Source organism: Bos taurus, chromosome 13, assembly GCF_002263795.3.
Source record: "Bos taurus isolate L1 Dominette 01449 registration number 42190680 breed Hereford chromosome 13, ARS-UCD2.0, whole genome shotgun sequence".
In the NCBI taxonomy this organism is placed as follows: Eukaryota; Metazoa; Chordata; class Mammalia; order Artiodactyla; family Bovidae; genus Bos; species Bos taurus.
Window position 1 is genome coordinate 54,407,755 of NC_037340.1, and position 118,189 is coordinate 54,525,943.

The window sequence follows — 118,189 nt, forward strand, 5'->3', positions numbered from 1 at the left end:
TACAGCCCCCATGGGAAGGAGGGCAGTTAACCCATCTCCCCTAGCCCAGTGCCTCAGTGGGGTTTTCAAGAGCTTTGCAAAGTCTTGCAGGACCTTCCTCCCAGACCACACTGCAGCCCTAGCTCCTCTGCCCCTTGCGGGGCCATGACCATCTGGGTTCCCCCAACACTCTGGGCAGCGCAGCACCCCAGGTGTTGGGCTGGGAGTGGTCCTGACACCCCTTCTTCCAGCTCCACCAAAGACCAGTCACCAGCAGGGTTAAGGGCCATACGGGTGAAGAGATGGACGTGCCATGTGGACGTGTCCTGTGGACCTGCCACTAGAGGTGCGAGGCCTTCTCTTTCGAGAAGACAAGACCGCAAAAATCAGGGTCTATGTCCTGCCGGGTTCCCCACAACTTACTCCTCCACCCTAGCCCCCCACCCCTGCCCCGCCGAGTGGCTGGCCTGCCACTGCCCTCTGCTGGCCAGATAGGCCCACTGCACCCTGGCCTGGAGAGGGAGGGGACCACAGCAAATTGGGACGGTGTCAGCTCCAGTCTGCATCACCGAGCTGGTTGCCATGGCAACAGGAGGATGGGGGAGGGGCTGCTGTGCAGACCTTCTGGAAAGTGGGGAAGTCGTCCTTCTTTGCTGGAGCCAAATTCCACGCGCTCAGCCTCTCCCAGGAAGCCCATGTGACCACCCAGCCTGGGGATCGGGGATGGGGAAGGGGCATGGGGAGGAGCCTGGCTCTGCTTGGGATGCGGTAGGTGGGATTATTCTTTCCTCCTCACTGGCCAGTGCCCTGAAGGCTCTGCAGAGACATGCCCCTCCTGATGGACCTGGAGGACGCCTGAGGGTGGTCACCTGGGATGGTCACCTGGATCCCCCTCGCTGTGCTGGGGGACTCAGCCAAAAGCAGAAGCCAGGGAGGCCTGACATGGAGTGGGGAACCCCAGCTCTACCGAGGCCTCTGTGCACAAGCCCACCCCTCAGGGAGGGTGAAAGCTGCTGTGGCTTAGATGGAGGTAAATGGCAGGGCTGTTTGAAGTTGAGAACTCAGGCCCACAGCCAGCAGCCCCATTAGCATGCAGCTCACAGCCCTGGGGAGGGACCCCCTCCAGAATGCCCTGGGCCAGATTGCAGCCTTGGGGCAACCCCAACCATCCTACACTCCTCACCTAGCAGGGGGTGAGCAGCTGTGCTCAGAGGGAGGGGGACACCAAGGGAGCCCTCACTGGGGACACCGCCCAAGGGGAGGCTCAGGAACTATCCCCAGATGTTCCTTCAACATGAGATTTCTCCTGGTTCTACAGTTGTTACTTCATGTAAACAAACAGGAGAGTCACTGGTTCTAAATAAAGTTGTCTGTCTGTGTGAATTAATGCATCATATTCTCTCCTGAAATAGAATTATTCATCTCTGGAGGAATCGTGTTAAAGACTGACATTGGTATAACCACTCATTTGCATATGCAAATATGTCTAATTATTCAACTCACAATTAAAGGCTGTGTCAGCAAATGAGACTAATTAGATACATTTATCTATGATAATCAGCTTTTTACAAACAAAGTAGATCCCCCTTGTTTCTCTGGGAAGGGTCTCAGGAGCAGGCCTGGAGCCTGGTTTTGGGCTGCAGAGCACAGACCGCCTGCCGAGTGCAGGCGGACAGGCTGGTGGGGGCCGCTTAGCGCACAGTGCCACCCTCAGGGAACCTCCGGCCCCCACTTCTGTCTTCCTGCCTCGAGCCTGCTGAGCGCCAGGCTTGTCTGTGGCCGCTGAGGCTGTACGGGCAGTAAGGAACACAGCAGGGTGCCAGGCAGGAGAGGGGCCCTTGGGTCTGCGTCCAGAACGACCAGCACAGCCATGTCCGGACACAGGGAACATGGGCGGCTGGACAACAAGCAGACGGGCCCCCTGGAGGTCAGAGGGCACCTGAGCCTCTCCCGAGATGGCCGCAGCGGGTCCCCTCCCCCCTTGCTGGAGCTGGTGGGAATCTAATTAGGAGGCCAGTCTGGCACCAAATGTCCTAATTTTCCCAACGCTCGGGGGACACGAGTGTCTCTTCATGGCTTTGGCTCCCAGCCCACCTGGCCTTCGCATCATCCACGACCGTTTAAGGGGACACCCACAGGAAACCCTGGCTGTTTTCAGAACCTCTAATTAATTAGCCCAGTCTCAAGCATCACCGACGTGTTAAAAGGCAGCACACGACAGCAGAATCAGAGCCTCCCCTGGAAGGCACCCCTGGATTCCATGGAGGGGTGGGGGGTCAGTGCCACCCCTCAAAAGAGACTCCTCTGAGCCTTCTGGCCCCCTCACATCTCAGGGTCCAGGGCACAGGGAGAGTCTGTGCAGATGGACACACTGTCCCGATGAGCCTGGAATGGGGCCACAGAAGCACCCAGGAGGTCGGGGGCCGGGGGGGTCACGTCCCAGGGGTCGAGGGCCTGGGGGGCTGGTCTCCATGGACAATACAGTGCCTGCGCTCTGGCTTCTGGGTGGGTTTAGCCAAGAGGGCCCAACAGGAGGAGGAAGTGGAAGTGGGTGTCTGCTTCCATCCCTCCTTTCGTGTCTGCTGTAGGCTGTGCCTCTCCAAGGGCCGGGGACCTGGAAGCCCACGGCTCCCCAAGGGTTCTGCCCTGCATCCATGGGCACTGGCAGCCTCACACTTCCCTGGGCCCCCCCAACCCCCTTTCCACCGGCTTCCCAGTGTTCTGTCCGAGGCCTGTCTCCTGGTGGGGTCCAGCTGGTTCAGTCACTTGCTGGTGAATTCTGTGTCACAAATGTGCTCCCAGCCCCCGCGGTGTATCCATGGGCCTTCAGACACTGGAGACACAGCAGCAGGTGAAGCAGGACATCTGTGAGGACCAGGCCCCACGTCCTGCGCACGGGACAGGGGTGGTGGTGGTGATGGTGACTCCCCGCCCAGGGGCCCGACAGCCTTGAAGACGCTCCAGGCCTGGAGCAGCTGCTGGAAAGACACACAGTGACTGCTGAGGCTGCCCGGACGACGGCCCTCATGAGCCCCTTCCCCAGCCTGGATGAGGGGGCTGTCTGCACGGCCCCCCAGCATCTGAGAAATGGGGTTCCAGTTCAATGAGGGTTTCATCACTGGCCAGGGCACTCCAGATTTCAGGCACAAACTTCCTGAGGCCACAAAGCTCATGCCCACTGAGGCCACTGCTCTGGAGGGTGAGAGGGCTTCCTGCAGCTTCCCACAGTCAGGAGGGCAGGACCCTGGCAGACGAGCCCCCCACGGTCCAGCCAGGACCCTCCTGGACAAGAGGCCAGCTCCCAGACCTCTGTTCAAGCCAGACTAGTCCTCAGGGGCCTGTGGTGGGGAGAAGGGAAGGGAGCTCCTTCTCTGGCAGATGGAAACAAAAAACCGGGGCAGGTGGGAATTAAGGTTGCAAATGAGATCGGACTCGAGCCCTGGCATTCTGAGAGCTCACAGTCGGGAGAAACCCCAGCCTGCATCTTGTTCCTGGGTAGGGGGTGGCCACCTGCCCACTGCTGGGCCCCAGGGCCCCTGTCAGCACCCTCACATCCCAAGCACAGGTTACCTCCAGAATCACGCCTTGCAATCAACAGAGTTAATATGTTACCCCTAAATAAGCTAATTATATTGTTACTTTTTGACGCTGCAGTCACAGGTTTTTGTTTTGAAGCTAAATTTGGTAAAACTTTAAATTAGGGTAATTAAATAATTAGTTGTAAGATGACAAGCTAGCAAACAACTCTCCTGGCCCTCTGACGCCCAGTTTCTCGGTGGCAGAAACTGCCTCAGGGAGCAGCGTGCATACAGCTGGAGCCGGCACCGGATGTTGGTCCCGATGCTAGGCCAGCCTCCGCCTTCCCAACGGGTACCAGGGCGCGCCTCTCAGGCCAGGTATGGAAGGAGCAGAGCCCAGTGTGACCTCTGCCTTGAGGCGTCCCCCTCTTTTCTGGAAGCATCACTGCTGGAGAGTACTACGACTTCAGGTTTAGGGTGGACACAGGCCTACAGAGCCATCTTTGCAGTAAACCAACTGTGTCCCTGGGGAGGCTCGGGGTGGGAGCATGATCAAAGAGCAGTTTGGGTTTGAGAAGAGGTGAGCCCATGGCCACTGCGCCATCCCCAGCCCTGAGCCCTATTCCTGCCCTCCTCTCAGCGTCCCCGAGAAGGTGCCCCTGAGACAGGGAGGCAGTTGTGTTCCAGAAAGTGCAGCTGTCTGAGGGGACATTCAGTCTCAGGTTAACATGGCGCCTTTAGTTCCGAGAGTTCAAGAAAGCAATATTTACGGAGTGTTGACACTTCTAAGGTCTCATTTTTTTCCCAGGTGGATCCCCGTCAGGGTTAAATGTCAGCTCTGAGTCTTCTCCTGTTTCCTCATGTTTCCAGGGGTCAGACTCCAGGCCGGGCCAGCGCGGTGCCCATGGACCTGAGACACTGTTCATGACCAAGCCCCAGGCTCCAGGAGAAGCCGTGGTTTTCACACCGGCTCCCTTGTTGCGATAGAGCATCTGTCAGCCCACGTTTGAGGGGGCGAGAGCCTGCCGCCAGTCTGAGTGTGGACAGTACCTGAGGGGGCTGCAGGCATGCTCCTTGAACCTGACCAGTTACACACATCCTGAGTGAACCATAGCACAGTCCCAGGATGGGCCCACCTCCACGAGGCCCTGAGTCCCTGGAAGCCGCACCCACGTCCGGTCCACTGAGGGTGACCAGACTGGCAGCCTGGGGACCTGCTCAGTGAGCTGTGACCTGCCCAGGACACTTCCGCCTTTGGAGTCATCGGTGGGGGTGCGGAGGGGTCAGTATCATTATTCACTAAATATGGGTGAAGCTGTGCCCACAGATATCATAGGAGGCGACAGTGCAAGGAGAAGGTGACTCGAGGCCAAGGCTGAAGGCCCCCCTGTGCCGCCTCTGCTGGGCTGGCTGCAGAACCCGGGTCCTGAAAGGACACTTTCCTCCTGCCTGACGCAGAGTGCCGGCCAGACCCTGCCCATCAGGGCTGCCCATCACAGAGCCCCCTAATGAACGGTGGGGCCCATGGCCTCCTGACCAGTCAGGCCCCACCCGCCCAGTTGCCGGCTTTCTTCCCAGCACTGGTCACACTGCCAACGTGCCGGTGGCCGTAGAATTCCTGCTGACCTCTGGGCACTGTGACCCTGGAGGCATGGTACAGGGCAGGTGCCAGGTGACTCTGCCAGACAAACACATGCCCTTAGTAACCTGACAGGGAGCAGTGGCTCTGCCTGAACCTTCCAGAAGATTCTACCTCTTGGATACAATCACATGACCAGCCAGCCAGCGGTTGTGTGGCCTGAGGCTGGAGGCTCAGCCAGGCTGAGGAGTCCACATGCCCTGCATGCTCGAAAGGCCTGTGTCACCTGCTCAGGGCACTGCTGGTGGGTGGCCCCACTGCCTGAGCATTAAACGTTAGCAAACGTTTCTCAGCCTCCAGATCTCAGCAGGTACAGGGCATCAGGGATCCCAGGGTGGCACTTGACGCCCTCCCAGACCCAGTCTCCAGCCCAGAGCCCCCTTCTGCCACAAATAGCCCCCCAGAGTCCAGGAGACCTGGTTCTCTGTCTCCAGCACGGCTGTAGCTGGCGGTTTGCAATTTTGTCCTAAAAGGATGACAAAGACAAGAAACCTGGAGGTGAGACCTGCCACCCCTTTGGTGGGGAGCCTGCACTTAACTGAGGATGTAGCTATTTATTTCCTCCCCTCTCTGGTCCAGAACATGAAACATTTGTTTTCCCTTTTGCGCCTGTGCACTCAAACAGCCTCAGACCTGCTCCGCAGGGCCAGAGAGAAAACTGTCCACTCTCACAGGAGGACACACATGGAGGGAACCATCCAGTGGAACCCAGGCGGGGCTTCTGCGGAAAGCCACGCCCCCCCATCCCGGGCAGTCCCTGTCAGGAGGAGCCAGGAAGGGGGGCGGGGCGGCAAGCACAAGGAGCCGCCGACCTTGCCCTTGGGGACGTCCAGCGGCAAGGAGCATCAAATGCACCCTGTGGCCTGGCCATCCAGCCAGAGGGATGGGGCATTCAGGCGTCTGTGAGCTTGAACACCAAGAGAAGACGGGAAAGGGCTGGGGAGTCTGAAGCGTCTGGATCCCCTGCCCCAGGGAGGGTAGAATCCTGCTTGTGGCGCCGCCCACTGTAAGTAGGGCAGTTGCTTCCGTGGACCCGGTTCCCCGTTTATCCTGAGAGTCTTAAAAAATGCAGAAATCATTTCTGAAAGGAGGGCATGCCGGCTCCCAGGAGCTGCTCAGGGCAGGGCAGGGAGTACGTCCTGTTTTGAGAGAAAACAAGGGAGGGACCCAGCGGACCCTACCACCCACTGGGGGAACTGGAGGATGCCTCTCAGTTCCAGAGGGAGGGCGAGGTGCCCAACCCCACCCCACCCCTCCATCAGAGGACCCATCACAGAAGAGGGAGGAGATAAACGGGAATCCTGCAGTTGGTAACACCTCACCTTAATTGCCAGCATGTTGGACAACCTGGCCAGTGGAGCCCCTGAGGGTGGCTGCCTGTGCCAGTCACTGGACACCAGCTGACTGTGCCCCCGCACCCGCTCCCCGCTCCAGCCAGGCCAGCGCCCTCTACTGAGGATAAGCCCGATTCAAGGGCATCGAATTAACTCCATCCATCTCCACACAGTGAACCGGCCACCCAACCCTCTCTCTCTTCTAAAAGGAGAGGGAGGTGAGCACAAAGTCACACAACCTCTGCTCACTGCAGGGCTGGGTGCCAGGGACACGGGACGCTGCTGCAGCTGGAGACATGAGAGCCACAGCCCAGGTCCCAGGGTGAGTTCCGAGGACCAGCAAGCAACCCCACAGCAACGGACCCAGAGCCATTTCCATCTTGTGGGGGATGCTCTGTGCGTGCAGAGTGTGCTGGCACTTTTCGCCAGTTAACATCTTTATGCTTCACTGTCTAATTTTCGCATTGTTCTAGATTCTGACCTTATATGGAAAATGTGAGTTAATTCTGAGCTTCCACCCTGTTTTTAAAAGTCGCTCACGTTTGCCCAATTTCAGTATGTGGGGCTGGATCGGCTGCAACTGTCTCCCATCCCCACCAGGTGGCGCCACCGCACTGAGCCTCCTGGAGCCAAGCCCGTGGACGCCAGCGGGTGGCTGGGCTGATCCCAGCCAGGCTGGGTCATCTGGCCACATCTCCTCCTGGTTGGTACCCATGATAGCCGGCGGTCTGCTGTTGACACACGTTGGAAGGTTCCGGCTGCCTCGGGGGCACATGACCCTTATTTCCTCCCTTCTGCCCCTCCCCCTAATTAGGCAGAAAGTGGGGCGACATCTCCCAGGACCAATGGTCTCAGCGGCAGTCCCTCCGATGCTAGGACAGGGCCCAAGAGCAAGTGCAACCAAGATGTAGACGCCCCGGGACCGTCACGACCACCAGCCTGTGTCCAGTTCCCGCACCTGGACACGTGTCATGGCGACAGGACTCAGACCGAAGTCCCAGGTGATGTGTCCAGGCTGAGGGGCCAAGGAGAGGCATTACCCAGGGTGGGAGACTGACCCCATGGTCTCTCCAAGGAATCTTGGCCTCGCCGCCTGATTTTGTGGACAGGGAAATAGCCAGCCTCCTGTTCGGCAGGCCTATGGAAGAGCAAAGCCATCCCAGATGGATGGTCCATGCTGCGGTCATCCAGGCAGGCCTGACCTATCAGAGCACGCGGGGTGGGCGGCTCACACAGGACTGTCCTCAGACGCATCTGAGCACACAGCGGCCATGCCTGGGCCTTGTACCCGTCTCACAGATGAGAAGGCAATCAGGGGCCCAGGGTGGGCTGTAAAGGGAACAGCAGCTTGGCCTCAGCATCTGAGCCCTGACCACTGTCCATCTGTGCCCGATGCTCCCTCGGCCCATCCTTGCAGCCAGACCTGTTCCCTTCTGGCTCCAGGCAGCATCACACAATCACACACCCCCACCCCCCGCCACCACACTCCCGCCTCCCAGGCAAAGACCTCTGCCGGTGTCTGCAGCCCCCTCTGGAGCTCACCCTGACCCAAGGCTTCAGGAGGGCAGGGCTGCTGCGCCCTGAGCAGGACTGGGGAGGCAGCAGAAACTGGGGGCCAGAGATGTGGACAGTGCGCCCCCACCCACCACCCCTGGAGGCACCCATCCCCTGCAGGCACCCATCCCCCTTCTGGACTCCTGTGTAGAGCCCAACACTGCCCTCCGTGCATCCCAGTTACTCCAGAGGGTCCAGAGGGTCCAAAGGGTCTGGCCCAAGGGCAGCCAAGGCCACAGTCGGACACCAGGCTCCTGCTGCCCCCGTCCCCAGGGACGGGCCACTGGCCACACAAACCCAGGGGCTTGCTGCCCCCTGGAGACCAGAAGGAGAACTGCCCCTAAGTGGCTGCTCTTTCCTCTGGACCCTGGTCAGAAGATGACTCTGCCTCTTATTTCTCATCATGGATGCTGGTCTGTAAGGTTCTTCTCTCCTGTCCTTGTCTGGCTTTGGTATCAGGGCAACGCTGGCCTGGAAAAATGAATTTGGAAGTGTTCCCTCCTCTTTAAGTTTCTGGGAGATTTTGAGAACTGCTGTTCATCCTCTCGAAATGTTTGGTAGAATTCACCCGTGAAACCATGGTCCTGGGCTCCTCTTTGCTGGGAGGTTTTTAGTCATTGATTCAGTCTCCTTACTGCTGACTGTCTGCTGAGATTTTTCGTTTTTCACGATTCAGTCTCAGTAGGCTGTCTGTTCCTTGGAATTCCCCATTTCTTCAGGTTTGTCCATCTTATGGCGTCTCGTTCATGGTCATCTCTCATGATGCTCTGTGTTTCTGTGGTATCAGTCATAAAGCACATGGATATTAATAGCAACTTTATTCACAATTGCCAACAACTAATAGAAGGGATAGACGAATAGATATTTGTAAGTATTTGGGCATTTTAAACAATATGATCAATACATTTGATCAAATTAATTTATAAAGAACACCACATCTCCCCTCAAAAAAGTTTACACAAATTGAGCAGATGAGATAGTCCTAGAGGCTGGGGGAGAGAGAGGGACAGGTACGTGGCAAACAGGGGACTTTTAGGGCCATGAAACTACCCTGTGTGGTGGATATATCTCATTCCTCGTTGTTCAGTCACTAAGTCGTGTCTGACTCTGTGTGACCCCACGAACTGTAGCCTGCCAGGCTCCTCTCTCCTAACCCTAACCCCAACCCATGGGATTCTCCAGGCAAGAATACTGGAGTAGGTATTTCTGCCCACTCCTAACCCACTCCTAACCCATGGGATTCTCCAGGCAAGAATACTGAAGTAGATATTTCTGCCCACTCCTAACGCACTCCTAATCCATGGGATTCTCCAGGCAAGAATACTGGAGTAGGTATTTCTGCCCACTCCACATCACTAACCCATGGGATTCTCCAGGCAAGAATACTGGAGTAGGTATTTCTGCCCACTCCACATCACTAACCCATGGGATTCTCCAGGCAAGAATACTGGAGTAGGTATTTCTGCCCACTCCTAACTCACTCGTGACCCATGGGATTCTCCAGGCAAGAATACTGGAGTAGGTTGCCATTTCCTTCATCAGCATACACGTCATTAGTGTGTTAGGCGCTCAGTCATGTCTGACTCTGTGCGACCCCATGGACTGTGGCCCACCAGGTTCCTCTGTCCATGGGATTCTCCAGGCAAGAATACTGGAGTGGATTGCCATTCCCTTCTCCAATACCTGTCATTATACCTTTGTAAAAACCCATGGTATGTACAACACAAAGTGTGAACCTAAACTATAGATAATAATAATGTATCAAGGGCTTCCCTGGTGGTCAGTAGTTAAGAATCCATCTACCCATGCAGGGGACACAGGTGTGATCCCATATGCCAAGGAGCAACTAAGCCTCCGCACCGCAACTACTGATCCTGCGCTCTGGAGGCCAAGTGCAGCAGCTAATGAGACTCTGAGCCCCAGCGTCTATGCTCCGCATCAAGGGACTCACCACAGTGAGAAGCCTGGGCACCAGAACTAGAGAGCAGCCCCCACTTGGTGCAACACAGAAAGCCTGTGCGTGGCAACCAAGATCCAGTGCAGCCAAATAAACAAATATTTTTAAAAAAGAATGTGCCAATATTGGTGCATTGGTTGTAACAAAAGTAGCACACCAGTGCAGGATGTTAATAATAAGGGTGGGGTGGGGAAACGGGGTGTGGGAACTCTGTACTTTCCCATCCATTTGTCTGTAAACTTTAAAACTGTTCTTTAAAAAAAGTGTATAAAATTTTTAAATGCCCATAATGCTGAGTCTAAACCAAATTTCAACAAAGGAAATAAGCAACCACATTCATGCCCTTAGGGAACAAATTTTTCAGATGAATCTTAACATACCCAATATAAGAGCTTAAGGGACTGTTGTCGATTTTTTCTCACCATCTGTCAATTTTTGTCAGATATATTCAATAATATGGTAAAAGACCTTCTCACACCTCTTTCAGCATCTATCAAATACTCAAATAAGAATATAAAGGATTTGAACAACACAGCACACTTGGTTGAAGACACACATACACACACATATATATATAAAATTTCAATTATGTCCAATAAAATCCCCATCATATATATAAACCATCATATATATGAACCACAATGTGATAAAATTAGAAATCAACAAGAAAGGAAAACCCCAAAGGTATTAAATGTGGATATTTCACCCAATATTTATTTAGACTAGCTTTCCTATGAGGAAATCTTCTAACACTGTTACAGAGAAACTTAAAGACTCTGGGCCTAAACCTGGGGAAGCAGGCAGTGACCTCGGAGGGAAACGATGAGCCTTGATCTAATGTCACAAGCTTTTGGCCAAGCTTGTCACTCTTAATGAGCCACAGTGGGTGGACATCTTGTATGGCTGGGGGAGGATGTCAGGAGTGCTTCCTGGAGGAGGAGGGGCATTCAGCCCAGCGGGATGGGCAGGGTGTGCCAGGTGGGCAGAGAGCCAAACCCAAGGCACAGAAGCCAGAAAGATGCACACACTGGTGGCAGTGCAGCCCATGTGGCCGGCGCTGAGGGCAAGCTGGACAGGGCTCTGGAGTGGGGCTGGGCAGACGCCCCAAGGAGCAGGGACTCTATCCCACAGGTGACCAGGAGCTACCGGGAATCTTAAGTGGAAGGAGATGAGGTCAGCCAGGAATCTGTGCTGATGGAGAGGGAGGGGCAGAGAAGATGCAAGGAAATCAGAGCTGAAGCCACCAGCGCCAGAGCCCTGGGAGGCCCTGCTGCCCCGAGTTTCCTGTGGACTCAGAAGGGGGCTCTCTCGTCATTACTCAGGGGCAACAGTTTTGCTGCTAACCAAGGAGTATTTGGGGAGACATATTCACGCTGATGCATCCCATGCACGCCACCTAAACACACAGCAGGGACCGCCTCCACGGGGGACCCAGAGGTCCAGTGGGTGGGGTGTGATGTGGCAGTCGTGAGCAACATTCGGGAGATTCAGAACCCGGGGACTGTCTCCTACATACCTCACCCAGAGGCCACAAGCCAGCAGCTCATCCCGCATTAGCACCTCCTCTCCTGCAACGTGGCTACACTTGGAAACACGCTCAGTGAGAAAAGCCGGTCACAAAAAGCCACACAGCGTGTGAGTCCATTTACATGAAATGTCCAGAGCAGGCAAATCCATGGAGACAGAGGGCAGATGCTGGTTGCCATGGGCTTTGTAAAAGGAGGAATGGGAGGGATGCAGGTCTAATGTATGCGGGTCTTTTTGGGGTGACAAACGTGCCCTGGAATAGACTGTTGTGATGGACACATAACACCGTGAATAATCTAAAAACCTTGACTTAAACACTTTGAATGGGTAAGCTGTGTAGTTAGTACTTGAATTATATCTCAATAAAGGTTTTTTTCAAAAAATTCTTCTCATCACTCTGGACTCGCCTGGCACGGTGCCCACTAGTGGAGTGGAGGGAGAGAGGGAGGGGGGAGGGAGCGCTTTATAAGCTGTCAAATCCTGTCTGCATGCAGGAGGTGGTGCTTCTGTGGGGCTTCTAACAACCTTAACAAACCGGTTCTGGTAAGAGGACTGGGAGCCTTTCTTTGCCTTCCCCCCAGGGGAAACAGAGACGGTGGATGGTCAGAGGTCAGAGCTGCCACCTGGAGGCTCTGCCACTCAGGGGACTTGAAGGGCAATTACCAAGCATTACCCAGAGGTACTTGGCGAGAGGTACAGGGAACACACACCCCTAAAACAAACCTCGGCCCAGGCCCTCCATCACCAGAGAGCCCCAGAAACAATGGGGGCAGAGTCTCGCCCCAAATGCAGGACCAGTGCTGCCCCAAAGCAGCTGCTAACCTCTTCCCTGCTTGGCAGGACCTGACACTTCCTGGCTATCCCAACCTGCTGCCCTCAGCCTGCCCATGGGGACCTCACCCCAGAGGAACCGCCCACAACAAACAGCAAAGAGCCATGACCGCATTTAGCCTTCTGCACTTAGGAAATAACCCAGAAAAAAAATCACAACCCAAAAGCAAGTGTGGGCATGCAACACAAAACCAATAAAAACATGAAGAGGTTTGAAATCAGTGTTCTTTGGGCCTCTTTCAGCCATGTTCCAGGATTGGCCATGGAGCCTCTTAGTGTAAACTGCCCATTAGTGACTTTTGGAAAGAAACTGCTGAGACATCAGAAGTGACATAAGGAACAAGGAACACCCTCTGACCAGGTGGTGGAGCAGGCGGGGTTCTTGTGCTCACCCTGGAAAGCAGCTTCTTCCCCAGGGCTGGCATGGCTTCTGAAGGTCTGGGGCAGCGGCCAGGTTTGGGGTAGCTGCTGCGCCTGGGCTTCATTGTGTCTTACCCAATTCTAGTGAAGCACTGGCCTCTGGAGCCTCCACCTCCAAAAGCAGAGAGGGGAGACTTGCCAAGGTGTCAAGGGTGCCTCACTGTGCCTGGCTGTGCCAGGAAGTGAGGCTAATGGGAACCTGAGGGCCTGAGAATGCCCATTAAACAGCAAGGCCCTCAGGTGGAGTGCAATCTCCCAAGCGGCCAGCAGGTGGCAGCGTCTGCCCAAAAACCACGCCTGTCCAGGCCTATTCGGGATTCTCCACCACGGAGACTGCTTCTACTGCCGCTGTCAGATCCCGTGGTGGGGCGGGGGGAGGGCTGACATTGGATTTAACTGAACCTCCCAGCGATGCTGACCTGCAGCCACAGCGGGAGCTCTGCCCCAGCCTCTGTTCTGAAAGTCGATCTCCCGGGTGCCTGTGGTTTCAATGACTACATATTCTGATGACATTCCCACGACCCCACAAGTGCCTGCCAGACACCCCTTGGTTGGTTCAAACGCCCCCACCCTCAGTTTGTCCTCTGAGCATACCCTCCCCCTCAACCCCACCCTCAGCCCTGAGGCCCAGAGGCAGGAGGCCCTCAGTTCCCATCAGGCCCCACCACTCGCATGGGCCCGGGGGCATCAGTGGAGCTGACCCACCTCTGCTTACAACCCCTTTCACCCTGAACTGCTCTGCCAGGCCGGGAGGGGCGCCCAGGGGGAAGCGCCCCAAATCCCCTGAGGGCTGCGGTGCCGCGGTTTGCAGAAAGCGTTCCCCTGAGTCCTTCTGGGTGGCCTCTGTCCTCCCAGCAAAGACCAAACTCCCCACCAGGGCCAGCCACGCGGGCCTCTGCCCCCCACCCCCACCCTCTGCTGCCCCTCCAACAGCCTAGATGCCCCCTGCCCCTCAGGATGCTTCCCCACCCCAGCTCCTGAGCTTCCCCCACTCGCTCTCCAGACCTCGGCCCAGGAGGCAGTGCAGGGGCTCCTGGGAAAAGGCCTCCCCCAGACCCTGTCCTTCATTCCCAGCCGCACACGCAGGTAGATGAGACCTGCTCTCCTAAACATCAGCCCCAGGTTCTGCTCCCCTCATCCGGGGGCCCAGAGAGCCGGTCTCTGATGTTCCCACGACAGATGATCCACGTGTTTGCGCCTGTCTCCTCGAACACTCCCATCCAGCACCGAAGTCCTGGAGAGTCAGCAGGCCCTGGAAGGGGCGCCGGGAGAGCCCAGTTTGCCCCTCAGGTTACCTGGCTGTGCGGTACTACTAGGACGCCCACTCGGGAGGAGCGCCCCAGGCGTGCGCTCGGCACCTGAACCGGACTCGGCTGGTCGGGCTCCGCGGTGTTCTGCGCGCTCCCTGCTCTAATCCCTGTCTGCGTGACGCCGGACGTAGCTCCTGAAAATGGCACAGAAGAAGAAAAGGAGCCGGACTGAGGCGGGTGCCCACGAGGGACAGGAGCGTACAGCGGCTGCACCCCCGGGAGCGGCAGGAGGCAGCGCTGAGACGCGGAGACGTCCACCGCGTCCACCACTGTCTCCAACCAGGCCCCCGGCTCCCTCATCCTGGCGGCTCTCCCACCCTTGGCCGTCGGTCTGCGCCGCCTAAGCGGCCAGGCTCCGGAAAGAGGCGGTCACCAGGTCCCCTCTGATTGGACGGCTGCGAAGTCCCAGCGGGCGCCTCCGCACCTTAAAGGGGGAGTGGCGGCGCGAGTGTGAGGTAAAGCGCTCCCCAGCCCAGCCCAGCGCGCGGCCGCGAGAGGTGGGGGTGGGGTCGGGGGCGGTAGGAGAGAAAGAGACGGAATAGGAGGGGGAGGGGAGAAGGGGGAGGGGGAGGCGACCAAGAGGCGGGGCCGAGGCCCTGGGAGGCTCGGGGACTGACTGACTGCCGGACGGACGCGCGAGCCGGGAGCGGGACCGAGGCGGCGCCGGCGGCCAGCGCGACCGCGGACCCTGGGGCAGCACGGCCTGGGCCGTAGGAGCACCTGCCCGCCCGGCGGGCCCTCGGGCCCAGAGGCGCGGCCATGGCAGAGCTCAAGTCGCTGTCGGGGGACGCGTACCTGGAGCTGAGCCACGGCTACGCGGCGGCGGGCCTCGCCTACGGGGCGGCCCGGGGGCCGGAGGCGGCCCGGGGCTACGGCATGCCGGGCACGGGAAGTGACCTCCCCGCGGCGTCTGCGCCCCGAGTCCCGGCCGCGGCGGCCGAGAGCAGCGGCGAGCAGAGCGGGGACGAGGACGACGCCTTCGAGCGGCGGAGGCGGCGGCGCGGGCCGGGGAGCGCGGCGGACGGACGGCGGCGGCCCCGGGAGCAGCGGTCCCTGCGGCTGAGCATCAACGCCCGGGAGCGCCGGCGGATGCACGACCTGAACGACGCCCTGGACGGTCTGCGCGCGGTGATCCCCTATGCGCACAGCCCGTCGGTGCGCAAGCTCTCCAAGATCGCCACGCTGCTGCTTGCCAAGAACTACATCCTCATGCAGGCGCAGGCCCTGGACGAGATGCGGCGCCTCGTGGCCTACCTCAACCACGGCCAGGGCTTGGCCACGCCGGTGGCCGCCGCGCCCTTGACACCCTTCGGCCAGGCTGCACTGTACCCCTTCTCTGCCAGCGCCGCGCTGCCCTGTCCAGACAAGTGCGCCGCCTTCTCCGGGACGCCCTCGGCGCTTTGCAAACACTGTAACGAGAAGCCCTAAGGGCCCTGGGCCGTCCCTCTTTCCGCACGCGTCCTTTATTTTACCTTGCCCCCATGACTGCCACCCTCCCCCACTGGACTCCGCTCATGGGAAGACCGCCGCACCTCGCTTCCAGCCCTTGTGCGCTGAGCAGTTGGGCCGGCGGAACAGAAGAGCAAAGCCCAGCCGGGAGTGGGACTGGACCGGACAACGGGGTGCTGGAATCCAGGTCCTAGATCCTGCAGCGCCCCTGGGCACTCTCCGGACGTCGCCAGCCATCGATCCTGGAGACAGGACGAGGCTGACCAACCGTATTTGTCTGGGCGCCACCGCTCAGCCTCAAAAAGAAACCCGGGGTCGCAGCGGGAACAGGGATTGGCGCGATCCCCGCGGGGGTGGTCCTCCCCAGACCCACCTGGGGGCTCTCAGAGCGCAGGGACGGAGGGTAGCCCGGGTCCCGGCCCTCTCGGGGGTCATGTTTGGCCTCCGTCGGCCGTCTTGCCAACCGCAAGGCCGCGCTCTGGATGGACGTGTTCCGCCTCCGCCGGCTCCATGACCCCCTCCCCGCGCCGCAGGAGCGGAACTGCCGGATGCTCCCCAACCGGGTCCCGCAACTGTGGTTGCAAGGGAGCTAGACCGCGGACGCAAGAAGACCCCGGTTGGTAGCTTTTCGCCTTTCCCGTCTGTTACGTTTCTTTTCTAGCCTGCCTGGAGATGTTGACCTCTGGGTGAGCGGACGTTGACGCCGGCTGCTTCCCATTGTCCCTAAGCAGCCCCTGGACTCTCCAGGCACCACCGCCCTGGCGCGGCCCTGGTGACGCTGTATGGAGACCGAGATGCGCCCTCTGCTTAAAGGCGGCTGCATGGAGGAGGGCTCCTGGGGTGTCAGGGGAGGGCCTAGTTTAGCCCTGGTGACAGGCCAAGGCCCCTCTCCACCGACCCCGCACAATTCTGGGAGAGGTGACCCGGCCCCGGTGAGTACATGCTGCTGGGGCACGCCCTGGCCAATGATCACGGTGATGGGATCTCTTTAAAGGCAATTCTCAACTCAGAACTCTGCCACCAGCCGGGGTCCACGCGCCGCGCACAGCCTGGGCCTCCCAGAGGGACCGAGCTGTGCTCACCGGTTTGCGCTCGCCGGCTCTGCCACAATACCCGGCTTTATTAACCCAATTTCCGCGGCTGTCGTTAATGCTATGCTAATAGGGAGAGGACTGCGGCCCTACAAAGCGGCCTGTCTACAGCGGTTAACTTTAATTAATACATCTCAAAAGGCCCTTTTGTATTTGCAAAATGAAGTGTGTGATTAAGTCTTATTCATAAAGACATATGTTTAATACTGGTTTTTGCTAATGTCCATATTTATTTTTTATTGTCTTTCCCCCCATAACAGACTAGTTTATCAGTTTTGCACATTCTAAAAACTGAGTGTTGGAAAGTGTGTTTCAAATGCCTTTTAGATAACTGCAATCCGAGTGTCATTAACTTCTAGGGTCATTTCAAAGTGACTCTGAATCAACTTTATAAATTAGTTACTTATAATCTGAAACAGAGCTGCTTATTCTAAAGTCAGACATGTTTAGCACATCATTTATATTCAGAATAAAGTATTTGATTTCAACTAATTTTTTAAAATAATATGATGAAATTTTAATATCGAATTAAATAGTGTTCACTTGTGACAGAACTCATAATTTCAGTGTTCTGAGAGTTGTGTCAGTTTGGGCCACGTGCTTCTAAAGCAGTCTAAGAAGTCTCTAAGACACAGACAACTGACCTGTAAGCAGCCACTCAGCAAATACACCAGACAGTAAGAAAAAGAGCTTCCCTGGTGGCTCAGATGGTGAAGAATCCACCTGCCGATGCAGGACATCCAGGTTCAATCTGTGGGTTGGGAAGATCCCTTGGAGTAGGAAATGGCAACCCATTCCAGTATTCTTGCCGGGAGAATTCCATGGACAGAGGAGCCTGGCAGGCTACAGTCCGTGGGATTGCAAAGAGTCAGACACAACTGAGGAACTAACACAGCCACACAATAAGAAAAAGGTGAAGAAAAAAATTTCTCTGCCCCTCTAGGTGAAAGATAACAAATTTTAAAAATAACCATTAAAGTAAATTCTTCCAATAACTTTGTTTAAGTAAAAGTTAAATTTAAATATTTTTAAAATCTGCAAACATGTTTATCCATGTCCTCCCAAAATGGTAGCCATGCTGTTCCCTGGGGTTGAGTGAAGGAGTTTTTTAAAGTGAAATTAGGTGGGTTTCTCAACAGCAGCCGCTAATCATGCAATCTGAAATATTAAAATGAATGCTTGTTTGGCTTCTCCCAAGTTTACATGACAAAACTCCTCATTCTAAGACAACCTAGACATTGGAAGAACATTCCCAACAGGAAGGGTCTGACCCCTCCATGGCCTGTGCACCCCCAATATAACCAGCCAGAGGTGCCTGTTTGTGAGCCCGGAACTCTGGGAGCTTCTGGTGGGGGTTCTGGTGTCTTCCTCTAAGGCTCATTTTCCTGCAGGGGTGGCATGAGTTGCTGTGAATTAACTTGAGAAAACTCATCACCCAGCGCCTAACCCAGAGCTCCCTCCTGAACAGGGGGCAGGCGGGGGCGGAGACAGGGGAGGAATTCAGTGGGAAAGAGCTTTTTGGAGCTCAGGTTTGACACAGCTTATTTTCAAAAATTGTTCAGTCACTCAGTCGTGTCCGACTGTTTGAGACTCCATGGACTGCAGCATGCCAGGCTTCCCTGTCCTTCACTGTTTCCTGGAATTTGCTCAAACGCATGTCAATTGAGTCAATGATGCCATCCAGCCTTTGTCGCCCCCTTCTCCTCTTACCCTCAATCTTTCCCAACATTAATGAGAGATCAGTCTTTTCAATAAGTCGACTCTTCACATCAGGTAGCCAAAGTATTGGAGCTTCAGCATCAGCATCAGTCCTTCTAGTGAATATTCAGGGTTGATTCTTGGAGGAGCAAGATATTAAGGCAAGCCTTTTAAAACTGGGGCTGCCCAACACAGATAGTGCTGGCTATGTATAGAATCTTACATTTTCTGGTGGCTGTGTAAAGAAAATAAAAGTAAATGAAATTAGCTTTAATGACTTATTTATTCCAACATAGCCCAGCTATTATCATTTTAACATGTAATCAGTATTTTTTAATTATTAGGAAAATATAAATTACTAGAGAAATATTTTACATTTTTTTGTACTGAGTCTTCAAAATCCAGCGTGTCTTGCATTCAGAGCCCATGTCAGTTCGGGATAGCCCATTTCAAGTGCCCAGTGGCCACTCCTCCATCAAGTGGTGGAGATAGCAGCTCAAGATGATAAAAGCATAAAGCATTCAAAGTGCAGTTTTTTAATTTTTATTTTTAATTGGAAAATAATTGCTTTACAGTGTTGTGTTGGTTTCTGCTGTACATCAGCCTTGCATAGGCCATCCACACTGACTCCTGGGGAGCCAGTGGAGTGACCCTGGGGTCCTCCCTGCTGTGGCCAAGGGGCTGTCTTGATTCAGCAGAGCCTCTTCCTCTGCTGACCCCACAGATGAAGGATTCGACCACACTGACTGCTTACATGAGTCATTCTCGGACCAAGACTCCTTCACACTCAGGTTACGAGCCTGAGAAGCCCGGCTCCTGGCAGCTTGGGGCAGGCTTCTCAAGCCCAGTGGCTCCACGGGGACTCTGGCCGGGGTCAGAGAGGCAAATTACTTGATCACAGTCCTGCACCTCATTTTCATTTACTGACTGACATGACGGGTGTGGCTCCAGCACTTTTGGTTCTGATAGTGCCCAACACACTTTATGCCCAAAGATCATTCTTTTCTTGGTAGGAAATTCATGTACCTAAAACAGCATCCCAGTTTCCAGTAACAGGTAAGGGCGCCCAGACTCCGGGGGCAGAACTCTACCTACACCAGGCTCTGCCCCCAGAGCCCAGGAGCGTGGACTTCACAGAAGCCATCCAGCCCCCATGAGCTCAGGGATGGACCCCTGAGCACCACACACATGGCTTCCATTGTTTCGTTTTGCTGACTTCATCCCAAAGATGAGGTTTCCTTTTCACATCTGCAGAGGTCATGGAAACCTCCCGGAGCCTCATTTTCCCTTACAAGTAAGCTGAGTAGTGTCCCAGTGCAGATGCTTGCTTTGCCAAATACGCCTGTCTGTCTCTTTGCAGTTTGGGAGCATTAAAAGAAGTTCTGCCTCACAAAGGACAGATACATGTTTTCCTGAATTGATGGGGAAATGCACCAGCCATCACTCCGCATGGCCCAGCCAGCCTGCCTCTCCCTTGGCGCCTGAGTGGACCCTGCTCCGCAGAGGCTCCGGGCCCTGCTTAATCCAGCAGAGAGTGATTACAGCAATTTTATCATGTGAATTTGCCTGGGATATGTTTTTAGTCTTTAATCCCTTTGGGCATCCCATTTGAAGGGATGGGATAGAGGGATTTATGATGGATTAAATAATTTCTCCCTCAATTGCCTCTTTGGGCTTGTAACTCGATGTTCCAACTCCCCAGGTCTGTTCATAAAATCAGAGAGTTAATACACATTTGTACATTTAACCTCAAAGGAGCAAAACCCACGTTACCATAATGCAGGACAGCTGAAATAATTAGCAAAGTAACCTTTGATCTGGTGTTTACCCCATTTTAAAAAGTGACTTGTGCCATCTTCTTCCCAGCCCGAAGTGCCTGAGGCATATGCGTTCATATCATGGTATAAAAGCTGTTTTTTCAGTGTGGCTGTGAGTGGGAAGGTGGCCAGAGTTATTCTGGAGGTTAACATGAGGGGATCGAGTTTGTAAATGAGTACGTTTCGCTGTCTCGGCTCTGCGGGACTCCCGGCTGGTGCCCGATAGGGACACAAAGGGAAGATGCTCTGTGGCCCCCCGTGTCTGGGTCCGCACTTCCTGGGGGCACACCCCCCTGAATGCATCACAGAGACCCATGTGGCCTTGCCCCCTACGACCCACAAGGCCTCCTGGGGTGCCAGCCCTGCATGGCGCTGTGCTGCCGCCGGGCACGGGAGTGAGGGAAGTCCTTGCGGGAGCAGCTTGCCTGCATGTTGGAAGCAGCCCAGCCTTCCCAGCAGCCTGGCTTCGCCTCCAAGCTCCATTTTGTCTAAAGTGATGAGTCCACAGTCAGTTGCTTTCCTGGGGGCCCTGATTCGGCCTGACGGCAGCGCAGTCTCCCCAGTTCCACGTGGACAGCCTCGCTGCCCTAATGAGGCCAAGGCCAGCCTGGGAACCTGGCTTCCAGTCCCAAGATGCCATAGGGACCCATGGGGCTCTTGGACGGCCTCGAGGCATCTGCCAGGATGCGTTCTGCCGCCTTTGTCACTCCGCAGCTGCTGGCTCGGGGCACCAGCCTGCATGCCTGCCTTTGACCACAGACGGCACCCAAGTTACAAGATCCTTAGGAATGAGTGGCCGGTCTCAGTGCCTCATGCATGTGGGGTGATAGGTCTGGGTTGGGCCCAGCCTGCACCTGCCAGGGGTCCAGAGACAGGCTCACTCGATGTGGTCCCAAGTCATCACCGAGCAGGTGGGAAGCCAGGTCCCCCCTGCCAAAGTCACTCCAGGTTCCAGGATGGTTGTGTAGAGCAGCCTGGATGCTGACCGAAAGCTTGATAGGGGCCAGCTCACCACTCAGGAGTGGACACGTTCAGGGGCTTGGTAACAGGGGCACAGAAACCCCACTGTCCGTAAGTTGCTCTCTGGCCCGCGGTGCCCAGATTGTGGGTGGGAGGAGCTGGATCTCAAGCCTCTGGGCATTAAGACTCTTTGTCCTTCCAGCGTCTCCCTGAGCAGCACAGCTGCCCGGCCCTCAGCCACCCTCGAACTACTGAGGGTCTAAGACGGCAGGGCTTCCTTTGAGGCATCACAGACTCATGGGAAGGTGTTTATTTTACATGCAGGAGTCTGGGTTTCCAAAATTAATGTGAAGTCTGTAACCTGCTTCCTGGATGTGAAAACACTACTCTTCATCCACCCTGAGCCCTTCTGGGTTCAGGGTCAGCAGTGATGTTCCAGAGCTTTCCATGAGCTCCACACCTCCCCCCCCCCCCACCTCAGGGACCTGGGGCTGCCAGATGGGATGAAAGTGCCGTCCTCAAATGTCCCAGGGCTGCTTCCACGGAACAGAAGCTACCCCCAGGCCCCCTGCACACACAGCCTGGCTCATTTCCTCCCTCTCTCTCTCTCTTTCTCTGTCTCTCCCTGTCCATCTCTCTGCTGCAGCTACTTCTGGGGAGAAGAGACTATAACCCTCCCTTCCCTTTGGCAAGCCCTCCTCCCCTAACAAACACATTCCTTCAAATATTGCAGGTTTAGGGTCTCATGACCCTGCTCACTGCCAGTGCAGCGCTGGTTGCCTCTGTTTTGGGAAGGCCTGGCTGGTCTGGAAAGGGAACACCTGATCCAGGAGAACAGCTGACCATCCCCTTTCAGCCCAGTCTGGAGCCAGCCTGGGGCAACCATGCTGTCTGCCCAAGCATCACCTGAACGTGAGTACGTTCAGGTGAGCACACTTGCGTCCATGAGTGCATGTACAGACGAGTCACGCTGTAGACGGTTTCCTCTCTGCCAAGGCCACAAGGTGCCCTTCAGGGGTGGGAGGGGGCTGTTGTGGAAGGTGGGTGAGACAGCTCTGTAGGTCAGCGGGCAGGACCTGAGGGGAGGTTGCCACTGGGCCTCAGGGGACATCCTCACCGTGAGGGAGCCTGGATGGCCGAATGTGGCCACTGTCTGAAGGGGCTCTGCAGAGACGGGGGTGAGGGCAGTGTTCCCTGAGCTGCGGTCATGTCCTGAGTCCCCCAGCCTGGCCGGCCCCAGCACCCGACCCACGCCACTTAACCTGTAGCCCAGCCCGATTTCAACAGAGGCAGAGGGGAGCCAGCTGAGAGGGAGGAGGCCTTGGCCGCTGCTGGAGCTGCAGGAACGTTGGGCAGGGGTCAACACCTACTAATCAGCATGTTGTCGGCAGGTTTGCTCTTGTTTTCTGTTTAACACGCTGGTTAAACAGTGCTTTTGAAGGGCCATAGGTCCCCACACCTGTCGTTCTCACCTCTCTCTGCACTGCAGGGAACGCCGCGGCTAATTAATGTCGTGCTGGGAAGTGGCCATGCTGACGGATGAGGGATGTGGATGAACTTTCAAGGATACTGACTTCATTAAACTGGCTCATTACAGCCGCAGACCTGCTAAAGACGTTTTTGAAACAAGGCCTTTGGCTTTCAACTGCTCCTCCGCCCACCGTGTCTGGAAAGGAACAGTGTTTCCAAAATAACCACAAATGAACAGACACGATTGAGGCCCAGTGAGCATCAGCCCAGCACCAAGGCCAGGATGCAGAGCCCAGCACCCGTTTTCCCCTCCGTCCAGGGACCCTGTGCCTCAGGAGGACTGAGTGGGGGTCCTGAGAAGCAGCTTCCCCCGCTCCCACCCCATCAAGGCTTCATCAGTGCCAACTGTGCTCCCCACCAGGGAGGTCATGGCCAGTGTCTGGGATCACAGACACAGTGACCCTTTGCTGAAGATCCCACCCCCACCCCCTTAGGCCCCCTGCAGAGCCTGCAGGAAAAGATGAGAGGGCAACTGGGTACCATGCTCCCGAGGGGCATTCCCTTCATTCTTCAAGGGGTTACTGCTTCCTGTATCTTTTTTTTCTTTTTTTGGCTGCACTGAATCTTTGTTGCTGCCAGAGGGCTTTCTCTAGCTGCCAGGAGTGGGGATTGCTTTTCCTTGGGGAGTACGGGCTCCAGAATTCTTGGGCTCAGTAGTTGGGGGAGCAGTCTTTGTTACCCTGAGATGTGTGGAGTCTTCCTGGACCAGGGATGGAACCCAGGTCCCCTGCACTGGCAGGCGGATTCTTAACCTCTGGACCACCAATGAAGTCCTTTATTGTATCTTTTTATTGTGGTGAAACATACTTACATAAAACACTGTATAACCCCTTTTTGAGTGTATGATTTGTTGGCACTAAGAACATTCACAAGGTCGTACAACCACTGCCTCCCCACCAGTCTATTTCCAGAGAGCTCTGTTAACACCTACAATTCGATTTTTTCAAGTCAGGCTTATTGAGGTGCAATTTGCACCCAGTAAAATGAACCCCTTAGATGCAGTTCATTGAATGTGGGTAAATGCATACAGCCTGAGACACAGCAGAGCAAGATACACACTCTAGCCATCACCCCAAAAGCCCTCTTGTGCTCGCCTGACCTGAAACCACGGGCCTGCTGTCTGGCCCTACAGTGACTTTCTCAGGAATGTCTCCTAAATGGATTCATAGGGTGTGGGGTTGGGGCCTGGCCTCTGTCACTCAGCCCAGGGGGTCTGAAGCTTGCAGAGGTTACCATCTGCTATGTGGGTGGTGATCTCAATGGTGCTGGAGATTGGGGGCTGGGTGGTGGTGTCTCCTACTGCTCCACCATGGGCACTGGTCTCTGAAAGTCAGGGGCCACCCTGATTGTCGCAGAAACCACCCTGCATGAGCTGCCGTGTCGTGGGAGAGGCTCTGGGGGGACGCAAGCACCCCACTTTGCTCTTTATGGGGTTGTTTCTGAAGATGACCCTGCCAGCCGTCTGGGGCACCCCATAAAGGAGGTCCAGCATCCACTGCTCCGTCCATGCCAATCACCCTCTGGAGTCCTCTGTCTCCTGCATTTACTCTTCCTTCCAAAGACACGTCCTCTCCAGGGACACCTGAGCATGGCTTCCCCGACAAGGTGGGGGCAGTGAGGTGGTCCAGGCCCAGGAAAGGTGAGGGAGAGTGGTCACATCCGGCCTCTGAGCTGCCCGGTGTCCACACGTGTCCTTGTGAGGGGCCGGGCCAGCGCATCTGAGTAAACGGGGCTGACAGCAGTGGTCAGGGAGGGGCCGCAGGAGGGCCAGGCGGGCAGGTGCCTCATGATATCACTTTTCCGTGAGTCCAGTGCCCAGGGCTCTCGCTAAGCTGCTTGTCAGTTAGCGTTAACCTGGAGATGCCCGGCCCCTTCCTGGGAACCACAGAAGAGCAGCCAGAAGCCTCGGACTCTCCTGAGGGACAGGAAAAGCTTGCGTAGTGGGCAGGGCCCTGCCTGGGAGGTGTGATGATGTGACAGTGGGGAGATGAACCAATAGGGGGAGGCGAGAGGCCATGTCTCACAACCACTGTCTCCACAAACTGGGAATGTGGCCCAGGGTTTTTTGCTCGAATTTTGTCTGTTTTTCCTCCTGTCGTACTTTTTTGATAGAGAAAAATATGGAGAAGGTTCTAGTGAGCAAAGTGAGTGTCATGGGCTGTGGTCAGGGTGAATCACTGCTGCCGGGGTGACCTGAGTGCCCCAACACACCCTGCCTTGTCCTGGGGGGTGGCTGTGGGGACCCAAGGCACAGACATCAGGGGAAGCTGTCCTAGCAAACAGGATGCGTTCCTAATCCCCACATGGCAGCTCCATTATCCATCGGGTGGCACGGGGCCGTTCGGATGGGACTGTGATTAAATTTCCTTGCATAACGAATGACCCTGAGTAGGTCTCTGCAATTTTCATTTTATGGAGATTTAATATAAATCAGTGCCCTGTTGCTGGCCCATTTTAATCCGGAATCACTCATTAGATGAAGACCAGCAGACATTGGTGGGCGAGGCCTGTGGGCTGAGCCGTGGACTGGACCCACCTGAGTGCGTCCAGATGGACGGCTGCTGCCCTGAATCTGTGATGAGTGCTAATCTCAGGCCTTGGCCCACTTCCTCCCCATTACACATATTAAATGCAGCCAAAATTCCAGGGTGGCACTATCCCTGCCACTCTCCGGAGACTCCTCTGTTGCTATTCCCGCCTGCCCATCCCACACAGAAACAAAGCTGCCCAGGAGCCGGGGCTGGGGGGTGCCCACTGATAGATGACTCCTGGAGACCGGCAGGGTCTGCATCCTCCTAGCCAGACACACAGCTGGCTTCCCAGGTAAAGAGCAGGAAGTCATTTTAGTAAGCCTCTGCCCGAAGTAACTGCATGCTGCTACTGCTGCTAAGTCGCTTCAGTTGTGTCCGACTCTGTGCGACCCCATAGACGGCGGCTCACCAGGCTCCCCTGTTCCTGGGACTCTCCAGGCAAGAACACTGGAGTAGGTTGCCATTTCCTTCTCCAATGCGTGAAAGTGAAGTCGCCCAGTCGTGTCCGACTCTTCGAGACCCCATGGTCTGCAGCCTACCAGGCTCCTCCGTCCATGGGATTTTCCAGGCAAGAGTACTGGAGTGGGGTGCCATTGCCTTCTCCAGAAGTAACTGCATCGTTCATACTTAATACTGAAGACACATTTCCTGATCATCTCAATTTAGATTGCAGCAGGTTTCCTGTGTTGGTATTTGCTGCTCTGGCCACTGTCCTTGGCCCCCGCACACTTAGCCCCGAAACCCACTGACCAGGTCACTCACGTGGCTGCAGATACCCTGGCAGCCCTGCCTCCTAAGACTCCATCAGTTTCCTGGGGGCCAGATGAGCTACAGAACAGCAGTCCCAGTGCAAAATGAAACTACGGGGCCCTGGCTCCCAAGTGATTAAGAATTACAGGATGGAAATTAGAGAATTACAGTGCTGGGTTTCTGGCACATCGCTCAGGTCAGGCTGCCTCCTGCAAAGCCAGCCCTGCTGGGGGAGGAGGAATGCAAAGAAGCCTGCCCCAACCCAGGCTGTGCCTGAGACACTACACACACATGCAGATTTGTACACACATGCTCACACACAAGCGTGCACATATGTATTCAGACACATGTTCACATTTGCACACATGCACACACATATCCAGACACGTGTTCATATTTGCATACATGTATCCAGACATGTTTGCATTTGCACAAATGCTAACGTGTGTACATGCATGCACACACATGTACTTCCATCAGATACTGCCCATTTACAGGCATAGTGACAGGTCTGGCTTGGTTGTGTCCCCTTCTCTGCGTAACTGACTGTAACCTTGCAGGTTCTGCATTTATGAGCTCCCCCCATGCTGAGGTCTGACAGAACACAATTCAGGTGCTTCTTGAATCTGTTTCTCCCAGGCTGCAGTCCTAATAAACCTCAAGTAAGCACTAGCATTTCAATCAGGTCTCCATTTCAGAAATTTTGGTTGACACACAATAGGCATGACTAAGGATCCTGAGAAGAGGCAGCTATCTGACTCATCTGGGTGTGCTCTGAGTGCTGTTACATGTGTCCACATGAGAGAAGGCAGAGGGAGCTCGGTGACAAGAGCCACAGAGAGACAGCTCCCGCCAGAGTGGGCACACGCAAGGCTGACGCTCCCTGGAGTCTCCAGAGGCTGTGGCCCTGCCCGCACCTGACTGAGCACCTCTGGCCCCCAGACTGCATAAGAGCAAGTTTCTACTGTTCAGCCCAGGTCTGTGGGCACTTCCATGGCAGCAGCAGAAGCCATGGCCAAGCCCACCCTGGAGGATACAAGGACCCCATCACCCCTCACAGTACTACCTCTCCTTCATGGGCAGTCCAGGGCTCCTCCATGGCTTTATTCTCCCAGAGGTTCAAGAGGGCAGGGAAGGGCCCATCGTGGCTGCTTCAGGCCCCCTGGCCAACTGTGTGCACACAGCCCCCAGGGTGCTCACAGCACCACCGTCCTCTTTGCAGGTCAGCCCATGGGTCGTCAGAAACAGCACAGAGCTGCCTAGATGGACCCACAGCCTCTGCATCACTGGGAGCCATGTCACAGAGTTGTGGGAGGGTCACGTGGACCCTGACACAGTCATAAGCTGGGCATGCCTACTGGACCCTCTGGGGACCCCAAGGTGTTAGCTGTCCTGGGAAAACCATCCTCATGTCTCACAGGTGGGAGACAATGGAGCAGGTGAAAGGCTGTCTTGAGTCATGGTGGCCGTGGGGCAGCTAGTCCCTGAGGCAAACGATGATGGGTAACATCATCTTAGAAATCACAATCACCCCTCCCACCACTTTTTATTCATTAGACGCACATAGTTATGCCCAGGCCACACTCAAGAAGAGGGAATTAAGCCTTCTCCTGCGGTGAGGACTGTCAAATAGTCTGGAAATGTATTTTAAAACCATCATGCTAGCATAGGTCACTCTAAGGGATGGAAAGAAAACCACCAAAAGATACCCTGTCCTGCATGTAAAAATGTTCCCACAATCACAGGGTCTGATTTCAACTTTTAGATGTTCATTTCTTTAAGCATCAAGGCTCTGAGTGCTAGAGTTGGATGCAACTGTCTCAACAAGGGGTCACGTGTAAGGAAACTCCTTGTCAATCCTTTCCAAGAGCAAACTGCTGTCCTCTCTCTCAGGGTCTCTGCTAACTGTCCCCTCAGCCCCTGGGTCATGCTCATAAGCAGGAGGCACTCAATAAGGAGACATGACATGTGACTCTGAACCCCAACAGGGCCCCAGTCCTCTCCAGTGAGTCCCCCAAGCCCAGATGTCTGGCCCAGGTGCTCAGGAGGCAGAGCGCCCGATATGCTGGCTCCATCAGTACCCTGATGTTGTCCTTTATTGGCAGTAATAAACGCCTGTGCTATTTAATGGAATGGGTTTAATTGTGATAATGACTCTGTATTACAAGAGTGGCCATTCAGAGTGTGATATAAAAGCTACAATAATAAAACTTCCTCTGTCTTTTCATTTAATCTCTATTTTTTCAATGTGGATTGTGCTAGAATGTTCTGGAAGGGGTGCCCTTCTGGGCACGGAAGGAGTCCCGGGACTGGAACAGCCCACAGGCCATTTCCCACTGCAGATGCTCTGGTCTGGCTGGACAGAGGCAGGTTGTGAGCAACAGATGGGGCGCCCCTGACCAGGCAGGACCCAAGGCCTGGATCGGCCATTGGCCACCTGGAGCCTCAGTGTCCTGGTTTGTAAAATGGGTTAAGACTCTGCTGGGCTGGGAGGTGCACCCCAGCTGCCCACGGGACTAGCAGACAACCAGGTGGGCAGTGCCCTAGTACAAAAGACTCACCTGGGTCCCCTGACATGGTGTAAAGGGTCGAGCGGAGTTCCAGCTTGTGTGTGACTCTCCCAATAATCGTGGTGTTCTCCAGGACAAGACCCTTAACTCTCCCACGTGGATCAGCTCCCAGGACTCATTCTTGGTTGCCAGACCCTGGAGCTAACTGTGCTGACTGACTCTATACAGCCATGGGGAGGCCACGTAGGTACAGGGCTTCTCAGATGTCAAGGAGGGTGGATTGGTAGAAGAGGCCCTCCCCCAAGAGGCCTGGACCAGGCCCTACAGGGGGCCCAACTGGGCTCAGGTGGTGGGAGCTCCAGGTCAAAACCACTGTCACCAGCACAGTCAGAACCAGCAACTCAGGGGTGCAAATGAGACCAGACCATCCATACCCAGAAGGCCCAGCTCTTTCCCCTCTCCCTCCATTGGCAAGGCCAATGGTCCCCACCATCCCAGACCCCATGTTTAGTTCTTCCTGAGCTACACATGCTACACTTGGAGAGCAGTGCTGGAAATCAACCCCTGGATTTAAAAAACAGCCAACCGAGCTCAGGCTTTCTGCTATTTCCATAGTTCTCAGCTGTATATGCTCCTCTCGGGGCTCCCATCCCTCCCTGGACCCCACCCCTCGGGGCTCCCCTTTCTCCCTCTCTCATCTTAATCTGGGGAGGGGTCTGCCTTCACAAGGTCCTGGGCTGACCCCCCCTCTCTGCCCAGGTGAGAACTGTGGCCTCCCTGAGTCCCTCTCCTCCTCTGTCTGGGGAGGGCTCTGCCCTCTGCCCTCACAGGGGCCTAGGGTGATCTTCCATCTCCCACGTGAGGGCCATGGCCTCGCGGGCCCCTCTGTGTCTCAGGTGCTTCTGCAGACTCTGAAGGCAGAGTTGCTGTTTGCAGCCCAAGCAGAGAGCTGACACAGTGGAGAGAGGGAAGAGAGGAGAGGTGCCTGCCGACCATGAATATTGATGGCCCTTCCTCTGTGACACGTCCCGCCTGGGCCTGCTGCAGAGCAGAGAAGCGGCCGCGCTGAGATCCATACGCCTTTGTTGAGTGTCGGACGCGCGGTGCGACAGATGGACGCTTGCCTTCAAACCTCCGTGCCCGAGCCCGAGCACCGCTCTGAGGGCCGGGACGTTTCTAGTATCACACACTTGCCTCGGGGCTTGTTCTAAATCCCACTTACTGTGGGCTCTGGCTTTTTATCAGTCAAACGCCTTAAGCACTTTTTCAACTTGGACATCTGGCCGCACAGTTAAAAATTTTTTTATTTGCTAAAATATTTAAGATTTTTATATTTCAGGGGTTTCACGGGAGACTTGCGCTGCCAGGCATATGTGGACGCCAGCCGCTTCAGCAGAGAACTGCAGGGCCGCTAGGCACAGGCCTGGGCAGCAGCGATAGCAGACACTGTCCTGGCTGGCACAATCCTCCCTGGTTGAAAGGTTAGAATTCACTTCATTTGGGAAGGGACCACTTTGTCCTTCTTGAAATCGGGAGTGGCTGATGGCCGAGAGTGGGTCATAGGCTCCCAGGACAGTCACAGTTGAGAACAGGGACGCGGGACTTTGGACGCCTGTGTCTCTGCAGCCCCTCAACATGCTCCTCTTGCTACTGAGTACTGAAAAGGGGCCTAAACCAGAATCAACCAAATGCCCACCAGCTGAGGAGTAACCAACAGAAGGGGCTCATCTAGACATGGGCTATTACTCAGCTACATGTGACACCCTGATGAACCCAGAGGATATTACCATCAGTGAGAAAAGCCAGACACAGGAGACCCCACAGTGTGTGATTCCACTTGTACAAAATGCCCGGAAGAGGCAAATCCAGGAAGACGGAAGTAGATTATTGGTTCTTAGGAGCTGGGGTAAGAGAGGGTTGCGGTGACTACAAATGGGTACCAAATATCCTTTTGGGGTGGTGAAAAGGTTCTGCAACTTGATAGAGGTGTTGACTGTACAACATTAAAACCAGTGAAAGTGGTAAATTTGAAAAAGACAGTCACCACGATGAGGTGATGTTGGTATCGATCTTAACGACCTAACCCTGACCAATTAACTGACTAAACTAATCAAAGTCATTAATGATCAAGCATCTCCATGTGCCAGGTACAGCTGTCTGCTGAAGACAAATTGTGAGCCTGAACAGGCGAACCCTGGCAGAACCCACCATTGAGAACTGGCATGGACAGTAATCAGATAAGTTAGCCTGAGATGAAGGAAGACTTCCTGGAGGAGGTGACCTTGGGCTGAGCTTGGGAGAATGGGGTGGGCAAGCCAGGCAGAGGAAAAGCAGGTGCAGAGGAAGGGATGAGGGAAGGATGAACTTGGTGGAGAGACAAGAGGTTGGGAGGGTAGGGCTAGGGTCCCCACTAAGCAGAGGTGAGGAGTAAAGAACCAATGGTGAGAGGGTCCCCACAGCAGTTGACACCACTGTAGGAAGGTGAATCCAGGGCAGCTCATGTGCCTGGGACCAAGCCTTTCTCTGAGCCTGGTCAGCACCTTGGACAGGGCCTGGGGCTGGAGCCCAGCAAGGACCCCAGAAAGAGTTCACAAGGCTGTCACCCTGACTTCCAGAGAGGAGGACAGCAGACATGACATAGCAGCAGGCACTGGACCTGCTCATCCTGGCAGGGGAGAGGCAGCAGAGGCCAGGGATGGGGAGGGAGAAGGAGGGGAAAGCGGGCAGCACACAGAAGCTGGCATGCCCATGCAGTCTCATCCGAGACACTGTGTCCTTGTCACTTCTTCCAAGGGGAACTTGTCCTCCTCTCAAGGAGACCAGCTCCCCACCCCCCATCCTTGGGTGAGCTTTTATGTCCCACAAAGGCCCAGAGTGGACAGGAAACAGTCTGCAGATCCCGTGCTCCACTGGCCTGTGTCTCAGGCTGACTCTGGTCACATCCATCCCCCGATGATCCCCTGCTTCTGTCCTGCACCCGATCCCTGGTGGGTCTGGGCCTGCAGCCCCCTCCGCCAGCAACATGGGGACCCAAGCTGGCTGGTTTGGATTCTGTTGTTTCTCTTACCTTTAGATGTTCAACAGCATGAATATTCTTATTTTTTATTTAAAACTAATTTGGAGTTCTCACTCTCCAAGGGGCTTCTAATCACCAAAAAGTGCCTACGGCAAGAGCTGATTGACAGGCCAGCGTGGCCACTTCTGAAGAACAAATTGGCCATTGGCAGAGCCACATACAAAGGAGGACGCCCAGGGCTGGTTATTTATGAGCTATTAGGGAGGCGCAGTCAGCATCTGCTTCCCACATGGGCAAAAACACCTGTCAGACATCAGGAGGCCATAAAACACACACATTTAACAGTTACTTTGTTTAAAAAGTCATTAAAATTGAATGTCAGCTAAAACTTGGGAAAACATTTATTCTTCAAACCCCTTTGAATCTTGCTGGTGAGCCAGAGACAGGACTGTCTCTAACTCAACAAAGACATGAGTGTGTAAACAGGCAGGCGAGGCCCTGGAGTGGCCACTCTGACAGAACAGAGTGTGGGAGGAAAGGCACCCACCAGGGCTGCCCAGGCATCCTGCCCACCCCGCACTGATAGCAGACGAGCTGGCCCTCCACCTACAAGGAGGCGGCTGCCGGCCCCCCACTCCCATTTGCCCAGAGCTGCCCATTAGGCCAACTCTGGAGACAAGTCCATGATGGGAACCCACTGGACCAGGCCCAGGATGGGGTCCAAGCAGCAGGCAGGACCTGGGGCAGGGGTTAATCCAGGAGTTACAGCAAGGCTGGGCCAGCCCTGAGGGTCTCCTGCCAGAAGGCTGAGACCATGTCCTGCTGCTTCTGAATCACAGAGGGTAGATGCCCAGGACGAGAGCGTAGGTGGATATAGGTCCCAGAGACTGGACTTTATAACTGGTCAATTTTGACATAAATCAAGTAGCCAAGCCGTGTATGTTTTTCACGTAAAAGGATTAACCCTAGGACTTCCCTGGTGGTCCAGTGGCTAAGACTCCTCACTCCCAATGCATGGGACCCAGGTTCGATCCCTGGTCAGGGAACTAGATCCCACAGGCTGCAACTAAGAGTTTGCATGCTGCAACAAAGTTAGAAGATACCGTATGCTGCAACTGAGGCTTGGAAGAGCCAAAAAAATAAATTAAAATAAATATTTTTTTTTTTTAAAAAGAATTAACCCTGGGAATTCCCTGGTGGCCCAGTGGTTAAGATTCTGCACTTCCACTACAGGGGGTGCGGGTTCAATCCCTGGTTGGGGAACTAAGATCCTACATGCTGCACAGTGTAGCCAAAAAGAAAGAAAGAATTAACCTTGGTGATTTTCACTTCAGAAAAGGAAGCATGGAAATAGAAATGATAAAAACATGAGTGGTCCCAGGGACAGATGACTGATGAATAGGCAAAGCCCAGCAGTAGGGAGATAGTTGGGAGGGGGTGTAGCTCTGGGACCTTCATCACCTGGCTCCTTGGACATGTCTGTGTTCAAATCATCCACTTGGGGCAAAAATACTGGAGTAGGGAGAAGACAGAGAAACCTCCTGAAGTCTCACCAACCTGTGGGGAGAACTCCGGGAAACTATGGTGCTAAGGGTCCTTAGGACTCCGGACTCTGAGGTGCTGCAGCACCGCGAGCGCCTCCCACCCCCGAGCCCCAACCTGGCCAAGCTCATCCTTAGCCAAAGAGAGAAAAAGTGCTGCCTGAACCCAGCTCCACTGTCCCTCAGACAAATGAGGGATGGGCTGCAGGGGGCTGGTCCCCACCTCCTCTGGGAGCAGGACCTGGCTGGGCTGTCACTTACTGATCGCCGTGCCCTGGGGCCTGGAGGGCAGTTAACCGTGTGGCGTCTCCTACTAGTTTAACAGATGGAGAGTCTCAGACGCAGGAGCTGTATGTCCTTCCTGAGCAGGGAGGGTTCTGGGAGCCCCCAGCCTGGGATGCAGGGCCTGCCTGAGCCCAGGGGCCCCTGCAGATGAGGCTGAGGTGGAAATTTGCAGCAGGAGGTCATGGAGGTGGTCTCAGCATCAGTGGTTGGGGAGGGGGCGAGGAGGCGGGGAGCAGGGGAGGAATTGGGGTGCTTTGCTGCTACAACCGAAGCCTCCACCACCCCTTGGGAGCTCTGGAACCTATATTCCTTAGGGTTGTCCCAGCTGAGGCCAAGGGCAGGGCCTCTGTCCCTCCATGCTGGAGAGGGGTCAACCCCAGGAAGGAGACTCAGCTGTGAGCCGCCAGCAACCCCACCCCTTCCATAAGGGGGTCTGAGCAGCCCACAGTACCCACTAGGTCTCCAGGCAGCTTCTCCTGGTTCCTATGGCTCTGGGCTCAGGAAAGGTGGAAGTGGGGGAGCCACACTGTTATGAGCTGAACGAGGTCCCCAAAATTCATATGTTGACATCCTGAACCCCCAGGATTTCAGAACATGACTTTGTTTGGAAATAAGGCCTTTCCAGGCTGGGGATAACTTTAAACCGAGATCCCTAGGGTGGCCCTGATCCAATCTGCTTGTCCTGATAAGAGATTGGGACAAAGACATACATGCAGGGACGAGCCCATGAGGACACGGGGCAGGGTAGGGGGGTCGCCATCCACGTGCACAAGAGAGGGACCTCTGCTGGAACCTCAACCCCAGACTTCCAGCCTCCAGGCCTGCAAGAGGTCTGCTGTCCCAGTCCCGGGTCTGAGAGCTTGGTCCTGCAGCCCCAGGACACCGCCACCTTCACACCTCCCGGGGAGCTGGGCTGTGCCCTGTGCGAAGCCTTGTTCTGTTCACAAAATGTGTCCACACGCATCAGAAGAGAACAGAGACTTGGAGCCCACGATGGGGAGGAGGGCTCAGCCAACTGGCCCGGCGGTCTTCCGTCCTGCCCCAAGGTCTCAGGGCACTGCTTTGAGCCCCCACTTGCAGGACACTGGCCCACAGGGCTGTGCGGACATCACTCTCTGGGCCCTCCTGCCCGGGACCCCTCCTGTGCTGACCTGTGACCCCACAGGACCCCACATGGCCACCGCCTCTGGGCTCAGGGAGGAGCAGCCAGGGCCCTTGGCCTCAGAGGGGCTGGAAGGCAGAGGGTCCCGAAGCCAGAGGACGCCGGTCCCCTGAGGCCTGCACCAGCCTCCTGGCCAGTTTCTTTGAAAATTCAGAGCCTCTTTTGTCTTCCAAAGGTCAAAGGGCCAAGCTTGCCTTTAATTAAAATGCACATCCTTTAATTAAAGGCCCCATAACACATGAAGGGCATCCACTGAAATACGACGTGTGACACAGTCATTTCTCTGCTGTTAATTACTAATTAATGAAGCTATTTCAATTAATAGCTTCCCCACCTCGCTCCCCCTTTGACAGGCCCCGTGCTGGGTGCGTCCTGCAGTCCTGCAGTCTGAAGAGGCTCCTGCCACCTCGCTGAATATTCATGCCACGGCCTCAACGGCCTTCAATTAAACATGATAAAGCAAATTCCCTAAAAGTGTGTTTCTACGTGCAGCTCAGCTCCCTCTGCTGCGGAGGTGGGTAGTGTCTCCACTGTACACGGGAAAGAACTCGGTCCTGGTCCCCAGAGTTGGGGGTGGCCCAACTGCCCAGGGTGGCCCCCGCACCTCCCACCCGGGGAAAGGTGAGCAAGGGGTCCCCAGGGGCAAGTGGGGACCCACAGGGCATTGCTGTCCTAGGGCTGAAGGACAAAGCCAAGGAATGGGGGTGGGGAACCCAGAGGGGTGGGTCTAATTAGCATGCTAATTACAGATATTAAGTGGCTGTTAAAGATGCTGTTTTACAGAAAAGACAGAAAAGAGTCACTTACTGAAGGGGCACCCTACCTGTGGGGGTAGGGGTGGGGGTGGGGACAGAGGGGTGTGGGGTGGGGCACCTAGTGAGGCCTGTGTGGGGCTTTTGGGGTCTAGGACAGGACCTAGGGGGACTTCAACGGCCCTGAGCCCTTCAACATCCTGAGTACCGGAGGGACCCCAGCCCCACCTGAGGCCAGACTTCTGTAGTCCCGAATAGGGGGGGACAGTCCCGCCCCTGAGGACACGTGCGCCCTGGGGAGAGGAGAGGGTGGGGGGAACGGACCTCGGGGCCTCCAACCATGAAGTCCTGCTGGCATGTCATCTTCTTATTAGAAGTGGACACAGAAACCCCGTGTGTGCAGGAGCCCTGGCGGCCAGTGGGAGGGACCCAGACTGGGGGAAAGGTGGTGAGAGAGGGCCCCCACCCCCGGAAGTTGCCCCACGTGCGCACTCCCAGGCCCGGCCACTCCTGGGTCCCCCTCCTGCCTCAGGCTCCAGTCTTGTGCATCCTCACTCCTGGAACATCCTTCCAACTTATCCCTTCCTACGGAGCCGAGGGGCCCGAGCGCCGGTGCACTGGTGGCCAACTGGATCCCTCAGCTCCCAACCTAGCGTCCCAGGGAGGAGCCAGGTCGGCTTCTGGGGGGCCGGGACAAAGCCCTGTCGGACGGCGCCCTCTGTCGGCCAGCTGCGGGGGCAACAACAGCCTGGTCCTCCCAACGCACTTCCTGGCCGCGGGTGGTGCAGGCATAGACGTGTGGCAAACGCGCACGCCCCCCTCCCCCCAACTCCCCGCCTCACACACCCCGAGCACAAATGCACACTCATGGCCCTGGGCATCCAGAGCCCCTCCTCTCGGGAGTGAAGGTACAGCAGGTTTGGTGTCCAGGGTCTGGTGACCCTGCAGAAGCCTGCCCGCTCCCTGCCTGCCCCCCTTTCCCCGCCACTGCACTCAGGGTCAGTGTTGGCTCTGGGATCCTGCCAAGGCCACCCAGGGGTGAGGCCATGTCTGGGCCTCCCTGCACCAGATAACACATGGCCAGGGCCAGGCCTGCCCACCAGCAAATGCTTTCACCTGGAATCCAAGGAGCCCATTCCAGGGCCCAGCATTGGCCTTGGGAAGGGGTGGGGCTGTACCCAGATCCCAGAGGACACTCAGGACCAGGAACAGCCGTGATGGGAGGAGAAGGCCCAGCTGCTTACAGCAGGCCCAGTGCCCCCACCCCGGCTCCTCCCTCTCCTGTCCTGTGAGGCGGTGACAGTGAGGCCGTGACAGAAGTCCAATCAGACTCAGCATCCAGGAGGCCTGGGATCCCAGTTTACATGAGTGCCCTGGGCCCCCATCCCTCAGGACTCAAGCACAGAGACACCAAATGGGATGGCTGTGTTCCCACAGGCAGGGCCATCTCTCTCAGTCTCTCCAAGAGTTTACAGTTCGCTGTGGGTTAAAGACAAAGAAGAGAGTGAAAGAAGATGAGATGGTTGGATGGCATCATCAACTCAACGGACATGAGTTTGAGCAAACTCCGGGAGATAGTGAAGGACAGGGGAGCCCAGTGTTTCTGCAGCCCATGAGGTTGCAAAGAGTAGCACACGACCGAGTGACTGAACAACCAAAGACAAAGGTGTTATTCTTACTCCCAGGCTTACAGCAGTGAATGCACAGTGCCAAGAGGTAGAAGCAGCCCGTGTCCCCCTGACGGATGAAGACATAAACAAGACATGGTCCATCCATACGATGGAATATTACTTGGACTTAAAAAGGAAGGCAATCCTGGTACATGATCCAGCACGGATGCACAGTGAGGACATCATGTTTCGCGAAATGAGCCGTCATGAAAGGACAAATACTGTAGGACGGGTTCCCAAGAGGGCCTCGAGGGGTCAGTGTCATAGAGACAGAACACAGATGGTGGACGCCAGGGTCTGACAAGGAGGGGACAGTTCTTATTTGGGAGGAGAAAGTCATGGAGGAGATGGGGGTGATGCTTGCCCAACAAGGTAACATACAGCGGCACTCATAAACAGCCACAAGCCCATAGCTGTCCTGCGTCCCGGGTCCTAAGGAGGGCACCCCACTGTGGGAGAACTTTCTGGGCTGGGCTCCCATCTCAGAACAGCACGGCCTGGAATTCCACCTGAAGGTTCTCGTGAAAAACCCCAGCCGAGCAAACAGAAAGGCCTTCATGGTAAATTCATATTCTTGCTGCGTCTCTGTAAACAATCAGGCCAAACCTACAGAGGCCAGACTCACTTTGTAATCGAGAATCTGATTCTTCCCGATCAAAAGCGGGGGTGGGGAGGCTGTCGGGGGAAATCTTTGCTCACATGGAAAATTAGGATTTGTCTGATTCTGGAATCCGCACAGAGGACAGCACCGCCAAGAGGCTCTGACCCAGATGCGCAGACAGGGTCTGTCTGGGGCGGAGCAAGGAAGGCCCACCTCAGAGGTGTTTGCGCATTCGTGTCAGCACCCACATGGGTCAGTGTGTCTGTCTGTTCGTGATGTTTTCCTTGAACAGTTTGTAACACTTTGCTGGTTTCCTCAAATGAATGAAATAAATCTTTAACATGTGTTTATTCTTTTTATAAATAGAGAGTTAAATGACATAATGGTCTTCTTTTTAAATAGTTTAATAGTCATAATTTTTTTAATAGTCATAATTTAAATAAGGCTTTGGTGTGATTTTCCATATTCTCACAGTTTCTTTTTTCTACAGATACATCTTGCAGAGTCTATTATTAATCTGTAAGACAACTGGTCCCTCTACTGTAAACAGGGAGGGAGAAAGACAAGGAGGACAGGGGGTTTCACTGGTTCAGGGTGTGTCCTGCCCAGGAGGGGTGCCCGCACACCCGCATGAGGCACTAGGGGAGCAGGTCCATCAGCAGTGCCCAGGGATTCACAGGAGGGGCACCAGGGACAGGTCCTCTGGGGACACTTGGTTATGTCAGGAGGCAGGGCTGGCTGTTGGGACTAGGGGCCTGTCTGGTGGGTGGGGGCCAGGGATACTGCTAAAGACCCTAGAGTGCATAGGACGGCCCCCTCCAGAGCATGATCTGGCCCCCAGTGCCAAAACACAAAGCCAAGCGGGTTCTGGGGGGAGACTCCAGTTGACCGCCCACCCTGCACCAACATGACCCCAGGGAGGGATGCCCGCATGGGGCACATATGAGTCTACACAGAATAGACTGTGTCTGTCATGAAGCTACTGCTACTAAAGATACTAATCCACCCACACTGAAGTTTCACTAACTGGAAGAAGGGTGCGACCCCCATGGGCAGGGGAAGCAGGCCACACCCCCCTGGGCTGAGGCTCCCTCCCTTTAGGGCCAGGAGCAAAGGGGCCCATAAGCAGGGCCAGGTTCCCTGCTGATGGCCCAAGGTCCTCAGGGATGTAGGTCAGGGAGGCTAGAGGTCCTCATGGGCGGGGCTCAGGTCGACCCGCTGGGCCTTCCCAAACACAAGGAAGGTGCACAGCCCCAGGCTGCTGATGGTGGCCACTAGGTTGAACACAGACGTCCAGGAGCCCGTGGTCTCAATGAGGTAGCCGCCCAGGCACACGCCCACTACACCTGTACCGCAAGAGGGGACAGGCCGGTTGGGGGACAGACAGGCCGGCCTGAGGACAGGCTGTCCAGCCCCTGCGAGGACATTGTGGAGAGAAGCTAGGGGCCCTGAGGGCACCAGCCCTGTCATTGCAATCCAGTCCTCAGCCTCTGAGGACCCGCACATGTGCAGGGGCTCCATGTCACCATGGAAGGCAGGTCTATTCTCGCCCCGTGGCTAGCTCCAGGGTCTGAGCTCCCCGCAACTGCTCTAACACTATGGGACCCTCTGAGGGGTACCACGCCCCATCCTGATGGGTTAAGGCAGAGGGTGAGAGGACACGGAGCGGGGCAGCTTGATACCCGCAGGCAGGGGATCCCAGCCCACCTCTCACCTGCCAAGGCCCCAGCTGTGTTGGCCACGCCTGGAATAGGACAGGGAGAATGAGGATTGGTCAGTGGAAGCCCACTGGAACTCTCCTACAGCCCACCTGCCCGAGGATAGGCCCTAGAGGCCCTGAGCAGGAAGCGGCAGCTACTCCCTATTCAAGGAAGGCCTGTGGTCCTTACCAAACAGAAAGCCGGCACAGGAAGGGGCCAGATCCTGGATATTAACGGAAATGCCACTGCGGGAAAGAGGAGAGAATGAGGGCAAGTGACCACAGGATGGCTGCCAGCCACCACGTCAGCCGTAGCTCTTCTGATCACCTGGATCCCAGAGGCCAGCCAGGCCTGCCCACCACACCAGGAGGTCAGCCCCAGCTCAGCAGTGGTGATGGCACGGGACCCACTCCCAGGATGAAATAAGACGGGAGGCAAGCTTGCTTGAGCGCACACACGCTTTGCTGCCCAATAATTTGGAAAACAACATCAAGTTCCAACTCAGAACAATTCAGAGCTGTTTTCCTGATTAAACCCTGAGCTGCAGTGCAGGTTGGGGGACATGAGGCTGGATCCCCACCTTTGGCTCAGAGGATGCTTCTCAGAGATCAGCATCTCTTCTGCTGGCCCCTCCCCAAACACCGCTTCGTTTTCCCAAAAAGCCTGGGTCCTCACCGGCTCCATTCCTCTTCACTTTGTGGTTCACTCGTGGGGGCCTGTCACTGCCCACCCTCCACGTGCACCACAGATCACAGGGCTCCTCCCCTGCACCCAGGACCCGGGAGCCCAGAGGCGGCATGGGGGGCTCTGGAGGATGAGGCGCCCGGCCCTCACCTGTGGTTGAAGGTCTGGAGGCCAATGGAGGCTGACGCGAAGACCACGGAGTTACAAAAGCTCGACGTGTGGCCCAGACACAGGGCAAAAACACTGGACAGGCCGAGGCCCATCACCTGCAGGAGAGACAAGCGGGGACGCGGCGGGAGCCTTGGGCCTTCCTGGGCTGCCCTGAATGAGAGTGGGTGGGGCTCCCTCTCAGGTTGGGCCTGCCCGGAGGACACGGAACAAGGCTACACTAACCAGCTGGCCATGCTAGTTGCAGCCAGAGAAGCCCCAGTCGATGAGCACTGGGGTTCAGGGAAGGGCCTCAGTCGGCCAGACCAGTCCCCATAGCTGACCCAGGGAGCCCTCCAGCCGCTGTACCACACTGGCCACCTTCTAGGTCAGGGGCCCCAGGAGCAAAACGGTGAGAGCGGGAGAAAGTCGGGAGAGAGCGGTCTCAGGACCTTCCTACCTGCATGAACTTCCGAACGGTGATGGTCCTGTAACCTGGACAGGGGGAGACCAGAGTGTCCCACTGGCCATCTGTGCTGCCCCACCCCCGACGGTATCCAGAGGGGTCCCACCCGGCAGGGCCGCAGGGAGAGGAGGGCTGGGCTGGGCTCACGGGGGACAGCCTGCGTTATCTGAGCCACGTGCACACGTGTATGAGTGTGTATGTGTGTGCACTTAGAGGCCGGGCAAAGCAAGTCCCTCAGTGATTACAAAATGTTTTCTTTGTGTTTCTGCAAATTTTCTACTTTTCCCTCAGTGAGTGGGTGGTTCCTTTGGTAATGAGGACAAGACTGACATTTAAGGCCATGTAGGGCAGGGTCGTGGGGAGCCTGCCTGCGAGCGGTCATCCTCAGGGCATGGGTGTGCAGGTCTGTGGTCTGACCCCACCAGGGGGACTGCGTCTAGCACCCAGGTGGGAGAATCGACTGCTCCACGGTGACTATGTCCCCTTCATGGGGAACAGGCTAGGGAGGTGGCAGGCTGGAGGCAGGCATTGGCTGTCAGGCCAGAAGCCGGGCACCAGGGCCCCCGGGGCTGGCTCTCTGGACCGGGGACCCACATCATGGCCAGTCCTCAGGGGTATGGCCTCCTCCTTGCTACAGCGGCACCCAGGAGGGATGCCCCCCTCCCCTCCCCCAGGGCTCACCCTGATTGATGAGATGATCAGAGAGAAGCCCGCTGAGCAGACTGGCGGGAATGGCCACCAGCCAGGGCACCACGTTGAAGACCCAGCCCTGGAGGGAGGGAGTGGAGGGACCTAAGAGGCGTCCAGAATGGGCACCTGGCCATCTGGAGAGGACAAAGGGGTGGGGTGGCCGCTGCCCATGACCACTGCGCAGTAAGTCTCTCTTCTGCCCACAGGCTAGGCCTCCCAGCCCAGCCTCGCAGACCCTAGTCCATCCCTGACATGGACCGAGCACTACTGGTGCTATCTCCCCTGTGAGAAGGACCTCCCTCGTGCCTCCCCACAGGGTGGGGGCAGAGCTGGGGATTGCGTCCTGCCCAGAGTGTGTGACCCGAAGTTCCTGGTCACCAGACCGGGAGGTCTGGTGGTTGAGCAACTGGGGTGAAGCCAGCCAGGCTGACTGCAGGACATCTGTGCCCACATCAGGAACCCTGCATACCCCCCAACCCCAGGAAGGACTGTCCACAGTGGGGTGGGCAGACAGGGCAGCAGCTGGGCCTCTCCTGTGTGCACCCAGGCTCTGGCACTGAGCCACACGGTGTCAGAACTGCCAGAGCCTGGGTGGAAGGAACCCAGCTCTCTGCACATGCCTTGTGGTGCCCCCCACCCTACGAGCTGCCTGGTGGCCAACCCACCTTGGAGCTGGGGAAGGTCTCCTTAAAGAAGGTCGGCAGCCAGGAGAGGAGGATGAAGAACGAGCAGGCCGCAGATAGCTGGGAGATGATGGCTGCCCTGGGGGTGGGCGCCAGGCTCAGCATCCACACTTGGAGCCCGTCCCCACACCAGGGTGGCCAGGGGCTGAGAGCGGGGAGCCCAGAGTGGAGCTGCTTCCATGCCGGCTGCTCCCCTGCGGTGGTGGATCCAGGTCCCCAAACCCTGTCCCCACAACAGCCCGCTCACCAGACAGAAGGCTTTCGGAAGAGCTGTCTCCAGGGCACCTTGGTGTGTCTAGACACGGGCAGGCCTTGCGCCAGGATGCCCAGGGCCAGGATGAGATCTGAAGGGGGAGGCAGGTCCACGTGAAAGCCATCCAGGTGGGAGGATGGACCTGTTCCCAGAGACCAGATGCTGGGGGCAGCCTGTGGGCCCCTGGCTGTGTGTGGGGGCTGTATACCCTCTCTGCCAGTGCCTGGGCTCAGCAGCACTTGCCTTCGGGGGTAGACATTAGTGCTGACCATCTGTCCCCCGAGCCCTCAAACCTCCCAGGCCCCACTCCTGTCACCGGAGGCCGCCACTTCCCCTGCAGACTGCCTGTGCCGGCTGAGTGGCCCCTGCACGTCTGCATTCATCCAACAGTCCCCAGAATTGACCATAGCCCAGATGAGACTCAGGGAGTAGGCGTCCTCTCTACCTGGAGCATCCTTCTCTGGAGGGCAGAGCCACAGCCCCGGGTCCCTGGGCCCACCTGCTCTCGGGGTTCAGTGGCCCCTCCCTGGAGGGGACGAGGCACCAGGAGTGCACCAGGCCTCCCAAGCTCCCCAGGGAGTGGCACGTACCTCTCTCACTCAGGAGACACCTGTACACGTAACCCACCCACAGCAGGGTGAGTCCACCCGAAAAGTAGAAGACACTCGGCCAGCCGTACCAGTCCAGGAGCAGGGAGCCCACAGCCCCGGTCACCAGTGTCCTGCAAAGACAGTGGGCGTGGCCAGAACCCTCGCTTCACTGGGGCCAAAGCTGCCTCTTGGACCCCACCCTGTGTAAGCTGAGTCCCTGGAAAACAGGGCACCCTGTCATCTGTGAGCAGCTGCCCAAGAAGGCAGGGTCCGTGCGGGATGCTAAGGGTGCGAGCTGGCAGGGCATTCTGATGCCATGGGCCAGCGTGGACTCAGGCACAGCCACGCAGCCATGACATGGCACAGGGGCCCTGCTTTGTTCTAGGATCTCCCTACTAGGCCTTCAGTTGGCCCACATTTGCATGTGAATCTTTTTAAAATAAAAAAGGCAATGAGAAGACAGTGGTGACAAGAATTCGCTGATATAAAACCTCCACACTGTTTTCAGCTCCTTGTTATCAGAGAGAATGAAATTTCAAAAAGACTTCTAAACGCAGAAACAACCTCCAAACCCAACTGCCTCCCTGTGTCCTGCTGATCCTGTGTCCTGGGGGCCTCCCTGCCACAGGCTGGCCTGTCTGTCCAGGAGCTTCTCCCCACTGCCCCTCGTCTGCCAAGGCTCGACCAGGAGATGGTTAAAGAAGAAAAAAGAAGGAAAAAGCTTCCCACCAAGGCCCGTGGAGGCTGTCTTCTGCTTTGAGCCTCCATTTCCCCATCTGAGGGGAGGGGGCTGGGCATGGTCTCTCCCTGTGTCTCCCTTCTACCTGCTCCCACCCAACAGGTCCAGGTCACCCAGTGAGATGGGATTTCAGATGCACTATGAACCTTTCTTGGTGTGACTTGTTTCATATTGCTTCTCTGAAATTCACGTTTCACTGGGCACCCAGGGTTTCCATCTGGGCAGCTCCCAGCACCCCCACAGGCACCCCTGGCCCCTTTGCAATCTTGCCTGGAACTCGGCAGCAGTGAAGTGAAGCCCTGAACCCAGGGGTTGTGAAGCCCCATTAGGACAGCAAGACACCCCACGGAGGGTCTGGTGCTCTGGGGGACATGCAGTGGGGAGGGACACAGGATCAGATCTGTCATGACTGGACCACGATGGGTGCCCTCTAAAGCAAATGCAGGCCACCTCCCCCATGGGGACGGCCCCCATCCAGTTCTGTCAGTGCAGAAGGAAGGGAATATAAGTGGGCAAGAGCCCCAAAGCCCACTTCATCTGCCACTGGCCCAAGGGGGACAGAGCAAACACAGTGGTGGCGGCGGGGTGGCTGGGCAGCAAGTGCCTCCAGGAGCAGACTCTCCATGTGTCACCATCACTGAACCTGAATCGCCCTGTGGCATTCACACAAGTGGCCTGTCCCCACAAGCCCCAGGCTGGGACTTACCCGAACTGGGAGCCGGCCCCCACAGTGCTGTAGGTGAAGGCTCGTTCACTCTCCCGCACCTTCTGGGACAGCAGGCTGGTCAGTGCAGGGAAGTAAACCCCTGGGGCAGGTGGAAAAGGAAGGGGCCATGTGGAGCTGTGTCCCAAGCCAGCTGGCCCACGAGGCCCACCAGGGCAGCAGGTCGAGGCATGAGAGATGGGCTGGAAGCACCAGGGGCTCTGGGTGATTATCCAAGCCCAGGTCTCCTTCTTCCTTGCATCACCCCCGGGACAGTGGATGTGGGCTTTTCCTGACACTTGGCTAAGGAGACACTCAGCTGGGGCGGTTGGCGGGGTGCGGAGGGGGCCTACGCCAGCTCTTAAGGCCACAGGGCTTCAGAGTCCTGGCATCGACACGGGTGATCATGCACACACGTGACAAGTGCACACACTAACACACATGGTGCACAAATGTCAGGTGGGACCTGAACGGCCTTGAGGGACCACAGCGCCGGGTCCTGGCTGCGACACTGCCCTGTAGCTATGGGATACGTCACTGCAGGGAGGTGGGGGGTGCTGGGGGCAGCTCGGGGCCTCACTGCACCTTGCACTGCAACTTCCTGTGAAGCCATAATTATTTCAAACTTTAGTTTTGGAAAAAAAAAAAAAAACTGTACTGGGGGCCTGCAACTCTTGCCTGTTACACTGGGTTTTTCTGCAAAAGCACCCAGGAGAAGCTCAGAGGCTGGGCACTGGTACAGGACATGGTCCCCACCTTCCCTTTGGGACCCAGCACTGCCCACACCAAGTGCTGGTCACTCAGGGTGAGAACTGCCCCTGGACCCCTGGTCTTTTCACTGTAACAGGCCACACAGAGAAGTCCTTCCATCTCCGAGGAGGATGGGGAGAAACAGCTGAGCTGACGGCCGTCCAGCCGGGTGCCCAGTGGGCAGTTCCCAGCCAGGTGTCACACAGCTCAGTCCTGCCTCAGCTGCAGGACAGACAGTACTAGCCATGGTCACTGGGGTGAGTTGAAAGGAGCGCAGGTGCTGGACTGCCTGGAGCACGAGGACCACCTGCAGGCTGGGCTGATGGGGCTGATCAGGAAGCAGGTAGAGGCCCAGTCCAGGATGTCTGGGATCCTGGGGGTGTGGGCTGGAAGCAAGCCCACCCCCGGCCTGGGCTCTGGGAAGCGGGAGATATGGTAAGGAAGGGGGTGTATCCTGTCAGATGCCAGGCTGGGGTAGGGCAGGAGCTCGGAAGGTCATCCCACCCCCGGAGGGAGGGCGTGAGACCCTGCCACCAACTCCCCCTGCCCCCCGGAGGTCTTTGAGGAGGCCTCTCTCCAGAAGCGTAATGTCCCCAAAGCATGAGACCCAGAGGTCTTGGGAATGCTGGCATCCCTCTGCCCGCTGGCCCAGCCAGCATGGGTGTGGCCTCCAACTGGGCACACCCCTGTGGTGGAGTTGACAGCACCACGAGGCGGCCTGGTGGCCACCAGATTCCTGGAGCAGACTTTGTGGCAGGAGGACATGTGACATTAGAACGTGCCAGCCAGCCTGTGAAGTGACTCTAGAAAACAGAAAGTGCTTGGGTGCTACGGCATCAGAGCACAAACACAGGGGCAGGGATGTGAGACAGAGCTGGCTGCGCGCCAGTGGGAATGGTCCTCCGCTGACCACCTGCCCCACCAGGAGCAGCCTCACCAGCAACAGCCTTCGGTGTTAATGCACCCTCTGTGATCTGGGGCAGAGTTTGAGGCATACCATACACAGGGCCCCACACGAGGACATGTATGCTTGCTCAGGAGCACCTGCCTGAATACCCGCCCATATATACAGGTACACACGCACACACTCACATGTGCACACAATCCCTTGCTCTGCTGCGCTTGGGCCCCCTACCTTGGAGCAAGCCGGTGAGGATGCGAGAGAAGGTCATGAAGGCCAGGTGGGCGCTGCCAAGGTGCGCGAGCAGTGGAGTGGCCACGGTGATGAAGCCCCAGGCAGAAGCCGAGAGCAGGATGACCTTCTCGCCGCCGATCCTGCAAGGGGAACAAGAGGGTGGCCATGAGGAACCGCGCAGCCAGGTTGCCAGGATGGGCCAGACTAGGGGATCCTGCTGAGGAGCAGGCGGGGTCCCCAAGGAGCCAAGCACCCCGAGACAGCTGAGTGCTGGCCCAGCCCACCCCAACTCGGACCTCGGGTCTCCCAGTCCCCACATTCCCTCCCTAGGAGCCCCCTCTCCCAGCCTTGCCTGGGGGGCGGGGATTACCGGTCCCCCAGGTGGCCGCCCACCACCTGAGTCAGGCAGTAGCCCCAGAAGAAGCTGCTGAGCACGACGCCAGCCTCTTTCTTGTTCCAGCCGAAGTCCTGGCTCATGGAGGCGGCGCAGACAGGCATGCTGACGCGGGCGCAGTAGAGCAGGCACGTGCCCAACAGCAGTGTCCCTGTCCATACCTGGCACTCAGGCCTGGGGAGAGAGAGGCTGATGTGAGGGACAGCTCGGCCACCTCTTGAACACCCACCTATCCATGTCTGGTGACTCCTGGGAGGAACAGGCAGATGCTAGAAATGACGCATGAGGTCCCTGAAACAGCGGAGGTGGGAGCACACAGTGGCTAGTGAGGGCAGTGAGCTGCGGTGGGGGAGATCCAGTGCTCCAGGACACGGGCACTCGGTGGACCAAATGTAACCTGCCAAGGGGGCAACGGGCTGGCACGAGGACCCCAGTTGAGGCAGAGAGGGGGTAGGAGCAGTGCCCCTGCAAGGCCCCCAGGAAAGCTGGGTCTGCTCAGCAGGGGACAGGGGAAAGTGGTGTGAGATGGCCAGCATGCCGTGGAGGCCAGAGGGCCCTTGGAGGAGCCTGGGCAGTAGGGAGGCAGCCCAAACCTCCTAGGAAGGTTGCCAGACAATATCCACATGGGGACTGTCCTCCAAACTCCTGGCCAGAACTCCTCAATTATCAGTCACCAAATCAGGAGAAGCCAGAGACAGGAGCCCAGGGACTCAGCGCCTATGGGACCCTGGTCCAAGGTGGGGTGGGAAGAGGCATCCCAGGACATCAGGGGGAAGTGCAGGACCCAAGCAAGTGTGGCTTGGTGGCAGTACTGTCCACGGCAGTCCATGGATAGTGACAAATGGACACTGATCTGGGATGTGAAAGGGGGACTCTGGTGTGGAGCACAGGGAAGTCTTTACTGGCTTCACGGTGGCTCTGTAAATCTGTGCGTGCATACTAAGTCACTTTAGTCACGTTCAACTGTTTGAGACCCTACTTTGGGACTGTAACCCTCCAGGCTCCTCTGTCCATGGGATTCTCCAGGCAAGAATACTGGAGTGGGTTGCCAGGCCCTCCTCCAGAGGATCTTCCTGATCCAATCTACAACTGCTCTTAAAAATGAGAGAGGGGTGGTGGGACTTTTAAATGAGAGAGAGAAGAGCCTCAGTGCCCTTTCTGTGGGGGGAGGGGGGGCACCACTAGTGACTTGTGATGTCTTTGTGCAATGTGGAGACATCCCCTGCAGGGGTCACAGCAGTGGGGAGTTCAGGAGCGGGGAGGCCTTGAGGCAACCTTGGGGTGCCTTGGGGATACTGCATACACCTGGGCTCACCTGCCTAACTTGGGCAAGGGTTCTCCTGGGGCAGGGGTGAGGTGGGGGGAGGTCAGGAGAGTGGGGAGGCGTTGAGGCAGCCTTGAGGGGGTGTCTTGGGTGTCCTGCTTACACCTGGGCTCACCTGCCTAACTGGGGTAAGGGTTCTCCTAGAGCAGGGGTGAGGTCGGGGGGCGGGGGAGTGAGATGCTGCTCAGGTTGTGGGGAGGAGACAGGGCAGAGGCTTCAAGTCTGCCCCCCCGCACCCCCAGGCCTGGCGGAAAGGGGCCAAGGCATCAGTGCTGTAGGGCCTTGGGCAGGCCACTGGGCAGGCAAGGTCAGCAGGAGTGCATGGGCAGTTCTCAGAACAGTTTAGTTCAGTTCAGTCGCTCAGTCATGTCTGACTCTTTGCAACCCCATGAACTGTAGCATGCCAGGCCTCCCTGTCCATCACCAACTGCTGGAGTCTACCCAAACCCATGTCCAAGAGACGGAATTCCCCTGTGGTCCAGTGATCAGGACTCTGGAGTGGTGGGTGGGGGGGTGGGAGGTGGGTTTCAATCCCTGGTCGGGAAACTGAGATCCCACAAGGCATGCAGTGGCATCGCCAAAAAAAAAACGGAACAGAGGACGGCAGGGACCTCAAACCTGGCAGATGAGCCAGGACCCTGGAGTCTCAACCTGGTGCCCCAAGCCCATTCAAACCTTTGAACCCCTGTCTGGACCTGGCAGGGGCTCCCTCGGCTGCCTCGCTGGGCATTGACCTGAAAACAGCAAGAGGGGCCAAGGGCAGCAGAAGCTTGGGCTCCATCTATGGACACGGGGGCAGACCCCCTCCCTGTGGCATCCCCCCAGGCTGAGGCCGCCTTGGAGGACAGTCCAGGGTGAGGACAGGACCGGCCCTGGGAGGGCCAGAGCACGTTCCTGGACGCCTCCCAGGAGTAAGAGACCTCAGAGGCCCTGAGTGCAACTTTGTGCCCTGAACCAGTGGGCGTCACGCGCACCAGGAGCCTGGTAAATGGGCACTATGGGCCATGTCCATTATCTCCAGGTCAGGGCCACTGCCACCTGGGGAAAATGCAGCCACGTTGCGGGGGGAACACAGGCCCAGCCACCGGGCCTCCTGAGCTTCAGTTTCCTCGGTGAAAATGGGCTTGTTCCCCTGACGCCTGTTTCCTTCACAGGTCAGTGACTAGCAAGGTGACTGCCAGCACCCGAAGCCTCAACAAGGAGCCATTGACTGGGGGGGTGGGGCCGGGGCAGCCTTGGCAACAGCATCCACCTCCTCCCAGCATTTCTCCCCCAACCCCATTCCGCTCACCCTGGCAACTTGGTGCACTTTCCCACAGGCCGGGAAACGAGATGGGGAGCCTTTCTGTGTCTCAGGCTTGCAGAGGCCCTGGGTGGGGGGAGGCTCAGGGCCACATCATCCAGCTGCTGCCCCCACAGCTGGAGGCTGTGGGGTCCTGCAATCCCACCAGTGGAGACAGACCTCCGCTCGAGGGGACTTGAGGGGCATAAGCCCAGCCTGTTTCCCCAGAGGGTTGTGTTTGCCAGTTAGGAGTCTGGGAATTACCATCCAAAGTGCTGTTAGCTCTGGACGAAGGGAATGGTCTGATGTGATGAGCAACTCTCCCAAGGAGACACTTGGGTGCACTCTGGGCCCCAGCCTGACTAGGGGAGACCCCCTTTCCCTGGGCCTCAGTTTCCCTGGGTGCACTGGACCACAGATTTCACGCTGCGTCTCTGGGTGCCCTGAGGAGGGGCAAGGATGGGGCTCCTGGGCAGTACTCTGTGGCAATTTGCATTTTATATTAGAGCTTCCTATGAGTCCAGTGGGAAAGTGTTCTGTGCTGGAAGGCCCGCCGTTCTACACTCCCAGGAGCCATCCACTCGACTGATTGGGGGCAGGTGCCCCCTTGGAAACTGCCTAGTGATCAGGGAGAGGCCATAGTGCCCCCACCTTCCTTCCTGGTTGGCAAAGTGTGACTGGAGTGACTCAGAAGTGGGGATAGCAGCACAGTGGCTGATGGGGCGTGCCCCTCTCAAGAGGCAAAGCGGGGGCAGAACCCCACAGGGCAGGTTGAGGACTCTCCTGGGGCCTAGTGGCCCCAAATGCTAATTTTCTTTACAGAACCAGACTGTGAGTGGGATGTCAGGGTAGGACAGGGGAGGGGCATCAGGAAGGCCAAGGAGGCCACAGGAGGCACTGGCTCAGTGACCCCCAGAGGAGCTCAGGGACTGTCTCCTCTGGGGCTCCAACCATGGAAATGATGCCTCCAGTCCCCCCTCTTGCCCCTGCTTTCCTAGCCCGGCATGGCAGGCCAGCCGGCAGGAGCGGGCAGAGGACTGCTGAGTACAGGTGCATGAGCCTCAGAGGTTGGCGCAGGGTGACCTCCACAGCCTACAGGTGAGCCCTGCAAACCCAGGCGCAGGGGAGCAGGGCTTCTAACTTCCCCGAACAGCCATAGCCGGAAGGTGCCTTTAAAAAGGAAGCTTTGTTCCTTTCTGTGGCCAAAGCTACGAAGGGTCACCTGCATAGATGGGACCGCGCCCCCCAGCACACCTGCCCCTCCTTTGGATGCAATTTGCCAGCGCTCCAGGAGCCTGGTTCTGTTTGCTCTCTGGGTGGGAAGTCCAGCTGGAAACTGGGGAAAGCCGGCTGAGACTAGCCTACTCTGGAAGGCTGACAAGGCACCGAGAGGTCAGGAAAGGCATCAGCTTCCAGATCACTGGTTGGCCCTGAGCTTAAGGTGCCAGAATGGGGACCCCCACAGAAGCTGGGAGGCCGGGTGCTATGGGCTTCCTCCTAGGGCCCTGGAGGACCCGCAGCCTTGTCCCTGAGCTGGCAGGCAGTGCTGCTGGCCGGGCAAAGGGACATCCTCCACAGGTGCTGGGGACACAGAACCAGCAAGTCTGCTGGTGCAGGTGACCCAGATGTGGCGACTGATCAGAACGCCAGACCCAGAATCCTGGTCTCCGGCAGGGCTTGCTGGGAACACGTAAGGTCATGACAGGATCAGCCATAAAAAGTCTGAAGACCTTCATCCCTTCACTCTGCCCAGTCCAGAGTCTCGTCCATGCCCTCAACTTTTCTAGAAACTTCTGCTTCCTGCCAAAGGCCCCCATGCCTGAGAAGCACCCATGGTTGAGCAAACACAAGGTCACGTGGACCCTTGATTCAGAAAAGGGAACTGTGCCTGCTGCTGGGGACAGAGGGCAAGGGCCAGAGAGAAGCGGGGCTGAGGCTGCCGGCTGCCCTGTCAGGTGTGTCCCAGGAACGGCCCTGCCTCTGGGTGGTCCACACGGCAGTCAGCAGCCGCACAGTCGCCACAACCCTTTGTCACAGTTCTCATCACCTTTATCCACACAGGGTATGCACCACTCCACCCAGGACCCTGCTGCCTGCCTGGAGGCGCTCCTTTCTAAACTAGGCAGGGAGGGAAGGAGGTGGTGAAGGCAAAGGCAGACTGTTAGAAAGCAACAGGACTCTCTAGAAGCTCCAGCCCTCTGCCCAGCCGCCTGCAAAGCTCCTGTCACTTGGGTTGGCTTCTGGGTCAGGGCTCCTGGGTCAGCTTGAGGGAGGAGGCCTCGCCTAGACAACCAGCAGGGTGGGGAGGGAGCAGGTGAGTGGGAGGCAGGTACACCCAGTGGGCAGCCCTCCTGGGCACCTGGCACCTGGTGAGTGATTTGGGCTCTTGAGCTTCCCCGTCCCTGGGCCCTGTCCCCAGGGAGCCCTTGGCTCCCCAGGTCTTCCTGTGACTGGCTCTGGGAGGCTGGGGAAGGGGAAGGCACAAGGCAGGCCCACAGGATGCAGAAGTGGAGGTGAACCGGCCCTGGAAGCAGGGCCAGTTCAGGGGAGGCAGGGGGATGTCAGGGGAGGCAGGGCCTGACGTTCATGACTTGGGGACCTCAGCCCCCCAGAACCGGAGGGGATCCTCTTGCTCGCTCCTGGTCACTGTGTGAGTCACGCTGCGGGGCGGAGCCCCCAGCCCAGGGCCATGACCTGCCCAAGGTCTCCCTGTGCGGTAAACCCCCACCCCCGGGGGACCTTGTGTGCATCACACAGCTGGCACAGAAGGCAGGGGTCAGTGTCTGCTGCAGGTTCCAGCGTAGCCCCCTGCCCCCAGCCCACTGACTGCGCACCTACAGGCGACCCTCAGGTGGGTGGGCACAGGGGGCTGGGGCCTGTCAACGTGTGTGGTCGTGAGCTGGGAGGCCCTGCCCCCAGCCCTCCCATCCCACCAAGACCCGACCTGGACTGCAGAGAGCAGACAGGGCACTGGGGAACCGGGCCCTGGATGGAAGGGAGGCAGCAGGGAGGTACGTGGCCCCTAGGCGGAGCAAAGGTGCCGCCGGCGGGAGCTGTCTCCACCCAGGACGCCCGCATCCTCCCCTGACCATCCCCCGAAGCGCTCGGCCTCACCTGGACCACTGGGTGTCCTCCGCCGCGTCCCTGCGGGTCTCGTCTGGGGGCGGCTGCATCGGGCGTGGACGGCGCGGGCGCAGCGTGTCCGGGGCCGCTCCCGCCCGGCCCAGCCACCGGGCAGCGCCGCCCAAGTCCACGTGTCAGTCCCAGCGGCGCTTCCGTCCGGCGCGCTCCCAGGACGTGTCGCCCCCGGACGGCCACCGCGGGGGGCGGGCGGGCAGGGCGGGGCCCGCAACTCGGTACCCGCCCCACTCACATCCGTCGGGGAGGCCGGGCCTGGCGCTCCCGCGGGCGGGGTAGACCCCTGCGCGCCCCGGGGCCTCCTCGCGGCTGCCGCGGACGTCCGGGACAGACGGCGAGGGCGCTTCCCCTGCAGCCAGCCGGAAGGATGGGGCTCTGGAGGGGCTGAGCCGGCGGTGATCCTGGCGGGCAGCCTGCATGCCGGGGGCTTCTCACCTCGCCGGGCTGTGCACACCTCGGGTGAGAGTTGGGGTTGGTCTCACCCACTGCAAAGGGAATAAGACTGGAAGGGAACCAGTTTCAAAATGGGTCTTTGAAGGTGGGCTCTGGCCCCGGGACCCTGGAGCAGCAGGGGGAAGGAAGCCTGGCGATCCAGAGCCCACGGAGGAGACCGTGTTCTGACTCCTGTCAGGTGCCAGGCCCCGCCCTCGGATCCCCGGATCCTCGCTCTTGGGGGGATTCTCATGACTTCAGAAGCCTTGACGCCCAGGGGTGGTGGGCACAGCCACAGAGAGGCAGCAAGTGGAATTCTGGGCAATTCTGCCTCTCCCAGGTACTTGCTGCCTCTTCACACACCCACAACCCCACCTCCACCCCACCCCCCCGGATCCATCCTCCACATGGCAGCCTGGTGAACCTGGCCAGGTCACACAAGGAGGAGGCCCTCTGAACAAAACCTAAAACGCCCTACCCCTTGGCCTTGGCCTTACCCCTCCCCCAGCTCCTTCTGTGCAGTGGTGCTCACCGCAGGCCTGGCTTGCCCTGCTCCACACATGCTAGCAGCAGACGGCACTTCTTCCACCCATACGATGCTCAATGGGACAGAAAGACGGTGTGGAGAGAGCAGTGCTCCCCCAAATAACCCAGGACTGAGGAAAGTGTGATAATCCTTGCTAAATTCTACCTGGCAGCTCACTGCCACCCACTGCCCCAGGAGCTTTGATGATGATTTTAAAAATTTATTTTTGGCTGCATCGGGTCTTTTTTTAAAAAAAAAGTCTATTTACTTTAGGCTGTGCTGGGTCTTTGTTGCTACACAGGCTTTTCTCTAGTTGTGATGAGTGGGGGTTACTCGTCATTGTGGTGCGTGGGCTTCTCATCGCGGTGGCATCTCTTGTGAAGCACAGGCTCTAGAGCATGCAGGCTTCAGTAGTTGTGGTGCTTGGGCTCAGTAGTCATGGTTCCCAGGCTCTGGAGCACAGGCTCAATAGCTGTGGTGCACTCACTTAGTTGCTCTATGGTATGTGGGATCTTCCCGGATCAGGGATTCAACCTGTGTCTCCTGCATAGGCGGGTGGATTTTGAATCAATGAGTCACCAGGGAAGCCCTGCGTTGAGTCTTAGCTGTGGCACGCAGGATTTCTCACTGCAGTGCACAGACTTCTCTCTAGTTGCGGCACGCAGGCTCAGCAGCTGCAGCACATGGACTTCCTACTCACCCCACAGCCTGTGGGATCTTAGTTCCCTGGCCAGGGATCAAACCTGTGTTCCCTGCATTGGAAGGTGGATTCTTAACTACTGGACCACCAGGGAAGTCCCTGATGGTGATTTTATATGAAAACCTAGAGCTGCACCATGGGGAACATTTGTCATTTGCTTACCTCCTGGAGCTGTGCATGAACAAAACACAGAAAGGAAACCGAGAAGGCAGGGAAGGGTGGCTTCTGCCATGGGATGGGCTGGGAAGTGTCCCTGCCAAGACCTGTGCATCAAGTCTGAGAGCAGAGAATGAGCAGGGCATGTGGGTGGGGTGGGCAGAGGTCCAGGGCAGCTCCAGGACCACAAGGAGCCTGGTGGGTGAGGGGACAGGAAGGGGGACAAAAGCAGTGGGGAAGGGCAGGCTCATGGGTCTTGGTGGTCAGCTAGAGACCAGCCAGGGCTCTGACACTGGAAGCCCCAGAGGGTCACAGAATCACCCTGGCTGCTGTGAGGACCACTCAGGGTGGCCAGGGCAGAGGCAAGGAAGGACAGGCCACTGCAGTACTCCAGGCCCAAGGTGAGAAAGCTTTGGCTAGTGGGGAACAAGAGGTGGAGGGTTGCTCGAAATGCACAGAGGCCAATGGAGGGCCAGGGGTGAGCATCCGACCCCTTCCTGAGCCTCTGAGCTGGACGGGCCATCCTCCATGAGGCAGAAGATCTGGGTGTCAGCTAGGGCCACTAGACCACGTGTCCCAACCCGAGAGGAAGCCACGCTCACGCTGGCAGCAGCTGGACACGCCTCCAGCTTCCAGTAACCTCTGTGAGGGACCTCATATCCAGCCAACCCACTGTTCCTGAGTTTCAAGGTGGAGAGTGATCAGTGGGTCCTGTAGAGACTAACCCTGGCCCGCAATGCTGGTGATGGCTGTTCCCGCCACGCCCACTGGTGTTGGGGCCTCGGCTCTTACTCGTTTGGGGCCTGTGCACCTTGCACGAGTTTTACTGGAGTTGCTGCCTAGACACACCACAAAGGCCTTTCTGCTATGTCGTGACCTCACCTTCCTCAGCCTCCAGACCTGACCTTACTGCGCAGCACAGATGGGCTGCTACACCTGGCACAACTTCTGGTCAAGTGCAGCCCTGCTGGACCACGGCCTGGGTGTCCCCAGGGTCCTCGCCACCTCTGGCCCCTGTGCAGCCCAGTCCGCACTTGGGGAAAGCACAGACGTCACGCTGCTTTAGGAAAGCTGCCCATCACGTGCTTGCTCTGCATGTCTGTCTTCAGGGGGCATCCCGGCTGGACAGCAGAGCTAGCCTTGCAGCCACCAGGCTCACCCCTGGCATTTCAGTCCACGACAGGAACCATCCCAAACAACAGCTGCCTTTTCTAGAAGCTGGAAACCTTGATTCAAATAACAAAATACAGTATTTCTCATGTGCCTTGCAATAATCCCTATGCTTCAGAAGAATCCAAACTAGGGGTCATTCCTCATGTGACTTCACAGTATCAGGAACACAGAGCACCAAAATATTGTCACGTTTTATTTATTTCAAGGCACTTTCCACCAGAAAGTGTAAAAAAGAAGACATAAACTACCCTGGTAAAACATCACATTTTAACAAACATCACAGCGAGATCCAAATGAGATGAAGTAGAAAAATCGATATACTTAATGTTCATTACCTTGAAATGCTTGCTGAAAAAAATAAGACTGCAAAAGGAGGAAACAGAAAAGTCTGCAAAGCCGCCCCTTTAAAGATTTCCAGCCTATGGGGAAGGAACCACACTCTTTATACACAGGGAAAGAACCCAACAGCACCATCTGAATTCTCCACATCTCACTGGCACCCAGCTCACATGGGTCTTTGCACTCACTGGTCAAGCCCCTCACTGACTAAATGATGGACAAGCCAGCAGCACTTCTCTGAAGCATTCGACAGCACTTCCTACACGTGACAGGCCCTCCACAGGTCCCCATGGTTCATGGATGGTTCTTACCCGGTAACATACATCTCAAACCCACTATTTTGAAAAATGTCAGATTGATTGTATGTTAATGATGCACATAAATTATCTTATATACACTAATAGTAAAGGATAGGAATATGCTGAATTACTTCGTGCTTTTCGAAAAGTGTAGTTTTACCTCTACTTCCCTAATATTTTTCTTCAGCTTCTGCTGTATTTAACTATCACCTGAAGATTAAAGGCCCCTTTCTCCCTACTTTTATTCCCAAATCTTAAGAGGAAATGATCATACAGAAAGGTCACATCTGAGTTGATGACTGAGACAGAGCTGAAGCTCATCACTGCCACGGTAAGGGCCAGTCCAGGGCCTGACGGTCTCCTGATATACAGAGACCTCAGCACTTTCGCCTTTGCTCTGTGACTGGGGAGGGAAAACTCTGCCTGAAGCTGTACCCACTGAAAACCAACGACCTGCAGCCTCCACGTGCAGCCGGAAGTGAGTGGGGAGAGGAGCTGAAGCCACAGACCCTGCGGGACAAACACTGAGTGTATGGGGATGTGACGAAGACGCCCCGCAGCCGGAGAAGACCTGACCTTCCCAAAGACCTACCCAGCCGAGCACCAAGGCCAACAGACTCTCTCAATTTGGCTGCTGATGGCGTGCATCTCTGCAGAGCCCAGGTGCCAGCACAACCCACCCTGTGGGAGGGATCAGGTGAGAACTGAATCCCAGCCATGCAGGTGCTCTCACCAGAGGATGTATGGGGGTCATCAGCCCTAGGGAGCTCTGCACGCCAGGGCCCCTCTACCTCCACCAGTCTCACTGAGGGCCAGCAGCTCTGCACTGGCACCCTGGGCCACCTGCCCCAAACCCCAACACCTGAGCCTGCACTCAGGACTCACTGACGGCAGTGGGCACCGGGCAGGGGACAGACATGAGGGAATAGGAGCTGGACGTCTGCCAGACTGGCTGACAGAGCGAGAGGCAAAAGTGTGGGTCACAGAGCTCACTGCACCATAGCACATGCCTGGCACTGTCACGTGTCACCGGGAGCTGTCCCTTTCTGGCTGTAGGTACCAGACAGCGTCACTATGGTCACCCCGGGGAAGCCACTCCAAAAGCAAAAGTTGTGCTTGAGATGATGAATACTTCTGAGAGACCACTGTGGTCATTCTTGAAATTAAGGAGAAACCTTTATTTTCAACAAAAGTGCCCAGGAGAGATGGTTCATTGATCCACTAGGAAAGAGTCTCTCACCACTTACAGCACCAAAATATATATTTAAAAAATTAAAAAACACACAGCCCGCCCCGCATACACACACGCACACACCCATCTCCCCCAAAGCCACACGACCCAGACCAAACAGGAAGACAACCAAACTTAGTGCCCGCGCACAAAAGAAGTCTTTGAACTGGGATTTACAAATTCATATAGTCTTTCCTATGAAAAAACCAAAACAAACCAAAAACCAAAGAGGGAAAGAAAACACTTCTACACGAAGGCCGGCCGAGATGGGGGGAGGAGGACACGCTGTCCTCCTGGATGCTGACAGAGTGAGACGGTCATCAGTGCTGCCCCGTGCTCTGAGCGGGGCCTCGAGTGGACTAGCGGCCCTAAGATGAGGCGCCTTCAGGAGCTGAAGCGCCCAGAACGCTGAGCACAGGCCATGGGGCAGTCCTTGCCGGCCTTCCAGAAGAGACGGTATCTTGCACTGGGAGTTTTCCAGTGCTTAAAAGGGCCACTTTTCCCTTTCAAAATGATGCTGGGTCAAAAACAAAACAAAACACACAAACAGTAAAAGAAGGGAGAAGAGAGTTCTCTGCTGCCGTAAAAATCTTCAGTCCCAGGTGGCGCCCGCGGGCCCGGGGCCATGCGGCGGGGCCCCGCACAGACTACTTGGGCTCCTCAATCACGCCTTTGCTGAGGTCTGTCATTTTGGGGTATTTTACTTTCTTCTGGTCCAGCTCATTCTGAGCCCAAAGGAGTAGTTTCAGCAACTTTGCCAGCTTGGGTGTTGACTCACGATTCTCATAATCCAGGACAGCTTGGTTCACTTCACTCCACACCTAGAAAATGGATAGCCAATAAAAACCACCTCACATACAGGGCACCTGCGAAAAGGAGCCATTATAAGATGCATCTTATATGTCTTCAAAACCATTTTTACACGAGAGGCTGGCTACTTATTTAAACAAACACGAAGCCTGTGACCGTCAGGTACTCTGGGGATATAAAACACAGTCCTTGCCCAGAGGGGCACACGGTATGGTCAGCAGATCTCACATCCAGCCTGGGCATGAGGGAACTGGCAGGGATGAGATACCAGTTCCACCCAACAAGCCCTAGGAGGACACCTGATGCGGACCCCAAGGACACCCTCCTTTCAGGGCAGTCAGGGCAGTGGGGAAGGGGGACTGCGGTTGGGGAGCTGCCCTGTTGGTGGGAACACAGAGGCCGTGGCAGAGAGCAAAGTGTGGGATTTTCATCAAAAGATACTTGGAACATCCGTTCCTAAGAGTCTCCACACAGTAAGCCAGCTCAGATTAAAAACAAAAACAAAAACAAAAACTGGCAAAGAGGCTTAACTATCGTTTAAGGGTCTCAATACCCTGGGCTCCTAGTATTTTACAAGTAAAGTGTGGGGCCCTCCCAGTAGTGTCCTGGTCACACCACACACACCACCCCGTTTCTTTGGAAATCCTGCCCTGAATATCCACAGAGGATGTGGACGGAAGCCCTCTGGAGCCCACCTTCTGCCTCTGCATCATGTTGAGCAGGTCTCCAAAGGGTGAGTCCTCGGGGTTGTCAAAGGCCAGCAGGGCCAGTGTGCGTTCCATCTCGGTGAGACACTCGCGGCTTTCCTCACCCTGCTCAGCCAGCTGGGTCTGTGCAAACTCCAGCGCTGCCTCCGTCTCCCGCTGGCGGATCAGCTCGATCAGGTGTTGTTGCTGGTTGGGGGCCAGGCGGACAGGGTGAACAACTTGCGCCCAGCCAGCGACAACCCCCCACACCGGGGCTGCACCTGCTTCTTATGAAAAGGGCCTCTCAGAGGACAGAGTTTTTGAGTATTCCAAGCTCCTGACTTTGCATTTTCAAAGCAAGAAACAGCTTCTGAGGTACATGGCAGAGCAGCTAACTTAAACCCCTTCCCTCGTCAATTACAGCAATATTCTAATGAAATTAGCCTCATTACCTCTCAATAACAGCAAGCAGCCATCCCCAGGCTTTTTGGAAAAGGGATCAGCAACCCACTCCAGTATTCTTGCCTGGGTAATTCCATGGACAGAGGAGCTTGGAGGGCTACAGTCCACAGGGTCGCAAAGAGTTGGACGTAACTGAGTGACTAACACGTCCACTTGCCAAGCTTTTTGCCACCAAGGACCTGTTTGGTGGAAGACAATTTTTCCCCTGACTGGGGTAGGGCAGGGATGGTTTGGGATCACTCAAGCACGTTACGTCTATTGTGTCCTTTATTTCTAATGAATTATTGCCTCTAACCTGATAGGAGGTATCGGTCTGTGGCCCGGAAGTTGGGGATGGCTAACATGAAGAACCTTAATTCACCAAGTGTCCACAAGCAACTCACTTGCAGATGGAAGTAGAGATAGCGGTTTGTATCCAGCAGCTCTGGGTGGAGGCTGTTGATGAGCGCAATGGCCTCCTGAATCTGGCCTTTCAGTATCATCTCACGGATTTTGATTCGCTCGTCAAGTGTTTCTAGATCAACGCTGGGTTCAATCCCAGATTCCATTCGAAACTTTTCCGCTGCCTCCTTAAAGCCCTCTGGAAAAGAAAACTACCTTCAACTGCTTGGAAAATCAGCAAGATACCAACACAAGGGCTTTTTATGTCTAGAAAGCCCATCTTCTGTGAATGAAAACCTCTAGTAAGAACTGCACTTTCTTGGGATGTGGGATTAACACCTCTGTGGCTTACCAGCTACACTTCCTTTCCTTCCACCTGCCCCACCCCCTCAACTTCCAGTCAGGGGAGGATGGGCATTGAGGCCCCTGCACTGGGGTCCAGGCCTATGTGGAGAAGCTGCCAACCTGCTCCAGGGGCAGCACAGCGCCCTCCCACTGTGAATGAGTACACAGTTCCTTCAGTCTCAGAGACTGATGGGGGCCGAGGTCACTGGAACTCCAGGAAGGAGACTCACTTTCTGGAGACATGTGGGTTTTCTCAGCTCTGCAGAGCGACCCTCTCCTCCACAGGGTCAGGAGGACGGGGTGTTATCACAGAGCACTTGCATTACCTTCCACAGGCCCCTCCCCCTTTCTTCTTTTGACTTGGACACACCTTCTGAAACAGTCCAGTATCATTTACCAAACTGGCCAGAAGAGATTAATTATTTGGACTTTAAATCTACTTTTGCACATTGTTAATGATGTAGATCAACTGCAAAATGTCAAAGGCTAAGAAATAAGGTTTTTTCTTTAGATCTCAGAGACCTGGAATCATGATTTCATCTCCAGAAGAGGACATCTCTTTAAAATGGTAGTTCCAAGTTGGTTACAAGAGCACTGCGTTTCCATGATGCCTGAATGCAACCTAACTTTCAGGACCCTCCAGTGGTAAAGTCTTGCTTGTGAGCCCAGAAAGGGAGAATGGTGCCCAAGAGGCAGCACCCATAGCACAGCCCTCACCTGTGACCAAGTAGTTCATGATGAGACGGTTCATGTCTGCTCGTTGGACATGTAAGTTATTGAGCTTTTCCATCCACTCATCCTTTGTGATTTCATCGGGTTTTTCTGTGTAACTCATTCTGATTTACTTCTACAGGGAAAAAAAGTAATATTTTAAGAATTGGTGAAAAATTCTCACAATTGTGATCATTTCAGATACAAACACAGCGACCAGGAACCAAAGGGTAGAGAGGGAAGATACTTAAAATGTGGAAAACAGCACATGCAGAGGGCCTGAGACTCAAACACAGGCTCAGGGACCAGAGAGAAGGTTGGGGAGGTTCAGAAAGCAGGATGAACATGAGCAAGAGCCAGGAGTCTGAGGACCAGGAGGTCAAGAGGTCAGTCCAGGTCAGATGAAGGCCCTCCAGGCCCAGCAGCAGTCTATTAATAGATAGATGCTCCTCTAAGCACAGGGTGGCATGCAGAGGTACAAGCTGAAGATTCACCTGCTATGATGTGTGTGCTCAAGACAAGCCATCTCGCACACCCTCCAGGCTGACAGAAATGAAGCAGCCTGACAACACCAAGTGCTCACAGAGACATGTGCATGGTCTCTTGAGCCCCTTTACCCTGTGGTCAGAACGGACTGCACAGCAACACACTCAGCACACACTGTGCATGTGTGCTCCGCTCCTCGCCGATGGCTCTTCTGCCAGCTGGGACCCCAAAAAACAGCCTACTGTGTCCCAGACACAGACAAGCCTGTGCTCAGAGTCACTGTTCAGGATGGCAACACTATGGAGACTGCCCACCCAGGAGTCAGTCAACAGCAGCAGGGACAAGCAAACGATGGTTCATAGGACTGCAGTCCCAAAGGACCAAAGCCCTGGGGCAGACCAGTTTCTGACTTCAGAATTATTCAGGTTGTACAAAGACTATTTGATATATGTATCACAAGACATCCTCCCAGGGGTCTGCGGCAGCACCCCATGATTGGACGTGACTGCTTCAGTTAAACGCATAAGGATCACACCGAGTGAAACAGAAGTTACTAAAAGCTTTTGCAGGGTCGGGGTCTGCCAAGAAATCAATTAAAAACAAGACCAAAAACTTTTGGTTTTCAAAGTTTTGTGGATTTTAGGGCCACTAACTGTATCAATGGAACAGAATTTACTAAAGCAGTTAAAATACATGACCAGGCCCACACAGGGGACTTAGAAACCAGCTGCATGAAGAGAGCAGGTTGCAGCAGAGACCCAAGGGCAGAAGTTTTTTAAAGAACAAAAACAAGACAAGTTATACAATTTTTACTTAGTAGTAAATACATTCATAGCAAAAACCATGTTATTTTTTCAAGTAAGAGCGTGAACCCTGAAACTCAGGAGGTGGTTACCATGGAAAGGGGGCCCTGGGAACCCCAGCAGGGGTGTCAGGATGGGTGGTAAGCCCATCCACTGTCCACTTCCCTTTTATCCTTTGTAACTGACAGAGGTATTGTGGATATTACCTTATATAAAGCAAAGCACATGCTCAATTACCTCAATAAATAAAAGCAATTTAAAAGATGGCTCTGGTTTCCCAGTGGACATGGGATGACTGTGGGGTGGTGAGAGCTGAGCAGAAAGACCAGTGAGGAGCCACCCAAGCAAGAGGACAGCAGTGGAAGAACCAAGAGCACAGCCCACAAGACTTTGTGGACTGAGCCAATGGGCCTTGTTGCTGGACCCAGCGGGAATGTATAAAAGAAGATTCATGGACCATGGAGGGGTTTCAAGCTTGAGACCTTGGAGAATGGAGTCCCAAATGAGGAAAGACTGGGAGAAGAACAGGTTTGAGGAGTCGGGCGAGTTTGGGGTGACTATCAGACCCACAGTAGGAGAAGTCAAGCAGGCACCTGGATTACAGGTCCCCAGTTGGGCGATGGAAACATTAATTAGGGCAATGTCCACCACAAATTGACTGAAAGCCAAGACTTCACCAGAGATCGCCCAGGGAGACAGTGTCTGTGGGAAAGCAGAGGGGAGCAAGATGAAGTCCCTGGTCGCTGGGGGATGCCATGCCCAACTCTGATCCGCCTTAGAGAACTTGACTGAGACAAAACCAAGGGGCCGTCCCTCACACAAGGTCATTTCTCTAAGCTGCGGCCACTAGCGAAAACTCTCACTCATGGGCGACAGAGCAGTACTGGAAAGTTAACAACTTTGAAGAACCGACCCATTCTGTTTTGTGCAGGAAAAACTGAGCACTTAAACACCCCACAAACAGTACGGACGGCGAGGAACCCTTCGCCCCACGAGCAAAGTCCTGTCTCGGCAGCTCAGTGTCTGCTCGAATGCGGTCCTGGTGCAAACAGTTCCCGCCGCAGACCTGTGCGACTTGTGGAGAACTATCACCTCCCAGCAGGCGTCGCCGCCCCTCAAAACACGCTCCATCAACAACAAACACCGAGTCCACGCCCGGACTCCGCCGCCTTAGGAAGAGGAGACAGTTGGACCTGGAAACTCTTGAGGGAGCCGCCTCCCCCGAGAACGCGGCCCGAGGACACCTGCTCGGACGTCCGAAACCGGCAGGCCCCCTGCACGGTCAGCCGGCCAGCGCAACCTCGCAGCCCGGTCAGCCTCCTCACCGGCCCGCCTCGATCCCTCCTGGCCACGACCCCAGAGTCCGGCCCTCCGCCTCCCGGCCGCCGCACTCCGGCGGGGACGCTAGGCCCGGCCGCCTGGGCTCGCCGCGGCCATCTTACCGTGCGGATCCCGCTTGCCGCGCTGCGCGGTCTCCGCGGCCGCTCGAAGGGCCGGGCGGGGCCGGGGGGGAGGGGGAGGTGGCGGCGCCGGGGTCTGGGAGGCGGAGGCGGGAGTCGCGGCGGAGGCGGAGGCGGGGGCGGGGAACGGGAGGGCAGACACACCGGCGGCCGCCCCCTTAGCCACTTCCCGCGAGATCGCGAGATCGCGAGTCGGCAGCCAATCAAGTGCCTTCACGAGGGGGCGGGGTGCGGTGGCCGCCCGGAAACGCGGGACTCCAGCTTCCGTCCTTGCGCAGAACTCCTTTCACGGCTCCTTCGCTCTACGGATTGGCGCGAGAGTCAAAAGGCATCGGCTGCCTCTGGGTAAGATGGCCGCCGTGGAGGCGTCGTTGTAGGGTAACTTCGCGCCGAGACGGCGACATCTAGACTGAGGCGAAGGTCCCAGCGTCCTTCCCGTCGTTTGTGTAAGCCCGAGGGCATGGGGCGGGGAGGGGGTACAGGCGCCGGTGCTCCGCGCAGCCCCGAGGAGGGGACCTTGCCGACCCGGTGCCTGCCTTCGCGCAGGCCCGTGAGGAGCCGCCCGAGCGCGGACTGCGGGAGCTCTCGGTTCCGACGGTTGGGGTGGGCTCTGGGGCACGCGACCGCGGCGGAGAGCGCACACCAGCTCGCTCCAGAACAAGTCTACAGGGCCAGACCTGCCCTTGGGGAACCTCCCACGGGCCCGGTGGTCTTTCCCGCCCGTGGTTCAGAATCCGCGCTCAGGTTGGGCGGGGACCGCAGGCCTGTGCACCTGGGGCTTCGAGGTACTGCGGCCGCTACTCGAGGAGGGTGGTCTTGCCCTGCGGCTGGGGTCGCGGAGGCGCAGGAAGACATTCACGCTTTTATTCGGTTATTATTGTGAGTCCACGGGAAAAGAGTACAGATTATGTCAGAGCAAGGTCTCGTTTTCCAGGTCAGTTCAGTTCTGTCGCTCAGTCGTATCCGACTCTTTGCGACCCTGTGGACTGCAGCATGCCAGGCTTCCCTGTCCATCACCAACTCCCGGATCTTGCCCAAACTCCTGTCCGTCGAGTCGGTGATGCCATCCATCTCATCCTCTGTCGTTCCCGTTTTCCAGTTGCTGGAGAGTCAAGTTAAAAGATTTTAGAATCCAATGAACTCCAGTGTCTTCCTGTTAAAAGTCAGAGTTAGATGGTTTCATGTGATTGCGTGGAAATGCAGTGGGACTTGTTGCAGAAAGTAAGTGCAATTTGGTAAACAGATTAGACAAAGACGACTAATGGTGGATATTTCTCTTTAGTGAACTGAGCTAAATCTGCAAGTCCAAAGCTTTGGTCCTAATCTATTTAAAATGCAAATACAGTGTGTCTGCAATTACATCCTTTTCAAGCACTTAATCCTCTGAATAACTTTACACACCAGCTTTACAGTGGGCGAGGGGTGCAGATTTTTAAAATTCTTTTCAAGGGTGCACAAGAACAAATCCGGTGCCCTAAAGAGCTAGGGTGTTCCAGCCTAAAGAAGGTTCAGCTGCGCCTGCTCTGCGGGTCATAGGTTAATGGCCCCTCACCCCCAGAAGTGGTCTTGCTCTGCTTTAATTCTGTCCAGATACTGGCTTCCTATTGAAGCCCATACAGCAGCCAGGGTCATCTCTCTTGTCCCTGGCCCCCTCTTCACACCCATCAGCGACTCCCCACTTGTCTGTGCAGAGTGAGCATAGCTGAAAGCCAGCCTCAGCACCCTGCCCTTCCTCTGGGCTCTCAGGAGATGGGTCTGTGTGCAACACTCCTAGGCCAGTGCCTAGGAGTGGGAACACCATCCCAGCAAGTAGGGTGTCGTCCACTGCTTTGTGTTCCCCTGGTCCGTAAACGATCCCTTCGTTGCCTTCAGCACACCGTTCTATGTCGCTGATGCCTGATAGTGTCACAGTTCTCCACCAACATGTGACCCTCACAAGAGCTGAAACTTTTAGTACGTGGCAGGGGTTCCATAGATACTTGTTGAGAACGTGGAGGAACAGATGAGTGAGTGAGGGTGAAGACCTTCGCTAAAAGCTGTCTCAGTAGATATGGACAAAGGACGGGAAACGGGTCCGGGCGGAGTGAGAGCAGAGGAAGAAGTTGAGAATGGCACTGAATCACACAGATCAGCAGTCCCTTATTTAAAAAAAAAAAAATGATTAATTTCTGGCTTCGTGAAGGTTTTCCCTAGTTGAGGTGTGCAGGGTTTTCATTTCAGTGGCTTCTCTTCTTGCAGAGTGCGGGCTCTGTAGTGCACAGGCTTAGTTGCCCTGAGACATGCGGGGTCTTCCCAGATCAGGGATCGAACTGGTGTCCCCTGCATTGGCAGACAGATTCTTAGCCTCTGGACCACCAGGGAAATTGAGCAGTTTTTTTTTTTTTTTTTCATCTGTATACCCATGTCTGGAATATTTTGTTTATTTTTTTAAAATTTTATTTTATTTTTAAACTTTACATAATTGTATTAGTTTTGCCAAATATCAAAATGAATCCATCACAGGTATACATGTGCTCCCCATCCTGAACCCTCCTCCCTCCCCATACCATCCCTCTGGGTCGTCCCAGTGCACTAGCCCCAAGCATCCAGTATCTTGCATTGAACCTGGACTGGCATCTCGTTTCATACATGATATTTTACATGTTTCAATGCCATTCTCCCAAATCTTCCCACCCTCTCCCTCTCCCACAGAGTCCATAAGACTGTTCCATACATCAGTGTCTCTTTTGCTGTCTCGTACACAGGGTTATTGTTAAGAACTAAATAGACATTTCTCCAAAGAAGACATACAGATGGCTAACAAACACATGAAAAGATGCTCAACATCACTCATTATCAGAGAAATGCAAATCAAGACCACTATGCGGTACCATTTCACACCAGTCAGAATGGCTGCGATCCAAAAGCCTACAAATAATAAATGTTGGAGAGGGTGTGGAGAAAAGGGAACCCTCTTACACTGTTGGTGGGAATGCAAACTAGTACAGCCACTATGGAGAACAGTGTGGAGTTTTTAAGGAGAGTTGTTAAGGTTTATTAGTTTTAAAGGAGCATGCAAGAATTACTTTAAAATGAAATGTGTTTTGATAATAAAATACACAGCACCTCCTTTAATCAAACCCTGGACTATTCAGCAACCAGGTGTCAGGCACAGTTTACAGAACCGCAGTGTTTTAGAGGGTGTTTCTGTCTTACTGTCAAACCCTCAAAGCATGAAGTCAAACGCCTGAATGCTGGAGCCCTGCTTTCCAGGGAATTTGGCAAATTAGACCTGTTTCTTCAGGGTCAGGCATAAGCTGATTGGACATTGCTGCTCAGAATTGTTACCGGTTCTTGTTGTCGTTGAGTTGCTAAATCATGTCTTACACTTGTTGACCTCATGGACTGCAGCACACCAGGCTCCTCTGTTCTCCACCATCTCCCAAAGTTTTCTCAAATTCCTGTCCTTTGAGTTGGTGATGCTATCTAACCAGTAATGGCTAGATGTCCTTACCACTCAGTTCAGTTCAGTCGCTCAGTCGTGTCCGACTCTTTGCGACCCCGTGAATTGCAGCACGCCAGTCCTCCCTGTCCATCACCAACTCCCGGAGTTCACTCAAAGGTCAAGTGCCATAGCCTTGACTTTACTCAGGGTCTTCTCAGATTGATCCTGAAGCTGTTGGAAGGAGTAAGGAAGACTGTTTTTACGCTTTAGTTCTGCTGCATGTATCCAGATGAATTAGCTGAATGAAGACCCTGTGAAGCATGTGTCGTGGGGTCTGAGATGGTCGCCCTCCCCCTCCCTGCTGGACTGTATTTCCCTTTCTGGATTATACCACTAAACCAGCAAGCACTGGTTATGTCATACGTTTCTTTGGATGGGTAGAGTAATATTTTTCTTGAGTTTTTAATTCCTGCAGAGGACGTAACATAAACTGTCCAGCAAGGTGTTACCTAAAACACATGGCCTGGGCTGGACAGCGGGGCACGGGCAGCAAGCTCAAGTGGCAGTTTACCTACCCTGTCCAGGCAGTGGGCTGCAGACCGTCTCTGCTGAAACTCTCCATTCCCTTCCCTCTTGCCTGGAGAGGGCTTTGATAAGTACATTGGTTATAGATACAGACACGTGCACGTGTGTATATAAACGCCTAATAACGTATATGTGCACAGCTATTGAAAATTATCTGTATATGCTTTAAGGGGTTTCTTGTTTTTGTTTGGTTTTGGTTGTTTTGTTTTTGCATTAGCCCAGTTCTGATCGGATGTCTGATATGGGAGATAGAACACTGAATAAAGATGAGCCATTGTTTCAACTGATAACCATGTGTTCCTTTTTAAAAACACTTGCCAAATTTTGTTTTTTCTTTTTTTGACTTTAAAAGCCTCTTATGTTTACTCTTTAAATGCTTTTACTTTCCATTGGAATGAGAGGAACTTTTGTATGCTGACAGAATCCCAAGATTTTTTGTTTTTCTGTATAGTTGTAAAAGGCAACATTCTTGGTCTCCTATATTGATTTGTTGAAATTTCAGAATAAAACCTGTTGGGTATCCTTTTGCAATTTCCTAATAGCTCGACTTGTATTATTCTTGTTGAGATTTCCTTCAAATACACTTTTCTCACTTCACCATTTTGTTTCTGTGATCCAGGCAAGCACAGGAAATTACATGGTTGTTTTTTTTTTTCCTCTTTTGGACAAATCCAAAAAGCCACTGTTAGACCTGATTTTAGTGAATCTTTCACTTTTCAAGTATTTCAATTTTGGAAAAAATAATCTCTTAAAATGTAGCCAGTACAGTTACTTAGGGCTTCCCTGGTGACTCAAAGGTAAAGAATCTATCTGCAGTGCAGAAGACCAATTCAATCCCTGGTCAGGAAGATCCCCTGGAGAAGGAAATGGCAACCAGGTCCAGTAATTCTTGCCTGGAAAATCGCATGGACAGAGGAGCCTGTCAGTCTACAGTCTATGGGGTTGCAACAGTCTATGGGGTCGTGTCAGATGCGACTTAGTGACTAAAAAACAAGAGTTATTTGTCGATGCATACTTGCGTCTGAGGACTAGCGGCTGTGGCCCTGCTCTGGGACCTTCCTTGTCTCAGTTGACCATCCCCTCCCACCCTGTGGAGGGAGGTTCCTGTTCCTGCTTACCAGCCACCTTCGGAATTCGGTTCAGATCTGTGGGCCTGTTTCGCCTTTCTCCTTTGTCACCTGCCCTTGTGGTGTGATGGACGAGCTAGTGAGGAAATGCAGAATCTAGGCACAGTGTGGTGGAGGCAGCACGCCATGTGCTTGTGTCCGCTTTACACTTAAACTGCTTTTCTGTCAAAACTGCTTTTCTGTGATAGGAGTTGATTTTTCTGGCTTTTTTATTTGGTGTGTTCTTTTAGAGACTTGAGATGAAACTAGCCAGCAAGGAAATACGGTTCTCATGTCTCATACTTATTAAAATATTTCTTCTTAAGTTAGCTATTTACTTTTCACTAAATTTACGGGGAAAGTAGTCTTAGTATCAGGAGCCATCCTGAAAGGTAGGAGTAAGCAGCGTTGTTCTGAAGTCTTAGCCTTGCAGCCCATGGCCCCTGGGGTTAGAGGGCACATGTTAGCTATTCAAAGACACCCAGTGGTGACCAAGGCCAGGGAGGAGGAGCTAAGGGGGTCCCACCGTGACTTTGGCTCTTGGTTTCCTCTCTTCTCCCGGACGTCTCCCCTCCAGCCCAGACCTGGGTCTGAGTTTGGGTCCAGATTCACTGGGGACCTTGCCCCAGGGCCAGGCAGTGGCCCTACCATTGACCCCGACTTCCTGACCCCTTCTTGGCCTGCCTGCAGGGTGGGTGCTAGCCTGTTCATCCTTGAGTTCTGAACAAGAGTAACAATAAAGCGACTTGGCTGCTGCCTCATCTGGTTTTAAATTGTCCTTGGAGAGGGTCTTGACAAACTTTACCTTGTCTCTCAGGGTTGCACTTGACCACCAGGAGATGGGGTGCTTTGCTCAGGACCCTGCTTTCCAGTGGGCTTTAACTCGGGGGTGAGAGAAGGCCGAACACCAGGAAGCGGTCTTCTAAAAAGGAATCCTGACTCTTCCAGTTGTGCTTTTCCGCCTTCATAAATTTCCTCAGAATTGTTCGTGGGTGTTTGTGGCAGGACCTGGTGTCCACACATATGGAGGATGCATCAGTCGTACTTTTCCCATATTTTTCCTCAAAGACTGAAACCCCTTGAGGCCTGGGAGCTTGCGTAGCTTCCTAACCTCTGAACCACTGTTGTTGTCAGTTCCCTGAACTTCAGGATTTTTATTTGTGTATTTGGGGTATTTGAGTCAATTGGAGACTCCTTTTAAACCTGTTTGTTCCTCTGGGTTTAGCTGTTAAAGTAAGTTTGTTAGGAGAAGGTATTCCCTAGCTGAAAGTGCAGTGAAAGTGTTAGTTGTTCAGCCCTGTGCTGCCCTGTGGACTGCAGCCCGCCAGGCTCCTCTGTCCATGGGATTCTCCAGACAAGAATACTGAAGTGGGTTGCCATTCCCTTCTCCAGGGGATCTTCCCGACCTAGGGATCAAACCCAGACCTCCTGCATGTCAGGTAGATTTCTCACCATCTGAGTCACCAGGGAAGCCCCTTCTTAGCTAGTAGATGTCAACCAAAAGTACCCAAACTGCAGTTCTAGAAATGCCTTTTGCACCAGGGAAGAGCAGCTCCGGTGAGGAGTGACAGTAGATGAACTGAATTACCTGAAGAGGTTGTAGAAGGACAAGGGCCTGAGTCCTCCCGCAGATGGCAGATGCCTCTGAACCTTGTAGCCCATGGTCACGACCAGCTCCCACTGGGAGGTTAGAAAGGGAGGCCAGTTGCAGGGGTAGGTGGGGAGGTGCAGTTTCCTTTCCTTTGCTGCCCGAGTGCCCACTTGAGCTGCCATCCCCAACCCAAGTACTGTAGTGGCACAGGTGGGGCTTCCTGTTGGGGTCTTCTTTCTGTCCCCTGAGCTTTCTGCCCAGAGCTTCCTCCTGTTCCATCGGCAGCCCCATCTTCCATGTCATTCACAGGACCCAGTGCCCTCCTGAAGCCGCACACAAGTTAAAAAGAGACACAGATGTAAAGAACAGACTTTTGGACTCTGGGAGAAGGCGAGGGTGGGATGATTTAAGAGATTAGCATTGAAACGTATATAATCATATGTGAAATAGATCGCCAGTCCAGATTCGATGCATGAGACAGGGTGCTCAGGGCCGGTGCACTGGGATGACCCTGAGGGATGGGACGGAGAGGGAGGTGGGAGGGGGGTTCAGGATGGGGAACACATGTACACCCATGGCTGATTCATGTCAGTGTATGGCAAAAACCACTACAATATTGTAATCAGCCTCCAATTAAAATAATTAATTTTTTTTAAAAAGTGAAAAGACAACACAGATTGGGAAAAAAAAAAAATCTCACCTAGAAAGACGTTGCTGCTGGGTTTGCTTCATGTAAAGATTTTCAGCCAGAGAGGTTGGGTGGGGTTTCCCCATTCCAGCTCCCATTTAGGGAGCCTTTTGCAGGGAGCTTCGCCTGCACCCCAGCATATGAGTCCCATTCAACAGACAGCTTGCCCAAGATCATACTCCTGGTTCAAGCCAGTTTCCACTTAATCTGTCATGTTTCTGAACTTCTCACTACACTTATCTGGGACAAACCTGAAGACGGTCAAGATGTTGGAGTATGAAGTTAGTCTGCAAGATTCCATGGAAGTGGTTGGTCCTAATGGAATCACACCAACAGAAACAAATTGTGTTGGAATTCTTTGAAGAAAAGGGGCATTTTCTGAGAGCCTGGCAGGCTGTGTGGTCTTTCCAGATGTTTATTTAGAAGCACACCTGCTCCCAGGCCCCTAGTGCTCCCCTACAGAAGCACCTGGCAGCCCTCTGTAGGGTCTTGGGCACGCACAGCTTTACTACACACAGGGCACTTTTTGCTGAAAGGTTCCTGCTTTTAAGGAATGTGGAATAAGGGACCTGTAGAGGCAGTGATGGAGACAAAAGGCCTTCAGCCAAGGAGTTACTGTCCTGGGTCCAGCGTCCCAAGGTAGCAGGTGTTTCCCCTCTGAGGTCTGCTTGTTGAGTATTTGGGGAGGGGCAGGTGCGGGGGGGCTTCCTTTGTGGCTAAGACGGTAAAGAATCCGCCTGCAATGTTGGAGACCTGGGTTTGATCCCTGGGTTGGGAAGAGCCCCTGGAGGAGAGCATGGCAACTGACTCCAGTATTCTTGACTAGAGAATCCCCATGAACAGAAGAGCCTAGCGGGCTGCAGTCCATGCGGTTGCAGAGTCCAACGCGACTAAGCACGCACAGGTACTGGGGTGTTAATTGATACTAGTCAGCACTGAGTGAAGAAAACCCAGGTGGAGGGTTATCATTTGTCAGATCCCTTTCCTTGCAGCCCCCGTAGGCAGGTGTGCCCGGTTGTGTGCGCTGAGACTGGAACTGCCCCGGCGCTGAGCTGGTTGGCTCGGTGGGGAGCGGGCTCGAGTCCAGAGAAGCTGGGAACGCAGTCCGGCGGGAAAGGAGCGCGGCGCCTTGCTTCTGCGTCCGGGTGCCTGCCTTTTCTGCCACAAACCGGGCCCAGGGTGGCCGACGGGAGCCGCGCCGCCTACACTGCCAGCCTTGGCCCTTGGACTCGGCCACTGTGCGGCGCAGGGCAGGGACTGGGCCTGGGCCGGGCTCCTCCTTCCGCCCGCCGCGCCGGGGCGCTGCTCGGGTTGCGGCCGGCCCGTCTACCCCCGGCGTCTCGGTGGCCAGCGTCTTCCCTCCACTGAGAGCGCGGGCGGCCCCTCTACCTCACGCGTCTCGGTGGCCGGCGCCAACCCCGCCCGCCCACTCTGCGGCGCTCGGAGGAAATGGCTGCGAAACCCTGGAGGCTTGCGGCCCACGGTGAGTGGCGGCCGGGGCGCTGGGCGTAGGGGCGGCCGCCCGCGGGACCGCGTGGGACGGGCGGGGATGGCCGGCCCGGAGGCCAGCCAGCCTGGCGCTGCCGGGCCCGGGCCCGGCCGCGCTCCGCCGAGCGGAGAAGATGGCGGCGGCCGCGGGGAGGGGGAAGGGAGGGCCGCGCGGACAGTGGGCTGCAAGGGGGCGGAGGGCGCCGGCCTGCTGGACAGGGTCCACTCCGAGGGGCCGGGCCCGGTCCGCTCGCTGCGGGAGTGTTCGAGGCGCCGGATCGTGGTCGAAACGGATTGAAGTGCGCCAGCAGGACGCCGCCCGGTGACCCGCAGCGGGGTGACCCTAGAGCGGAGCGATGCTTTTTTCCTAGAAGTTCCTGGTCTAGCTGCTGGTACATGGAAATGATTCTGCCTTAATTGTGTAACATAGGGTTGAATTCCCCCCTCCCCACCACCCTTTTTTTTTTTTAACCAGAGTAGTTTCTCTAGACATCTTAAAGGAGGTGAAGTTTCCCTGTCGGTCTTTTTTTTTTTTTTTTCACCCTAAAGTGTGGTTTTTGTCGCTTTTGTTTCGCTTGTTTCTAGTCGACTACTCTTGTAAAGGATGACATTAGGATAGTTATGTGGTATTTGATGCTGTGGGAAGTAGAGAACAACGAAAAAGACTTTCAGAAAATTGGTTTCATTTTTTGAAAGAGTATGTGCCTAGCCGTAAAATGCAGATTTTTAGCTTTTATTGCGTCACTTGTCGATTTGATGTAAGATTCAAATTTATGTTGTATTTTATGCTCTGGTCGACCTCACAGTAGAAAGAGGTAACTTTCAGCTTCCCGGGAGATGTGCCCTGCCATCCCTTTTCTGGCTTAGGCCTCTGGGTCCTGATCCCATGCCCTCGTTTGCTTTCTCTCTGTTATTTCTTGGGAAACCCTGGAGGTCAGGGCAGGTTTTCTGCTCTGAATCCAGCACTCCAATTAATGAGCTTAGAGATGGGACCTTACAACAACAGCATGTGAGTGAAATTGAAGATACTGTTTAATTCATGTGTTGGCCTTAGGTAACATCCGTGTAATTTGTATACTTGATAGAATGAGATTTGAGCCTCATGATCTTGGGGATTTTGCAGGAAGGAAAGGCAGATGTTAAGATCTTTTCAGTGTGTTTATGTGTTCACATACCTCATTGTAGTGTTGGTTGGTATGGGGGAGGCTGAGCCTCCATTTGGCAACAGTTCACAGTGGGCAGTCCACCCAGGCTGACCCTGTTCTGAGCACTGTATGTGTGCTCATTCGTTTCAGTGACTATGATGCTCTGTACCTGTTCTAACCTCCCAGAAGCTGAAGCACCTGTAAAGAGCTTGCCCAGGATGGAATACCTGGGTTCTAACTGGGCCTTTGGGCCAACCCCAGACAAATGTTCTTTGATTTCCTCAGAGCTATGTAGTTCTGGTTTCAACGTGCTTCCAAGGAAGGTGCTTTAACTGGAGACTTCAAGGAAATACGATCTGTGACCTTTAGGAAGACTTCTCATTGTATTCAACAAATATTTATTGCATCCTGTGTGCCAAGCACCCTGGCTGTAGCAGAGACCAGAAGGGTGGCCTTCTCAGGCCTGGAGACTTGTAACAGGGACCTATGAGGATTGCCAGCCACATAACCTGGAGCCTGGGGCCCTTTTTGGCACTTGGGGTTGATGCATAGACATAACCATCTGTATGACTGGCCCACTTTAACATGGCATAGATGTGTCAAGGGTTAGCTATGGAGACCCAGCCCCAACCCTGTTGTGAAACTCCTTGCCTAACGCACTTGCTAAGCATTGTTTCCTAGTTGGTTGTGTTCTTGCAGGCTTATTTTAGCAATGAGTTTAGGAATAAGGTATATCTTTAACTTAGTTCTGATTTTCCACCAAGAACTGTCCTTTATTAGTATTTGATTATTCAGGCTGTTTCAAGTGAAGTGAATTATGTGCTGATAAGAAAGGGCACAAATTAAAAGTTGTGCAGTTGGCTGTTCCCCTTACCATCTGCTAGTTCCCGCAGTGACCTTTGCTTTCTGGCCAGCCATGCCCCTCACAGCACACACGCCTGTGTGAACATCACAATGGCTTGTTGAGGAAGTGTGTCATGGGGCTTGGACATGGTGCCCAGTGCTTCAGGTGGGCCTTCATGAGGGTGGGATTTGTCTTCAGGTTGAGGAGAGGATGGATTAGAGTGGGACTTGGGATCCCATCTTCTTTATGACTGGAGTTGTGGGACCTGCTGTTGACACTGTAAGTCTTTCTATGACCACAGAGGCCTTAGAGGCTCTGGGCCCCTTCCCAGGCAACCCACAGGCTGGGTCTCTTTCATATGTGTTTTCAGATGTTCCAGGTCCTGGTTGTTTTATATTCCTGTTAACAGGACATGTTTTCCCTTTTGTACACAGTTGTCCCAAGATCCCTGGTGACTTCCACTTGGCTCCTGAGAGCCAGGGTTGAGTTTTTCACAGGCTGACTCACTTTGTCCTTGGGTCCCTGAAGTTGGCACTGTGTCCAAGAGCAGACTGATTTCTCATACACCTGGTGGCCTTGAGAATCCTTTTAAGAAAACTTTCCTTAAACAGTCCTTTGTGCACTTCTTATTTAAACGGTGGCATCTTTAACGGTGGGTACCTAACATGACGCTATTTATGGCCAGCATCAAATAATGTGTGTTAATTCCACTGCAGAATCGCCACGATTAACAGTTAATGGACACATACTAATTGGGAGTGGATAGGCCAGACAGTCCTCACTTGATGTGAAGTGTTCACACTTCCTGGAGTCTCTTGCTCAGGCCTCTTTTTTTTCCCCCTAAACTTCTGATTTATCCTCCTACCCAAGCATGCACTTCCCTTCTGGTAACCATAACTTTGTTTTCTATGTCTGTTTTGCTGTTTTGTAAATAGTTTTTCTCTGACTTACTATGATAATCTCTGGGCCCATCCGTGTTGCTGTAAATGGCATTATTTCATTCTTTTTTAATGGCTGATAATATTCTGTTACATACATATACCACATCTGCATTATCCAGTCATCTGTTGGTGGATATTTAGGTTGTCTCTGTGTCTCAGCTCTTGTGAATAGTGCTGCGGTGAACTTTGCGGTGAACTTTGGAGTGCGTGTATCTTTTTGAGTTAGAGTTTTCTCCAGCTGTATGTCCAGAAGTGGATTACTGTTTTGTATGGCTATAGTCCGTGGGGTCGCCAAGACTTGGATGTGACTGAGCAACTAAGCACACAGCACAGCATGGCGACTCTTAGTCTTTTCCTCTTTCTGAGTCGTGTAATTGACCCTTCAGCAACACAGATTTGACCTGTCCAGGTCCACTCACATAGAGCCTGTTTTTAAGCAGTAAGTACTACAGTACTGCACAGTCTGCATACACAGAGGCCGAATATGAGTTATATGTGGGTTTTCAGCTATGGGCAGGTTGGGAGCCCAATTTGTAAAGCAGCTGTTTCTCTCACGGGTATCAGGTGCTATGGTTTTGTTTTTCATATGCTGATGCAGATGTGTAAGTGATATTTAATATACTTTACAACAGGAAGGTAAATGGGGCCTCCCCCAGTATAAAGACAGCTGTACTGTGTTTGGGTTGCAAAGATAAATTTATACATAGAAAACAAGACAATATACAGAATATAAAGAAAGCAGAAACCCCAGAAAGTAGCAGCCTCTGGAAGCCCAGTTACAGCTGTGGACATGTTTGTGAGCTTGGTTTGGGGGATGGGGGGTAGGCAGGATGTGCTGTGAACTGGATGTAACCTCCTGTTCCACTCGGGCGTGGGGCTCGTTCCATGGCAGGGGCTCTAGAGTTCATCTGGCTCTCATTACAATCTTACTAGAGAACACCATCACTTGGATATTTCTGGATTTCTTTCAAACCGGTCTCCTGGTGATGGTCATAGATTTGTGTCCATGCTGGGAGCACCCCATAAACACACCTGCTCTCGCCTAGTTCTCTCTTACCAGGTCACAGTGAAGCAGCCACCCCCGCGGGGAATAGAGATGCTGCCTGCTCTGTGTGGAGCACTGGGGGGCCCTTGATAAATGTTCACAGACTGTTCACGAGGGCCTGTTTTCCCAGCCACTCACAAGCAGACATTGTCGTTTTCATAAACTTGCCATTTATCCTACATTGTCGTTTTCATAAACTTGCCATTTATCCTACACTGACTGGTACTTGATGCTATGTCGTTTCAGGTATCTTGTTAGGAAACGGAGGTCATGGTCATCTCCATATACCTGGGTAGAGTGCCTAGCTGTTAGGTTTGCAGCTGGGGTTGAAGTCTGGGACACCCTCGGACTTAGGCATTAACGTGGGAGGGTCATGCTGTGGTCATTGAGGGTGGACACTGCTGGCTCCCTTGGTCAGAACCGGGGATGCTCAGTTGCACCAGGGGGAGTGGTCCCTCTGAGATGCCCCATTTAGACAGGCTAGTACAGCGCTACCCTTGGATCTTTAGGTTGTAATTTAAAAAGACTTGACCCTTTCACAAGGTGTTCCAGTAGTAAGGTGCTCTCCTCAGCACATCTCCCGCCCAGGCAGCAGTGGCAGCTGTGGGGAGTTGCATCAAGTTCAGCTCTGTGTGGATCTGTAAAAATCAGTAGGACAGTCCTGTTGTTTATTTATAACCGTTTTATTTAAGCTTGGGCCTTCCCCACTGCCCCCCCCCAGACCTAGACATTGGCCTCTGCTAATCTCAGAGAAAGAGGACAATTCCAGCTGAAGTGTACAGTGTGGGTCTGGACTTCGCGTGTCCGCGGTCTCCAAGCATCGTGCTTGCTCCATGGCCTGTGGCATGAGTTGCAGCTGCACTCGGGAAGCAGATGCTTGTGAGAGGGCAAGCTTTGTTTCTCCCCAACCACTTCTCTTTGGATGTGGGCGGCAGTCCCTCCGAATGCTGCAGTTTCATGATCAGTGCCTCCTCGTCTTCCTGGAAAGGTGGCGTCCTGAGCCTCACTGTCAGGGCCCTGCAGTCTTACAGCCATCTGACATCACCCTTCATGTCAAGTCTGTGCTGTCTTTTCTCAGACTGACCCCTTTATACCTGAAATGAACAAGGACCCCAAGGGCTTTTGTTTCTGTTTTATCTATTGATATTTCCCATGGTTGGCATTAAAAATGAGACATTAAGTTTACTTACTCACTTAGAAATAATAGCAAACACCTGCATATTAACATAAGTAACACTCTATGGAAACTATGTTCCAAGATAAGAAATAGCTTAAGGAGAAAGGTGGCTTGGGGTTTTAAGTGTCTGACTTAGGCAGGGCAACAGTAGCCAGATTCTCCTGCCTGCTTCTGCATTCCAGCTATCATCACACCAACATCATTTAGCTTCTGAAAAACTACCCTGCCCCTGAGAGGTCACAAAACACTTCCATGTTATTATTTAGTCACTTTGCTAAGTAGTGTTGTACAAATGCTTTGACCTTGGAGGCCAGCTAGAAGGTCCGGGGGCCACACTTTGAGAACCTCTGCCTAGATCATGATTAGAAATGCTCTTGTTGAGAAATGAAAATTGAAAAAGACAGTTGTCCAGAACTTTAACACCTGGGAAATGGATTACTGTTAAGAAGATAGGCAGTGTCTTTGAATGTGGGCGTCTCAACCCTTTCCTTGCTTTGGGGGAAAGGAGTGGAATATGGCCAGTTTGCCGTCCCCAGTGAGGAGGGTTCAGTGCACACGTCTCCCTCGCAGTGTGCCGCCTGGAATGAGAGGCTTGGAGTGTGGCGAAGGTGCCTGCTGGGTGAAGAGGTCTCAGAGGTCTTTTGACCTGAGGGTGTTTAGCCTTTACTGTACGATGTCCTCTCCTCACCCACAGCCTCCCACTGGACCCTAACTAGCAGCTCTTGCCACCATGAGACAGTCAGGGCTTGCAGTGGGCACTGTGGGTGATGTGGGATCTTGCCCCTGCCATGGGAGTAGACAACCCAGATGCACTCGGGACCCAGATGGACCATTGTAGATACAAAAGCAATAGGGCAGGCAGTGGGGAGCTGGAGGGTCAAGGTTCTGTGTTAACAGCCGTGGGACTTGGAGATGCTAGGGAAGCAGCTGCTGGGATGCCTGCACGGATGGCTGTTCCTGGAGGTACTTTCCATGTCCAGGTCCCGGCTGTGACCACACAGTCACTGTTGCCCTCTGTCTTGGTTGGGGAAGGGGAGACGTGGCGCCCATTTGGGACCCCATCCCAGTGCTGTCCTGGGCATTTAGTGGTGGCCAAACTCACCTCATCCTGCAGACTCAGTAAGGATAAGAGCCTGTGCAGTTCAGAGGGTCCCTAAGACCCTAGCAATGGCCTTACAAGCACCAGCCCCCAGGGTATAGGGTTCAGGTTCCCTTGACCAGTGTTTGAAGCCATGTTTTCCTGTTCCCTGGGAGGCAAGAGGGAGCTGCTGTGACAGAGACCTAGACTGAGGGGTTTTACACAGTGGACTTGATTTTCCGCAGCTCCGGGGATGGGAGGCCTGGGGTCAGGGTGCTGGGGCAGTTCGATCCTGGTGGCAGGGCCATGGGTGAGCTCTGGGGCCTCTTGCCAAGCCAGTCACCCCATCTGTGAAGGCTCAGGGGTGCAGATGTGCAGACCACTACAGGAGCTTGTCTGCGGTGGCAGGGCTCTGTGGAGGACGGGGGGCTTCGTTTCCTCTGTGACCCCGACATGTTCAGGTGGCTTATCCGGTCACAAGCCTGTGTTTTCACTAAAAACTGGGGAGAGACGCTGGAGCAGCCGCTGCCACCTGTACACAGGGCGCTGGGGGCCTGACCTCGCTAGAGCTTGGCCGGGGCAGACGTCAGTCCAAGCGAGTTTTTAAGCAAAAAGTTTTGGGTTTTGTCTCCACATACCTGTAAAGCAAAAACACCTCAGAAATGTTAAACAGCAGGGTTGTTCCTAGATTTCTCTCTGCAATTACCTCTTGAGAAGCTTATTGTGCTGCAGGCACCTTTGATTCAGGGTAATTTTAGTAAACTCAGGGTTATCCTGATGGGGCTCCTGAAGGACTGAAGTGTCATCTGTACATTTGAGTCAGGATGAGTGTGGGGTCACCCGTGGTCAGAGGACACCCACCCTTCAGGGTGTTTCCCATCATCTGAAATTCCCGGACAAGCCGTCAGTAGTGACTGCTCTGTTAGTAAAAACGGAATAGTGAAAGGGGCTTTAATTGGGAAAGCTTGCCTCTTTTTTTCCTGGTAGGTAAAGAACTTTTAGCATCTTCTCAGTCCCTCTTCACCCACAGCACAGAATTAGTCAGAGACGGAAGACCCTTAATATGAAATCTCAGTAGCTGTGAACCTTGGCCTCACCTGGCAGAACTGTAAAGTGAGTTAGCACAGCCCAGAGTAATGAGGTAATGCCGTGCTGCTGCTGCTGCTAAGTCGCTTCAGTCGTGTCCGACTCTGTGCGACCCCATAGACGGCAGCCCACCAGGCTCCCCTGTCCCTGGAACTCTCCAGGCAAGAACACTGGAGTGGGTTGCCATTTCCTTCTCCAATGCATGAAAGTGAAAAGTGAAAGTGAAGTCTCGAAGTCGTGTCCAACTCTTTGCAACCCCATGGACTGCAACCTACCAGGCTCCTCCGTCCATGGGATTTTCCAGGCAAGAGTACTGGAGTAGGGGTGCCATTGCCTTCTCCAGAGGTAATGCTGTAGTTGGGAATATTTCGCGGTTGTGAGGTTTTGAGGACCAGCCTGTTTTGCTGCCAGGTACGGCAGGGCACAGAGAAGGCAATGGCACCCCACTCCAGTACTCTTACCTGGAAAATCCCATGGACAGAGGAGCCTGGTAGGCTGCAGTCCATGGGGTCGTTGGGAGTCGGACACGACTGAGCGACTTCACTTTCACTTTTCACTTTAATGCATTGGAGAAGGAAATGGCAACCCACTCCAGTGTTCTTGCCTGGAGAATCCCGGTGATGGGGGAGCCTGGTGGGCTGCCATCTATGGGGTCACACAGAGTTGGACACCACTGAAGTGACAGCATAGCATAGGGCAGGGCAGGTGTGTGCTTGCCTGTTACCTTCTTGAGAAATGTAGCTGTTTGGTCGTTGTACTGTGAAAGTAGGAGCTTCACTGCAGTTATGTATTATAACTTAAAGTGTCTCAGAGAAATAAACCCTCAGTTCATAGACCTGAACATCTTTAAATGACCAAGATGTGGTTACTTGCATGTTGCAAGTTTGTAGAAGCCAAGCCTTCAGATGTATCTGGTTGTAGAGTCCAGTTTCACCCACGTTGTTGGGGGAGCATGTTTTTTGTTCTTAAGAAAATCATTTCTGGCAGCTTATCTTTCAAGGGTTGGACAACGTGAAGGGAAAATTAAGTCGTGGTTTTAGACCAGTTTTGTGGAAGGAAGTGTTTGTTCTCGTCCGACCCTAAAGTGTGAATACGTGTGACTGCTTGACATGGATCCAGCATGTCCTTAAGCAACTAGAAATGTCATGTTACAGATGTTCGTGGTGTGTATCGAAACCCTTTTGGAGGGTAGGCTTGGAAACCCTGTCCAGGCTCACAGCCTTGTGAGCAGGTCCCGCCAGTGGGCATGCGCCACTGGCACAGAGGTTCCTGGCAGCGCGCCCCCAAGGGGACAGAGGTGCCCGCAGAACACTGCTGCTGGACTGCATTTTCTGGGTGTGTGGCAGGTGTTTCCTCAAAGATACTCAGTGTGAGTCTTGAAGAAAGCAACGGACAGTATTTGTTACTGATGAAAAAATGCCAGCTTAAGTGAAGATTAGAATTTTGAAAAGCTTTTATCTGCCACCATGAGCTTGATTGTCCCAGTAAGGAAAAACATTTCAGGAGATGGACGCTGGCATTAGCAGGTGTGTCTCATACTGGCTAATGAGATATGCCAGTCTGTGGACTCTGCACGTGTGCACATGGGCACAAGATGCACTCTGAGTGCCTTAACAGTTTTATATAGTTAGGCTGTAAGCCTAGGAACGTGTGCAGAGTACGGATGTGGCTTCAGGTTCCTGTCACAACCGCTTTTTGGGGAAGTGCAGTTTGTCAAGGTTTACTGTGGTATGAGGGAATGTCCGCAATTCTGAAAGTCTTTCTCAGGTTTAATTTTGGAAATACACATCCCACATGAGCAAATGCTCTTTGGGGTCCTCAAGTTTTAGGGATATCACCGGGCCTCGACAACAAAAAGTCGGAGTGGAGAGCTGCCTGGGAGGTGGGCTTCCGCCTGTCCTTGGGTGCTGATGGGTGCCTTCAGCACCCCTAGGGGGGCCTGGGGAACCCACGGTTTCTCACTGGTATTTGCACGTCTACTTAGTACGAAATGGAGCCGTTTTCAGCTGAGAGGACGTTTGCACTTAGGAACTTTAAGATTGTACATTTCAGGGTATCCAGTGTTTGCCTCTGGGTTTCTCTTTCCCAGTTTTAGGAGTGCCTACTGTCCTTTTCCTCTCTGGAGTCGTCGTTGCTGGTACAGTGTGACCACTGTTTGGTGACCTGCTGTTGCATGTGGACCTACTTTAAGTTGTGTTAGGAACATAACAATTTTTTTTTAACTTGCCTTGATCTTAGAGGTTTTGTTTTTTTTTATCTTGATAGACTTTTTTGTTTCATGACCTGAAGTTTTATGTTTGAATTTGTAAAGAAATCATGAAATTGATTTTGCAAGTATAAAATCAAGAAAAATGAATCAAATTGTCTAAAATTATATTATGTTTTGAGTTAAGTATTTCACTCCACTTAACAGAAATAACTGGATTTTCCTTTTTTGATTTTTCAGAACTCAAATCCAAAGGCATGATTTTTTTAGATTAGCATAAATTTTTAAAACTTTTTTTTCCTGAGAATGTCCTAATTTCTTTACTTTTTTCATTGTTGTGAAATATAAAAGTAAGAATTATTTCAAGTACCTTCTGAGAAGTTTCTCATTTTGAAATGGGTTTACCACTTGAAAGAGATGCAGTGGCCATGGTGTTGGGGATGGAGGGTGGCCAGAGTGAGATGGGCTCTGTCCCTTTAAAAGGAGGTGGGATGGAATGTTTGTCCTGAGGTCACTAAGGAGACCACAGTTAACAAGGGAGGCAGTTGGAGTGAGGCGAGGAAGAGGTGAGGTGAGGAGAGGCGCAGGCAGGGGTCTTGGGTATAGAATGTGAAATGTGTTAAAATGTTAATACTGAGAATTTACCTAGAAACAGAAATGTGTTTGTGGAGCATTTAGGTATGATGATTGAATGAGGAGACAGGAAGAGAAATGTTCATTAAATGCATAAATACACAAAGATAAGCTGTACCACAGGGATGTCCAATAATTATTAGTCTTCTGAAATCTTTATTAGATTTTTTAACTAAAATGATGACATAGCTACAGTGTTAAGAATTTGTAAATAATTGCTTTCACATATAATTTTCTTGTTCATCTTTTCATATTTTGTTCCTGATTCTCCCTCTGGTTTTTATTGGCCTGGGTCCATCAGAAGTAGGGTTGTAATTAGGAAGCAGCTGATACCAGTGACTGATTTTGAAATCCTCCCGCCCACTGAGGCCTCTGCACTTGACCACCAGCTCCCTCTCCACCAGGGTGCCAACCATGGCCTGTCCCAGCCCTGCTTTCATCATGTAGTCAAAGTATGCATCTTCCCTTTTTAAAAAAAGTCCTTGCAGGGGAGCCATATTTGTGGACTGGGTGGATGTCTTTGTAGGTCACATAATGTAGACTTAAGAGATTGCTTGGAAAGTTTTGTGCCTTTTTTTCCCTTAAATGTGATTTTAGTTCTGGTTGCTTTAGATCTTTAAAATGTTTTTTTGTTTGTTTGTTTTAGGAGCTTACTCCGTGGACACAGTCTCAAGATAATTTGCCTTGTGATCTGTGAACAGTGGCTGACGACAGCAGCATTGGGGGCCTGGTGCTTTCCTTGTGCCACAAGGTTGTAACGGCCCTGTTTGTGCTGGGTTTAGGAAGTCGGGAGAAGTGCCCATGCTTCTGTGTGGGGCAGGTAACAACGGCAGTAGTGTTGACATCTTACTGACCAGAGATGTACTGATGCATCTTTTGTTATCCAAATGTTATTTACCAGAGACATTTCAGTCTTACATAACAAATTATTGGCCACAGTTTTGTTTTTGCAAAACTCCCACAGTTGATAATATGTTAAATGCCAACAACACAATTTTAAGTTTTGATGTCATGTTTTTATTTCAAAAGTGGCATTATATATGTATAAAAACTGGTGTACCATTAATATTTGTTGGAAATATTCTAAACTTTAGCCCAAGAGTGTCTAATCAATCATTAGATTGAGTGTTCCTTTAGTTTACAATGACGTGTATTCTTGCTGGTGAGGGCTGTATCTTGTAGAGGAAAGTCCTTCCCGCAGAAAGCCTTGGGTGACCAGGACAGTGGTGTGGCCCTTGAGGGCACAATGTCACAGGGTGGCTGCTGATGTCACAGAGCATGGGCCAAGGCCCAGAGTGGGGAACTGCAGGTCTGGATGGGGGATGGGAGGTGACACCACTTGGTGGGAACCAAACAGAGAGTTCTGTGGTGTGTGACTTTGAATTTTGTGTGTTTTCTGTTTGAAGGTTTTCATTCTGTACGAGTCCTCCCCCTGGGATGGAACGTGGCATAAAATCTGAGTTGTCATTAGCATTTAAATGTAATTGAAGCCTGTACAGCTTGGGGAAAAAATTCTTAAGGTATATACTGTATTTTTTCAGGCTTTTTTCATTTGAAATAAGAACAAAGTTTTCACAAACTGGAGCCTTTAATAATCTCTTAGAGAAGAAATAGATGCACGAGGTGCCATCTGGCTGAGTGTCCCTGCTGCGGACCTGAGAGCAGAGCTGGGTGACCCCTGTTGTGTCGACACAGTCTCGGCTTTAGGATCTGGGTGGGTTCAGTGGGGCTGGGTGTTCAGGGTGCAAACGAGCCCATCTCCACCCTTCCCCTGCTGGATGGTGGACATCTTACACTCTGGGGCTCCAGAGTTCTGGGCCTGGAGCCAGCCAGGTGGGAGGTGGGCCCATGTCTCCCTGTGGGGAGCCAGAGAGCCCCTGCTGCCCTATCCTGCCCTGTCCTGGCAGCACCACTGCCCAATTCCTCATTCTCCGTGACTTCTGGTATACATGCTTATCCTCAGCAGTCAGGGGACATGTTCATAGATGTAGTTTGCTCGCTGGGTTTTCCTCCTGAGCATGGGGTTCGTCACTGAATCCTCCTGCACTGTAGAAGCATTTTTGCTTTCTTTAGGTCGGGTTCTCCCATGTGTGAGGGAGTGCCCCCTGTGCTTGCTCGTAGCTGATGGGTGTCAGGCCCGGACCGCAGCCCTGGCTGATGCCTGACATGGCCTGGTTGTGTTTCCTTGTCAGGTATGGATGACAAGGGTGACCCGAGTGGTGAGGAGGCGCCCAAAGCCATCAAGCCCACCAGCAAGGAGTTCCGGAAGACTTGGGGCTTCCGGAGGACCACCATTGCTAAGCGCGAGGGTGCCGGGGATGCGGAGGTGGACACCCTGGAGCCGTCGCCCCGGCAGCAGCAGAGCCCATCCCTGCGGCGCAGTGGGCGGCAGCCAAAGCGCACTGAGCGGGTGGAGGAGTTTCTGACCACTGTGCGGCGCCGTGGCCGTCGGAGTGCCCCCGTGTCCCTGGAGGACTCTGGGGAGCCAGCGTCCTGTCCAGCAACAGACGCGGAGACTGCCTCTGAGGGCAGTGTGGAGAGCGCCTCAGACGGGAAGAGTGGGCCCAGGTCCAGCTCCACGGGTGCTAAGCAGCGGCTGGCCTCCTCGGCAAAGGCCAGAGAGGGCGAGGACGAGGACGACACGTCCGACAGCGACAGCGACGGACTGACCTTGAAGGAACTCCAGAACCGCCTGCGGAAGAAGCGTGAGCAGGAGCCCGCGGACCGGCCCACGAGGGGCATCCAGAACCGCCTGCGGAGGAAGCGGCGGGAGGAGGACCCGGCTGAGACCGTGGACGTCCAGGCAGGGGATGTGATGGAGGGCTCACTGCCTGCCTCACGGGAGCCTGAGGGCGACCTGGGGGCTGCGGCCCAGGCAGTGAAAGAGGACAGAGAGGGCCGGCAGGATGGGAGAGTGGCCCCAGGAGGGAGAGCCGAGGAAGCCGCAGACTCGATCCGGCACAAGCCGGAGTGTGAGGTGTACGACCCCAGCGCCCTGTACTGCCTGTGCCGCCAGCCTCACAACAACAGGTGGGTCGTGGGGGATGGTTGGGGGCAGAGCCAGGGAAACTGCCGGAGACTTCACTGTTCTCTTAAGAGAGTCTTAAGCTGGCCTGAATGAGTGACTTGTTTGTCGGGAAAGATGAACAAGTCATTGTCAGAAAGAAACCAGTGGAGTGTGTGGGCACTACCCAGAACCATGCCCTTGTCAGGTGGTGGCTGGTGTGGGGTGTTGGCTGCCTGGTCACAGCATGGCAGTGAATGGGTGCGATGGCTTGCACCAGAGTGGGTCTGCTGCCCAAGAGAGCCCTCAGGACGCTGCTCAGACTGGCTGTGACTGGGGCACAGTGTGGACATTGGGTAGTTGCAGGGGTAAAGGAGTGGCTGCCATTCTCTGGACAGGCATTTGCGGTCCAGGGCAGGATGCCCTCGAAGAAAAGGATGATGTAATTTGGTAATGTACAGTGGTAATAGAACTGAGAGAAGGGCACACTGACATTCTTTATGCTCCATGTTTCTGTAATTTTTTTTAAAAACAGTGAGTTTGACTTATTGATATTTTTAAAATTGAGTTTGTCTCTCCCTTTTCATTCCTGATACCATTGGCTTCCCTGGTGGCCCAGGCAGTAAAGAATTCGCCTGCAATGTGGGAAACCTGGGTTCAATCCCTGGGTTGGGAAGATCCCCTGGAGGAGAGAATGGCAACCCACTCCAGTATCCTCGCCTAGGCAATCCCATGGACAGAGGAGCTTGGCAGACTACAGTCCACGGGGTCGTGAAGAGTTGGACACAACTGAGTGACTAACACATTGACCGTTGTTTTATTTCAGGTTTATGATTTGCTGTGACCGATGTGAAGAATGGTTTCATGGTGACTGTGTGGGCATTTCTGAGGCTCGAGGGCGCCTCTTGGAGAGGAATGGGGAAGACTACATCTGCCCCAACTGCACGATCCTGCAGGTGCAGGATGAGGCCAGCTCAGAAGCCACAGACATGCAGGACACGAGGTCAGGACCCCTGGGTGCCGACAGCACGGACTTCACCAGTATAGGAACCGTGGAGCAGAAGTCAAGTGAAGACCAGGGAATTAAGGGTAGAATTGAAAAAGCTGCAAACCCAAGTGGCAAGAAGAAACTCAAGATATTCCAGCCCGTAAGTACTTATTTCCTGAGGCCAACAATAGAGGTGACTGTAAGCCCTCAACTGCCTTTGGCAGAAACATCAAGGTCGGAAGCGTCTGTCTTCTGAGATAAGTTAGGTTTTCCCTGCAGTGACTGGCATAGGGCTGGACTCTGTGGGCTCTTGGGTCCATGCACCTGCTCAGGGCCAGCATGGCCTGGTCTGTTTTTTGATGTTAATAACTGTGTCTGTCTCCTGTGCTGTGATTACTGATTTAACGTATTTCATAATTTTTTAAAAAATTACTCTTTAGTGTTCTCACGACCAGCATCCTGAGCTTAAAGTTTAAGTGCACGTATTAAGAAAATTACTTTCGAGTCACAGGAGCACGTGTGCACCTGTATCACCTGCCCTGTCTTGAGAAAACCAGTAGTCTCATCCCCACCTCAAGGCAAGATGCCGAGGCCACCCAGAGTGGCGGCACAGCTCCTCAGGGTGACAAGGTGACTGTGCCTGATACACCCTCTGTGATGGTGTTCCCCACTCGCCAGTGTTTGTGCAGCTCTTTTTTCCTCCTTTCCCAGCTCTTTTCACACATGTCTTGTCCAGGGGTTGTGGTTTCCGTGCATCTTGAGAACTGTCTCAGGTGCTCACGAGTGTCACACTCAGTGTGTTTTCACCCCAAGTCTTCCTTGAATTGGGGGCCCACCCCACCACCATGGCCCGTCTCTTGTAGGCGTTGTGGATGCAGGCGTCCTGTGGTGGGGTCCCACCACCATGGCCCGTCTCTTGTAGGTGTTGTGGATGCAGGCGTCCTGTGGTGGGGTCCCACCACCGTGGCCCGTCTCTTGTAGGTGTTGTGGATGCAGGCGTCCTGTGGTGGGGTCCCACCACCGTGGCCCGTCTCTTGTAGGCGTTGTGGATGCAGGCGTCCTGTGGTGGGGTCCCACCACCGTGGCCCGTCTCTTGTAGGCGTTGTGGATGCAGGCGTCCTGTGGTGGGTCCCACCACCGTGGCCCGTCTCTTGTAGGCGTTGTGGATGCAGGCGTCCTGTGGTGGGCCCTGTGGTGGCATGTCAGCACCCTTGCCATCACCCCCTTGCAGTGAGTTAGCTTTGAGGCCTGGACCCTGTCCTGGGGGTGTGAAGAGGCACTAAGTGGAAATATGAGAATAACTGGTAATTAAGGAAAACATAACAGAAATGGAAATCAGCAGGAAGCATCATCTTCCTGCTGTGTTTAAGACTGCACATAAGCTTAAGTGTTTTTTCTGGGTAAAACTTGGATTCTATGGAGGAAAGTCAGTTAAGTACATTATTTGAGGAAAAAGATTTTGCTCAAGTGCATTTCATGTATATGTCACATACATTATTAGTCTTGACCATTAAAATGTGCTTTAGTAATCATGGCCACAAGCAGCTGTGTTCAGCCCTTGTCATATTCCAGATTGCTGCTGGATAACCGGTGACCAGAACTTAGCGACTTAGACAATACACATCCATTAACCCAGAAACCCAGGCCTAGCTGAGCCAGGCCCTTGGTTCTGGGTCTTATAAGACTGCTCTCTGTGTGGCAGTGGGGCTAGGGTCTCATCAGTCTCGGCTAGGGTAAAATGCATATGAAGTATGTTCCTGGCAGTTTCTGTGGCATGCTTACTGGACCTGTTGTTTCTGAGATCCGTGTGTAATTGGGTGTTCTGGCTGTTGCCTGAGGTCCTTGACTGCAGAGCCCAGGCCTGGGCAGCCTCCCATCAGAGCCAGCAATGGAGTGTTCACTCTTCTGGAGGCTCAGTTCCTCTTTTGAGGGTTTTTACCTCATAAGTCAAACCTTTGGACTAACTCAAAAGCCTCTTACCTGGTATCTTAATTAAATTGGCAAAATCCATGCCCATACGGTCAGTGACAGAACCTAATTCTGGTGTGAAATCCCGCTGTGTTGAGAAGTGTGCAGCAGAAGTCCTCTCAGAGTTCTGCCCACTGTGCGGGGCGTGAAAGGTGGTTGAAAACGTGATGCCTTACTCAGGGGAGGAGGGTTTATGTGTTTTGAATAAACAGATACATTTTTATGCATAATCATTCATACATGATTAAAGGTGTTAATCTCGGTACCATAAATAGTGACCTTACAGAGCATGGTGCCTGCCCCAGCGGGGGACTACATTGAACCCGTGTCTGGTCTTGCAGGTCGTGGAAGCACCTGGTGCTGCCAAGTGCATCGGCCCTGGGTGCTCAAGCGTGGCACAACCTGACTCGGTCTACTGCAGCAACGACTGCATCCTGAAGCACGCTGCGGCCACCATGCGCTTCCTGAGTGCAGGGAAGGAGCAGAAACCCAAAGCAAAAGAAAAGCTGAAGACAAAGCCAGAAAAAATCGTTCTTCAAAAATGTAGCGTTCAAGTAAGTTGACCAAGACCGGCCATTTGCGTAGTTGAAACCAAAATTGCCTGGAGGTGCCAGGCTTGGTGGGTTGATTGAAAGAGAGGAAGGTACACAGGCCCAGAGGGGCCAAGACGCCTGCACGCTGCCCTCCGCCTTCCCCACCAGTGTTCTGGTCAGAATTACGAAGAGGCACGTGTTCTCATGTTTTATCTCCTGCCTCTAGCTGAGGGACTAACAGAAACACGGAAGCCAGTGGCTGCATGGAGTAGTTCACCCCGCAGATCAGCCCTCCGGGGAGCGAGTGGTCCCTGTGGGAGTCTAGGCAGCGGGGTTTGGAAGCGGGCCCTGAGGGTGCCCACATTGAGTGTTTGGGGGGGTGCAGGGGTACGCCTTTCCTCTCCACATGCTGTTAAGTCCACAGCCCCTGTCTGGGCAGTGTTGCTTGGGTGCATTTTCAAACGGGGGCACTGCCTGCTGTGCTCGAGCTTCATTTCACTGCTTCGCTCCAAAGCCCCTCATTATCCTGTCAGCCTGGCCCCTCAGCAGGATGTTAGGGCGGTGGCCCATGCAGCTCATGGGCTGGGGTGACCCAGGAGCTGAGTGTGTCCTGACCTGCGCTGCTGAGTAAAACAACTGCAGGCTAACTTCGGTGATCTCCCTAGTGATTGGGGCTTTACTGATTATCCAGGCAGGCATTAAAATCTCTTCTGTGCACAAGAGACTGGCTTCAGACAAGAAGGAAAACGCGGTGAAGAAGGCAGCAGTGGCCCCTCCCAGGAACGAGGTCCTCACTAAGGAGCCAGTCTGTGAGAGCAGCACGCCGTCCTGGGCCAGCGACCACAATTACAATGCAGTAAAGCCAGAACAGACTGCTGCCCCCTGGCCGCCACTGTTGTATAAATGTATGTATCACCCAGGGGGAGCTCTGGACCCTTCCTGGTCTTTCTGGACGGCCGTGCACTCAGGCCTGTTCAGAGCTAGGAGTTCTAGCCATTTGTGGTGCTGCACCTGCAGAGATCGGAGCCCTTGCCCGAGGCCAGGAGGCCTCCTGAGCCTGGCGCACCCTTCCTTAGTCTGTTGGGACTTCCTGTCAGTGTTTCCAAAAAGCTGTACCAGCTCATGGCTGAATGTTCACCTCTGACCATTGATGTCTTTAATCACTTTCTTTATTATTAGGCTCTGGTAAGTATGTGTAGTGTCTTCAACAGAACCTGATGGTGGGGCACTCAGCCCACCCCCAAGGTCCGCCGGAGTCTGCCACGGTGCCACCACCGCCGGGAGCTCTCCACATGGGGCTGTGCCATGCAGCCTGCTCCCTACACACGTGACCCTCTCTTCTCTGTATGTTGTGGGAATCTCTTACTACACAGTAGTGATGTAGCTGATTTTCAGCTGAAGTATGATTTTTAGGAGTTAAATTATTTTTGACCAAACTGGGATTTTTTTCACGTCCAATTCACATACTACACATGACATAAATACACATGCCAGTCCTGAAGGCCCTGGCCCACTTCCTGTGCTGGAAGGTAAGTGAGCAAGACATCTCTGCGCTGAGCAGCACCCAGACCAGGAGTCCCGCCCTGCCCTCCTCCCCCGCTTCCTGGGAATGGGCTTGGATGGGTCAGACAGACTCATGCAGTCCCAGAGGAGACTGTGCAGCTTGACTCTCCTCTGTTCTTGTTTCTCAGCCTCGTTCTCCAAAATTAAATTTTGGACGCTTAAATTGCTCCAGGGCACATTGTATTCTGTGATTGAGATTATTTTGTGCTCAGGTTTAATTTATGCTCTTAAACTCTTGCAACTTTTTTGAAAGCACCAAAAGGTTAAGTGGTCCTAAATTTCCAGATTACAGGCGAGTGCTGCCTCCCTTCAGCCCAATCTTAAGCTAGTCCCCCAAAGGGGGACCTCCTGGCTATAATGTGGCTAGAAAACTGCATAACTAGATGCGTTTTTGAGAATGTAAATGACCCAAGACCTAAGAAATGAAGTTGCAAGTAAACTGCAAAGTGATACTACGTGTATGTATGTATATTTATATATATATATATATATTTATTTTCGGATATTAGGAGTGAGTGGTTAAATATTAACCAGATGCTGTATTAAAATGAGTTTCAGTACACCTCAGATTGTTTGAACTAAGAACTTCGTGCTAACAGCGTGTCAAATTTCCATCAAGTTATAGCACCTCAACACAGTAGAGGCACACCTCTACACAGCAGCGCTTTACAGGGCTTATGATTGGACCTAACTGTAACCGTCGCCCGGCCATGAGCGGGCGGGGACAGCCTCTGGGATCCTGTGCTAACTGCTCTCGGTTGGTTGGTGTAGGCATGTGGCAGAATAAAAGGAAGACTGGGGTGTAGCCACAAACTTGGGTGATTGATTACTCTCCAATTTCCTTCTCTGTCGACCAGAATCCCCCAGGCTCTGAGCTAGGAGTCAGCTGTAGGGTGCTCCACAAGTTAGGAAAGTTGACAGACAGGAGGGGTGGGCACTTGTCCCCCAACTCTTTATTCTGGGTTTTTGGTGGAAGACTGGGGTGGAGGGGTGGGGAGGTGGGGAGATCGGCCCGCGAGGAGGCAGTGACTGCTCACAGGCGGGGTTTTCTCTTCCCTCTGCCCTGCCTTTTCTCTCTGCACATCAGCTCCTCACTGACTTTCCCAGCACATTTACGGCTCAGAACCACGTGGATGGATAGCCACAACTTCAAGCCTGCATAAGGCTAGTTTTTGAGCTAGTTGAGCTAGTTGCTTCTGATGATTTTTTGTTATCCCAGAAATGTCATCTTCCCAAAAGATGATTGGGAGGAGCGTTAAAGGGCGCTGGTAAACACCCGACTTCGCCTCGGTGAGTAGCAGCTATGCCTCTGCCTCTTCCCCAAACCACCACCTGACAGGGCGGGGGCTGCGGACCTTCCCCAGGACCCTGCACACACACTCAGCAGGACCCTTACCTGCCACCCGAGCCTCAGGTGTGACTTTTCTCTGGGTGCAGGTGATGCCAGGACAGTCATCAGGAGGGGGCGTTGTCCACATGGCCCTGGGTCCAGGTCAAGTCTTGGGTAGACGTTGGGAGGTCAGCGTGCTGCCCCGGCGGTGCTCTGGACGCTCCTCTCCCAGGCTGGCCCTGGCCTGAGGTTGCGGGTGAGGGGCAGCCCTTGCTGTGCATGAGGGCTCTGACCTACTGCCCCCGTGGACATAGAGCCCTTCACTTCCTTGGGGTGATGGGAGTAACATATACTTGCTCTCTGATATTTATTTATATTGTTTTTCAGAGTTTCTGTACAGTTTAGCTTAGGGAAACAGTTGCCGTTTTATTTCTCCCCCAAATTATGATGTATGTTCCTGTTTTCATAGTTCTGCAATTCATTTTTCCTCTCCATCTCCTCCTCTTCACTTCTCAGTACTATCCAGGCACAAAGAGGGCTGAAGTGTTTTTTCTGAAGTGTCCCTGGTTTGTTAGAACTTGAAAGTGGGACTCTGACAGACTCAGAACATTTCCCCATATTTTAGGCTCCCTCCATGGCCCCGAGGTGATTTGAACAAACACGGGATTTGAACAAAATTTTGAATGAAAATGAAATTCCTGCAGTGTCCTTTAGCTTTGAGAATTAAAATGGGAACCCCTGGCAGAACCTGTGCACCAGGTCCAGTGATGCTGAGCAGCCTGCTGGGACACAAGCGTGGCCCCCGTGAGCCACATGTCCAGTCTCCCAAGTTGCGGCTCCGTGGGCTCCGGGACCCAGGGACGTGGTTTCACAGGGGCGACACCTGTCACAGGCTGTGAGAGGAGAAGAGCAGTCAGTAGCGATGGCCCCCTCGGAGAGACATGTTTTATCAGCTGCATGAGCCATTTTTATCCGTCTCTTCCAGGATAGTGGCAAAAAAAAAGTGTTTGGTGACAAACTAGCTTTGCACGTCTGCATCTCTCCCCCCACTTGGAGTCAGAACCTGTTCTCATACAGAGTTCACCAAGATGGCTGTTTTTTGTTACCCATACAGCTGGAATGTTTTTGGATGTCATTGACATTATCTGGTATTTTTAAGTATTTTACTTCTCACAAGTGTTTGATTTTTTAATAGCCAGCTGTTCAGAAAGTGCAGGGAAGGTTTTGCATGCACAGGTGTTTTCTCTGACTGGCCCTCAGGTGTGCCCAGGCTGCCCCCCCATAGTTCTGGTGTTTCACCGGGGGTGTGGGGTAGAAGCTTCCAGCAGGACCGGTCTTGCTCACCATGCCTGCTCTTCTGTGGCCTGCGTGTGGCCTGTGGGGCTCTGTGTCTCCTGTGACACATGCAGACAAGCCCTGAGGCAGAGTCCTGAGGTGGCATCGAGTCCACAAGGCCTCTGAAGACGCAGCTGTACACCCTCCCCTGTGGTTCATGGGGCTCGGATGTGTTTGAACGGTTAACACCCTCGATGTTTGTTGCACATCACTGTGCACATAGTTATAGTCTTTCTTCTGAAAGTTAAAGAAGTTAACCTAAGAAGATCGATAAAGTTTTCCACTTTAAATTTATGTAAACGAAGCTTGGGGCGTTGCCGTGCACCGGGAGGCATCAACAGGACAAACAGCAAGGTAACTGCCGCTTAACCCTCCGGGTCAGCAGGTGCCTTGGGCCACAGGCTCCACTGAGCACCACCCTTGGGGACTAGGGGCCTGCAGGGTGGGGGCAGTAAGCGTCCAACCTGCCCCTGGCTCCATCACGGTTCTTAAAGTTGTAGATGATTTAGGCACAGACGAGTGAAAACTGAACCTCATTAAAGTGGTAGGAGTGCCCGGCGGCAGGGTCAGAACTCAGGATACGCAGCAGCTCTGCTCCTGGTGGGGTCTCGGGGCAGGGGTCACCCCCACCACTAGCCATGCAGACAGGACACGGGAACACTGCCTCCCATGGCCTCCGTCCCATGTCATCCTGGTGATTCCTGTTGAAGGGGTGACTTTGACCGTTTCTTTCATACATTACCAACCCATTATGGATCATTCAGTATTTTATTTTCAAAATGCTGTATGTGAAACTATTAAAACAGGAAGGGTTGTTTGTCTCTGAACGTGTACTCGGTTTTTTGCAAATTTATTATGGATAGTTCTCTGCACCTCTCTAGGTGTAAGTCACTCAAATACTGGATATCAGTAAGAAAAAAGTCCATCTGGACAAGCTTTGGCCCCAAAGCAGAACAGTTAGGCTATGCACCCACATACAGACCCCTGCTGTGAGAGCGCAGGGCCAGAGCTCAGGCCTCCCGAGTTTTCTCTGTACCACCGCCCCCCCCCTCCCCCCCGCAATGTAAGCATTACTGCTACTACAGGAGAAATTCACTGAAGAATAATTAAGCAAAGGTACAAAAGCAAAATGGTGTTTTTCACACCAGGAGGAGTCAAAAAGTTGAGAGGCAGCATCATACATGGCCAGGCTGAGCTGAAAATAGAGCTGCTGATAACGGTGTGCAGAGTCCATCCCCCAGAGCTACTGTGGCCTCTGAGCCCTGGCTGGTCGGTTCCCTTACCCGATCCTTGGGCAGTAGCTGCCTTGTCTGGGCAGGTTTGTAGCCACGTGGGAATGGGCAAGGGGGGAACGGGAGGGGGTCCTCTACTCACACCATGCGGTGAGTCTTGCTTGGCGCCTGGTCACACCAGAAGCTCTGATTCCTTTGACATTTACAGCCCGTGCTTCGTAAGAAGTGTCCCCCAGCCTGTGCTTCCCCTGTACCCCGCTTTCATTGTTACTTAAGCCTCGTATCTAGGGGCTTTTAGGGTAAATTGGCACCTCGTTTGGGCAGGATGAAAGGCATAAAGCCATGGCCGTCCCTCAGGGTTTCTCGCCGGGCCCTGTGAGGAGCCACCCTGCAACAGCCTTGACTGGGCGCGGGCAGCCCGTCGCTGCTGCCTCGTCCTGCTGCAGCTGCACAGCACTGACTGCCCGTGGAGGGCGGCCCTCCATGCCGCTGTCCTCCCGTCCCCACCGAGGCCCACCAGTGCCACCCAGTGGCCAGCGAAGCTGTAGCGCCACAGCTGCCTCACCGAGTGACAAGGCCTCCGGTTTCATGCTGATTGGGAAATTAGCCAATTAGAATGTTGCTGGTCCCTGAACGCACCGGCCTGCCTGGTTCCTACCGGGCTTCACCACAAACAACTCATTTCCAGTACAAACCAATGGCCGGACCCAGCAGAAACGACGTCATCTGGGGCAGTGACCAGGCCACCGGGCAGCTTTTCCTCCTGTAGCTGCTCCCCAAGAAAACACCTAGCCTGGAACTCGGGCCACTCTTTGCCACAGGCAGGACCCCAGGATGACCCAGACTAGGCACACACTCCTGGGGGAGGGGGCTGTGTTCTTCCAACTTGCAGGCTGGTAGTCTTCCCTGCTTCCTGACAGCACGGGGGGGGGGGGGGGGGGGGTCTGCCGTCTCTGGAGCCACGATGCCCTGGGGGTGCTGCTTTCCTGGGGGTGCTGCTTTCCTTCCCTTCTGTGAAGGTGCACACACGGTAACAGGAGTTTGGGTGAAGAGTCAGCGGTGCAATTTAAGCTCTACACAGAAATGAGTGTGTCATTGTTGCACTCCAGTGCTGTGTGGTGTCCTGCCATTTCGGCAGCAACCAGCCCACATGTGATGGTGGGGCCAGACGGACAAGGGGGACAGAAACAACTAGCTGTTAAGGTCCACTAGTGTCCATATTTTTGCCAGTTTCTTAATTTACACTAGTCACACCTACTTACATACTCTTGAGATGCAGGGAAGGCAGGATGAAAGGTGACTTTAAAAAGCCAGAAGCAACTAGTTTTCCAAGAAAGCAGAAGGCTGGTTCGGGAAAGCTGTCCCCTAATTCTCAGGTGATGTTCACTTACTGCACCTGCTCCTGCTCCTGGACAGCAGATCGCTCACTTCAGTCACCTGGACTGGGAATGGCCCAGAAATAAGCCTCTGGCTTGTGTTTCCGAGTGAGAGTGCACCAGTGAGACAGCACAAGCGTGGGTCTTAGGGAGTGAAGGATGTGAAGTTAACAGGAATTGTCACCTGAAACAATGTAGGTGCCACGTGGCAGGATTTGAGACCCCATCACAGGTGCCTCACTGAGGATTCTGGAAGCACTTTAGGCTACCATTTTGCAGTTGTTTAAAAATGTTAAAAATAATCTCAGTGGAGGTTGTAAAACAGTGACTGGGCTGGTTTTAGGTCTGGATTTTAATCCTGACAGGCTGGTTCCTTCATCCCCTGCTGGTGGTCACATCTGGGACTGCATCCTGCTGCACTCTGTTCTTTTCCCCCAAGAAGAGGGCCTCCACCCATCTCATTTAACCTAAACTCTAGCAGTCCGCACATTAGGTACTGCAGACCCTCTTAGCCAAGTCAGCTGGTGAAAAGTTTCCATGTACTGAGGTGTGGCAACTCCCTTAGGGACGTGAACTTGAGCTGACGAAATAATACGTACAGAAATGTAATTTTTCATTTTAGTTACTGTGAGGTTCCCAGTTTTTACTGTATGAACTGATTTGCTGATGGGATGTGGGTATTGGCCAGCGGGGCGGACGTAGAGCATGAGTGAGCCCTCCACGGGAAGTGGGTGGTCTTGGGAAAGCCTAGACAGCATCACATGGGGGTGCCAGCAGACACGGGACTAGTGGTTGGGACACCATGGATGAGGGGCATGGATCAGGCTTTGTGAGATGGAAATGGGAGACTGGAAGTCAAGATTGTTGCTTGATGACAATGAACTGCCTCTAACCCGACTCTTAATTAAAAGTGTTGGGTGTGCATAGTAGCCCTGTTTCAAACTTGGTTAAAAAGTAATTTCCTTTAAACTATGAAGTGGAAAAAACTTGCAGTCCCTGGGCTTTTAGCACCCTGTCTGCCCTGGCACTGCCAGTGTTGGAGGCAGGGCACTTCTGGAGGGCAGCGCTCTGACCCTGTGCCAGGATGGCCCTGTGTGATATTGGCCGTGAATGCCTTGGGGCTGTTGTGGGGTCAAGCCTTAGCTGCAGATAGGGTCTCACTTTCCTCACTGGACTTTCCCTGGGTCTCCCTAGGACAGTTTTAAGAAGCACCAGGGGGTGACAGATTGGTGGCTCTAATCTCTGGGTAAAGTGGGAAGGTTGCTGGAACATCTTGAAGTCTCCCATTTAGGTGCTGGGGGCTCACCGTGCCGTGGGTGTTTAAGTCTGCACCTGGGCAGGCAGCCTCTCCATCGGTCCCATGTGAGATGACCACCTGCCCCAGCTGGTGTCCCCATGCTGTCCCAGCTCGCACCCTGGACCCGCCTGTTCCCCCATCCTGCCCATCTGGGTCCAGCCATTCTGGGCAAGTGGACCGGAGCGGGGCTGTCTGGGAGTGGGCCATAGAACCCAGACTGTTTGTAAAAAAAAAAAAAACGTCAGTGACGGCTGGTTTTAGGTCTGGATTTTAATCTTGACAGGCTGATTCTGAGAATGACCTGCTTTGCTTACCTGCAGGTGCAGCTCTCTCGGTCTGATACAGGGTTAGATATACTCTGTCAGCATGAAGTACTGGCATAAAGATTTCCGTTTTAGTTTTTGACTGCATCCCTGTCTGGGTTAAAAGCTCGAACCTACTGTCTTAGCCAGTAACAAGCTGCAGCTGGAGGCATGTGAATGGGAATGTGTTGTGGCCCTGCCACCCAGCTCCTGGCATAAAAGTAGCTGGCCTCCTCCATGTTGCAGTCTTCTCCCAGAATCCTGTGTCTCATTAATCTTACCATGTCCAATTGACTTTCTGAAAGAATGGTGAACACCTGTGAGCCCCTTACCCCTGGGATGGACTCTTGCTAGTACTTTCAGAGCCTTGTGGTGTTGGGGAGGCGGTGGTGGGCAGTGAATATGCATTTAAAGAGTGTGTCTGCTGCATTCTGGAAAGGTTTTCTAAGTTCATGTTTACCAAAAATTGCACTGGAGTTCTCCATGAGAGTGGTCTTTGAAATTATACCTTTTCTTGATAAAGTGAAATTTGCCCTTCAATTTTCAAGTTATGTTAGCGGTTTAAATTTAGCCTTTAACAGCTTACTGGATTATTGGTTTTTTAATTAATAATAAAGCATTTGTCCTCAAAGTATATAGTCGCTATCAGAATTGTTGCTAGTAGTCCTTTTTACACTCCGTTTGTGAATTCAACAGTTACTTTAAAAGTTCTCTTTAAGTCCGTCTCACAGAGTAATGCCTGGTTAGCTCTGCTGGTTTCTGGTGCACATGCTGTGTGGGCCCCCCACGCCCCCACCTCACTAAGCGGGTCTCTCTCCTTTGCAGCCGTGAAGGAGGACAGACGCATGGAGGACAAGATGGCTGTGGTGGTGGCGAAGAAGTTGGCTCCTCCAGGCTCCTCGGGGGCCGGCAGACAACCTCCGGGCAGAAATCTCCTTCCAAAGAAATCCCCTTCTTTTGCAAACACAGCGGTGGCCAAGCCCACTGTCAGAAAGTCGCCCTCAGGCTTCAAGGGCACCATCCCTAAGAGGCCATGGCTCTCGTCCACCACCTCCCCCTCAGGCAGCGCTCCCTCTGCCAAGCAGGCAGGGCTGGTGACTGCTGCTGCCACGTCTGCTTCCAGAAAGTTCCCCAGCTCTACTGCTTCTGTGGGAGCTGTCAGGAAGCCTGGGAGCACCTCCGTTCCCCTGGCCTCTCCAGCGCCAGGACGCCTGGGCCCCGTGAGCCCAGCCTCATCCCAGCCAAATTCACAAATTCGGCAGAACATAAGACGCTCCTTGAAGGAGATCTTGTGGAAAAGGTGCGGTTTCACTATTTCTTATCTGTTAAAACGGATGGCTTTCCCCATAAAAAGTGGCAGTTTCATGGTAGCCCCACTGTTCAAAGGAAAAAGTCACACGTGGGACTTCCCTGGTGGTCCAGTGGTTAAGACTCCTCGCTTCCTCAGAGGAGTTTGGGTTCAATCCCCGATCGGTGAACTAAGATCCCACATGGCACATGGCACAGCCCAGAAAATAAAGTCACTTGTAAGTGCAGCAGTTGATGTGGGGCTTTTTTCATTCCTTCTAGAGTCAATGACAGTGATGACTTAATTATGACAGAAAATGAAGTAGGGAAAATCGCACTGCTCATCGAGAAGGAGATGTTTAACTTGTTCCGAGTCACGGACAATCGGTACAAGAGCAAGTACCGCAGCCTCATGTTCAACCTCAAGGACCCCAAAAACCAGGTGTGTGCCAGACCCTTAGGAGTGGGACAGCCCTGGCCAGGTGCTGCCCCAGGCCTGTGGTCAGGACACTCGGTCCCCGCAGTGGCTGTGCGTGAGTGCTGTGCACTGTCCTCATGGGGCCGGGCACTTGCCTGGCCAGGCTCCTGCCTGCCTGCGCTACCTCTTAACTCCGTACCTTCTTCAGTCGACTGTTTTCTGTGAGGTGATCTCTAGCAGGGTTGGCGCAGCAGGCCATCAAATCGGCTGCCCACCTCGGGGCCCCTGTTGTCTGGGCCCTCAACTGGCCTCGGGGAAGGAACTTAACCTTGCTGTGGTCTCCACATCGTTTCTTCTTAGAATCAGACCTGCAGAGGTTTTGAAGGCATGAATGAGACCTGTTTGTTTATAGGGACTTTTCCATCGAGTTCTGCGTGAAGAAATCTCATTGGCAAAACTGGTGAGAATGAAACCAGAAGAACTGGTCTCCAAAGAGCTCTCTGTGTGGAGAGAGCGAACGACAAAGCCTGTGAGTACTGGCAGAAGCGGTGGCTGGAGGCCCAGAAGTGAACTAATAGCCTTTTGGTGCAGGTGAGTCCTCTTGGGGAAGAAGGGCTAAGGCTTTATGTCTTTCTCATTTTAGGTGATGGAGTCCAGAACGAAATTGCACAATGAGACTAAGAAGCCTGCCATTAAACAGGAAGCTGTTCCCGACATGGAAGACTCTCCACCAGTGTCAGACTCTGACGTGAGCACCTGCACCTTTGGGGCTTCCAGATATCGCTGGGTGTTTGAGTTATTGGGAGGACACTGACCTTAAGCAAGTGTGTGGAGTTCTACTGCTCCTCAAGTTCTTGTGTCCAGTGGTCCTGTTCTCTTTCTTCAGTGATCCTTAGTCATGTGGGGTGCTTTCTCATGGTGCTGTTCATTTGGGGATGGGTTGGAAAAGAAGTGACCCCTCTGCCACTTGATGTGTGTTAGGAACAGCAAGAGTCGGTGCGGGCGGCCCCCGAGCGGAGTGCAGCGCCGCTGCCGGGCGTCTTCAGCAGCATGCTGCAGGACACGACCAGCCAGCACCGGGCGCACCTCTTTGACCTGAACTGCAAGATCTGCACGGGTGAGCAGGCCTGGGGACACTGGAGGCCTCTTCCTGACCTTGGGCTCAAGCCAAGTCAGATAGTCAGGAGCTGGAGTACGCCCTGCCTTCAGAGTGCCACTTCTTAAAGCTGGGGTCGTCCATCTGCTCACGGGCAGGCTTCGTCCTCCACCATGTGGGATTTCTCACGCAGGCCTTCCTCTTGTTCTCCAGGTCAGGTTCCATCCTCGGAAGATGAACCAGCTCCGAAAAAACAGAAGTTATCAGCTTCTGTCAAGAAGGAGGAGTCCAAGTCCAAGCGCGACAGCCCCCCACCTGATCCAGTTCTCAGCGAGGCAGATGACGCGGCACCCGAAACCCCGCCTGAAAATGCCTCAGAGCCAGACCTGGAAAGTGCAGCTCACACTCACTTGGAGGGGAAGTACCTCCCAGTGCCTCTGGAGGACAACCAGCCTGAGCCCCCAGCCCTGGAAGGTCTGCCCTGCCCCACCCCTGGTGGTGGCAGTGTGCTCACCATGGTCACGATGTCCGGCCGGGACCCCAGGACTGCACTGGGCGGGCCGAGCACGGCCACAGCTTCTGCAGCAACCCACCTGGAGGGCACCACCCCAGCAGAGCCCCGACAAGATGTACCAAAGCCAGTGCCACCCTCCGTGACGGTGCCCAAGTCCATCCTGGCCAAGCCGTCCGCGTCCCCCGAGCCCAGATACCTCCTGTCCGTGCCACCGTCCCCAAGCATCAGGTGCAGCCTCTGCGTCCTTCCTTTCCAGTGAACAGGGAGAGCAGTGATGAGTGATTCAGTCATTCAGCTCTGAAATCCACCCAGAAATGCAGCTCTCTTCAGTTTTCTGTTTCATAAAAAGGCATTTTTTAAAGCTTCGGTTTTAGGGTGACTGGTTATCCTCTTAGAGATATAGATCTTAAAAACTAAATTTAGAGCCATCTGCTTTTGTTGCCTATACAGTATATATTTCTTTGACCAAAATATATTTGGTGTCTCAGATGGTAAGAGTCTGGCTTCCCTGGTGGCTCAGACAGTAAAGAGTCTGCTGCAATGCAGGAGACTTGGGTTCGATACCTGGGTGGGGAAGATCCCCTGGAGAAGGAAATGGCAACCCACTCCAGTATTCTTACCTGGAAAATCCCATGGACAGAGGAGCCTGACAGGTAATCCTCTGTGGATTGCAAAGAGGTTGCAAAGAGTCAGACATGACTCTCACACAATTTAAGTAAATACTGGCAATTCTTTGGGCAGAGAGAGAAGGTTCACTTACTTTCTGTGGTTTTGTTTTGCAGCATCTCAGAGTCCCGGTCCCCTCCTGAAGGAGATACAACCCTCTTCTTGTCTCGACTCAGCACCATTTGGAAAGGATTTATTAACATGCAAAGTGTAGCCAAGTTTGTCACTAAGGCGTATCCTGTCTCTGGATGTTTTGATTATCTCAGTGAGGTTAGAACTGAGAGAGAGAGAAGTGTGAGAGTGTGTGTGTGCGCACACACGCATGTACACACCTGTTTTTCAAGGAACTCTGATCCCGCACTGGAGTCAGATGTGAACCAAGAGAGAAGTGTGTATGTGTGTGTGTGCGTGCATGCGTGTGTGTGCACAGGCGTGAGCATACCTGTTTTCCAAGGCACTCTGATCATGCACTGGAGTCAGAAGTGTGACCGTCTTCCTCTTGAGTGTCTGGATGCACAAGCTCCTCTAGAGGCAAAATAGGGGCTGTTTGTACTGGGCTGAGTCTGAGATTATGCAGTTCACACAGTGGTGGGAATTCAGACCCTTCATCTTCCCTGAAAAAGCTGAAGCTCCTCTTCCTCCTCCCTCTGCTCCACTGGAGCTTGTACAGGACCCGGGTGGGTGTATGTGTGCCCAGCCGCATGTGTGCAGGGGCACACACACAGCACCATTGTTTTTCAAAATTAATGAAACAGCACTAGCATTTTAGACTCAGCCAAGAGTGCTCAGGCACTTCTGAATCACACCTGATTGTTGCTGTTTGTTCTTAAAAGAGAACGTTAAAATGCTTTGCTGTCACCCTAGTTAGTAGACGGTTGTCCTTGTACCATCCTTGGGGTTGGTCATTCATGATCCTGGATGTTAGTTAACTGAGCAGCGTTTGACTGTGTAATCGCTACTTTGTTTGGAATAGTTGTGGTTTTCTTGTGAATCTGGTGTCTGGGGTCTCTCTGTGACCACCAGGGTTTTACTGGCCACTTACTCAGAGTCTGTTCCGTTTAGGACCTGCCCGACACGATTCACATTGGTGGGAGGATTGCTCCAAAGACCGTTTGGGATTACATCGGCAAGCTCAAATCCTCAGTGTCCAAGGTACCTGCCTGCAGCCTGGTTGCTGTGCCCGAGAAAGGAGGGGTTTGTTAGTACTTGAAATGTCTCAGTTTGTGAGATGTTTCCAGGTGAATGTTTCAAATCCAGCTGACAGCTGGCCGCCCTGTGAGGGTGTTTGGGGAGCGTGGCGGTGGAAGCTTTGTGATGTGTGTGCAGCTGAGTCGGTCAGAAACATGGGTGCTTTGCTTCCTTACTGTTGAGCTGCTGGAGTGGGCAGCGGTGGGGGGCCAGCAGAGATGTGGACTCAGCTATGAATCTGCATGTGTGCTGCTCTTTGGTGGAGGGGCTCTGGATTTGTTGAGGTCACAGAGGGTGATGACCCTGGTCCAGTTCAGCCCTTGGGTTTCAGAGCTGCAGACAACTCATCACACGCTTCGTGGTTTCTTAGCTCTGTGTCAGATACTGGCCCTACACGCAAATGAACCCTTTGGTTCAAAAACCCCATGAGGTGAGATCTGTGTCGAGATCCCCCTGGGACTATAAATAGAAATAATTTTAAAGAGGCTCCTCCGAGACCAAGATGGAATCCAGCAGTCTTGAGTCTCGGGCCTGTGCTCCTTCACCGCCCTGTTTTTCTCACGTGTTGGGCAGCAGGACTGGGCACTGCTTCCCTCGCAGCTGCTCCTAAGGCTCAGCAGCTTTTCCGAGCAGCTACAGACCCATGCTCCCGTCCTGTCTGTCCAGGAGCTCTGTCTGATCCGCTTCCACCCCGCAACCGAGGAAGAGGAGGTGGCCTACATCTCACTCTACTCCTACTTCAGCAGCCGCGATCGCTTCGGCGTTGTGGCCAACAACAGCCGGCACGTCAAGGACCTCTACCTGATCCCACTCAGCGCCACTGACCCCATCCCCTCCAAACTGCTGCCCTTTGAGGGGCCAGGTAAGCACCAGCCTTCAGACCCCAAACATCCCCTCCCGCCGACGCCAAGCCTCCCCTAGACCTGCCTCGGCAGCGGAACTTGGAGCAGAGCTGAAGCAGCTTGGGCTGCAGAACTTCCAGAATAGAGGAGGGGGCACTGGAGGTACCCTGTCAAGGGGTAAATTGTCTTAAAGAGTTTTGTGCAGAGGGCCAAGCTTGCAGTGTCCACCTAGAGCCTGCCTGGCCCCAGGTAAGCAGGTGTTGACGTGCAGGAGCAGGGGCAGTGCAGGGTGGGCCGAGGTCTGGCCTTTTGGTCCTGCCTTCCTCCGGACGTCAGCCGGGCTGTTCCCCCTTGTCTTGGAGATTCATTTCAAGGAGTTGCAAGAAATGGCAGTGAAATAGGAAATGGCTCTAGAAATAGGCACTTTGAAACCTGCTGCTTGAGTTTTACCTTCAGTGGGCCTCTTTCTGCTTGCTCCTTCCTAACAGAGTTCTGCGTGAAAGCGTGACTTACACACTGATTTCTTGTGGAGGGGCCAAGGTGGTTCCAAGGGGGATGTGGTCTCTGAGGGCCCTCTAAACCCTGAGAGGTTGATGTGACTTAAGTTTCACAGAAAGATGCCCCCGTGGGAGCATCCCCTTGGCCATGAAGCCCCCAAGACTGATAGCCCCTCAGAGATGCCGAGTCCACCACGTGTTCAGGGCTCTTGAAGTACTTTACTTCAGGGGTTGTGGCTGCACCTGGCATCTTTAGGGGCCCCCTGCACCTGGCATCTCCGTGTCCATGGCCATGCTCCTGCCACAGCCACATGCACACCTGCGTCCACCTGTGCTGTCTGGGCCCCTGCAGGGCCGCTCACCCCTGGTGGGCTCTGCAGCTGTGCCCCCAGAGTCCTGTCAGCCCCCACAACCACTGGTTTGTGCTCTTAGAACTACACACAGACTGTCTCAATGCCAAACACGTGTCAGAAGCCAAGTGCTTTGGGGGGCCGTTGGCCTTCCTTGTGCTAAAGTGGTGCTGCCTGATGGGTGGCAGGGAGGGCTGTGGCCAAAGTTCTTGGCAGGCAGCTCCCGAGGCTCTGGCCAGTCCCCGGACACCGTGTTCCAGATGCTGCAGTGATGGTCGTGAAGCCAACTACCCGACACCGTGAGGAGCCCCTGGTCAGTCCTGAGGGCGGTGGCCTTTATGGGGCCTAGCGCAAGCATAGACAGGGATAGGCATACACTGAGTGCTTGTCCAGTGGGGCAGGGAGACCGTTCCAGCCTTGTCGGAGCCCCTCTTGTAGCTCTACCTGCAGACTCCATGGCTCCGTCTCAGAGTATCTTGTCACATGAGCCAGGGACTAGCCAGGCTTGGGGCCATGGGACAGTCCCCGGGAGAGCAGAGGTGGATGAGTCAGGCGTGGGGATGCAGTAGGGAGGGAGTGGCCGAGGGGCCACCAAGGAGACTTCTCCAGTGAAGCCCAGACAGGAGCTGACACTGCTGTGCTGGGTGGGGGCCGCACTGGGCATTCCGGGTGACACGGCCATAAGGAGGGCTGGGTGGGAGTGCTTGCCTTAACCGCCAAGTGACCACATGGGTGACTAACAGGGAGGACATCACTCCTACCCCCACATTCCCGAGGCTGAGACTCCTGAAGGAGCGCCCCACAGCTCCTGTGGCAGATTTTCACCCACAGTAGAGAGAAGACGTTTCAAGACTTTTTGATTGAAGGGCTTCTAAGTCTGAGCTTGTTTAACTTGGTATATGTGTTTTTAATTCTCCTGGGATGTTCATCTGACAATGGTATCTGTGTGTCTTCTGTCCACTTGCACGTCGGCCACACTCCTCCCTGAGCCACTTCACACACTTAAATCATGATGTGGTGCAAGTGCTCGCAGGCCGGTCCCAGGCTCGTGGCGTGTGCAGTGTCTGCCAGGTGGGTAGGGTGCTCTGCTGTCTCTGCACCATGTTGATGGCACAGGCCTAGCCTGAGGGGCGTCATGTCCCTCAAAGCAGCCAGCCCAGCTGAGCACCTGCACTACCTGGGGGTGTTGTTGCCTGAGGTCACCAGACTGGGGAGTGTGGAGCCAGGGTCTGCCCCGGCCCTGCCTCCGTCCTGAGGCCTCACTGGGGCACAGAGCTTTGAGCAGCCCGCAGGCCGGCTGCCGGAGCTGTAGGTGGAGAGGGACCCACTCAGCATGACTTGGTCTCTGGAAAAAGTTACCGGTGACCCTCACCACTGAACTTAGGAGCCAGTGGGTTTTCACTGTGTGGCTCACACCCAAGAAGCAGGTGGAGACAAGGCTTTGAACCCGTGTGCAGAACTGGGGAGGCCTGCACCTTCTGCCTGCTCTCAGCGTCCTCTCCACCCTGCACTGTGGGGATGGTGGACCTGGAGGGGTCTCCACGCAGAGCCCACAGCCCAGCCACCTGCACGGCGTCCAAGCACACCCTGAGCCTGCTCCACCTCCAGGACCTTCTGTCCTGTGTGCTCTCAGACTTGTCTCAGAGAGGCCAGGCCGTCGTCATGTCACACGCCGCCCCGTGTGTTATTTCGGGGGACACCTGGGAGGCCTGCGTCCCTCTGACCCAGCCGACAGTACTCATGGCCCAGCTTGCTGCCCCTCATGTTGGGACAAGGCTCCACTGCTGGGACGCGGGGTCTCAGCCAGGGCTCCCCAGCCACACTGAGCAGAGGACAGGGTCATACCTTCTAAGGTGTGGCAAGGAGAAGGCCGCTTTCTTAGCAGATGGGGTCAATCCGTGGTGTTTTCTGTCTTCACTCCTAATTGTCTCCTGAGTTAGCTGAAAGTGCCCACGACTTACAGTGTTGTCAGGTAAGCATGTCTTGAGTGTCTGCTTGTGTGTGTGCGTGCACGCCTAGTTGTGCGCTTCCGAAACCGTGCGGAGATACCGTTATCAGAGTCACAATCATGCCATGAGGAATGTGTTTCTCTCTCCTTTGAAACCAATAAAAAATATTTCATGGAAACTGGTCATTGTTTGTCTGAGTTTGAACCGTCTGCTAGGCCTTGGTCCCTGTCTAGGTGCACCGTGACTGAGGACTATCTGCCTGCTTTGCCTACGCCGACTCCGCGAGCTTCTGGCTGTGCGGGTGGCACTGCACGGGCTCCTGGTCGCGGACGGACAGCACTCTGCTCACTGGGACCACAGGTCTTAGGGACCCAGCATGGGAGGTCTGCTGGGGAGTGAGCGTGCGGGGTCAGGCAGGGCTTCTCCACCCAAACACTAAGGGCGGTAGCTGTTAACACCAACACAATTTCTGTTCCTGCAGGTGTGAACATTTTGTCTTGTCAGACTCAGGCCATAAGAAGGTTTTCACTTTAAATAATGAATAGTGGAGCATGCCAGGTAGACTTAGGGGTGGGAGCATCATGATGATGTGGTTAAGGAGGCTGCTGTCTGCTGGTTTATTGATTAAAGCTAAACCTCACCCTCCAAGTGCCACATCTGAGGTATCTGGGGGCACCCCCCACCCCGGGGAGGGGGTTGCTGCTTCTCATCACTTCCCTGGCCACCCTGTTGCTGACACACCCAGACATAGGCCCCTGTTTGGACCTTGGCTCAGGAAATAATCACACACCTTTTCAGTGAGTCCACTTCTGTCTGTATGGGCAGTCTGGGACTGGCCCTCCCAGTGTGAACCTGGGGCTACGTGCAGCTGAAAGACTTGTTTCACCCCCTTGGAACATTGTGGACCGTTTGCTCTCACAGTTTGGAGAGTCGAGTCGGGGTACCAACATCCTGGTGCTCAGTCTGGTCAACACCCCTTGTCTGGAATCAGTAGTTCAGTGTCCCCCACACCTACTTCTCATCTACTTTCTCATAAGCTTCACAACCACCCTCAAAGGGAGGTGGGTACATCAGCACCCTGGCTGGTCACTGCTGCTGGGGCCAGGGGTGCCCCATGCCCTCTCTGGAGACCCTGTCTCTGCACACTCTTCTCAGGGTGCCTCTCCTCCAGGGCTCACACTCAGCAGTGGTCATGGCCACATTGGCCCCAGTGGACGTCTTTGGGGACAACTGTCTCACCAACTCCCCAGTGGCGGCCTTGCCAGACACCCACGTGTGAGAGTGCAGAACGGGTGCAGTGGACATGCCCTCGTCTCCATGAGGGTCACTGCCAAGGCCCCATGTAATGCAAGGAGTTGTAGGTCTCCCATGAGCAAGTCCTTTCCGAGGTGCTGGTGACATTTCATGTCTTCATGCTCCATAAGCTGATCGTGTGAGTCGGATGAGATCTGACTGCTTCCCGATAGGGGCGTGCATTGTGAGACGACCCAGTTTAGATGTAAGATCCTGGAGAAGATTGGTAGGGAAGTTCAAAACTAACACTCCTCCAACTCCGGAGCTTGATGAGGCGTGTGCAGATCGGGTAGCTGAGAGCGGAAAGCGTTTAATCACAGACCTGCTCAGGGGATGCCAGGGAGCTTAGTGTTTTCAGAACAAATGTAAATGTGAAGCAGTTCCATCATGACCTTATGTGTGATGGCCGTGACCACAAAGGCAGAGTCTGAAGTGTCTTGCCGAGTCTGAGGTACACTTTGTTGGTTAGGAAGCATCTGGAGCTGGTGAGAGCCATGGTGGGAGCAGTGCTGGCTGAGGACAGCATGCTGACCCCGGAGCTAACGTGGTGACTACGGTCCACACACGGCCACTCTGGCCCGAGCTTGGTTCACACCCCAGGCAGGCCCTAGTGTTGGCCCTTCAGAGGTCTAGCTCTTCAGAGGTGGCACAGCCTGTCTGCGGTGAGAACCGTCATGGGTCCTGCCCTGAAAGGATGGCCCTGGCCAGGGCTCCTGCTCGCCCTGCCTGCCATCGCCAAGCACATCAATCTGCTGCTCACAGGGCCGCCGAGGCTCCAGCTTGTGCTCAGCATGGGGACCCGTTCTGCCAGCTCTGGGACTGTCGGCGACAGTCAGCCCAGAAGGGCCTTGAGAGCCAGCTGAGCAACTGACTACCCCAGTCTGGGTTTTTGTGAGCTATGAATACTCAGTAGAAGGCTGTTAGAGTGAGAGGCATACCAAGTTAAAGTAATTCATTTTGATTAGAAAGTGAACTTGATGGGTTACCTTTGACATCTGAGCAGAGCTATTTGGATGCGATGCTCAGTGCAGTGGGCCTGGCCCTCCTGTGCCCATGTCCCCGTGACCCCTGTGTCCAGCTCCTCCCTCCACAGCTGTGTCAGGTCAGACAGAGGACATTCTGGAAGCCACTCCTCTCACTAGTGGGGTTCTTCATGGGCCCTCAGCCAATGAACATCATTCTGTGAACAGGAGGCCCAGAAGCCATGTGGGGAGGGGCTGGAGGTGCTTCGTGTGGAGGTTACCCATGTGGATGCTGGCCTGGCCCAGCTCACTCTGGTGGGCCTGGCTCTCCTCGTCAGCACCTCTCTGCTGGCATTTAGGAAGGGCGACAGAAATGCTTGGAGCCACGTGATGATGTCCAGAGACAACTGATTTGTGAGCAACTTAAGATCACAGAACAGGAAAAGCAGTCCGAATTTTCTTAGTGAATAAATAGGAAATATGTGAATATCTATAAATAGTGGTGATTTATCCATAAATTGAAATTATACAATTTGATTAATTTTAACTATCTTCTGCTGTGGAAACAATTTTTCTCCTGTGTTTATCATTTCTTCCTAAATCACTGATTTGTGACTTGGGTTTTTCTGTTCCGCTGTCAGTATTCTGGATTTATTATGAGTGTTGGGGTGGGGGGCATTACTGAAACAGTAGCATTTCTGATATAGAGTACTACAATTCAGCCTTACTGAAGAAATAGTAATTTTTAAGAATTATGCTTTTTCTGAAATTCTCAGCATGTTTTCCATGTAGCCTGTCCATCACCGCCCCTGTCCTGAACACCTGTGCACTTTACGGCCCATGTCCTCTGTTGACAAAGACCTGAGCATTAGGTAGCTCTTGATAAGTTACTGGTCATTGAGTTTCTTTCTAAACCTGAAAGAACGTTTATTTTAGCCCTTTCAGTCAGCATCATTTTTCCTGTTAATTATAATTGTTGACACAAGTGAGTGGTGAACTTAATGGAATGCTGTGTGCTGTATTGATCATTGTAATTGAGTTGTAGAATCGGTCCCTAATTGAATCTTTAACATTAGTATAAAATAAATTATATATTGCAGCTCATAAGTTAGAGTCGAAAGAGGGTGCTACCCTCCTGATTTGTAGTTAGAGACAAATAAAAGAACAGAGCTCAATGTTAGAAAACATTGTGGTCCACACAGGCTTCATGCCCAGTATGTTAACGGTCTGGGGCGGGTGCTTCTGTCTCAGCATTGCGTGTAATTGGAAACCTGTAGGATTCCAGCCACTGGGATGAACGTGTCTGTAAATCAGGCCCCCAGTTCGTGGGTTGTGGGGCGTCAGGCCAGGCAAGTGTGCAGTGCGGTCCTGGTGCAGTATGCGTCTGTCGCAGTAACTCTCCCAACACTTGATTTTATCTTGCCACAGAATCTCCTCCCCCTCCTTGCCCATAATAAAGCTTACCTCTCAAGGACAAAGGCTGATTTTGATTCTCACATTCTCACAACTCTTGTTTTTTAGGTCTCGAGTCACCGCGTCCAAACATAATCCTCGGGTTAGTGATCTGTCAGAAAACAAAACGGCCCTCAGGCGCTGGCGAGCTAGACAAGACAGAGGAGAAGCGGGCTCGCCTGCTGACACAGGACGAGGTGGAGCCTGTGCATCCCAAAGTGCCTGCTGCCCTGCCGCCGGAGAAGAGGCCCACCAAATACCAGCTCTGCCCAGGGGACGCTGCTGTCAGCACCACGCCCCCAGGCTCTCCCCCACCCCCACCCCCTCCTCCAGAAGCACCTGGGGCGCCAGGCTCGTCTTCCATGTTGAAAATACTGTCAACACTCAAACCAGGAGCCACAGCACCATCCGGGACGGCGGCAGCAGCTCCAGCGGCTGCTTCCTCTGTCTCTTCTACTTCAAAGACCGCCTCGCCCCTGGAACACATCCTGCAGACTCTCTTTGGGAAGAAGAAGTCCTTTGACCCCCTCTCCAAAGAGCCTGTGGAGTCGGCCCCAGCCCCCCACCAGGACTCCAAAGCCAAGACCGATGGGGGGCTGACGGCAGCACCCCTGCTGGATCCCATCGTCCAGCAGTTCGGTCAGATCTCCAAAGACAGAGCCCTGGAGGAGGAGGAGGACGATAGGCCGTATGACCCCGAGGAAGAGTACGGTCCTGAGAGAGCCCTGGACACTCCGCCCAGTGACCGGACCAGGCACCAGGACGCGGAAGAGGCCCCCGAGGCAGCTGAGCGGGAGGAGGTAGCCTACGACCCCGAGGATGAGACGATCTTAGAGGAAGCCAAAGTGACCATCGATGACCTGCCCAACAGAATGTGTGTCGACACACGTGGCGGGCCTGGCCTCTCTGCCCCCTCCTTGGTGGAGCAGCAGAAGATGATTGAAGAGCTCAACAAGCAGATCGAGGAGCAGAAGCGACAGGTGGAGGAGCAGGAAGAGGCGCTCAGGCAGCAGCGGGCCGCCGTTGGGGCCTCCATGGCCCACTTCTCCGTGTCAGACGCACTCATGTCACCGCCTCCAAAGGCCACACTGCCCAAGGCCGAGCTGTTCCCGCAGGAACCGCAGGCTGCAGTCAAGCCGGCTCCGGCCCCCGCCACCAACCAGGCCCCCGGCCCAAATGCCGAGGCACGGCTGAGCCGGGACCCCAGGCAGGCCCGGCGGTTGGCCGTGGAGAACAATGAGAGCGAGGCTGCCCTGAGGGCCCCGCCGGCCAGAGAAGCACCCGGAGGGGTCTCCGCCGGTCCAGGGCTGCTGCCGGCCCAGGAGGAACCTGAGTCGGCCCCTCCACCATGGACTCCGGGTGAGGAGGCCCCACTGCCGGCCAAACAGGATGGTCCCCCTCATGAGCCCTCAGAAACCCTCGGGCCAGAGAGCATGGCCGGCCTGGATGCTGTGGCCAGACCTGCCCGGAAGGTACTACTGCCCACACCACCGGGCGCCTCCTTCCAGCCTCTCTACCCTCCGCAGAGTGAGGGCCAGGCCTTCCCCCCTCCTGGTTTCTCAGGGCCCATGTATGCACCTCAGGAGAACCCGATGGGCTCCTCCCAGTACGATGACCCGAGAAATGCTCAGTTTGCCGAGAAAAGTGACGCCCTGGCCACTGACACTGAAGGAGACAGAGAGCCCCAGCCCAGGCCAGGCGAGGGGGCTGGTGTGTTCCCCGCCTTGGCACAGAAAGGGGGACCTCCACCCCAGTTTCAGGGCCAGAGGGAGCCTACACCGCGTGCTTTCGGGATGTCGGGCCTTCACGGCCCCAGTTTCCCGGCTCCTCGGGGGCCAGTCCCTCCATTCTCAGAAGAGAACACTAATAACGATGGGCCAAGAGGAGGCCCTCCACCGGCCAGATTCGGGCCTCCGAAGGGACCCATCCCTTCCCTGTTCTCAGGGCCACATGGGCCACCTCCCTATGGGGATGGCAGGGGCCCCTCCCCGTCCCACCTAGGAGGACCCAGGGGAGCAGGGCCGCCTCTGTTGGAAGAGCGTAAGGACGCACACGGGGAGAAGAGAGAATACCCGGATGCCCTGTATGGCGAGGCCTCAGGTGGCCCTGCCCAGTGCGAGGGACCTGAGCAGGCCCCATTCCCAGGAGGCCGGGGTGCCACACCGTTCCAGTTTGGAGGTCAGAGGAGGCCTCTGCTGTCGCAGTTTAAGGGACCCCGAGGCGGCCCTCCTCCCTCTCAGTTCGGAGGTCAGCGAGGACCCCCACCCGGCCACTTCGTGGGCCCAAGGGGGCCACACCCTGGGCAGTTTGAAGGCCCCAGAGGCCAAGCGCCTGGCTTCGTGCCTGGACCCAGGGGCATGCAGCCTCAGCAGTTTGAAGAGCAGCGGGTCCACTCACCGCCCCGGTTCTCCGGCCAGAGGGCACCTGCACCCCTGCCCTTTGGGGGACCTCGGGGGGGTGCCCCATTCCCGGAGAAGAGTGAACCGGTGCCTCCCCGCTTCCACTTCCAGGGTCCAGCTCCCCCCGGCCCCAAGCCAGCGCCCAGGCCACTGCTGGAGCTGCCCAGCCACCCTCCTGCACCGTCTGCCGCACCGGCCCAGGGCCCAGAGGCCGACTTCCGCGAGGGGGGCCGGGGCCACGAGTACAGAGGCCCGGCCTTTGAGGGGCGGCCCCGCGACAAGGCCCCAGAGGACCCTGAGGCCCCACCACCTGACAGCCGCTCAGGCCGGGCCCTCGATGACCGGCGGCGGGAGAGGGAGCGTGGGAAGCCCTGGGAGCGGGAGCGCGGCCGGACCTGGAGCCGCGAGCGGGACTGGGACCGTGGCCGAGACTGGGACCGCCACCGTGACAAGGACGCTGGCCGTGACTGGGACAGGAGCCGCGAGCGGAACGGGAGCAGGGACAAGGGGCGTGAGTGGGACCGGGGCCGAGAGCGGAGCCGCAACAGGGACCGCGACCGCAGGCGCGACCGGGAGAGGTCCCGCAGCAGGGACCGAGACCGAGACAAGGCCCGAGAGCGGGAGCGCCGCAGGGACCGCAGCCGGAGCCCGGAGCGGCCCCGGGACCCCAAGACCGAGACCCCTCGGGCTGCCGCTCCGACTGCCCAGACCTAGGGCCCTGCAGCAGCCGCAAGTTGGAAAGAACTGGGGGCTCATGCGCAAATAGAACCTTATGGACTTGAAAAGTTACTGTAATTTTGTGTATAATGGTTTCTTAAAAAATTTCACACCTTTACAATTCCTATGCTTTTTTAGAAACAAAAAACTAAGAACTCTTAACATTTCCATTTAAATATACTGAAATGGGAACGTACCTACAAAAGCATATTGCTTTTTCAGATTATAAAGTTATCTTTTCTAGTAACTTGACTGTTGTAAGTTGTGAGGGAGTTTAGTGGCTGTTAAAGCCATACCTTTCCTGACATCTCACCTGTGTGTCTGTTTCCAGAGGTGTGGCTGTTTCCAGAGTCTGGTTCACAGGGTTCGGACCTGGTGGCCATGGGTTTCTGTGCATGGCTGTCAGCTAACCTCTGGATGGTTGAGAAATGCCAAATTTAACAGATGCATCTTTCTCTCGTCACAAAGAAATTTGAATTACAAATTTCAACCAGGAAACAAAACATTTCTTAGTTTTGCTCAGTTTTTATGTATTGCCTTACAGTTTTTCTTTCCCCAAAAAAATGATTAAAAGCAACATCTGAATAGAAACTGTTGAATTTTAAATAATATTTAGTTTAAAAGATTTAAATTTTACCAGTCTAAAGAAAGGAAATAAATCAATTAAGTGTAATTTAAAAGGTGGGGTGGGGTGGGAGGGCCGTTCTTTGACTTGAATAATCAGGAACAGTTTTTTGGTTGGACTTTACCACCTGAGCAGTTCTTTCTTATGTCCCAGGAAAAGTGCACTAGCTCCACACTGCTGTCCTTGTCAGGTGATAAGTCTCAGCATTTGTCGTTGAAATGGAACAATATTTGTATAAAGCCTGAGGTGAAAATAGCGCTATTAGCTCAAAAACTGCAAATTAGAATGCTTTTCACCGTGAAGCACAGGAAGCTGCTTCCCGTCGTGTGTTTCCAAGTATTTCTGAAGTGGAAAGTAGAGGAAAACTTGCTAATTTATTTGACTGTATAAATATCATTTGATATTTTTTTTTTATATTTTCATAAACTTAATTTTGCAAATGTAAAGTTAGAGAATTTCCTTTGTTCTTTGGAGTCTATTCCATTGTACATCACTACAGATTCTTCCCTTTCTAGCACAAACGTTTAAGCTGCGAGAACATTGAGAACTTAGCAGTTTGGGTGATTTGTGGGTGTTACAGACCCTATCAGTAGGTTAAGTTACATTAAAGTGGTGACGAGTTCCAACATCTAATGTGATGTGAAGGTTTTTTTTTTTTACATGTAAAACAAAAATTTTCTAATTTAAATACAACCAAATGTAAAAAATCAAGTGTGTTTCTTTAGGTTTACTTGATAGAAATTTCTGTAAATTGTATTTTATATTGCAAAGTATTATATCACTGTACATTTAAACATGGAACTTCATAGCTTTGTTACATGAAGTAGAATAAACATCTACAGAAAGTTTTTCTGTCTTGTGTGGCATCGCATTGGAAAGTCGGGTCTGGACAGGACATCTTGGCTCCCTACTTCTTGCGGGTCAGCGTGTTGTGGGCAGGGGGTGCTCTTGGCCTGAAGACCCCTCCCAAATGCACCCCCTTTAGGGACAGTTCCAGTGTGGGTCCCCACATCCAGCAGGAAGTCCGAGGCCACAAAGGGAAAGACAGAGAAGCACGATCAGGGATGACAGGGACGTGAGGTCTGGGGATAGGCAGTCTATGCAGATCCCTTGCAGGATTGGCAGGCACCCAGAGTCCCAGTTGCTGACTCAGGGCTTAAAGGTGCATCGGGCTGGCCGGCAGGTTGGTAGGGAGCATGTGGTGAGGCAGAGCAGGTGGGCCAGGCACCATGCAGGGTGGAGTAAATAGCCGGGGGTGGTAGAGTGGGAGGTGGGGGCATGTGGTGCTTTCAGGTCAGGAGAACAGCCTGGGAGGAGACGACGAAGCTGTGGGTCTTGCCCTTGAACTTCAGCTGCATGACTAGCCCCAACCTGGTGACCCTGGCACCAGCATTTGGCTTCTTAACAAAGCTTGTGCACCCATCATCCTGCCGTGAGCCAAGACACCCAGAAAACGTCCCTGGGGCAGGACAGACTCCACCCCGTGGGCTGAAGAGTCAGTAACTGACCATCGGTTACCCAGCTGAACACACGAGAAACCAGGGGTGAGTGCAGGGACCCCAGCCTGGGGCCACTGCCACCACTGCCATCTTGGAAACGCATCAGGCTCGCTGACACACAATGGCCCAGGAAGGAGGCTCATCTGTGGAGAACCCATGGTGCTAGCCTGACCTTGGTGATGCCTGCCAGAGAGAGAAGCCCAAGTGCTGCAGGACAGACACTGGGCAGGGCTGGGGGAAGCAGGTGCACCGGGATACTAGCCCCAACCGCAACCCAGGTCCCTCAAGATGAGGATTGGAGCTCCAGGTTTCGAATGATTGTGAAGCCTGCTTCTTGTCAGACACTTAAGAAAGGGGAGACCCACCAAGACCACCCACATCTTCCCACCCAACAGGTCATCGGCTGTGTGCCTTTTCCCTTAATCCCTTTTCCCTCCATTTTTCTTTTACACAATTGGGATTCTATACGTTCTTGTATCTTTTTTCACTTCTTATAACCTGGGTGATTCCCAAAGACATCAAGTATTCATCAAAAGCCTCATTTTCATTTTTCACATTGTTCAAAAGATTTCAAGCTTCTCCTTCCCAGAGAATGTATGCTCCCTGGAGATATGTGGGGTCCCACATGTTCATGGAATGGGGGCAATGAGAGGTATCCCAGGGAAACCAAGATTCCCCAGGTGCCACTGTCCAGAGGCACGAGTTCCTTGCAGTGCCTCTGGCCTCCTTTTCCTGTACCTGTGTTCCTGGTGCTCAGGCAGGGATCACCAAAGAGATACAGAGATTTTTGCATCTTTGAGCAACACATGAAGGTGGGGGACAGGCAGCCCCAGCAAGTGGACTGACTTATGATGTCACTGAGGGGCCCCTGCACTGCCATCCACTGTTCATGACTCTTGTCCTCCGGTTTGCAAGAAGGCTGCCTTTGGAACCATCACATCATCCCTTCACTATTGTAGGAGGAAGCCAGTGTCGCCCCTTTAAAATGTCTGGTTTGACCTCGTTGGCCAGGTGGGCACACAGCCACCCCTGGCTGCAACAGAGAAATCAGGGTATCAGTAAAAAGAAGAGGAATTCAGCTGCCATGGACACTGCCCCAGGAAAGTTACACAGCGTGAGTCAGAAAGCTGATAGTGGCAAGTGCTGGCGAGGACGCAGGACAGTGTAGAGGGAAGGCAGCACCCCCAGAGAAGAGCTGCCAGTTTCCAATCAGTGACTTGTCCCTGAAGTCCATGCAAACCAGCCATGCCCCTCTACATTCACCCCAAAGCATGTGCTCCCAGGGGGGCAATGTCACCCCAAGGGTGCGAGAACTTGAATATTTCTGGTGATACATATTCACGATCGCCCAAAGCAGAAAACCACCCAGGTGCCCTTTAGCCAACGTAAGGGTGTATTGAGGCCCAACTGCCAGGGGGAGCCACATGCGTCCAGTGAGATACTGGCCCCAGGCCAAGGCCATCAGCTGCAAGACTCTGCTCAGGACATGCCAGAGGGGACAGGAGGCAGAAAGAGCAGGGTGGTGGGCATGGCAGCAGGGTGGAGGCATTCGGGGAACAAGGGGTCCTGTCCCATGGCAGCTATGGAGGCTGTTTGCTCTCATGACCTTGACTGTGAGTGACACCCAGACCCACAGGGAGACTGTGCTGGGCTGGCAACTGCTGGGTGAGACCCAGCTCCTGCCTGTACACACATGCACATGGACAAACACACACACACACACACACACACACACACACACATTGCACGTCAGGAACAAAAAGAAAGCAGCTCAAGCCTGAAAGGCAGCTCGGCCGAGGTCACACCTCTCCCCTGGACCACGTGCATCCTTTCATCTGTGATGATGGACTGGCTACCCATAGACATCTGTCATCATGTAAGTAGTAAAGGAACACTTTCCTTTTGTTTAAAGAACACAGAGTGGGGAAGGAGGAAGGGGTGGGAGCGAGGGAGAGAAGGCTTGGGTCCCTTTGCTGCTTCCTTCTCCTCACCACGTGGTTGAGCGGGTCAGGACACCCCAGCATAGCCACGGCTCTGACACCCTGCTCCGTTGAACTTTTCCCAGAGCAGTCCTGAAATCTCTCCACCGAGCCCTGGACATTCAGCGCTAATTCTCTGCAGCGCAGGTCCACCTCGGGCTGCTTTTAATGTGTTGTGATTTTGCAGTTTTTAACTATAGCCTCCCTGGTGGCTTCCCTCTTGGCTTCCCTGGTGGCTCAGACCGTAAAGCGTCTGCCTGCAATGCAGGAGACCTGGGTTCGATCCCTGGGCTGGGAAGATCCCCTGGAGAAGGAAATGGCAACCCACTTCTGTGCTCTTGCCTGGAAAATCCCATAGACAGAGGAACCTGGTAGGCTACAGTCCATGGGGTCACAGAGTCAGACACAACTGAGTGACTTCACTTTACTTTTTAACTATAGCCTCAGCCCTCTCCCTGCCTCTGGTGGTCTGACTCCTGCGGGCCACCTGCCCATTGTCATTGAACTGTTGGTCTCTTGACCTGGCAGGCTGACGCATTCATTTCCTTGGAAGTCCAAGTTAGGGGCTTTAAATTTTCCTTTGGTTTGTCTTTCCTTGTGTGTGTAATTTATTGATACTTTAACAGACGAGGCACCTTCGAGAAAGCAGAGGGAAACTTGTATTTTGTTCTGTGTCCTATTTTTTACTCCTATCAATCTATTAAACAGTATTTTTAGAAATATTTAAAGATAGTATCAAACACTTAAAACACAAAATTAAATACTTAACAATTAATTTTTGCAAATATTTAGTAATTGGTCACAAAAATATTTAATCAATTTCTCCCAAGTTGCTTCAAGGAACACACATCACAGGCCCAGGTCATGTGACAACAAATATTACTCAGGGCTCTGCGCTGTGCTAGTTGCTCAGTCTTGTCAGACTCTGCAAATTCTCCTAAGCAGCTGATTAAAATCACATCTCTAACAAAGATTTCTCCACTCATCTTACTCCTTAAGGAGTGAATGAAACCCACAAGTCACAGCAACAAGATGCACAGCACACAACATGAAGACTTGGAGCTGCGGGTTTCACTGTCGCTTCGTTATCTGGGTCAGGGGGAGACAGGGAGGGAGAGAGGGAAAGACAGAGAGACAGGGACAGGGTGACATATCAGGGCTTGGTCTGCAGGCTTAGCTTGGCTGTGGGAGCTGGATAGACAGGACCGGCTGAGGGAAGGTGTGGAGAATGGGGTGAGGACAGGTCAGGTTCCCTGAGGAAGGACCGGCTTCTCTCCTACGTTTTTTTGCACCCCCAGCGTTGATAGTCTGGCCTGAGAAGCTGGGCACTGTATTGTAAGGCTTAGAGGCACACGGGGCTCGACAGAGGCTGAGTGGGCCC

General features: G+C 54.1%; 4 protein-coding genes across 17 annotated transcripts; 2 read left to right on the top strand and 2 right to left on the bottom strand.

Moving 5' to 3' along the window:
* The first annotated feature begins 14,506 nt into the window (after positions 1 to 14,506).
* On the top strand, positions 14,507 to 17,066 carry BHLHE23 (basic helix-loop-helix family member e23). The gene has a single exon (XM_015474241.3). It carries the CDS (start codon positions 14,829 to 14,831, stop codon positions 15,495 to 15,497), a length of 669 nt encoding a protein of 222 aa, XP_015329727.1. The 5' UTR covers positions 14,507 to 14,828; the 3' UTR covers positions 15,498 to 17,066.
* Positions 17,067 to 37,820: 20,754 nt separating this feature from the next.
* On the bottom strand, positions 37,821 to 52,224 carry SLC17A9 (solute carrier family 17 member 9). 3 transcript variants are annotated; one of them, XM_005214706.5, is made up of 13 exons: positions 52,087 to 52,224; positions 46,343 to 46,540; positions 45,973 to 46,112; positions 44,091 to 44,190; positions 42,646 to 42,776; positions 42,050 to 42,146; positions 41,785 to 41,881; positions 41,111 to 41,198; positions 40,424 to 40,458; positions 39,967 to 40,082; positions 39,322 to 39,377; positions 39,147 to 39,176; positions 37,821 to 38,778 (listed from the first exon to the last, which is right to left on the bottom strand). In XM_005214706.5, exons 1-13 carry the CDS (start codon positions 52,143 to 52,145, stop codon positions 38,615 to 38,617), a joined length of 1,311 nt encoding a protein of 436 aa, XP_005214763.2. In that variant the 5' UTR covers positions 52,146 to 52,224; the 3' UTR covers positions 37,821 to 38,614.
* A 3,053-nt stretch (positions 52,225 to 55,277) lies between these two features.
* GID8 (GID complex subunit 8 homolog) lies at positions 55,278 to 63,291 on the bottom strand. 3 transcript variants are annotated; one of them, XM_059892453.1, is made up of 5 exons: positions 63,255 to 63,291; positions 60,368 to 60,497; positions 59,308 to 59,504; positions 58,472 to 58,669; positions 55,278 to 57,787 (listed from the first exon to the last, which is right to left on the bottom strand). In XM_059892453.1, the coding sequence occupies exons 2-5, from the start codon at positions 60,483 to 60,485 to the stop codon at positions 57,614 to 57,616; spliced, it is 687 nt and encodes a 228-aa protein (XP_059748436.1). In that variant the 5' UTR covers positions 60,486 to 60,497; positions 63,255 to 63,291; the 3' UTR covers positions 55,278 to 57,613.
* On the top strand, positions 63,284 to 114,178 carry DIDO1 (death inducer-obliterator 1). Of its 10 annotated transcripts, none has more exons than XM_015474242.3 (17): positions 71,916 to 71,987; positions 82,794 to 82,967; positions 83,554 to 83,667; positions 84,340 to 85,177; positions 85,978 to 86,299; positions 88,449 to 88,661; positions 89,332 to 89,545; positions 97,901 to 98,375; positions 98,645 to 98,804; positions 99,193 to 99,309; positions 99,424 to 99,528; positions 99,762 to 99,897; positions 100,090 to 100,618; positions 101,173 to 101,326; positions 102,119 to 102,208; positions 102,911 to 103,106; positions 109,659 to 114,178. In XM_015474242.3, the coding sequence occupies exons 4-17, from the start codon at positions 84,342 to 84,344 to the stop codon at positions 112,700 to 112,702; spliced, it is 6,591 nt and encodes a 2,196-aa protein (XP_015329728.2). In that variant the 5' UTR covers positions 71,916 to 71,987; positions 82,794 to 82,967; positions 83,554 to 83,667; positions 84,340 to 84,341; the 3' UTR covers positions 112,703 to 114,178. The 10 variants fall into 10 exon arrangements, with proteins under 10 accessions (XP_024856885.1, XP_024856884.1, XP_015329728.2 ...); XM_015474243.3 differs by having other exon boundaries at positions 82,794 to 82,898; XM_025001117.2 differs by lacking the exons at positions 71,916 to 71,987; positions 83,554 to 83,667 and adding an exon at positions 63,284 to 63,455.
* Positions 114,179 to 118,189: the final 4,011 nt, after the last annotated feature.

Coding starts and splice junctions, on each gene's coding strand:
- BHLHE23 (XM_015474241.3), top strand. CDS start 14,829: ATGGCAGAGCTCAAGTCGCTGTCGGGGGACGCGTACCTGGAGCTGAGC.
- SLC17A9 (XM_025000591.2), bottom strand. CDS start 52,145: ATGCAGCCGCCCCCAGACGAGACCCGCAGGGACGCGGCGGAGGACACC. Junction 42,198..42,645: donor GTGTCTCCTGAGTGAGAGAG/GTACGTGCCACT, acceptor CTCTGGGAACAG/GTCCATCCTCCCACCTGGAT. Junction 41,199..41,784: donor AGACCTTCCCCAGCTCCAAG/GTGGGTTGGCCA, acceptor CCCTCCCTCCAG/GGCTGGGTCTTCAACGTGGT.
- GID8 (XM_059892453.1), bottom strand. CDS start 60,485: ATGAGTTACACAGAAAAACCCGATGAAATCACAAAGGATGAGTGGATG. Junction 59,505..60,367: donor CATGAACTACTTGGTCACAG/GTGAGGGCTGTG, acceptor TTTCTTTTCCAG/AGGGCTTTAAGGAGGCAGCG. Junction 57,788..58,471: donor ACATGATGCAGAGGCAGAAG/GTGGGCTCCAGA, acceptor TCCATTTTCTAG/GTGTGGAGTGAAGTGAACCA.
- DIDO1 (XM_025001117.2), top strand. Junction 98,805..99,192: donor TCAAGGACCCCAAAAACCAG/GTGTGTGCCAGA, acceptor GTTTGTTTATAG/GGACTTTTCCATCGAGTTCT. Junction 99,529..99,761: donor CACCAGTGTCAGACTCTGAC/GTGAGCACCTGC, acceptor GATGTGTGTTAG/GAACAGCAAGAGTCGGTGCG.